This window comes from Myotis myotis, unplaced genomic scaffold (assembly GCF_014108235.1).
Source record: "Myotis myotis isolate mMyoMyo1 unplaced genomic scaffold, mMyoMyo1.p scaffold_m19_p_18, whole genome shotgun sequence".
Taxonomy (NCBI): domain Eukaryota; kingdom Metazoa; phylum Chordata; class Mammalia; order Chiroptera; family Vespertilionidae; genus Myotis; species Myotis myotis.
In genome coordinates, this window is record NW_023416322.1 from 8,878,040 (window position 1) to 9,017,395 (window position 139,356).

Below are 139,356 nucleotides of genomic sequence, written 5' to 3' on the forward strand. Positions count from 1 at the left end.
ATACTTAGCTTATAGGCATCCATCAGCGAGGCTTACTGGCTGCTGACATGTCCAAGCTCACACATAAGTTGGTAAAGAGCTGCTGGCCCGAGGGCCATCGGGTTCTGGTGCCCTCCCTGCCACTCAGCCTTCCTTCCAGAACTCTCAGATCTCCAGCAGCTAAAGGGTTACCTCCCGGCCCTGGGGGGGCCTCCAGGACCCTCTTGGCATGCCATGCTGCTATTATGAGCAATGCCGTATGGTTCTGGTTCATCCTTATTGTGAGCATTTCCCAGGAGCAGGGAATCCTGGTGGATTCACAGGTGGGGAGAGGGTTGGGAGCTGGAACCTGTGAAGACTCAACCCTGGCTCCCAGGGCAGGACCACAGAGCTTGATGGAAAGACCAAGACCCGCCATTCCCTGTTGCCTTGTTCTCATGGCTGGCTCTCCTCACTTCCGCCTCAGGACCTGCTGCCTGGTCCGGCCGATCATGAATAAGATGAAGAACTTTAAGCGTCGCTTCTCCCTGTCCGTGCCCCGCACTGAGACCATCGAGGAGTCCCTGACGGAGTTCGCAGAGCAGTTCAACCAGCTCCACAACCGGGACAATGAGGGTGAGGGCACTCCCCCCAAAGCCCCTCCTTGCCCTCGACCATGCTGACCACACCCCACACCTCCACACCGTCACTGCTGGCCTTGGGGGAGGACAGAGGGAGGATGGGGACTTCCCTCCGAGGCAGAGGGGCAGGGAGGGGAGCTGATGCCTCTCCCTCTCAGATCTGCAGCTTGGTCCTCTTGGCAGAGACGCCCAGCCAGAGTCCAGCACCTTCTCCCCCACCGACGGTGGGGAGGAGCTCAGGCCCCCGTCCCCGGGCATGCGGTTCCGGCGGCAGAGCCAGCGCCGCTTCTCCATGGAGGTAAGGGCTCTGGGCCGTCCCGTGGGCCTGGCAGGACGCATCCACTCACATGTGCCCGGGAGGGAGGTGGCCTTGGGGCCAGACTTCATGGGTTCAGGTTCCAGCTCTGCCATTGATTAGCTCGGTGACCTTGAGCACCTTTCCCAGCCTCTGCCTACTGCAGTCACCTTGTGTTAAAATGGTCACCGTGAAGATTAGATGAGCTGCCTTGTGCCACGTGCCTGGAACATTCCTGGTACATAGCAAGGGCCAGACAACTGGACTATTGTTCTTATGACCCAGGTACCCAAGTGCATGAAAAATATGCGTCCAGAATCATAGTGTCCGCAGGAGCCTCAGTGCACAGGTGGGGACATTGGCCAGAGAGGGGAAGGGGCCTCCAGAGCTCACGTAGCAACAGGCCGGGTGTTCACGGAGGTCTCTGAGCACATGGTTGAGGCAGCTGGGAGCCTGGGTCGCAGCCTGTGGCTTGGCCCCGCGGAGTTGCTCTACAGGGAACGCCGGGCCCAGGGTGAGAGGCAGGGGTCTCACGGCACTAGCTGCCCACGTGTCATCCTGGCCACTGCAGGACATCAGTAAGAGGCTCTCTCTGCCCGCGGACATCCGCCTGCCCCAGGAATTCCTGCAGAAGCTGCAGCTGGAGAGCCCGGAGCTGCCCAAACCGCTCAGCCGCATGTCCCGTCGAGCATCCCTGGTGAGTCCCCAGAGCGGCCGAGATAACCAGGGTGGGACACCCTCCCCCAAACATGGACACACACATGGTTTGGCCTCTTTGGGCCGAGGCCACAGCAGTTTCTAGGAACGGTCCCGAGCCTCTGGCGCCACCTGCTGGTCAGAGCAGATATAGTCCTACATCCTTGGTCAACATTCACTCTATGGCTGGGTCCCACCAGGGCTGGGGCTGGGCCTCCTCTGGGCCCCAGGGTCTCCACTAGAGTGGAATCAATAGACCAGCTGGCACGTGCTCTCCAGTCCTGGCTGCCATCCTATTTCCTTGGGAGCATCTTCCTAAACACACAGACTCTGGTTCCCACGCTAGATACCCACAGAATCAGACTCTGGGCGGTAGGGCCCAGGAATCTGTATTGTTAAGGGTTGGGCATCACTGAGCTAGAGGAAAGGTGCTGATGAGAGAGGCTACTGGGGTGGTGGGTTCTGAACTGGGCATTCGAGGTGCAGGGGAGGAAAAGACAGAGTTCCTGGAGCGAGTAGTCCGAACAAGACAGAGATAGACAGGTGACGTGTGCTGAGGCAGAACCCGGTCTGCAGCCCAGGGCTCCACACCCCCCACCGCTGGGAGGAAGGAACCCGCACTTCCAAGGCCTTCCTCCTTTAGCACAGGGATGGAGGGGAGAGGAGGAGAGGGAGGATTTGTGGCCTCAGTCGTTCTCTCTTCCCCATGGGGGTCTACCTACCTTTCCTCCTGGGGAGGTGGAGCCAGGGAGGTATGGTCTCCGGGCTGCTGGGGCCTTCAAGCTCACAGGACCCTACGCCTCTTCTCTCAGTCAGATATCGGCTTTGGGAAACTGGAAACATATGTGAAACTGGACAAACTGGGGGAGGTAAGAGACTGGGTTTGGTCTTCTCAGGGCAGCCAGCAGGATGGTTAGGAGTGACAGGGCCTTCCCCGGCCCTCCCTGACCTGCCCCCTCGCCGCACCTGCCCACAGGGGCACGCGATCTTGGCTGGGCAGCTGGGCTCAGCCTTTGGGAGGTGCTGGGGGGCCGGGTCCAGGTGCTGGAGGAGGGTGTGAGGATGGAGCGGCTCATGGGCCCTGGGCAGGATCCAGTGTATTTTTTCATGCCACTATTTCTTGTCTGAGTTCGAATCCGAACTTGACCACGTACTAGCTCTGGGGCCTTGGGCACATTCTGCGACCCCTCCGTGCCTCCGGTTCTTCCTCGTCAAATGGGGATCCTAACTGGTCCCCCTTACAGGGCTGTTGAGGGTCAAAGCGGTCACTGTGATAAGCTTGTGGACAGCACTCAGGTGCCTGGCATGTAGCTAAGTACTGTCAGCTGTTTCTGTGATCATTGCACCAGGCTTTATGTTCGAGGCTGCCCGGGGGGGCAAAGGGCTACAGAGAGAAAGAAGGTGGCCCTTCCCCTGCAGAAACCCAGACAGACCTACGCAAACACCAGCAGCAAGAAGAACAAACTGGCGTTACAATAGAGGGGCCCTGGCCTGCTGGGGGCTGGGGGAGGACAGTTCGCTTCGAGCGGGAGGAGTTAGGGATGCTTCGCAGAGAGATGAAGGGAGAAGGGGGAGTCACAGCCCCAGCAGGGGCACAAGAGGGGGGCCCTGGGCAGAGGAGAGCAGCAGCCGAGTGTTGCTGGGGCCCCGGGGTTCTTCTTCCCAGGGCACCTACGCCACGGTCTTCAAAGGGCGCAGCAAGCTGACGGAGAACCTGGTGGCCTTGAAGGAGATCCGGCTGGAGCACGAGGAGGGGGCGCCCTGCACTGCCATCCGAGAGGGTACAGCACCCCCGGGGCCTGAACTCCTGAGGGCTCCTGCGAGGAGTCTGGGGGTGCGGGTCATTGCAGGAAGAGGGGGTGTGAGGGGCGCGTGGGGTGCTGGGACCCAGGTGGCCTGTCTCCCCAGTGTCTCTGCTGAAGAACCTGAAGCACGCCAATATTGTCACCCTGCACGACCTCATTCATACGGAGCGGTCCCTCACCCTGGTGTTTGAGTACCTGGTGAGTTGTGGCAGGGGGTGGCGTGAGGGTGAGAAGAGGGGAGATTGGGGATGTCCCAGGTCTTGTTCTAGAATCAGGTTCTCAGATGTTCCAGGCCTAGGGGCAGCTTGGAGCAGGGACCTGTCCCACTCCTGGGCTTTGGCCTACGCCGGGGGGCGGGGTTCCAGCCCGGCATCAGGACAGGCCGGGGCTGAGCGGCTCTGTGTTCCAGGACAGTGACCTGAAGCAGTATCTGGACCACTGTGGGAACCTCATGAGCATGCACAATGTCAAGGTGAGCACCTCTGGCAGGGACCCCGCACTCAGGCCCCGCCCATCTCGCACCCACCTGTCCTCAAGCCCAGCGTGGGAACCCACTCACCTCCAAGGGCCCTGGCTGCTGAGGCTGCTCAGAGCTTCAAGTGAGGATGGAGGGAAAGGGCAGTGCCATTCGGAGAGGACCAGGAGCTGTGCTGGGCGCCTCAGCCCGCCATACAGACACATACCCTCTGCCGCCGTCTACCCCCTTCCCCACCCCAGCATGAGTTTCCCCACCTGGCAGATGGGAGCATGAGTTACCTGGCGGGGTGAAGGGAGGCTTCTGGGATGCATGACCTCTTCTGGTGTTTGTCAGAGCGTCAAGCGCATACATCCCCACATGCTGGGCTTCCTGGCCTGGAACTGTCTGCCCTCCCCCATCCTCCCGCCTCCTCCGTGTACCTGTTGCTCTTCCCTCTGGATGGGGTTCCCGGGGGTGGGGGGGGAGCCCAGGAGTGGCCGCCGTGTGGGCAGGAGAACCAGTTGGCTCTCCGGGTCCCTCACCCTGCCCAGTCCCTGTCCCCATCCGAGGCCCAGCCATGGGACACGTTCCCCCCTTTCACTGCCCCCCTTCTCTTCCCTCCCGCCCCAGATCTTCATGTTCCAGCTGCTGCGGGGCCTCGCCTACTGCCACCGCCGCAAGATCCTGCACCGGGACCTGAAACCCCAGAACCTGCTCATCAATGAGCGGGGGGAGCTGAAGCTGGCGGACTTCGGTGAGGACACAGCCCCAGGGCCGCTGGGAGTCTGCCAGTCTCCTTAGGATGCGGGCGCCCTGGGGGAGGGCAGGCTGCGGCTCAGTGACATGTCTGTCCCTAGGACTGGCCCGGGCTAAGTCAGTGCCCACGAAGACCTACTCCAACGAGGTGGTGACCCTGTGGTACAGGCCCCCCGACGTGCTGCTGGGGTCCACCGAGTACTCCACCCCCATTGACATGTGGTGAGTGAGCGTCCTGGGACCTGGGGGGGAGGACCTTCCACACCTCCAGACTCCCTTTGGCTGCCCCACGTGGCATCCTGGTGAACTGGATGCTAACGGGTGAAGTCTGAACCACACTGGGGTTCCCTGTCTCTAAGTAGACCCCTCTGAGCCGTGCTTCTGAAGTATTTCCCTGGGGTCTCCAGGCTCACCGGAGGCCCCACTGTGAAGACGATGATCTGCCCAAGCAGATCGACTGGACGTTTTGGAAAGAATATATCATTTTAAAAATTTGCATGGATATTATTTGTTATCGTATGAACCCCAAAACCAAAACTAAAACCCAGGTTTCCGATGAGTGCCCTGGGGGTCTGCAGGAGAGCGGATGTATGACTTGTCTCCTCCGGCGGGGAACACAGAGTGGACAGGGTTTGAGACAACACAGCTTAAGGAACTGCCACGGGGGTGCTGGCCGTGCAGACACAAACCCCACAGAGTGAAAGGGGAGCGGGCAGCGCGCCCTAGAGCCCGCAGACGCCCCCATAGAGGCTGTCGTGGGGGCTGGGCCACCCACCCCAGTGCCAGGAGGTCTCCTAGCCCCCCGGGGCAGGGCATCGTGGGGGAGCAGCCGTCCCTGACGCGCGCTGCCCGTTGCTCCCCACAGGGGCGTGGGCTGCATTCACTACGAGATGGCCACGGGCAGGCCCCTCTTCCCCGGCTCCACGGTGAAGGAGGAGCTGCACCTCATCTTTCGACTCCTCGGTCAGTCTCCTGCGCTCCCCCAATGTGACCACCAGGGGGCGACAGAACTCTGTCCCGCCCAAGCGCATAAAGGGACTGGGACGAGCCGCTGCACCTGCTCACAGCAGGGCGAGGACCCAGGGGCCTTGGCCATTTTCTGTCTCCTCCCTGACATTGCACCCCTCCAGGTCGCCCTTGTCCCTGGCCCCTCACCAGGCCCCCCACCCCTTTATTTTGTCTCCCTAGGGACCCCTACAGAAGAGACGTGGCCTGGAGTGACGGGCCAGTCTGAGTTCCGTGCCTACAACTTCCCCCGGTACCTCCCCCAACCGCTCATCAGCCACGTTCCCAGGTAGCCTGCCTCCCCAGCCTCCTCTCCTGCTTGTGGTCCTGGCTGCCCCTCCCGGAGGTGCACACACCCTCCCTCCCACCCCGCCCAGGCCAGGCCTGTGCCAGCTCCTTCCTCCTGCAGGTTGGACTCCGAAGGCATCAACCTCCTGACCAGCCTTCTCCTGGTGAGTGTGCCCGCCGCCGGGCCAGGAACGGGCAGCCAAAGACAGCTGAAGCCCACGACCCTACCCTGGCCCGGCACCCACCTCTGTGCTCACCCGCTCACACGTCAGGACTGTCCCTTCCCGGCCACTGTCCACCCCCATCCCCCCACCCAGGCCCAAGAGAAGCACGATTTCCCCGCTGACTTGGAGTGGGGCGCACTCAGAACCAAAACCCAATTCAAACTCACTGAGTGGCTGTATGGCTTGGGCAAGCTGCGGACCTTCTCTGTGCTTCAGTCTCCTCCACGCAAAGTGCAATCGATCATCCATGTTTTATAAGATGGCCCTGAGGCCAAATCGAGTTTATGGAACACACTTACTCTGGGGCATGTCTTTAATCGTTAAAGCACACAGAAGAGGGTACTTGTTGGTGTGACATGTTGCTATTACTATTAATGTTGTGATCGCGGTTGCTTTAGCGGCTGCATTTCCATCCCCAGAGGAGGTCACGCTCCCGAGGTCCCATGTCTTGTTTTCCTGCTGGTGGGACCTGGGCTGAGGCTGCCTGGGACTGGGCTGGAGCTGGGAGCTGGCAGTGGACCCCAGGGCTTCTCAGTTTGGGCGCGGGCCCCTCCCACATGGGCATCTAGCTTAGCTTAGGGGAACCGCTTCCCAAAGGGGTCCCTGCAGCCCGCCAGCCGGGACCCAGCCAGCCCACCCCTGTGCTTTCAGTATGAATCGAAGAGCCGCATATCAGCAGAGGCAGCCCTGAACCACCCCTACTTCCGGTCCCTGGGGGAGCGTGTGCACCAGCTCCAAGACAGTGAGTGGCGGGGTGGGTGGTGGGGGGGAGGGGAGGAGGGGAACCCCAGAGCCCGGAAAGGGGGCAGCAGGTGTGGGCAGAAGAGCTGTAACAAAAAGGCCAGAGGCCCTCGGTCCAGTTGCACAGCCTTGGGCCAGGGCTTCCCCTCTTTTGGTTCTCATTTGTGAGCAAACGGCCAAACTGTGGGTCTGAGACTCTGCCTGAAAAGCACAGTCCTAACTGAAGGGGTTCCCCAGCCAGGGGGCGCTCCCAGCTCCATGTTCTCTGGGTGTGGGGCGCCCGCTCTCAGTGCAGGGCCGGCTCCGCCCAGCTCTCTCCCTGTCCTCCCCTCCAGCTGCCTCCATCTTCTCCCTGAAGGAGATCCAGCTCCAGAAGGACCCAGGCGGCCGGGGCCTGGCCTTCCAGCAGCCAGGTAGGGCCTGTGCGCCATCCCCTGCCCCTCCTCCCCCACCCCGCTCAGTAGAGGAGACAGGACAGGCTGCTCCCCCTCCTCGGGGAACAGAGATGGGGCCCAGCAGCCCCTCTTGTGATGGGAAATCAGTATGGCCTCCTGGACGTTGGCTTCTCTTCCGGGGGCCTGTGGGGAGCAGGGAAGGGCTGGTTTCCCTATCTCCAGCCCAGGCTTCCTCCTCTAGTGTCTCCCTCCTCCTCCCCCACCAACCCCACCCCCACCACCCCCACCCCCACCCCGACAGAACTGGCTGCCTCTCACAGCCCTGAAGGCATGCGCTCTCTGAGTACTCTCTGCACCCTGGAGAGCTGTACTCGGCCTCGGAAACAGCTGATGGCCTTGGAAGTGATAGGCACTTTCCATGCATTAACTCATTTAATCCTTAAAACACCTGAAGTTGGTACTATTCCTGCTCCCCAGTCAATGCAACGGAGGCTGTGAAGAGGTTAAGTCTCAATTGCATGCAGCTCCTAAGTAGCAGAGACAGGATTTGAACCCAGGACTGACCGGCCACCAAGTGCGTGCCCTTGCTCTCCCTGCCCCTAGTTCTGGAGCACGCCCTTCCCTCCGGCCCCGGCTGCCTCACTGCAGTCCCCTCTGTTCTCCAGGACGAGGGAAGAGCCGGCGACAGAGCATCTTCTGAGCTGCGCCCAGCCCACTGCGGCCGGAGGGAGAGAAGGCACACTGAGCAGCTGCAGGCAGGGTGGCTTATGCGGCCCTCGGAGGATGGAGGACGGAGGACGAGGCCAGCCCGGAAGACCTCTGGCAGCCCTGCTGGCCACAGCTGGGTCCTGACCTGCTCCCCGTGTCTCCCCGGTGGCCTCAGCCTGGACACCAACCCCTCCATCACCTGCCCTGGGAGGGGGTGAGGGGCAAGGAAGGACCTCAGACGCTTTTCCATCCCAAAGCCCTCGGGCACCAGCGTGGGGCCCATGGGGCCAGGAGGACCCAGCTGCCGGGCTGAGCACGGTGCCCTGGACATGCCCCCCCCAGGGCCTGCCTGTCTCACCAGTTTGGTAGATCCCCTTATGGGCCTCTCCTTCTCTTCTCCCCTCTGAGAGCAGGAAGCGACATGGCACCTTTCCCAGGACCCTGGAATCCTGGGTGCCAGTTTGTGTGCCAAAGCACCTGAGGGGCAGGGGCCCCCAGGGCCACAGGGGAAATAGTAGGCCTATCCCCACTCCGTCACCCCACCTGTTCCCATTCCCCCTCCTGGCCAGAGGCCCTGGATGCTGCTGGATGCCCGCCGAGCCCGGCGGCCTGGCACCGCCAGGGGCACTCCTGCGCCTCCGCCGCCCGCCGTCTCCCTGGTCTGAAGGGGTCAGACTGCCTTAAGTTGGAAGGTGGGAGCACGCACTGCCCTTGGAGCTCTGACCCGAGCTCCTACCTGCCCAGCCTTCCCCCAGAGCAGTTCCTGCTTGTCGCACCCGCGTGCTGATAAGCCAGCCCGGGGCCAGGGTCCTGAGGACAGCACCCAGATAAGCAGGGTCACCCCGGCATTGGTGCCAGGCTGGCCTTGGCTCCTTGGGCATGGCACAGCCTCCCTGCCCTCCTTCCCAGCCCCTGTGGCCCTGTCCTTGCTCCGCCCGATTATGGCACCAGCCGCCCCAAAGGGTGGCTGTGAGAAGGCGAGTGTAAATGCCAGTCCAAGGTAGAGGAAGGTGGGGTGGGCCAGCACAGGGGCTGCAAGTCTGCGGGGCCTGGGCCCCTGGAGAAGGGCCTCCCAGCACCCCTTCCTGGCCTGCCTGCTGTGTCCCCAAGGGCACCTCCACAGGTGGCTGAACCTCGAATACCGAGGCCAAGGGGAGGCCAGGCCTGACCTTCCCATACCAGCCCCTGCCCTGCCCCGCCCTCCGCCTGAGGGGCAGCCCTGGAGGGTCTTTGCCTCCTGCAGGGCCCCCCCATCCCCCACGGTACTGGTACTGTGAACGTCCTGGGACTCAGCACGGAGACCGACGCCATATTTAATTCATGTACAGAGAGGAGCCGCAGTCTCGCGCTGAAAAGCTGAGTCCGACAGATTGATGCCAAAGATGGAGGCCTTCTGGGCCTCAGGGATGCGGGTGTGGGTGTGGATGTGTGTGTGTGTGTGTGTATATATATAAAGTGGAGAGAGCGTTTGGCTTGTGTGTCTCTCTGCACCCCCGTGGGCTGTAGGAGGACGCCCTGCACCCTCCCGGCCGTATTCCCAACGCTGCTGTGTTGAGGGCCAGGTTGATGCCTGTGGGTGCGGAGGAGGCCTGCGTCCAGCCTTGGCCCAGGCCGGTGCCTGAGAGTGTGACCAGCCAGGGAGCCAAGAGGAGGGCTCTGCAGTTCTGGGTGCCGTAGCCAAGCCTGTGCTCCCCCAACCAGATGGCTCCCTGACTTCTTGGGAGGGAGGAAGGTTCCAGAGGGTTGACGTGGGGAATGGCCAAGGCGAGGGAAGCAAAAACTAGGGTACACACCTCACGGTGGTTCTGGCCCAGCAGTGCTCACCACCACCGTGGCTCCTCCTGCTGCCCAGTTGCCTCTGACCTTGGGTCTGTGTACAGCCTTTCACACACACCTTCCACAGCTCTCGGCATCCTGTTCTCTAGGTTTGTTCTCTCCAAGGCCACTGGGAGAATGTGAGGCCCCTGAGCCACCCCCCCGACCTCCCCTGTCCAGTGGGCTCAGCTCTGGCAGGAACCTTCCAGTGTGCTGGCCTGCTTTCCAGAGGAGGAAGCTGATGTGGGAGGTGGTGAAACAGAATTTTTGGACTGGAACCCTGATTCTTTGTCCACCGGAGTCGAAGAATGAATCCACGGACAGAGGGTTGTATAGTAAAGGTGGAGATTTAGTGAAGAACAAGTACAGACTCCCACGTGGGGAGAGGGAAAGAGTCCCACAGAATGGACTCCCGTGTGGGGAGGGGTAAAGGGTCCCACTGAGTTCCTTTTCCCTCTGGCTTATCAAGGCTGCAGATCCTGGTGCCTTGATATCCCTGATTGGTCACTATTCCCTTAGATTGGTTACTATAGTAACTCCTGAACTCAAAGGTCAAACACCACATGGGACATGGGATGCCCGCCTCCCTCATTGTTCTTTTCTTGCTGGCTTGCTTTCTTTATTATGTAAATTAAATATTTTTGGCTACTTCCAGCTCCCTTATCTTAGGGAGGTATACCTGTGGCTGCTTCCTGTCTTATGGAAATGTAACTGCACCAGGCTTCCTTGTGTGATGGAGATATACCTTCTCCCAGTCTGTAGCCCTGTGTTTTTCCATGGACCCCAATTCTAAAAATTCCCTAAGCCTGCCTATAATTCCCCTAAAATCCCGTTGGGGACAGGGGACGCCGCATCTTTCTGGCTGCTTCCTGCTGGCCAAGGGGTCGTAGTTTGGGGCAGCAGTCGGGGTCCCATCAGAAGGGGGTGGTCTAAGGGTCCACAGAAGATGGATGTAACGGTCTCCATGTGCTGTTCCATGCGGAGGATCGGCTGTAGCTTTAGGGCTTCTAAATGGGAGGATATGAGACATACCAAAGGTTAAACAGGCAATAGTTAAAGATGAGTGATAGAAAAACAGCATAGACCAAGGTCTGGGAGAGGGAGTTAACTAATGGGGATGGCATTATATCTTTAATTGGGGTCCAGACTTCTGGGGCAAGAGGCTATGAGGCCTTCCTTTTAGCTAAGCTGCTTGCAGCCAAGAGTGTTATTCATGGCACAGACTTTGCCCTGCTCAGTCGAGGGCTTCTCTGTGAATAAAAATCTGTAGAGGATTGAGAAGTGGTTCTGGTCTGGTTGGTGGTAGGGGTAGCATAAGTTGGCCTATAGACTAAGATTTAACACATTTTACTCTGAAAGAGATGTGGGAGATAAACATCTCTGAGATTATTTGACCCTGAATTGGGCTGCTTTTAACATACTTAGTAGTTAGGGACTTGGGGGGCCAGTATGGCTTGAGAAATTTACGATACTGGGGTTCCAGAGAGGGGCTATGAGTAGGAATATCTTATGGTGTTTCTGGGTCCCAGTAAGGACAGAGAAGGTCTCCTCCAGGTACCAGCCTAGGATTCAGGTGACACTTATGAAAAGACAGAATAAGAATTGTTAAAAAGATGAAAATACTGATTATTTAGAAATACCAGAGAATGTTCCTTATCTGGCACTCATTGACTTCCCAGGATCCCTTCGAAAGAGACGTTTCAGGTCCTTTAGAGGCTCACGGGAGTAGAAATCTTGGTGATCTAGTTGAGGGCAATGCAGCTGTGTCCTCCTCCTGTGCTGGCTGGCATTCAAGGCTCACTGGTGACGGACGGATCGAGGAGTCAATGCTGCCGACCCGTTGGGAGACTTAAAACCGGTGCCTGTAAAGGGGCCTTTTTGGGCTGTTTAAAGGCCTGCCCAGATGAATAAGGGCCATTCCTGAAAATCCTGGGCCGCAATGGACCATATTAGCTGACTGCTTTAATTATTGGGATCTTTTTTTAAAAATATATTTTATTGATTTTTTTACAGAGAGGAAGGGAGAGGGGATAGAGAATTAGAAACATCCATGAGAGGGAAACATCGATCAGCTGCCTCTTACACACCCACTACTGGGGATGTGCCCGCAACCAAGATACATGCCCTTGACCGGAATCAAACCTGGGACCTTTCAGTCTGCAGGCCGACACTCTATCCACTGAGCCAAACAGGCCAGGGCCATTGGGATCTTTTAAAGGTGAATAGGAACTGTGAGTTAGGAGGCAGGAGTATACAGAAAAAGGCATCCTTGAGATCTAGTACTGTAAACCACTCTGTGTCCTCTGGAATTTGGGCAAGTAATGCCTAAGGGTTAGGGACTCTTGGCTGGATAGGAGTCAGTGTCTTATTTACTAGTTATAAGAACTAGTCTTCCCCCTTTTTTAGGCTCTTGTAGCCCTAGATGGGGTATTGTAAGGACTATGACAAGGTTTCAATAAACCTTGGGCTTCTCAAATAAATGGCCGATTAGAATATTGAGTCCTTCTAGAACAGTGGTTCTCAACCTTCCTAATGCCGCGACCCTTTAATACAGTTCCTTATGTTATGGTGATCCCCAACCATAAAGTTATTTTTGTTGCTACTTCATAACTGTAATTTTGCTACTGTTATGAATCATCATATAAATATCTGACATGCAGGATGTATTTTCATTGTTACAAATTGAACATAATTAAAGCATAGTGATTAATCACAAAAACAATATGTAATTGTAGATGTGTTTTCCGATGGTCTTAGGCGACCCCTGTGAAAGGGTCGTTCGACCCCCAAAGGGGTCGTGACCCACAGGTTGAAAACCACTGTTCTAGAGCCTCAGGGTTGAGAGGACAGTGTTTCTGATGTGAATGTGAGGCTTTTTTGCAGGATCAGGAAGGCATGGGAAAGGAACCACTTATCCCAGCTGCGCCCTAAAGGCTGAGAAAAAGATCTCTCTCTTGGCTTCCGGACATGCCTGTAAGGGCTACAGCCTCTGAGGATTTACCAGGGTTTGGGAGGAGCACAGAGGAGGTGGCTCCAGCATCGGGGAGGAAATTAATTTCCTTGCCCCCCCACTGTCGGGCTTACCCGGGGCTCCTGGGTGGAGGTGGCGGTCCTCTGAGGAGCCGGATTGAGAGACCCTGAGCCCATCAGTCCTGTTGGGCCAGCTGGTCGCCAGCCCTGCCCCAAGGGACCTCAGTCTCCAGGGTCAGTCTGACTTCCAGTGGTTTCCTTGGCAGGTAGAACAGGGCTTCAGGAGTCCAACATGCCCCTTGGGGCAATTCCGGCACCTAAGTCCAACCTGTTGCAGTTGTAGCAGGTGATCGAGACTGTTTGCCTCCGGGCTGTAACTGGGGGCCCTTGCCTGCCAAAGCCTGGCACAAAGAACCTGGGTTCTGGCCCGGCTTCCCCTGTTCTTCTGCCTCATTCTGGTCTTTATTCTAGAACACAGAGGTGGCGATCTTCAGGAGATTCTCTATTCTCGGGACTAATAGCCCATTTCTGCAATTTTCTCCTGACGTCTGGGACAGCCTGAGTGATACATTTGTTCTTTAAAGTTAGTTGTCCCAATCTGACCCTGGGGTAATGTTCGTTTGCTTGGCCAATGCCTCCCTGAGCCTTTCTAGAAAAGCCGAGGGATTTCGTCAGCCCCTTGATTAATGGTGGTTAATTGAGCAGTTGACAGGCTCTGATTTACTACGTCTGAGGCCTTCTATAACACAAAACTGGCAGTGCTTTATTTTCCATCTCAGTGTCAGGGTTCCATTGAGAGTCCACAGGGGGAACGGCCTCTTGTCCTGTTAAGAAATCCCTGTTTCTTCCCTCAGAGCCCTCCCTTCCCCCAGCACACGTAAGAAAATGGTCATTCCCAAACTCTCTTGCGTTTTCTAGTATATTTTGCTTTTCAGTGGCTGAGAGGGTCGGGTTTAATATGAGCATGATGTCTCAATATGAGAGAGCAAATACTTGAATGAGGTTTTGGAAGACCTCAATATGTCTGTCAGGGTCTTCTGAGAACTTTCCTAGGTCACTTGTAATTTGTCTCATGTCCCGGGGCGAGAAAGGGATCTGGGCTACAGGATGGCCAGATCCTTCATCTGTCTCGGGGCAAGCTGAGGTTGGCTCAGCCCTGGGCGGGGCACGGCCGCCGCCTCCTCCCTCGGTGGCCTTTGGGCAGTTATTGCCAGGAGCGAGGGATTTACTTTACATTTTTTATATAAATCTGGCCTGTCCCAGATTTATAAAAAAAGTTTGGACCTATGGGACTTCTGACCATTTCCTATCTTTCCTATAAAAAAGATCTAATTGTAGGATGGCGTTATACTTGAGTCTTCCCTCTGAGGGCCAACTCTCCCCATTTGCCAGTTGGTATTGAGGCCACACCTGAGCGCAGAAAAAAAAATCAGAAGCTTTCTTTTTAAGGTCTGTGGGTCAACCTTAATCCCCCAATTCTTGAGGATACATCCTAATGGGCTGTCTTTTTGTGGTGTAGAGAACACGCTTCCCATCTGAAAGAAAGAAGAAGAAAAAGTGCACACGGATGTTTCCTGTATCCACTGTGCTTACAAAGACGTCCTTGCCCATGAGGCGTCCCCCACCTGGCCAGGGCTGAAGGGGTCCCCACTCCCAGACTAGGAGTGAGGGGCTCCTTGCCCACGTACGGCTGCTGGGCCGGGTGGACTGGCCGCACTGACCACCGCGGTGGGGACCCGAGCTCACGCAGAGGCCATCGCGTGCCTCCCGTGGAAGCGTGCACACCCCGTGTCCTGCTCGCAGGTCCCTCACCTGTGATTTAAAAGGGCCTGAGTGACTGTAATGTTTTGAATTACCCGCCGAACTGGCTGGGCTGGAGTGCCTGCTGAGCTGAATTCCCAAGGGGTCTACTCGAGGACGAGGACTTAGGAGAGTTTACAAAGTACCCTGAGCCCTGGTGTGGCCAATATCCGGGGATTCAAGGAAAAGTATAAACAGCTCCGGTCCCCACCCCTTGTATGCCCTCGTCATTAAAGGGTTCATCCTCTGCCTGATTTTATATTTTAAACTCCCCGCTCACGGGCTTAACTTTCAGTTTTTACTGACCCTTAATTTCTGCTGTTTTATTTTCAAACCTTAAACATGTCGCCTTCTTTTAAACTGGGCAACCAACTTGGTTGCTTCCCCGCTGGGAGAGGGAGATGCTAGTTGACTTTGCAGGGGACAGTTTAGGTAAAGGTTTTTATTAGTGGTGAATATTGGTGGAAGAGATTTTTATTTCCCCCTTTTTAAGCTTCAATGTACCCCTGAATATCTAGTGCTCGTCTGTGTATTTTACCTAGGTATGCTGGGGTCCGGGCTAAAGCACCTTTAGGCGGCTACTTGCCCCTCCGGCCTCCTGCCATCTGCTCCTGGGATGGGTCAGGAATGCCCAGGGCTCCTTTCCTGATGGGTGTTCCTTTCCTGTGCCTGCAGGTGGGAGCCCTGCAGGGCCTGGAGGAAGGTCCTATTTGCAAGGGTGGTGGTGACACCAGGTCACAGGCCAGACCCTGCCCCACATCAGCTCCCTCGAAGATGGGACCTGGGGTGGCTCCCCTGCCCACCCCTCCCTTCCTGTGGGCTCCCAGTCACCCTGTTCCTCCGGTCTGTTCTGGGCCCTACAATCAGGGCCGATGCCCAACAGGCCACCATTTCCTTTGTCCTGCTAAGCGACCTCGGCCAGCCGAGTGTCGGGCACTTGTCAGACCTCCTTCCTTCCTTCTTGAAGCAGCTCAGCCCCTTGGGTCCATCTTTGCCCAGAGCCCTGCTGCCAGTCTTGGCACCCACAGCACCCCATGAGCCCCTCTGTCTCCAGAGCAAATGATCAGCACCAGGAATTGGAAACAGCTGGGGCCTGTGCTGGGTGTCAGGACACGGAGAGGCATGAGTCTACCCTCGCCTTCCAGAAGCACAGCCCTGCTGCGGAAATGGCCTTCTCAGAGCAGGTTCTCATCGAGCACCCACTGCGTGCCGGGCGCTGTGCTGGGCACCGAGGACGGGGCAGGAATAAGACCACTATGTCGCTCTCACAGAGCTTAGAAAGGCACCACCCACATGCAGGCATGGCCCTTCGAGGGGTCAAATGTCACAAAGCAAATGGAGCAGGGCCAGGGGAGATGTGCTGGCGCCAGGTAAGATGGGGAGCCATGTGATCCAGAGGACAGCGAATCCCAGCGAAGGCCCTTGTGTGAGGACAAGCAAGGAGGCAGTGTTATGGGACACATGCCTCAGCTTCCCCTGCTGTAAGTTGAAGTGATCATAGAGTTAGCGTGGATAGAGCCTCACCCTGGGGATAGAGCCAGAAACCCGGCATGTGCCCTAACCAGGAATCGAACCATGACCTCCTGGTTCATAGGTTGTTGCTCAGCCACTGAGCCACGCCGGCCAGGCACACTCAGGCCTCTTTAGATGTGAGTGCCCATTTGCAGTCACATGGCCTTATTTCTAGGCGTTTCCAAGCTACACCTCCCTGGCCCATATCTCCCCCAAGAATACTCAAAAGAATGTGGCCCCCAAGCTGCAAAGGATTTCAAGGCCCCTCATTGACTGTCCCACTGTCACCTCTAAGGGGCGATCCCCACTAGCAAGGTGCCCATGGCCTTGTGCCCAGCCCTGACCGCCTCTCTCTCCAGCTCAGTGTCTGACCACCCGCTGCACACTCTGCACTCTTCCACTAGACCCAGGACCCCCCTTGCCCTGAAGGCGCCTCCTCCCTCAAACCGTGGCCCTTCCACCTGTCTGTTCCCTCGGCCTGGACTTCCCGCTGCAGCTCCGGTCTGTCAGGCTCACTGGCCTTGGGCAGGTGCTTTGCCCCTGCTGGGACTCAGTGCTGCTGTCCCTGTGATGAAGGGGGCAGCAGATGACCTTTGAGTGTCCTCCCTGCTCCCAGTTTGACGCCACCCTATCTCTTTCCACTTCAGTGTTTTGTAGGAACCATTTCTTTCTCTTCTTTTAAGCATGCCTCAAATTCTCCTCCTCCAAGAAGCCTTCCTTGGTCAACTACGTGCACTCTTTATGGGCTGGTTCTGTTGGCACCAAGTGGGTCTATACACCAATGCTGATGCAAGGGGTTCATGGAGGTCTTAGACCCTCATATACATGCCCTAAGTGAAAACAGGGTTTAGTAAGGAAATCTGAGTTCTAGGTAAGTCCTCTACACACACTGCCCCCCCCCCCCCCCGCCGCCACCCCCTTCCCCGCCCCCACAGCCCTACACTCAAGCCCGACAATCTAGAAATTCTAACCGTTTGTAGTCTACACTCGAGCTTTGCAATATCTACCAGGTCTCTTTCTTGGGTTTGGGCTGTACACTGCCTGGGGTGAAGAGTGCCTCTTGAATGTGATATCCCCCAGGTGGGCCACCCCAGCCCCCCCCCCCCCATTGCTTTGTTAGTAGCAACACCAGTTGGTGACCAAGTAATTCCTTTGTCATTATTAAGACACTTTCGAGCCCAGTAGCCTCTGTTGCTCTGTAGACAACCTGTGAGAGGGAGCGGGCCGGTGCAATCGCCCTATCCATGGACATGGGAGCGGAGGCCCCAGGAGAATGAACACCTTGCCCTGGTCGGTTAAGTGGCAAAGCCAGGCGTCCCACCACACCGCCTGCCTGCCACGCTGCCCTCTGCACTGCCCTCTGCCAGCTCAGGTTTTACTTCGCTCCAGTGACAGGCTGTGGAGCAGAGGCCGGGGCTGGCAGGGGAGCCAGAATAAGCAGATCTGACTTCTAATCTGACTCGCCCAGCTGGTTCAGAGCGCAGCCAAGCCGGGGAAGTTGGTCGCGCTCCCACTCCTCCCCTTCCCCTGGTCCACAGCTGCTTCCCCCACCCCCGCCCCCTCCCCAGCTCTGGGAGCCTCGGGTGGGGTCCCAGGAGGATGTGAGCCTGCGGACCGGTGGGATGTTTTTTCTGCTTAGCATTGTTCTGCTCTGCCCGCGGTGTGGGCTGAGAGCTGGGCGTCACCGGGCGCCTGGCAGGCTCTCACGGGGCTGGGGAACATTTCCGGAGGGAACTGACCCGTTGTGAATGGCTGATGCTTTTCACAGCTCTGCATTCCCGGATCAGCCCGACTGGGGGAGCCCAGGACAGGCGGCGCTTGGAGCTCCCCACGGCTGCAGCAGCTACCAGGCGAAGGGTCCCAGGGACCTTGGCAGACCTGCGCTTGCCAAGGGGGCCTGGCCCTTCGGCATGAGGGTTTGGGAATGTAAAGTGGAGGGGAAGTGGGGGCGGGAGTGGGAAAGGGCTGGTGGATGTAGGGCTTGGGTTGGGGGCATTGAGCTCAAATTGAACGGTGTTTTGTTTGCAACATCTAACCCCAACTTGAGATGGCTCCCCCTGAGGATGGGAAGGGACCTAGTCTTGAAAAGCTTCCTTGTACTTTCCCCAGAGGAATGCAAGGTCAGAATTATTTTAAAGCGGCTGGTGTGGCTGAGTAATGCTCCATGTCCCAACGCCCTCCCCACGAAGGTATGTACTGTGCCTCCCTCCCGGTACCAGGCGCCGGGCGTGCCCCCAGAGGGCTTCCTAGGTGCCATGTGCATCAGTTTTCTCCCGATTTAACTTAATCCTCACAGCAAGACCAGCAGGTACGGGGCCTCATTTCTTACAGATGAAGAAACTGAGCCTCCAGACCACACAGCCCATTTCGTGGCAGATCTGGGATCGGAACCCAGGCCCGTGACACTCCAAATCAGAATTGCCTGGGGTGCTGGCTCAGAATGCGGACTTCCGGCCCTGCTGCCCTCCCCCATCCTAATTCAGTAAGTCAGGTTTGGAGCAAATAACACAGGTCGAGCGAGGAACACAGCCTGGGGGCCAAGCTCCGGTCTCTGACTGAAGCCAACAGAGCAGTATCCTGGTTTGAAAACATGAGGAGCCCCGGCCCTACCGCGAGCCCCAGAGGTGGCCCTGTCCCCAATGCTCCCCAGGAACACTCGCACTCCACAAGAACGTGCCAGAGAGGCTGTGGGGCTGGGAGAGGGCCTCTCCCCTGCAGGACAGCCTCACGGGGGAGGGCACAGGCTCAGGCCAGAAAGAAGGACCAGATCTCGGCGAGGCCAGTCACTAGGTGAGCGATGCCGGGCCACCTGTCGCCTCTCTGTGCCGCCATTTCCTTCTGTGTAAAACAAAGGTGTAATAACCGTGTCCACGTCCTCAGCGCGGGGAAAGCACTCAGGACTGTCTGGCACATAGCAGATGCTCAGGAAACAGCCCTGCTGCTTGCTGGTGGGAGGACTCTGAACGTGGGGAGATGTTTTATAGTCTGGACTGCACAGGTCGGCCGGGGTCCGTCCAGGGCCGGGCGCCCACCACATCCGAGGTGAGCTCTGGCTGCCCTCACCGCCAGGTGCTGTCAGTGGAGCTCAGAGGGCAAGTTCCAGCCGGGGTTTATCCTCGGGGTAAATCTCCTTGAGAATAAGGATAAGGATGAGTGCCTCAGCGGCCGGATTAGGAGGTGGGGGTGGGGCGGGGGGACTGTGAGTCCCTCCTAAGCCAGGGCCCAGATGGACAGGAAAGGAGTGTGACATCTGCTCCTCTCTGCCTTTGCCTGTATGGCTTCCACGGGAGCTGGGGGTAGGGCTTGGTGAGATGAGGGTGGGCATCTGGGAGCCCCTGGGAAGGAGTGGGGTTCTGGGGGAGCTCTGCCTTCTGCAGGAATCTGCCAGAAGGCACAGACTCAGTCCCCCAGGGGAGGGAGGTGGGTGGTGGGGTCTGCTTTAGCCACTCCTCCTGCCCCATCTCCTCCCCTTCCAGCTACTTTCCCTGGGGGTATTAGCAGGCTATCCCTCTCCTCTGGAAGGGGAGTTGGGGGGCAGGGGGTTGTGAAAGTCTCTGGGGCAAATGTCACCTCATCTCCCAGCCCCACTTGTTCCAACAGACACGAGGGAAGGACCCCTTCTCCCCCTCCTCTCCCTCCGGCAGACCAGCCATCCTGGGAGAGCCCTTTCCTTCCAAGCGGGACCCCTGGGGCTGGTCCCGGCAGGTACTGGTTTGGAAGATGCAGTTGCCTGAAGATGCCGCCAGGCAGAGGGCCTGGCAGGGGGGAAGCAGGCCTGCAGCCAGGGCAGGCAGAACACCCAGATCACACCCCAGGAGCTCGAACAAACAGAAAGGGGACACCGGTGAAGTGAGGCCTGCTGCCAGCAACAGCTGGGTTAGCACCTCCAACAAGCGGTCGGTCGGGAGGAGGCCGCTGGGCCACACATCCCCAGCCTTCATCCCTGAGTCAGGGCCTGGGCCACCCCTGGGAACTCAGTGATTCCTAAGACAAGGGCCACACACAGGAGGCATCCAGTCCAGAGGAGCCCGTCGTCACCTGGGCGAAAGGAGGGAGCCACCGATTCTATCTGGGAGGGGACATTTGAGCTGGGCCGTGAAGGCCGGTCACATTTCTGCAGGTCAGGGGAGAGCAGCCAGCAGGAGGCCTGCTCAGGGGTCACAGGCCCTCCCGTGGGGGGCAGCGGGGGATGATGGAAGAGGATGGACATGCAGACAGGGGCCCTGACAGGCACACTGACGGGACTGAGCTTTCCCCTGGGGACGGCGAGAGGAGGTAGCATATATGCTTTTTTCCTGATTATCAGAAGCAGCACGTCCTTATCCTAACCGCTCGGGGGAGAAACAGAGAAAGGATAAAAAAGAATCGTAAAACCACTCATATGCCAACCACCCAGAAATAACCACCGCTAACATTTTGCTTTTTCCCTTTCAGATCCTTTTTTATAAGGAGACCTTTAAAAAGAGTATATATGTAGGATAAATGCAATATGTAATATATAGGCTTATTAGCACAGCAAAATGCATCTCCAATATTAAAAGGTTATATTAGAGCATATGAATTCAGAGAATCTACAGAGTAACATACAAGTTATTTCACAGGGCTGGACAAAAGTAGCTTTGCAGTTGTGAATACAGGAAACACTTTGTTCTTGTATCATTATTTATTAATTATTGTATTGTTTATTTGTATTACAACTGCGATCCTACTTTTGCCCACTCCTGAATAATAACGTAGCACAATATGTGTGCTTTCTTAAAAAACAACACTGAGATGCTACAAAGGGAGAGTTTGAAATTTTATTTACTTATTTTTAATAGACAACACATTCGTGTGCTCCATAATTCAAAAGGCTCAGGAATGTGAATTCAGGGAGAAGAAGCTGGTATCTGTGTCTGGCACCTTGATCTGTGAGAAATTCCAGGGGAAGTCCATTATCTTGTCATGTCTGCATGTATCCGATCCTGGGCTCTCTCCGACCTAACAGCTCAGGAGTGCATAGAGCGAAAATATCTCCCACCACCTAGTTTGCCTCCTTGATATTGCTGTAACATTCTGGGAATTCAATGAATAGCCAAGAAGATAAACACATTATTTTCTCCCCTTTCACACAGATGCTACGCAGGTGTTAGCCACTTGTTCTGCATCCTTTAGTTTTTACTGAATGGCTCTTAGGAGCTATTTCCTATCAATATATGAAGAGTTTTCTCCCTTTTATGGCTGCATGATACTTTATTATATGGATGTATTGTCAATTACTTAGCAAGTCTCTGCTAATAGTTGCGTTGTCTACACTCTTTTGCTTTCACAAAAGTGCTGTAGTAAGTAAGTTCGGGCACGTGTCATTGTGCACAAGTACAACCCTATGAGCAGGGTAACCTCCTGGACGCACAAAGGGCAGATGCAGTTATGATTTTGGTGGATATTGCCAGTGGCTGGTGGGATGAGAAACAAAGATACACATACGTTACTTAAAGCAACAGAGTAGTCATCAGATTTATTTTATTTAGAGGAAACTAAATGAAAACAGCTATTTAGCCATGTTGGGAGGAGGGCGGGGGAGGGTTGTTTGGGTGATATGTGTGAATTCAATCCTCATCTGTCATCGTTACAGATCAATAAAGGATGTTTAAAATGGAGAAATCCAGAAACAGCAGCATAGGCATGTTGTTTAGAGAGATGGAAGTCCCTCCCAGAATGAGATGCTAAAGGCGTTCGAGGGCTCTGCCTCCTGGGAGCAGGACTGGAGGAGGGAGCGGGGAGGCAGGACAATTCACTGTAGGAGCTTCTGTTCTATTTTATTTTTAACCACGTGCATGAGTTACTTGGATATAACATTTTTTTTAAAATATATTTTATTGATTTTTTACAGAGAGGAAGGGAGAGAGACAGAGAGTTAGAAACATCGATGAGAGAGAAACATCCATCAGCTGCCTCCTGCACATCTCCCACTGGGGATGTGCCCGCAACCCAGGTACATGCCCTTGACCGGAATCGAACCTGGGACCTTTCAGTCCGCAGGCCGACGCTCTATCCACTGAGCCAAACCGGTTTCGGCTTGGATATAACATTTTAAGCACATCACCCCATAGAGAGGAAGGTAGATGGTGAGAGCTTATGTGACTGCCCATGAGTCCCGGGGGTCGGATTCAGATGACTTAGACACTGGAGTTATGAACTACCTAGCAGGTAGGACTGAAAAATAACCCGGATAAACGAGGAGGACATGGGAGACGAGATAATGTCCTGATTTTCACAAAGAGACAGAAGGTATTTCTGGAAACTATAGACCAAGCAGCTCAATATAGAATCCTGGCAGAATTCTAGTGCAGATTATTAAACAGATGGCTTGGGAGTGCTTTGTGACTTATTCATTTGTTTATTTATACTTCGCCTTGTTCCAAAAAGGGGGATTTTCAGTGGCTCACAGAGATACATGCGATACAGAAAAATTAAATTTTAATAAGAAAGGACTATCAAAAAAGTAAATGACCCAAGAAATCCACCCATTTAGGTACAATACCCAAGAGAATGGAAACATGTTCACATAAAACCTTGTGCATGAGTGTTCATAGCAGCATTACTCATGAGGGCCCAAAAGGGGAAACCCCAAAGCCCGCCAACTGATGAAGGGATAAACGAAATGTGGTTCATCGATACAGTGGAATATCATTCAGCCATGGAAGGGAAGGAAGTGCTGATACCTGCTACAACATGTACGACCACTTACTACATGCTCCAATGTATATGAAATGTCCACGGATACAGGAAGTAGACCATTGATTACCAAAGGCCGAGGGGAGGGGGCAATGGGGAGTGACTGCCAATGGGTAGAGAGCAGTGGTTCTCAACCTTGGCTGCACATTAGAATCACCTGGGAATCTTTTTAAAAACCCTGATTTCTGGGCCTCATCCTCTGGAAATTCTGTTTCTTCGTTATGGGGTGGGGGCCACAACATCAGTAACAAAGAAACAGAATTTCCGGAGGATGAGGCCCAGAAATCAGGATTTTAAAAAGATTCCCAGGTGATTCTCATGTGCAGCCAAGGTTGAGAACTACTGGTAGAGAGTTTCCTCCTGGGGGGAAGAAAATGTTCTGGAATCAGGTAGTGTGATGGCCACAAAACCCAGTAACTCTACTAAAACCACTGGACCATCGTGTAAGGGTGAATTGGATGGTGCATGAATTATATCTCAGTTAAGTAGCATGACTGTAGGGCAGTGGTTCTCAATGTTGGCTGCACAGAAATCAGGATTTTAAAAAGATTCCCAGGTGATTCTAGGACAGAAAAGGACAGAAAATAAAGACCAAGTCTGTACACCACACACAGGCCATACCATTCCACCCAGGCGATAAAGGTGGACCCTGACTTTGGCCACGAGCTCTCCAGCAGCCACTATGAGCTTCGAAAATAGTGTTGGTGCGGGCTTCCCAGCCTCCTTACGGTAAACATGAACCGGCTGCTCAGGGGAATCACAGCTTTTCCTGATGCCGATGCCCAATCGAAAGCTGTCCTGTGTGTCTTCATGAAGCGGGCCCCGTGGCCACAGCATCGGCACCGTAACTCCAGTAGCACATCCTGGGACCACGCAAGCGAGGCAGGAAGCCCGCGCGCAAGTCAATAAAGGCACGTTAATGAGGGGCCTACACCGTGCAGGATAGATAAGTCAGTCTCCGGTGGTAAAATGTCGGTTCTCGGCAGCAGTGGTTCCCAACCTTAGCTGCACATTAGCGAGCCCTTGGGGAGCTTTTGCAAAATATCCGGGCAGGATTCCATCAGCCAGAGAGTCTTTTCTGAACCCCGAGATGATGTGAATATATAGCCAAGTCCGAGAACCACGGGAGAAATGGGTAAATTGTACCTTCCTCATAAAATCCTCTAAGAATATTATTTCTTTTTTTTTTTTTTAAATATATTTTATTGATTTTTTACAGAGAGGAAGGGAGAGAGATAGAGAGTTAGAAACATCGATCAGCCGCCTCCTGCACATCTCCTACTGGGGGTGTGCCCGCAACCCAGGTACATGCCCTTGACCGGAATCGAACCTGGGACCTTTCAGTCCGCAGGCCGACGCTCTATCCACTGAGCCAAACCGGTTTTGGCATTATTTCTTTTTTTTAAATATATTTTTATTGATTTCAGAGAGGAAGGGAGGATAGAGAGATAGGAGCATCCATGATGAGAGAGAATCACCGATCGGCTGCCTCCTGCATGCCCCCCACTGGGGATCAAGCCCGCAACCCAGGCATGTGCCCTTGGCCGGAATCCAACCTGGGACCCTTCAGTCCGCAGGTCGATGCTCTACCACTGCGCCAAACCAGCCAGGGCAAGAATATTATTTCTTGCTTCAGGGGTTTTCATAAGTTCACGGTTAGAGTAATTAAACACACGTTAGGGTAGGTAATATTTTCAGATGCCTGCTGCGTGCCAGGCAGGTGCTGCGCTGTGCCCCTGAGATAAAAGGGTTCCTGTGTGGCCCAACCTCCATCCTCAGGGAGCTGACAGTTGATCTGTGTCACCGACACCCCAGCTGGTGACCACAGGCAGGGTAGTACGTGAGGAGGTAGACGGCACACAAGGCGGGCTCCTGGGCAGCCCGGGGTGGGTGGGGTGCTCCCAGCAGAATGGATAGCTCACGGAGCCCCGAAAGGAAAGGCTGACTAGGAAACAGAAGGTAGAGAACGGTGCCCTGCGCTCCATACTCGCCTCAGCGGCTTGGAGGACTGTCGGTCACATTATAACATGAGGGGCCCTCCTTACTTACAGCTGGAGGAACGGCCCTTCCGCCCTGTGGCTGGACGGGGACCCCCAAGAGGCCTGGCAGGGAAGAGGAGGACAAACCAAAGTGAATGATACTTGGGAGCAGGGAAAGGTGACTAAGAGGATTCCCTCTTGATCCCCGAGGGAAGGGTCTGGACTTTGGAGTCAGGAATTTTGGCTCACAATTCAGCTTCAATACTCCCTAGCAATGTGACCGTGTGCCTTCCTGAGCCTCAGTGTCCTTATCCATAAAATGGAGCCAAAGGATGCTTATCTCACAGGATCATGGTGAAGATTAAAGGTCATGTAGGTGCAGACAATGAGAAGGTATGTACAATAAATGAACTGAAAAAGGACTCAGCCGGAATATATCAAGAAGTCCTAAACAAAAGTTTAAAAGAGAGACGACCCAATTTAAAATTTTTTATGTTTTTATTTTTTAAAGGCGAGAGAGAAACACCAGTTGGCTGCCTCCCGCACGCGCCCCTACTGGGGATCGAACCCACACCCTTCAGTGCACAGGATGACACTCCAACCAACTGAACTACACTGGCCAGGGCCAGACAACACAATTTTAAAAGTAGATAGAAGCCCCACCAGCGTGGCTCCGTGGTTGAGCTTTGACCTATGAACCAGGAGGTCATGGTTCGATTCCCAGTCAGGGCACATGCCCAGGTTGTGGCTTGACCCCCAGTGTGGGGTGTGCAGAAGGCAGCCGATCAACGATTCTCTCTCATCATTGATGTGTCTTTTCACTGAGGCTAACCTTACATATATTAAAGAGCCACGTGCACTGTGGGCTGCTTAGACTGCTGGGAATCCTGCTATAGTTCTAGGAGCCACACTGTATTTTTGTTAATCCTCCCCTGAGGATATTTTCCCATTGATCCTTAGAGTGGAAGGGAGGGGGAGAGTCAGAGAGAGACATGGATGTGAGACAGACACGTGGATTGGTTGCCTCCTGCATGCGCTCCGACTGGGGCCAGGGATCGAGCCTGAGGCTGAGGTATGTGCCCTTGACGGGAAGTGAACCTGAGACCCTTCAGTCCACGGGCCAACACCTGAGCCAAACCGGTCACTGCCGATGAAAGCTTGACATGATGGTGAGAAAAAGACGGCGAAGGGTCTGGAACACACGGCGAATGAGGAGTGGCTGAGAGCGGTGGAGAGCGTGTCGGTGGGAGTCAAACAGGAGGAGCACGAGGAATGTTTTCAGATAGCGAGTGGCTGGCTCTCGAGAATGGGAACTAGACGTTCCCCTTTGTGGCTCTAGAGCGGGGACTCTCAAACCCCAGCTGCACCGAGGCCCCTGGAGGGTTTATTAGCGCAGAACCCGAGCCGCACCCGCAGAGTGTCTGACCCAGCCGGTCCGGGGCAGACCGGGGACCTGCATTTCTCACAAGTTCCCAGGACACACTGATGCCGCCGCCGGTCCAGCACCACACTCCGCTTGCCACTGTCCCACGGTCCACACCAGCCCAGCGAGGCAGTTTGTTTTGCTGTGAAGGAGGGGGGAGGAGCAAGAGGGGGGGCAAGAGGAAAAGGGGGAGAAGAAGGAGGAAGGGGAGGGAGAGGAGGAGGAGGAGGAGGAGGAGGAGGAGGAGGAGGAGGAGGGGAAAGAGAAGAATTCTTTCTGGAGAACCTGGTGTGTCAGCCCCTGTGTTACACACTGTGTCTACATTTTCTCAATTATTCTCCCCATTTTAGTGGGGGAGGGAGCTGAGCCTGTTTTTCACGGGCCTCACGGGTCTGTCTGACTCCATCCAGTGCTGAAGGTGAGGCTGGGTGGCTCCCTGCCGGGATGCTGTAAATGGAATTCTGTTTCTTGGTGGGAGATGGCACTAGATCATCTCAGAGAGCTCTTCCGACTCTCGATGTCAGACTGGCTTCAGCCGGCACTTTTAAGCATGCACACATATTCAGCACCAACTAAATGCCAGGTATTCTGCAACATTCCCTCCGGAGATGTGTGGCCACCAAGCTGATTCTCAAGATGCCTTGGTGCGTCTCACCTGCCTGTCTCTCCTCTCTTCCTTGCCATCCCCTCTCTCTCCAGGCGGGCTGAAAGCTTGGTTCATCCGGATATTGAAAAAGGAGGCCCTTTGTGCACACACCCAGCTCTCCTGTTTGCATTCGCATGGGGTAGGGCGGCTGCTTCATCCGGTGCAGTCCTCGGCACCAAGCTGTCTGCCACCTGCCCCGTGCCAATCCACTCTCCACACCCTGGGCAGCGAGGCAGTGACGTGGGGGCTGAGAAGACAAAAATCTGGAGTTGGAGGAGGGGCGGCCTTGTGCCCCCGAATGGCCAGGGGGACAGCAGAATGTGCTTGGTGACCTTGAACTAGAGACCTCACTCTACTGTGCCTGCCTGGCCTCCTGAGGGTCTGGCAAGCAGCGCCTCGAGGGTCCTGGGGACGGAGGGCGGGCCCCTGATCACTTAGAGGAGCTCACGAGGCTGCGATAACCAGACCTTTTCTCTTTGTACTTTCTTTTTTATATTGAAGGTGCTCAATTCTAACAGCAACAGTGAGAGGATAAAATGTACATGAGGGGTTTGCCCACGAAGGAATTTGGGCAGCTGTGTTGCACGTAAAAGGATCGTGGTGAGGGTATCCGGCTCTTAATTCGCTCTGCCTTATATTATCTTGTTTGCTTTCTCCTTGAGAATTTCCAGGATGTGGATCACCTGTCAGTGGCCCAAGAAGTGCCGCTGCTTTATTGCTAAGCAACTTCCAGGTGTAAGTGAAAGCACCTCTCTATAAGTGTGAACACCTCTCCCCCAGGAGTCACCCCCCCCACCCCCCCACCCCCCGCACCCAGCGAAGAGCAAACCCCTGGCCCTGGAGGGGCAGCAGGACGCATCACTAGCAATGGCTCAGGCTGGCAGCCCTGAGGAGGGGCCTGGGAAGGTGGGAGAAAGCTTTCCAGAGGAGGTGACCTTTGCGGCAAAGGAACCGATTTCAGCTGGCAAGAGTTGAGCACCTGTCACTCCTACAGCTCCTTTCCTCCAACCCATTCAGTCTTTCCATGTCTGCTCCCAGAGCTTGAGGGGCAGGATCATTCCCTTCCAATTTACAAGGAGGGAAATCAGAGTATGACAAAAGGACCAGGCAAGGTTGTGACCTTTAAAAATTTTTTTATCCTCACTTGAGGATATATTTTCCAATGATTTTTTAAAATATATTTTATTGATTTTTTACAGAGAGGAAGGGAGAGGGACAGAGAGTGTTAGAAACATCGATGAGAGAGAAATATCGATCAGCTGCCTCCTGCACACTCCCTACTGGGTATGTGCCTGCAACCAAGGTACATGCCCCTGACCAGAATCGAACCTGGGACCCTTGAGTCCGCAGGCCGACACTTTATCCACTGAGCCAAAACGGTTAGGGCTCCATTGATTTTTTAGGGAGAGTAGAAGGGAGCAAACACTTCTAGTGTGTGGTGGGAGGGGGAGAGAAACATCCATCTGAGAGGGACACATCGATTGGTCGCCTCCTGTACGCACCCCAACCGAGACCGGGGATCAACCCTGCAACCAAGGTACGTATGCCCTAGACCAGGAATGGAACCTGCATCCCTTTGGTGTGCAGGCTGATGTTCTAACCACTGAGCACTGCAGGCCAGGGCCAAGGTTATGTCTTCCTAATTGAATGGTAACCACAGGGTGCCCAGCTAGGGCTAGAGATTTGAATACAAGGCACAAAGGAAATATAGGGCAGCCTCTGCCCTTGGAAACTTGCTTTCATTGGCAAATAAGATATGTCAATAAAGCACTAAGAACAATTGTAAAGATGTTGTGCAAATGGTTCACTTCCCCAGCTGTTTATCCAGCACTCTATGTGCAGGTATTTTGTGAGACACCTGGGCAGGGGCGGGGAAGTGTTGGAAATACAGGTAAATACAGTCCCAGCTCTTCAGGACTCACTGGCCTCAGGGGAGGCAGGGTAGTGGGAAGAGGCAGCTAACAGTTGGTGGAATACTGGGTGAGGCAAAGTATGTTTACACTTGTGAGCACACAAAACACAGTTTATTCTTGTATTATTATTTATTAATCACTGGAGGCCCGGTGTGTGGATTCTCACACATTGAAAGCAAATTAATTAGAAGGAAGCCAGTGGGGTGGGACTGGGCAAGATGGGCCAGACACTCCCTGGAGCCAACTCCCGAGGTCCCTCCCTGGCCGGCCACACCTGGGGCGACGCCAGGGCTCAAAGGGCGTCTGCGTCGTGAGCGGGGTCCCTCGGCCTGGCCTGCGGGCATCGGGCTGAAACCCGCAGCCTGACATCCCCTGAGGGATCGCGGAGTGTGAGAGGGCATTCTGCAAAGTTGCTGTTGCTCAGCAGCTCCTGTGTTGAGCATCTGCCCCCTGGTGATCAGTGTGCGTCATAGCTACCGGCCGGTCGGCTATTGGCCGGTTGCTTAGCCTTTTATATATAGAGATTGTATTATTTTCCATATGAACCACTGTAAGCCTGCTTCTGCCCACCCTGTATGATAGCTGACACTGTGAAGACAGTAGGGGGGCAAGAGGTAAGTCTGGAGCTCCTTGGAATTTGGGGTTTGGGAAGAATTTTTCTGGGAAAAGTTCCTGGAGGAGGTGGACAATGGGATTGTGCTGGAAAATAGTGACAGGGAAGGAGAAGGAAAGAGAAGAAGCAAGACTTTTTACGTACTTATCCTTCAGATCCAGTCCAGCAATCCCCTCCTCCATGAAGCCTTCCCAGGCAAAATGGGACCCTTCTCCAGGAACTCAGAGCACCCCTAGTATAGAATGTATCTCATTGCTGTCCTTGCTTCCTTATGGCTTGTCTTAACTCAAAGGCCCCCCACAAAAAAAAAAAAAAAAGAAGAAGAAAGGAAAGAAAAAAGGAAGGCCTTTGATTGCAGTGGGGCTGGGTATTGCACCCACCATAGTCTGTTTACAATTTTATTGAAATATAATTCACCTACAGGAAAGGGCACCAATCATAAGCTTACAGCCCAGCGAGCAATGCAATATGCTTACCTGTGTGAAACCACCACCCAGATCAAGTCACAGGATGTTTTCAGTGGCCCAGACCCCGCAGGCTGCTCCTCCGTTCACAGATCGCCGCCGCTGTGGCCCGAGGAGCTGAGCCAGTAGACAGCCGTAGGAAATTAGGAAAGGATTTCAGGAGTTTGGGCTGCAGGAGCCAAGAGCTGGGGCGAGGTCATTACTCCTGAGAAAGACTAACAGGGCAAGAGCCACTAGACGTCCTATAGGTGGCAGTGGGGAGCCACAGGGAGGCGCATTTCAGTTAAGCATGAAACCTTTCCTTCCTACCACAGTGCCGACCCCCAGGAAATGATAAGGTTCCCATTAATAAAAGGTACCCGTCTGGAATAGGGCTGACAAACCTTTATCAGTGATGATGGGGAGGGGCGGGGGGAGAGGGGGGTGGGTGGGAGACTTCACTGGAGATGGCTCCCTCCAACTCTGAGCTGCTGACTCCGGAATTCTGCGACAGTAGCTCAGAAGACTCAATCAAACGCTGTGGTTATGAATTGTTCGTTGTTTTTTCCAGAGGAGACGTTTTTAAGCACAAGTACTTCGAGGCCCTCCATTATCAGGGCTGAATAAGTAACTATCATCACCTACAAGCCAGCTGAGCCAGAGACCTCAGGGCTCCCCTCCCTGGTGCTCACAGTCTGGGGGTGGGGGGTGGGGGGGGGGGGGGGCAGATGCTGGGGGCGGGGGGCACACTGGGACATGGGGGCAGCACCTGCAAGAGAAGCAGGTTGTCCCTATTTCATTCCAAGTTGTCACGGGGGCACCACAACCTCCTCAGTCCTTTTAGCCCTGGTCCCCCCGGGGCGGGGGGGGGGGGGGCGAGTGGGCATGAATAATGGCTCCCACAACCACCAGAATTCCAGGGCAGGGGTGGCCGTGCAGGGCCTCACTGCTCTGCCTCCTGGGAACAATGCAGGGCCAGTGTCCGGGCTCAGGGGCAGGACCACACCAGCACCACCAGCCCTGGGACCACCTGGGCTGAGGGACCGCCTGTGTCCCAGGACTCCCACCTGGAGGCTAACATTCCTTCCGGCTTTTCCCAGCAAAACAGGAATTTCCCCCAGAACCCTCTTCTCCCCTAGAGGGTTGTTTCCAGATTTCTCCTGGGATTCCCCAGGTCCCCACCCTCCCCTTTCTGACCCCCTGCTCCCCCAGATAGGAAGGAGACAGTCCGGACCAGCATCCACCTCTTCCCCTCCCGCACCTGCCCAAGGGCGCCGGCAGGTGAGGGTGGCTACAGGCCCTTCCTCTGAGCTCGGGGCGAGGATGGATACTTCTAGGGCTTTCTGTCTGAAGGGTTCTATTGACAACCGTGAATACCCTCCCAAGAAAAAAACATAGGTAGGAGCTTGTGCCTCCTGTTCAGAAGATGGGGGGCGCTGGCAGACTCTGAATTCCGTCGGTGAGGCCTCTAGTTTAGGAGGGAGGCTGGGGGCTGGTGAATGCGGGAGGCGCTCTCCCAGCCGCTCGGCACGCACAGGACCCCTCGGGCCTCGGTGTGCCCGGCTCTCAAATGGGCGCTCGGGCCCCTCCAGCCCTGGGGGCTGCGCAGGGAGGCTGGCAGGACCCGGAGCGGGTGGGAGGAGGGCGGGGTGGAGAGCGGCTCCTGGTTGGTCCCCGACGCGGGGGAGGGAGGCTGTGGGTGCGGGAAGGACCGGGAGGCTGCACCGGACACGGAGCCCGCGGCCGCAGACCCGCCCCCGCCCCCCCTACCCCGGCCCAGGGGCGGGGCCCTCCCGGCCGGCCCTCCCGGCCCCTCCCCGGCGCTAGCCTCCCGGCCGGCCGGCCCTCCGCGGGCGGCACTCGGCACCGCGCTCCGCGCCGCAGCCGCCAGCCGGGGCCATGGGCTGCGACGGCCGCTTGTCGGGGCTGCTGCGCCGCCACCTGCTGCCCACGCTCACCTACTGGAGCGTCTTCTTCAGCTTCGGCCTGTGCATCGCCTTCCTGGGGCCCACGCTGCTGGACCTGCGCTGCCAGACGCACAGCTCGCTCGCCCAGATCTCCTGGGTCTTCTTCTCGCAGCAGCTCTGCCTCCTGCTGGGCAGCATCCTCGGGGGCGTCTTCAAGCGGACGTGAGTGCGACCCTGCCCGGCCCGGCCCTGCCCACCGCCTGGCGCTGCGACCACCCCTCCCACTCTGCCCGCTGCGTGTCCCCCGCGCCTCCCACCCCCCGCCAGCTCTCCCGGAAAACTCTCCCCCGAGACTGGGTTGTTTATCGGCCTCCACTCACCCCCGGAGGGGTGCACCCAGCTCTCCCCGCTGCCCCCACCCACACCCCGGGGCAGAGGGGTGATGGAGTTTGCAGGGAGGGCCCTCCTGCGCGGGCCCGAGGTTTGTCAGGGGGTTGGAAGTGAGGTGGAAGGAGAATGGGAGTGTCCCCTCCGGCCGGCGAGGGGCCAGAGCAGGGCTGAGGCTCACCAAGCCCCTGGGGCGCGCTCCCGCCCACCATCAGTTCAGTTCGGCTGCCACAGGCTGTCGCGGGTCCCAGGTGGCACAGGCTCCAGGGTCCCGTGTGTTCCTGCTCCTGTGGGGCCGGGAGCCTGCATGGAGGAGGAGGGCACCTGGAGGCAGAGCCCTGTCACCTGCAGGACCTCTCTCCAGGGCCTGTAGGGCAGGCGCAGGTGTCTTACCTAGAGCCAGGTAAGGTGACCCTGTCCCTGTGCCAGGTCCCTTCCACTCCCTCGCCTTCCTGGCCTCTGCCCAGGGCTGGCCCTGGAGTGCCTGGCATGGCCCCAGAGACTTCTTTTTGGATTTCATAGCAGAGCGTCCATCTCCTGCTGGAATTGGACGGGGCGCCTCCAGGGCGCCCTGTGGTGAGGTAGCAGGATCACTCTCCCAGTGCACCTGGGAGAGCAGAGCCAAAACTGGGGGTGGATGACTTGCAAGCCAGAAGCTGCTGGGAGATTTTTCTAGTCTCCGCGAGGGGCCGGCCGTTTCCTGGGTTGCATGGGCTGCATGGGCTGGAGCAGGCCCACAGCCTGGGAGCAAAACCACAGGAGGGGTCTCCCAGAGAAAGCTCTGGGGGGGCTGCTCTGGGCCAAGGGCTACCCCTTTGGGCTCATTCCCAGAGGTATCCATGAGGGTAGGTTTTCCTGTCCACCTCACTTCCAGAGCTGATGGAAAGGGGCACAGGTGTCGTACTTTAAGCCACTCAAGTGACAAAACAGGATCAGTTAGGGAGCAATTATCCCCACTACGAAATTCTCTTGTAAACGGAAGAATTCTCCTCTTAATAAGCACCTCGCCTTGTGTATACTAATGTTTCTGTGGGTTTTGGACAGGATTGGGTGTATATGAGATTCAGAAAATCTTTAAAAGCATAAGATCCACTCCGATTCTGCCTAGGGGTGTTTTTTAATTTATTTTTAAAATTACATTGGACATCCAGTATTATATTAGTGTGAGGTGTACAACATAGTGGTTAGGCATTTATATACCTTGTCAGCTGATCACCCTGGTAAGTCTCGTACCCATCTGGCACCATACACAGACGTTAAAATATTCTTGACTATATTCCCTATGCTGTATTTTACAGCCTGGGCCTATTTTTATAACTGGAAATTCGGACTTCTTAGTCCTTTCACCCTTTTCACCCATCCTCCTCAGCCTCCTTCCCATGTGGCAACCATCAGTTTGTTCTCTGTCAGTTTATTTCTGTTTCGTTTGCTTGTGGGGGTTTTTTTAGATTTCACATATAAGTGAAATCACCTGGTATTTGTCTTTTTCTGTCTGACTTATTTTACCTAGCAACATACCCTCTCGGTCCGTCCATGTTGTCACAAAAGGCAAGATTTCATTCATTGTTTGTGCCGAGTAATATTCCATTGTATATATGTACCACCGCGTTTTCACCCACTTGTCTATTGGTGGGCACTTGGCTGGTTTCCATTTCTCGGCTGTCGTAAATACTGCTGCGGTCCATGTAGAGGTGCATCTATCTTTTCAAATTAGCGCTTTAGATTTCTAGGATGGCATTGCTGGTCATAGGGAAGTTCTATTTTTCATTTTTTTTGGAGGAACCTCCATGCTGTTTTTCATCCTGGCGGCACCAATTTTGCAATCCCACCAGTTGTGCACGAGGGTTCCCTTTTCTCCACGTCCTTGGCAACATTTGTTTGTTGGTTTATTGATGATCGCTCTTCTGACAGGTGGGAGGCGATCTGCCTAAGTGGTCGGCAAACTGCGGCTCGCAAGCCACATGCGGCTCTTTGGCCCCTTGAGTGTGGCTCTTCCTAAGCCTTAGGAGTACCCTAATTAAGTTAATAACAATGTACCTACCTATATAGTTTAAGTTTAAAAAATTTGGCTCTCAAAAGAAATTTCAATTGTTGTACTGTTGATATTTGGCTCTGTTGACTAATGAGTTTGCTGACCACTGGCCGCCCTAGAGTTTAATTAGAGACCTAGCAAGGTGTTTTTCTGGCTTTGTTCTCCTTTGCTAAGTATTTTGATTTGCAAACACTCCCTTACTTGCAACCTTTCCGTGCACTGAACCAAAAGGGGAATGAGTATCATTCTAAATGGCAGGTTGTTTGCCGGTCTTTGTGAGAGGGGCAGATACACGCCCGGGTGAGCCATCTCTTCCTTGCTGGCTCTGCACCTCCCTCAGGTTCCTTACTCAACAGGGGGCTCTGAACAGGCAGTGGAAAGGGTCTTGCAGCAGGAAACCTACTCGCAGAAAAGAAAAGTGATCATGGCAACAATAATCCCTAACTTTACTGAGCACTTACCCAACGCCAGGCACTGCCCTTAGTACCTCGCTTGTATCAGCTCATGTAATCTTCACAACAACCCCGAAGAGAAGTACTATTATTTCCATGTTTTGCAGAAGGAAGCTGAGGCTCAAGAGGTTAAGAGGCTTGCCCCGGGCCCCACAGCTGTAAGAGGCCTCGTCTGGGTGTGGACCCAGGCGTTTGTCTCTAGAACCAGAGACCTTAGAATGCCTCTTGCTCTATGAGTGGGTCATTTTCAACTCTGTGGGGTACAAGGTATACTCTGTACTCCTGGGCACAGGCATGGCTGACTCCCTGGGAAGGAAACTGTGGGCCTCTGGGGCTTCCTGCTATAATCAGAGGAGTGGGGGCAGGGCTGGGCGGGTGGGATGGGAGGGCGGGGGTAGGGGGAGCAGGTCCTGGCAGTGTTTCGGGTTTAAATTCTGAACCTTAGTCCTTCCATCCCCAGGACAAAATGTTGCAAAGAACCCTCTCCTTTGGCTCAGAGCAAACAGTGGAAATGGAGGGATATCACAGTTGGCCTGTATGTAAATGGCAGTCACCACCTCGCCAGGGCTGGGTAGCTCATCATGACTCCCCATCCTCCCCAGCCCCCCTCAGCAAACACAACCTCCACCAGCCCTGAAACCAGCCTCTAAAGCTTGATTCCTCGGGGCCTCCCCACCTCTCAGTTAAAGTGCTAACACCCTGCAAGTGCTTTTCAGCTTAAGTGATTACTGGCTTCTGCACAGGCTCCTGCTTGTCAGTGGGGGATTGGCTGAACCTTGCCGAGGGCCAGCTGTAGCAGAGGAGTGGGGCGAGCGCAGAGCCTTGGAGAGGAGAGTCCTGGCAGCTTCTTTCTCTAGGATTCCTGCTCAGTTCTGCCTGCTGCTTGCCACAGACCCAGGGCCAGGGCTGAATAGTTTCCGGATGCCTCCATACGGACATGCATGGGAGGGACTGGGGTGTGGAAAGCCTTGGGTGTTAGAATGGGTGCAGGGGAGGAACCAGTGTGCACGCTGTTTGTTATCTATCTGTCTGTCTATCTATCTATCTATCTATCTATCTATCTATCTCTATTTCTCTTCTAGCAGAGAGAGATGTTGAAGGAGGCCACCACATGCAGGCCGAGAGGGAGAAGGGTGCACATTAGGGCCAGAAGAGCAGGAAATAGTTCATATAAAACGCACAGCCACCTGGTGGACAGGGTGTGCAGGTATGTGCTTTGTCAGACAGGAAAGAGGAGGGGTATTTAGACAACAGTTGAGAGTTCCTTTCCTGGTTTTCTGGGGACCTGTCTAACTACCCTGGGCAGTTTAGGGGACCCCTTTACTGAAAGGCATCAGGGTAGGTGAGTGGCTTTCTGAGCTTCCCCGTCTCCTCCCAACCTCACCTTGGCCTCTCCCCTGGATACACCCTGCTAACTGAAGCCTCACTGAGTCCTTCCCCCCTTTGCCCTATTCACTATCTCCTTCTCTACCTTTCTTTTTCTCTCAAATTCCTGCAAGTCCTGCCCTGCCCATGACCCAGCTCCAACTCCCTCCTGCCCCTTGCACAAGACCCAGTCTTCTGTGCAAGATTCCCCAGGCTACTCTCAGACCTGCTTCCCCATGACGCTGGCCCCTGCGGGGACACAGTACAAAAGCCGGTTCCTTCCTCTAGTCTGGGCCCTCGGTTGGTCTCCCATGGAGAGAGCCTGCGCCTCTCTCACCAGCAGCTTGTTCGCCTGGCAGCATGCCGCAACCCTACCAGCGTCAGCCAGGTGTGCTTCTCGCTTTAAAAGTCCATCTCACCACGGAGTTGCCGTGTCCCAGCAGGTCCACTCCTAGGTGTGCGCCTCAAAGAAAAGAACTGGAAACATACGCGCCCCCCCCCCCCAAAACCTGTCTACTCAGAGCATGTGCGTATTCAGAGCAGCGTTAGTCAGCATCACCAAAAAGTGGAAACAAACCAAATGTCCATCCACAAAAGAGGCCAGCTAGATGGGGGCCTCTTCTCCCCCGGCCCCTTCCTAGCCCTAGCTCCCAGGGGGGGCCCTGTCTCCTGGTTTCTTTTTTATTTATTTATTTATTTATTTATTTATTTAATTATTATTAGTTAAGGTATTATAAATGTGTCCTCATCCCCCCCATTAACCCCCAACCTCCCCCCCCCCCACACACACGCTCATGCTCCCATCCCCCTGTTGTCCATGTCCATTGGTTTGGCTTATATACATGTATACAAGTCCTTCGGTTGATCTCTTCCCCTTACCCCCGCCCTCCCCTACTTTCCTTCTGGGGATTGACAGCCTGATCGCTGTTTCTGTCTCCTGGTTTCTTGTTGGGTCCATCTACACAGCCTCCTACTCAGCCATAACAAGAATGAAGTGCTGGCATGCGCTTCAGCATGGAGGAGCCTTGAAGCACTGTGCTGAGTGCACGAAGCCAGGCACAGGACATGTTGTATGATTTCATTTCCACGAAAACGCAGAGCAGGACAATCTATCGCTCCAAAAAGTAGATTCCTCACCCAGGGCGGGGCCGGGCTGTGGAGAGGGAGGGGAGTGGCTGCACATGGGCACGGCTTTCCTTTGGGGCCGATGGAAGCCCTCGAAACTTAGATTGTGGTCGTGGGCTTACAGCTCTGAACATATTCACAGCCAGTGAACTGTACATGTTGAATAGCTGAATGGGATGGTATGTAAAGTATAGATCAGTTTTTAAATGTAAAAACAATCTTCAGACTCATCCCTCATTCAACAAATACCTCTTGAGCCAGACCCCGTTTTGTGGGGTGAGCACCACAGACAAGGTCCCTGCTCTCCTGAGCCTGCGTTCTGGAGGGTCATTCCAGTGAAACGAAGGAAATAAACAGAGTAAGGATGGAGATGAGCAGAAGTGGGGGAGAGTAACAGGGGTGGTCAGGGAAGGCCTCTCTGAGGAGGTGACGTTGGCGCTGACACCTGAATGAGATAGTCACGTGCAAAGAACTGGGGGAGAGGCGTTCTAGGCCAATAGAACTTCAGGTCCAGCCAGTGTGTAAGAACACCCGTGGGAGCCCAGCGCCCAGTGGGCCAGGGCACATCATCGGGCACAGAGTGTAGCCCGGCCTCAGGTTGGGGTTTCCCCCAGGTACCCTCAGCCATCACACAGAGCCCTGAACAAGCTGGGGTGTCTGTGCTGGGCTGACCCAGCTAGAGGGGGGGCCTCTTCTCCCCTGGCCCCTTCCTCAGCCATCGCCCTGGCTGGAGCTGCAGTCTCCAGCCTGCCCTAGGTCCCAGGGGGAGCCCTTGTCCCAGGCCCCCACTCTTGTCGTGGGGGCTGCCCGTCTTTTCGGGGTGAATGGGTGCTGAGGATGCCTCTGACCCTCCTCGGTTCTGCGTCCCGCCCCTCTGCCCTGGTCTTCAAGGCCGGAGATCATCCAGGGTGGGGGATCCCCGAGGCAAAATGTGAAGAGATGTCAGTGCCCCTCCTGGGGTCACTCATTGGAACCGGGGTCGCTCAGTCCGTGGTGACAAGGGGCAGTCATTCCCCCAACACTGGGGAGTGGAAGGCAGGACAGGCTGCGGACACCTCGCTGCTTCAGTCCTCCTTGTTTTGAAGCCAAGCAGCCCCTTGACCACACAAAGCCACGTCAAGGTGATGGGTCACGTGTGCCCTCTGGGTAAGGCAGAGCACCTGGCCGACAGGGTCAGCAATATGCTCAAGGTCACCCAGCAAACTGGAAGGGTTGGCACCCCCAGGCAGGGCGGGGGGGGGGGGGGAGGAGGACCTGGCTCCTTGCCCTCCCTCCCGTTCTCTTTAACCTTCCATGGGGAGCTGGTAATGAGTAACTTGGGCATTTCCCTGGCTCCCTAAGGACCGGCTCCCTGGACTGTCCACGCTGTTCCTGGGCCTGGGGCTCTTCCCATAACCGGCCTGACTTACCCTCTGAACCCAGGACGGGGGAGGGCAGACCGACGACACTGCGCTGGCCTCTGCCAGGATTAGGAGTCAAGAAACTGGATCCTGGCTCGGCGTTACTCTGCCCTCCTACCGTGTCCGGGCCCGGTTCCTGATCTGTAATATGAGGGGAGGCCTCCGAGGCCCTTGTCACTCTAGCTGTCCCTGGACCAGCCTCCGAGTCACCCAGAGGGTGCTGCAGCGGGCACAGCACCAGCCGGTGCCCCTCCTGTGGGGCATGCCTCTCTGGGCCTGGCAGTGCTCTCTGGGGGAGTCCGCAGGGAGGGGGCAGCAGGGCGGGGGGCGGGGGGCGGCAGGGGAAGATCCCGGTGAGTGAGCCAAGGGGGACGGGCCGGAACAGCGCTGACTGCCAGCAGCTTCGTGAGGCAGCGCCTACCATCCCCATGTGATACAGAGGAGACTGAGGCCCCGGGGCTGCGTGTACGTGGCCCGCCCCAGGCCACCCCCTGGGACTGGCAAAGGTGGGCCGGACCAGCCTTCCAATTGCTAGTCTAAATCCCGCCGCATCCGCACTGCCAGAGCTGTTTTGACATTTTTATTTTATAATTTTCCGTTTATCCTTAGTCCTGGGAGGGGCCGTTGACCAAACCATTAGGTGGCCAAGCCGGTTCGTATATTTCCTTCTGGCTCTGAGAGCCCTTTTTCGTGGCTGGAGGGGGTGGCCAGCAGGGAGCACGAGGGAGATTGTGCAGAGCCTGGTCTCAGGAAGCAGCGGCGCACAGCTCTGGCCCAGAACATGAGCCCCAGGGGTCCCGCTCTGTTCTGAAGGAATTGGTTCAGGCTGGTCTGGGAATGCCCAGGAATGGCTCTGCCGACCAGCGGGGAGGACGGCAGCCTGGGATCCGCACGCAGTGCCCCCATTTGCTGGGAGCAGTCTCCATCCCCTCACGCCCAGGAACCCAGGCCCATAGGGGCTCAGCCCGCCTCAGCCTCAGCCGGTGGGTGGCAGCTCCCACCACTGCCCAGAAGGGGCAGGAGAGGCAGGGAGGGCACTTCCCGGGCAGGCTCCCCCCCCTCCGTTCTGCGGGCCTCTCTGCCTCCCTCCTACCTGTGGGCATCAAGTGTCCTTCTCAAGAATGACAGGGTGAGAGGGTCCAGATGGGAGAGAGGAGAGGCCTGGACAGGGCAGCCCGCTGGCCACCAGCCCTTCCCCAGCCCCTTTCCTGAGCCCCTGCTGTCCTACTCAGCACCTTCCTGGCATCTCTCTGCCACCCCCCTACAGGCCCACATCAGCCTCCTAGTCTCCCGTGCTTTCTCCGCGCCATCCTGTGCGCTGGGATGAGACAGGCCTTTCCCCCGCCTCCCATTTCACCAGCCGCATCCAGCACCTTCTCAGGGCTGAGCACAGTGCCGGGCACGGGGTCCCACAATGAACAGGCGGCAGCAGATGCCTGGGCGGTGGGAGGAGGCGGGCGATGAGGCCAGCAGTGCCTCTGGAGCTCCCATCACACCAGCAGAGGGACCCTGGGGCTCATGTTCCAGCAACTGTAGCTGCAGGCTCCCTCGTGCTCCCTGCTGGCCACCCCCTCCACCTGGCTGGGACTGTGGCCCAACACCAGCCTTCCAGCCTTACACACACACACACACATGCACACACACACATATGCACATACACACATGCACACACACACATGCACGTGTGCCCTCCTCCAAGGGCGTGGAGCATGACATGGAAGACCTGGGGTTAAGTCCAGGCTCTGTCAGCTACTTTCTCGGCCTTTCTCAGCCTCAGTTTACTTTGGGTCAACAATTGCAAAGTCTACCTCCCAGCATGGTCATGTGCAGGTGCCTTGGACCCTGAAGTGTTGGTCGTTGTCGTGTAAACTTTCTCCCGCGCCCCAGCTCCTTCCCGGCCTGCCCCTCGACCTGCCCCAGGACTGAGTACTGAGCGCTCACTCAGGGATCCGGGGCAGGTGCCACGTGCCAGCTCTTCCGGAGCGCTCCTGTGCCCGGGCACCTGTGCTTTCCCCGAGTGGTGAGTGAGTGGTGGGGCTGTCGCTGCTGTGTCCTGGGTCAGCGCAGGGGACATTTGAAGGAGAGGGACCCTCTTGGGGTCCCTGAAGTCGGGCCAGCCAGGAGGGTGCAACATCTGGGCTCCTTAAACATCTGTGTAGGGGAGAGAGGGGGAGGGAGAGCTGGTACGAAAGTCCTGCGTTTTTAGTGCCCCGAGGAGGCGTGGGCATCATCTGTGTTGGCATCAGAGGTGGGGAGCCGCAGCCACCGGGGAGCTGGAAACAGAAGCTCCGTGAGCGCCCAGGCTGCCAGTGCTGGGGGCCCACAGAGCAGGGCTGGCAGGGCAGGGACGGGGGGGGGGGGGTCCCTGTTTTCCTCACAGTGGCCAGGGTGAGCGAGCTTTCCCATGCCCCTCACACAGCTCGGAGTGGGAACAGGCAGGGGTCATGGTCAGTAATCTGTCGGGCAGATCAGCCTGGAAACAAGAAAGAAAATAACGGACTATTGCAGTCAGTCGAGCCCTCTGATAACATTAATCAAAGATGAGAGCTGAGCGCCAGGGCGCAGAGGCCAGACCCTCCGGGGAAGGCAGGGTCGGGGTGAGGAGGGGCGCGTTTCGCTTTTCTTCACGGTGCCGCCGATTCAGACACATCTCGCCACGTGCGCTGTCCCTGCCCACGCTCAGCCGCCACAGAGGCTGGCTGGGGCTCCCCAACTCTTCCTAAGTCAGAAGTTTCGGCACAATTTCTTCCTTCCAGAACCTCTTGCTGCCCAGTCTCCTTCCTCCCACATAGGCCTGGCAGGCTGGTCCCAGGAAATACCAGGCTTCCTTCCTTCCTCTGAGAGTGCTATCAGGCAGGGTGTACGGAAAAGACCTGGACAGAGCCTTAGGCGCCCTATTCATTCCCTCACTCACCCATTCATTCCCTCGCTCACCCATTCATTCCCTCTCTCACCCATTCATTCCCTTGTGGGGGACAGGCCCTCCGCCCGCCTGCGGTGGGCTCCTCTGGGGGATGCCTCTCAATGGGGGTGCCCACAGAGCCCCCCATCCAGATACTGGCCAGATACAGGGCCCAACAGCTCTGCCGATCGAGGGGGTTACCAAGTCGCCCCAACACCTCGCTATGGGCCTTGGGCTCAGGGAACTGTGCTTCATGCATGTGGCCCAGATCCCTTGAAATCCTCAAACCAGACTCCCCTCTAGTCACTTACAGGTAAACAATACAAACTTGTTGTAAGCAAAATAATAGCAGCTACACTCTGTTAAGGCCCATCGTGTCCCCGCACATACTCTCCGGAGTCCTCACAACACGGCCCCTGAGTGGGCTGTTCTCTGAGACTTGCCCACAACCCAGAGCCAGTAAGTGACAGAGCCTCTTCCCAGCGTCCTTCCCCTTCCGCCAGCGCATGGGGGGCCGGCCCCGCGGGCTCCGGGCCCCCCCACTGACCGCGCCCCTCCCTGACCACAGCCTGGCCCAGTCGCTGTGGGCCCTCTTCACCTCCTCTCTGACCATCTCCCTGGTGTTCGCCGTCATCCCCTTCTGCCGCAACGTGAAGGTGCTGGCCTCCGTCATGGCGCTGGCGGGCCTGGCCATGGGCTGCATTGACACCGTGGCCAACATGCAGCTGGTGAGGATCTACCAGAAGGACTCGGCCATCTTCCTCCAGGTGAGCCCACACGGGCACGAGCTGGGGGCGGGGAGGGGCCTGTCCCTCTGTCCGTCTCTCCCAGCCCCTCTGCCCGGGCTCAGGGTGCTGATGCAGGAACAGCTCCAGGGGCACAGTTCGGTGTGACCGGCGGGGCCATGTCTCTGGGCGTAGCACTGGCCCTGCCTGCAGGGCGCTCACAGGAGTCTGGGCACTAAGCAGAGAGTTTGTTGTCACTGGGAAGTGGCGTGACAGGGGGGCTGTTTTCCTCCTCTCTCCTTCCCCCTCTCTGCATTTCTGTTTCCTCGTCCTCCAGTTACCGGGACTCCAGCCCAGCCCTTCCCTTCGCTAGCCCTCCTCCCTTTGGTGGGTGCTAACATGGGAACAGTCTGCCCTGGGGGTTAAGATTTGGGGAAGGAGGGAGAGCAGCCACTGTCATCATCATCCCAGGACACGCGGGTGGCTGGGGAGCTCGCCCCCTCTCCTACCTCCCACTCCCTCGTTCCCACCTGGGCCAGGCAGGGGCTCCCAGATGGGACACAGACGCGGGTGGGGTATGAAGCCTGAGCCATCACCCCCCACGCTCCCTCTCCTCCTTCCCCAGGTTCTCCATTTCTTTGTGGGCTTTGGGGCTCTGTTGAGCCCCCTGATCGCTGACCCATTCCTGTCGGAGAACAGCTGCTTGCCGGCCAATAGCACGGTCAATGTCACCTCTGGCAGTCGCCTCTTCCACGCCTCCAGGGTCCTGGGCCAGCACCACGCGGGGGCCTGGCCTTGGGCCAACCAGACGCTCCCCGGGCTGTCCCCGCCGGACGGAGCAGGAACCCGCGTGTCCTATGCCTTCTGGATCATGGCCCTGATCAACGTGAGTGCCACTGGGATGGACGGGGGGGGGGGGGGGGGGGGGGTCAGTCACAGCCGCGAGTACCATCCATCCCGGCTCCTGCTGAAGATGTTTCTGATTCTGAGAAACGGGTTGAGGCTGAGTGTGCTCTCGGGAAAGCAAGCGGGTGGGAGAGCTGACCCCCAGGATTTATCTGAGCACAAGGAGGGCTGCAGAAGCTCACCTCCAGGTCCTTCAGGGTGGCACCCTGTGACTGCAGTTCTCCGGGGAGATAGAGCAGGGCACAGGGTTGGCCCAGTGAAATCGGGGCCCGCCTTCAAGTCGTCAGGTAAAGGTGACCCTGGGCCCGAGGCTGCGGGCCAGGCCGGCCCTTCTCCGGGCTCCTGAACGGAGACTGACTACCTCACTGTGACTGGGTCAGGCACTGAGGCCCCCTGAGCCCCCAGCTCACACCCTCCCCATCAGCACAGACTCTGGTCTCTGGCTAGACACCTCCTTGGCTGCTCTGTGACCCACGCCGGGTTCCCCCATGGTACCCTGGGCTGGGGCAGAAGGAGAGGTGGGGGGACTCCCCCAACCCAACCTCTGGCCCTGCTTGGGAGGGACTGTCAGGAGCGGCCCTGGCCCCCTGGCTTGGGCCCAGCAGGGGCTGGGAGTGCAGAGTGTTCCGGTGGCCCCTGGCCTGCTGACTGTGGGGTGGAGTCACCGTGCGGCTTGTCACTCTGACTTAGAGCTTCTCCTGCACTGAGCAGACTTGTCACCCCCAGAGGCGGGCCGGCTGGGCTCAGGCAAGACCGGCAGCTGCCCGGCTGCTGCGGGGACTGAGAGCTGCTGTGCAGGTAGCACTGAAAGGGGCTCTTGAGACCGCCTGGTCAGTCCCTCTGAGCCTCGGTGTCACACCATCACAGCTCAATGCCCTGATGGGGGCCAGCAAGAGGCCAGGCGGGGCTGGAAGCCCGACTCCTAGCACAAACCTCCTGCCTGCAGCCACTGCTCATTGTCCTTCCTTCTCCTTCGTAACTTTCTGTCCCCAGAACAGAATCTCCCCCTCTTCCCCTCTCACTCCGCTCCCTGCCTTTCCTGCCGGCCCATCATTGCTTGGGAACAGGCCGTGTTGGGCCGCGATGTCCAAGGAGACCCTGCACAGGGAGGAGCAGTGTCAGCGCCATGTCAGCTGGGACTCTGGGGCCAGGAGGCTAGAGGGTCCACAAAAGCCCCAGGCTTCCTCCTGCCCCACAAGGTGCAGGCTGGGGGCGCTTTGTTGGCTGCAGGGTTTCCGTATTTTTCCATCGCTTTGTGTCTGAAGGTAAACAGCCCACACAGAAGAGAATGAGCCATGCAAGCGAGCATGTGGGTGACGGTGGGTGGGTGTGCACACATACACACACTTATACACATGCGCACACACACACACAGCCCACCTGGCACTCTCTGACTTTCAAGGCGGCTTTGGAGATGGAGTGTGTTCCTGTGGCAATGCCAGGTGTGCCGTCTCCCCACCCCCTGCCTCCCTGGAAGCCCCGCCTGAGTGGCCCCTTCGCAGCCGTGTGCCTTGGCCCTCACTCGGCATTGGCCTTCTGCACCAGCGGCCTTGCGTGGGTTTCCAGTTCCCCCATCGGACCAGAGGGAGAGCTTCGTCACCGAGACCCGGCCTCCTGAGGGCGGGAACTGTCTCCCTCCATTCGGGCCCAATCGGTGGCTCTCATTCTCCAGGCAGAGCCTGACCTTGGACTTATTTTTGAGGGTGGAGGGAGGCTCCCAAGGTGCCCACAGGGCGTGCCAGCACAGGCTGGCGTGCAGGTGGCTTGGGAAATGCTGGAGCGAGCCAGCCTGGCTGCAGGCTGGGGAGGCTCCCTCACAGCTGCCCAGGCGCACTTCCCCTCTACCCTCCGTCAGGCAGGGGAGCCCGTGGCCTCGGGGAAACTTCCAGAGCTGCTGAGCCTCCTCTTTCCTAAGAGGAGGAACTGGGTGGGAGGCGGCAGCAAGGGCAGAGGCCGGACTGGATGAGGCCCTCCTGGCAGCAGGTGGTCGGACTCGTGCAGGGCACCCGAGGGTGGCAGAGGCTTCTCCGGGCTCCTCAGACAGGAGACCCTCCTCCCTGCTCTGGGAGTTCGTGACGCCTAAGCGGCTCCCGTAACACTGGGCTTGGCTGTGCTGCTCGGAGCAGGCATTTTTAAATCAAAAGGAGTCCGAGTCTCTTTCCCATTTAGACACCAAGCCCCCGAGGACAGCCTCTGCCTCCTGGGGTTTAACATCACCCAGCTCCCGAGGTGGCGAGGGCACTGGGCAGAGGCAGGGTGCCCGGGTGCCAGCCTGCTCTGCCTGAAGTCAGCTGTGTGACCGCGCTAATGCTCGCTGGGCCTCTAGCTCACCTCTCCGGTCTCTTCCAGTTCTCACGGGTTCTGACTAAGTGATAACTCTGAGCCTCACTGGCCCCATCTGGAAAATGGGGATGACAATCCCCCAGCAGGGTTCATAGAGCCGAGATGAGCCAAAGCAGAACTTCTTTGGAAACGCGTTTCGCTCTGGCACCTCTCCTGGCCAGCAGAGGCCCGGTGCGAGTCTACGCTTTACGGGTGGCACGTACCTGTCTCTTCAGGGAAACACAGGCAGTCCAGGTTGGGCAGCAGTTCCACCAAGCCTGTGCAGGGGCGAGGCTGCGTTCGCTGGGGGCGCCTCTTAGGTGGGCACCCTTGGAAAGGAGCTGTCTTCTCCCAGGACCGCGCAGACCTGCGCCCCACGACCGTGCGGGCGAACGCAGTGGGCCCGGCGTGGGAAGGGGGGAGCCTGGCGGGAACGGGGCTCTCCTGACCCTCTGCCCACCCCCAGCTCCCGGTGCCCATGGCTGTGCTGTATCTGCTGTCCAAAGAGCGGCTGCTGACCTGCTGCCCGCAGAGGAGGCCGCTGCTCCTGTCTGCAGATGAGCTCGCCCTGGAGACACAGCCTCCCGAGAAGGAAGCCGCTTCCTCGCTGCCCCCAAAGGTTCAGTCACACCCAGGTGGGGGCCCTCATGGACCTTCATGTCACTGCCCCACACTAAGGCTTCTCCGGTAACCCCTCCCCCAGAGGGTGACCGTAGGTCACAGGTGATAGAAGTTGGAAAAGAACCTTGGCGCCAGTGGTCTCATGAGGCAGGAGATGGAGCAGCCTGGCCAAGGGAACCAGGAAGGCAGGCTTCCGGCTCCAACCTTGCTGTGTGACCTTGGGCAAGTTACTTGACCTCTCTGAGCCTTGCTTCCACCAGGCCTGTGAGGTGGCCAGGGGCTGATTCTAACAGATGGTTGGTTGAAGCTAGAGAAGGTAGGAGGCCGTAGGTGGTCCTCCATGCTGCCAGCCGCTTCCCCTGGGCACACAGAGGCACGGGCGGGAGCGAGGCTCAGCCCTGCTCTTCTCGTCTCATCCAGCGCACGAGGACCTGTTCAGCTGCTGCCGGAGGAGGAACTTCAGAGGAGCCCCTTACTCCTTCTTCGCCATCCACGTCACAGCTGCCCTGGTCCTGTTCATGACCGACGGGATGACGGTGAGCCTGCCCCCGGGGCGCCCCTTCCTGGGGACCCTCCGCCCGAGACTCCAATCTGGGGGTGGCAAGAGAAGGAGAGAGGCATCAAGGTTTCCTAGAGCCCTCACCTGTGGTTCAGTCAATCCCAAACTTCAAACTAAAAGTCCAGGGGTGACTGTTTCCAGAATCACTCACAGGCCCTTGGTACTGCGGTCTTCTGTCCCAGCCAGTGGTTTACAAGTTCGTTAACTCTGGAGAGAGGGGCCTATGGGTTTGTCACTAAGTGCAGGCCACCCCGAGTTTTTTGTGTTTTTTTAAAAATATATATTTTATTGATTTTTTACAGAGAGGAAGGGAGAGGGATAGAGAGTTAGAAACATCAATGAGAGAGAAACATCGATCAGCTGCCTCCTGCACACCCCCTACTGGGGATGTGCCTGCAACCAAGGTACATGCCCTTGACCGGCATCGCACCTGGGACCCTTGAGTCCGCAGGCCGACGCTCTAGCCCAGGGGTGGGCAAACTTTTTGACTCGAGGGCCACAATGGGTTCTTAAACTGGACCGGAGGCCGGAACAAAAGCATGGATGGAGTGTTTGTGTGAACTAATATAAATTCAAAGTAAACAAACATCATTACATAAAAGGGTACGGTCTTTTTTTTTTTTTTTTAGTTTTATTCATTTCAAATGGGCCGGATCCGGCCCGCGGGTTGTAGTTTGCCCACGGCTGCTCTAGCCACTGAGCCAAACCGGCCAGGGCCCACCCCGAGTTTTTTAAAGGGGCAGAGCCCTGTTCCGCCAAGCGGAGGTCATGCAGGTGAACTCAGGGGCACTCTGCTCCCTGGAACACATCCCGCACCTGGGTTCCTTTGCCAGGTCGCACAAACCAGCCACAGATATCGGGGCCCAGCGGTTCAGCCTGCTGGTGACCTCTGTCACACTGCGTAATGCCTTCTTCTAGAACTCTCTAAGGGTTAGATTAGGACGGTGTGAATGGCCGACTCACTGATGGCCACGCGAGGGGCTCTCCGGAGAGAAAGCCCGCACCCTCGGCGACCTGGCGGGAGGTGCTCCTGTCGGCCGGCGCTGGTTGACTTCCAACTCCCAGGGTGACCTCGGGCAAGTCGCTCCTCCACCCTCTCATCTGTAAAATGAGATGCTGGTACACACCCTCTTCAGCAAACGCCCTTCAACAGAAAGCTTTCTGTGGAATCAGGACAAATAAGACACGTAGTGGGACCCGGATCTGGTGAGGGGCCACGGAGCTCCCGCACCTCCCGGGACCCAGAGGCCAGCGCAGGTGCAGTCGGGAGCCGTGGCGCCCGGGGTCTGTCCTCGGCCCCGGCCTGTGTGCCCTGTGTGATCTTGGCCCCACGCCCACCCTTCGTGGAGCAGGAGGGTCCTCCCACACCTGCCGGCCCGGGCTTCCTCTCCCAGGGGTCTGGTCCGGCCGCGCCGCGGGTGTGCTCAGCGGGCCCGTCTCCACAGGGCGCGTATTCCACCTTCGTGTACAGCTATGCCGTGGAGAAGCCCATGTCGATGGGACACAGGACGGCTGGCTACCTCCCCAGCCTCTTCTGGGGCTCCATCACCCTGGGTCAGCTCGTCTCCATCCCCGTCTCCTCCCGCGTGAGGCCGGCCACCATGGTTTTCATCAATGTGGTGAGTGGCCTCCTCTCACTTCCTGGAGCCTCAGGAGAAGCATTCGCTCCTGGCCCTACCACCGCCCCAGGCCTTTGCTCAGGACTGACCTCTGCCAAGGGGGTGCGATGTCGGGTAGAGGGAGGGGGAGATGCTGGTGAAGAAGGCTGGAGATCCAGGAGGTGGAGCCTACCCTTCCTCCCTCTGCCCTCCCCCATCTGTACTCCGACAGGGAAGGAGGCGATTCCTGTTGTGTGGGTAGGTCCCAGCTGACAACCTGCCTGCAAGGGAAGCAGGTTCTGGTGTTGGTCCTCCGGGTCCACCTTGGTGCCCGGCTGGCAGAGCCTTGTGACCAGTGGAAGCCAGGGGACCCCGGGCCTTCAGAATCACCCTCTCTGGGCTGGAACCTGGCATTTGCATTTTAAAACTCTCCCAGGTGGTTCTCAAGTAGCCAGGCTGGCATGTGGGCTGCCTTCCAGGAACTGGTCTGCCCAGGAGGCGGGAGGTCGGGGCTTGAGTGATGGGTCTTAGCTTTCACCCTGAAATGTATCTCTGGTACCACCTATGACCAAGGGTCCAGATTCCAGATTCCAGAAAGGTCTCCACCCAACCTCCTGGAAGGGCTGGACTTACCTCCATAACACCCCTGTGCAGAGGAGGGGCACATGGTCTCTTTAAACCCCCAGGGACTGGGAACTCACTCCCTGCCCACGTAGCCCCATCTGCTGTCAGAAAGTCCTTCCCTGGGTTGAGTTTCTAGCAGAGAGAGGGTTGGGAAACACTTTTGGGGCTACACAGACCAAACACGATGAGTCCCAAGAAAGGTTTTGGATTTGCCTTGTCCTGGTTTATGACCTTCCAGAAAGAAATTTCCCATCATCCAGCTCCACAAATACCTCTGTGCCTGGACTCACACCCGTCCCTCCAGCCCGACCCAGAACCCAGCCGGTGACTCCTGGTGCCTGGGCTGATGCTCAACCACTGAGCCACACCAGCTGGGCCCAGATGCACTTTGTATAGAAATTAGTCGATACTGACAAACACATTTTTTTATTTTTTTAAATATATTTTTATTGATTTCAGAGAGGAAGGGGGGAGGGGAGAGAGAGAGAAACATCAATGAAGAGAGAATCATTGATCAGCTGCCTCCTGCATGACCCACACTGGGGATCGAGCCTGCAACCCAGGCATGTGCCCTTGACCGGAATGGAACCTGGGACCCTTCAGTCCACAGGCCAGTGCTCTATCCACTGAGCCAAAGGGCGACAAACACATTTTTAAAAGAAAATTTAAAGGGTTGTTTTACCAAAAACATTCCCATGGGGCAGTCCCCTGACTGAACTAGGAAGATTGCTGGTCCCCTGGCGCATCACAGGGGCCGGTGGAGTCCGAGCCGAATCTGGGGAGAGCCACGCTGGCCTGCCACAGCCGCTGGCCCTCTCTGGGAGTCCTGTCGGGAGTCCTGGATGCTGGGGGACCCTGCTGCCACCACCACTCTCCTGCGACCGGGCCTTCCTCCGTGAGGTCCGGGCCTTTAAGGAAGAAGCAGTTCCTCTAGCAGCCGGCAGAGCTAATGGCTTGGATGGAGTTCCCTGTGCTTACAGACAGGGCCTTGGGGGCAGCCAGGACCCCTCACCAAGCACTTGTTGAGCGTGTGTGGTGGGCCAGTTGTTGGCGATGGCTGGGGGGGCGGGGAAGGGGGGGCGCACCTTCCCGGGCCTGACATTCCCTGGGCTGGGTTGGCAGCCAGGACTGCGGAAGGTGCAGTCCCCACCTCTTCCACAGGGTGGCACCCTGGTCACAGCGCTGCTCCTCACGCCTGAGTGTCCAGGGCAGGAGACCGGCTCCTGCGGGTTTCTCTCTGACGGACACCCAGCGTTTCCCAGTTTCTAACCACCTCCGTCACCGCCGTGACAGGTCGGCGCGGTGGTGACACACCTGGTGCTTCTCGCTTTCTCCTACAACGTCCTCTTCCTGTTCGCGGGCACCGCCTGCCTGGGCCTGTTCCTCAGCAGCACCTTCCCCAGCATGCTGGCCCACACCGAGGACATCCTGCAGTACAGGGGTGAGTGTGCGCCGCGGGCGCAGGGCGCCGCTCCCCGCCCTCCCCGTCTCCTGCGAGGCTCCCGGCCGGAGGGAACAGGTTCTGATCCAGGTGGCTCCCACTTCAACAGGATGCCTCCGTGTGTGATTTCAGGCCTCAGGGCAGCAGGACGTTCCTCCCGCCCACTTCCTTTTCCCGGAGTGATCTCCGCTGACCCACAGCTGGCGTGCTGTGTGACATGCGTGGACATTCCAAGTAGCACCGAAGTCACAGCCTCGGAGGGGTTTTACACCCCAGCGGTCAGAGGGGCCCCTTGCTGGTTCCCGTGGATGCTGCTCCACGCACAGAGGCTTGGAGCCAGCACCCACAGCTGCTGTGGGTTGTGACGCTGCTTCTTTGAGGTCAGAAACCTCAAATTCTCTTCACGAGTTTCCTTCTCTCTCTGCAGCCTCTCCAATGCAGGTGGCAAAAATCTTTTGTAAAACGAGTTCATTGAAACTAGTTGTGTTTCAAACAGTTAACGTTACCTTTAGAACAGTGGCTGCCAACTGGTGGTCTGCAAGGTCCAAAAGGTTGGCGACCGCTGCTTTAGAAGTAACTGGAGATGCCTTAGACCAGTGGTTCTCAACCTTGGCTGCACATTAGAATCACCTGGGAATCTTTTTAAAATCCTGATTTCTGGGCCTCATCCTCCGGAAATTCTGTTTCTTTGTGATGGGGTGGGGCCACAACATTAGTAACAAAGAAACAGAATTTCCGGAGGATGAGGCCCAGAAATCAGGATTTTCAAATGATTCCCAGGTGATTCTAATGTGCAGCCAAGGTTGAGAACCACTGCTCTAGGCCTAGAGTGTCGGAAAAGCAGCATTAAAGATGGGTGGTGTCTTTAGAGGAGAAAGGGGGCAAATTGGTTATTGGGGAGGTGTGTGTGTTGGGGGGGAGGGGTCAGAACAATTAGAGCTGCACCCAGCTCCGTCCCATAGCAATGAGACAGGAGACCTGCGTCCTTGAAATCTAAGGATAATCCCCAAACCTCAGGTGAGTAAATGAAGTCGGGAGATAGCGTTTAAAAGGAGTAACCGCGAGTGACAGTGGGGGGTTCTGCCTGCAAATGCTCACTCAGACCCATCTTCTCGTCGTTTCTCCCACCCTGCCTTCGCTCGGGCTCCATCACTTACCTGCTAGGACTCTAACAGCACCCAGCTTTCCCCGGTGTCTGATCACCTCCTTCGCTGCCTTGGCAGGTCTTGGCTTGTCTCCTTGCCTTCACCGTTGCCCCATCAGAGGTTCAGTGCTGGTTCCCCATGAGAATCACCTGGAGCGCTCGTTACAAGACCCAGCGTCCGGGCTTGTGCTCCACCACCAAGTCTGGTGTCACGGGTCGGGAGCTGCCGGGTGATTCTAACGGGGAGCCAGGGCGGGGAGCCACTCACTCACGCAGCCGTCCCGGCACTGCCACAGGGGCTGCCTCCACAGCTGGCCTGGCCTTCCTGTCTTCCCATGGGGCGGGGGGCTCTCTTCCTTTCCCCGGCCTCCTCCCACCCTGCCCCCCCTCAGCGCTGGCGTTCTGGCTGGCTCCTTGACGGCACATGAATCCTCAGCATGGAAAGCCTTCGACGCCGTCCCTCCCGGAAGCTTCCCTGATCCCCACTGAAAAGGTACCCCCTCCTCTGTCCCTGCTTTTCATGTTTGATCCCCTCAAGGCTTTTGTACCTAGTTATCTCCATCTTCTCCTTGACAACACCCCCCCCCCCCACGCCCCCATGGGCACCAGCAAGGGACAAGGGCCGGGGTGAGGGCTGTGAGGTCATCAGCAGACCCGAGTATCCGTCCGGCCTGCCTCTCTCTGGCTTTGTGGCCTGGTGTGATTCCATTTCTTTCCCCTTTCCGAGCCTCAGTTTTCTCATCTGAAAAGTGGGGATACCAATACTTCCCTGTGAGGATTGTTTTGCGCATTAGAGGAAATGTAAAGCTCTTTACTCAGCCGCTTAACTGGCTCCCAGGTACTATATATATATGTATATATATGTATATATATTAACGCTAATTATTCATCAGTGTTTATCACAGTACTTGATGCTCAGAAGGTACTGGAAGGTTTTTGAATGAGTGGAACAGACAGTGGGTGCCACTGGGATTCAGAGAAGCGAGTGACCAGTGTTAAATCTCGAGGTAGCTTCATGGAAGAGATGGGACGTGAGCTGGCCTGGAATTCGGAAAGGCGGAAGGAAAAAGGAAAGTCATCCGGGGAAGGGTGGGGCGGGGCAGTGGCCAGTGTGAGAGCAAAGGCACAGAGACAGGGAGGAAATGATCTGCTTGATTCAAAAAAACACTGTGTCTACCGTCCGTCCGTCCGTGGGCCACTGTGCGATGATAAGCAGTGATGTATCCACTGCACTAACAGCCAAGGCCTGTCCTCTCTCAGGGGCTTAACCCCGGTGGGCAGCCCAGTAGCTAGACGGGGGGTGGGGGCGGGGGCTGAGACGGATGAGGGGGCCGAGGGCGCACAGAGGAGCAGCAAACCCAGGTTGAGGGATGGGATGAGAGAACAGAAGGAAATCCAAGCAGGACTGGAAGCTGCTGAGGAGGAGGAGGAGGAGGAGGGAATGCACGTGTGGGACCAGGGGGTGAGTGTGGGTGCGCAGGTGCGAAGCTGCCAGTTCTCCTGGCTGCAGGGCAGCCTGCCAGCAGGGAGTGTGAGCTGAGTCTGCGCTCTCAACAGGCACAGGCTAGAAAGGGCCCTGGCAACCCGGCCGGGCGTTCGGACTTGATCCTGAGGCAGTGCGGGAGGGTTTCAGCAGGGAGCTGGCCTGGCTTCGGGGGTTTGCGTGTCCAGGGCTGTGCTAAGCACTCCATGCCTCGCACCGGCATGGCCCACACACCAGCCCTGTGACCCTATTTCACAGAAGGAAACCGAGGCCCAGAAAAGGGAGAGAACTTGCCTCAGGTCACAGAGCTGCAGGGGACAGGGCGGGGCGTGGGGCCAGGCTGACTCTGAAGTGTGGGCTCTCAAAGTCGGTGCCAGGCTGGTGAGCGGCGCTGGTTGGGGCAGTGCCAGGGCGTCAGGACACCCTTCTGCCCAGAGTGGAGGCGGTCTGGGGTCAGGTCTGTCGGAAAGGGGGGGGGGGGGGGCGGGCACGTTGGGAAGGGCCCTGAATGTCAGGCTAAGCACCTTGGAATTCACCAAGGAGACAAGGGTGAACCTTTGAAGGTCTCAGAACAGGAAGGGTCGTAATGACGGCAGGACCTGAGCATCCCCAAAGCCCGGTGAAGAGCTCAAGTCTGACCCTAGCTGGTTTGGCTCAGTGGATAGAGCATCAGCCTGTGGACTGAAGGGTTCCAGGTTCGATTCTGGTCAAGGGCACATGCCTGGGTTGCGGGCTTGATCCCCAGTCGGGGACGTGCAGGAGGCAACCAATCAATGATTCTCATCATTGATGTTTCTCTCTCTCTCCCTCTCCCTTCCTCTCCGAGATCAATAAAAACATATTAAAAAAAAAAAAGAGCTAAAGTCTGAGAAGCCTTAAGAATGGCAAGGAATCCTCCTAGGCAGCCATGCTGCTTCCCAGACACCTCCCAGAATAACCCGGAACACGCCGGCTGCCTCTGTCTCCTAACTTGTTCTCACTAAACCAAACCCTTCTCTTTTGGGTAGGCTGTGCGACCACGGTGCTGGTGACAGGTGCAGGACTTGGCGAGATGTCCCTCCAGATGCTGGTTGGCTGGGTAAGTGGAAAACTCTGGGGGTCGGGGGGAGAAGCACTTGGGGTGGGCTCCTTCAAGCAGGTGGGAAGGCAAGCGGGCCCACTCGGTATTACCTGCCTCCATTGCTGAGCCAGCCCTGGAAGCTGAACCTCCCAATGGGGAACCTGGAGCTGGGAAGGGATGCGAGAGGCCAAGGCAAACACAAGTCATGTCTGGGAGCAGGGCCAGGGGGCCCCGTGGGAATGTTTAGCTCTGGGCCTGGGATGGATTGCGCTGCAGAGTTCTTTGTCCATCGCTTCTCAACCGGCCACTCCCTCAGCCTGCCTCTCGGAGCCTCTGGCCACCTACAAAGGGCCCAGCTTTCCTGCCCGGACCCTGCCCTGGCCCTGGCCCGGCTCTCAGTTCTTGTCCCACACCCACCGGGCATGTGTTCACCAGGGGAAGTAAGTCTGCTTTTTACCAAAGACTGGAGTGTAGACAGTCACCCCCTTTCTGCAGCGGAGGATACTGTAGCCCAGATCAACTAAGCAGCTCGCCTCAGTCACCACACTTCTAGTGTCTGTCGGGATGACTTCCAACCCAGGTCTTTCCGTCTCCAAAGTCCCTCCTCACTGCTCCCCTGCCGGGCGGGGCAGAGCCACATCGTACAGGGCCCTCTGCATGCAGACGAGGGGGCTTGGATGGGCTTCAGTGTGGTCTCGGGGAGGCTACGGAGGAAACTGGTGCTAATTGCTGAAGTTGGTGGTGGGTCCATGGGCGTTCCAGATGCAGCTTTGACGTGTGTGTGTCTGCGTATCTGCAAAGCTCTGGCCAGGCCTCGTGGGGAGGGAACACCTAGTGTGACTGGAGCTTTAAGGAAGACGGGGACGTTTTTCGGAAGGTTCCAGGCACAGAGTTGAAAGGGACTGCCGGGGTCCCCGGGCTCAGCCCCTGCCGTGGACCAGGATTTCTGTCGCCTCCAGAAACACGACCTTGAAACGAGGCCAACACGTTCCTGCTGCCCACGTTCCTGTCTGTCGGTGTGACCGTCCTCGGCTTGGCTAGAAAACCCGCCGGGGGCCCGAGCAGGCCGCTTCCGCCCATACAGCTTCGTGTGAGGTTTTCATGGCCCCCGTCTCTGTGTTTCCCCTCTGGCAGGTATTCCAGGCTCGGGGCAGCTACAGCTTCCTGGTCTGCGGCGTGATCTTTGCCTGCTTGGCTTTCACCTTCTACATCTTGCTCCTGTTTTTCCACAGGATGCACCCTGGACTCTCATCAGGTAGGGAAAGGAGCCGTTTCTGCACCAGGGGAGGAAAGCAGAGCGGGGGAGGACGTGGGAGATGCTCTGGACCTCAGCACGCCACCAGGGCTGTTCTGGTCCAAGAAAAATGCAAGGAAATGTTTACTTTTCCACAGCTTCCTCTCCCCTCTTCCTGCTTTGCCAGGCGATTGTCTGCGCTGCGAGCAATGAGGGGCTGGCTCATGGTTTCTCTACTAGGAGAGGGGCACGGATGTGAACTTGGCTTCCTGCATCGCGCGGGGCCCTGAGCGGCAGAGCCTGCCTCCTTGGCTGGAACTCAGCCCAGCAGCCCAATTGGCCCTCTCTCTGCAGTTTAGGATTTTGACTCGAGTCCAGATCTTTTTGTCAAAAAGAAGTCCTCGGGCCAAGTAGCAAAGAAAAGCTCCTTCAGGACAGAGGCACACCTCACAGTCTCACTGCTGCAGAGCCCAGGCTGGGGGAGTCCCACAGCTATTTTCATTGCCTGCGCCCTCCCCCGGCCTTTCCGCCCAGAGCTCTCATCGGCCCCACAACTGCTTCAGCCGTGCATGTGGCCAGGCCCTAAGGCAGCGGTTCTCAACCTGTGGGTCGCGACCCCTTTGGCGGTCGAACGGCCCTTTCACGGGGGTTGCCTAAGACCATCCTGCGTATCAGATATTTACATGACGATTCATAACAGTAGCAACATTACAGTTATGAAGTAGCCACGAAAATAATTTTATGGTTGGGTCACAACATGAGGAACTGTAAAGGGCCAGAAGGTTGAGAACCACTGCCCTAAGGGCAGGTGCCCAGGCAGAGCCCTCGTCCTCCCCATGAAAAGCAGTCTGGAGGGACAGGCAGCCACAGCCCTCTCTCGGCAGTGGACACATGCCCGCTTTGAGCAATCAGTGCAGAAGCCCAGAAGAGCAATGGGGGGGGGGCGGTCCCCCAATCAGCTCTAACCACAGTCGTGCCGTGAGGTGGCCGGTACCAACAGCCATCTAGTCCAGCACTCAGCACAGAGCCTCCCTTTAGGCCACACGTTCAAGAAGTGTTTGCTGAATGTCAAATGAGTGACACTGAACAAATTCCCCCTAATCAAGGGAGACAAAAAGAAATACACATTCCCTAAGCCCCAGACACTAGTCTCAACAAACTGCCTCCACCAACAGTTGCCAGAACCAGTAGGTCTAACCTGTCACCTGGCTCTCTAAGGAGCCACGGGCGGCAGAGAAGCAAGGCGGGGAAGCTCTCAGAACCAGCGCGGGCTGCAGCTGAGACGTGCTGCCTGGCTTTTATTGTTGTTGTTGCAGCTCCTCCCCAGGACAGACCATGCGGGACGGAAGGCTCCGAATGCTACCAGAGGTAGAAGCGGGGGAAGGAGGCAGGCGAATACATCGGCCTCTCGAGCACCAGTGGAGATGAAAGCGTGGAAGAAACCTGGCCGAAAGCGGAGGCCATCGGTCCCCCGGCGCCTCGGGTCAGGCCTTCGCCACTAAATACTGGCATAGAAGGAATGAAATCGCATTCCGGTACCTGGGTCCTCCCTGGGCAAATCATTAGGATTTCACTCGGCTAGTCAGCGACTTCCCTCCTCCCTGGGGGGACTTGGTCAGAGCTGCCCAGGATGCCGCTGGGGGGGAGGAGGAGACTCACACTTCACTCTACTGGCCGCCTCCTGCATGGACCACACCCCAGGTTTGAAGATCACTCTTAGATGATTTTGAAAATACAGGTTGAAATCGTAAAGCCTGATGACCATTGTTCTATGTAGATCTACTTTAAGTTAATCAGAACCAACCCTGTAACTCCACGGCATGCTCTCACGATTTATGTGCTTTTTCCTTATTCATAGTCCAGAGTCCCTCAAATTCCTGCTGCTGGTATCAGGAGCTCATCCATGATCTAAAACAGCAAAAGGAAATGTTGAATCTTGCTTTCTTCGGGACACTAATTCAGCGGTATGCTGGGCTAGCTCCTACCCAGTTTATAAGAAGAAAAAAAAAGGCTGATCGTTAAAATTTCATTTTGAGAGCCGTTTGTTAAATGCGGCCGTTATTAAAATTTAGATGATAGAAACTTACAATTAAATTACATTAAAGACAAAGGTAATGCCTACTCAAAACTCATCACTTCCTGATTTTGCTATGTCTGTGCTCTTGGAGGAATTGATGACTGTCGTGTCTGTATTGTAGAAATACTACCACTTTCAGTGATAAGGTGTTGCTGACTCGAGGTCAGCCAGAGTGGGAGTATTTACACCACAGAAATCGGCAAAAGCTACCAAGCCTGGCTTTTCTCCCCTGGAGGTGCAGGTGTTAAACATCTGCCAGCGCACCAGGGCTAGTAATCAGTGCGAACTGGTCCAGAAGTTGCCCGAGAGAATGAGATGGATGTTCTGTTTTTCTTTACTGACACTGACTAGCTTATAAAAGGTGTAGAAATGGCTCTAAGAATTTCTCAAAAACATCTAATTTAAACTTTACTTCTATAGAGAAAACAACTCCTTACAGGCATACCTCAGGGATATGGCGGGTTCAGTTCCAGACCTTCGTAATAAAGCGAGTGTCACAGTAAAGTGAGTTGCAATCTTTTTGCTGGTGGATGCTCTCGCCTTCAATTTGTTAAAAAAAAAAAAAGGGGCAACACAAAAAAGCAAATCACAATGACATGAGGTATGCCTGTGTACCAATGTCAAGTTCTTGGACAAAAATGGGACTTCTGAGCCATTCAAGCTGCGCAGTATCCTGAAAGCTATGCCTGCCCGTCCAGAGCAAGTCCCATAGCTCTACACAGTTGGCGACCTGGAAAGGGGTGAGCCCTGAGGCTGTAAGTCGTGAGGTGGCTGTCACAGTGACTGTGTTTAGTTCACCTGCTCTGTCTGTATACATGTGTACACGTATAAAAAGTAAGTGGATCCTGGTTCTCAGTAACCTGTCCAGGAACGCGGTTCGCATGCCCGACATGAAAAGGTTCGTCTGGGCCTGTAGGCTGGCTGTGCGCAGCCAGCAGCACGGAGTGGCGCTCACATCCGCCTGCGGAGACCCCCACGGCGCTGGCCTCCGCTCCTCGCTGGGGCCCTGGGCAGGGACGCCACGGAGGCTCTTCTGGCTTCGCCGTTTTCATCTGTCAAGTGACGTTTCTAGAAGGAATTACCCTACCTCAAAGGAATTCTGAAAAAATTTGGTGAATGTGTGTAATTATTCATATGCCTGACAGAAACTGCTTGTAAAACCTCCTCATAAGCAGCTTAGAAATTGTTCATATGAACATACCATGTATGTTCATGGTAAGTCAAACAGATCCAAATTCTTTTGGAAGCTGGTGGGCTAGGGGTATAGTTTTAACTATGTCTGTAAACACTTAAAAGTATTCCATGCCAGCCAAACTTAAATGTGTAACCTCACGGTAGGGAATGACTAACCGGGGCAAAAAGAAAACAGCTGTATTTTTCTTGTGGCTTTTTTCAAGAAAACATCCTTTTTATACAGAGTTAGAAAGAAGAATCCGTGGCTGTATCTACGATGACCAAGATTAATTTGTGACTATAGAAAACAAGATTGAAACAAATTTAAGACTGCCTTTTCTAAAATAAAACATTTTAAATGGAATAAGTGTGTTATCTATTATCAAGGGCAATTGATCCTTTTCTATAACCCCAGAGTCAGGTCTTTATCGTAGTGTGAGTTCGCATGGCTAATGTTTTAGAAGAAACAAGATCTTACCACACAGGCCAGAGAACCACGACTCCCTCTTACACACAATCCGGATAAGGAGAGGCGGGTGGGTGCTGATACGAGGCTGCACACTCAGTTTTCTGATCTTCTTTTTAAGAGTTCGGAGGTTCCAGGCTGCTTTGGACTTGCCATTTCCGGATTCCCCTCTGCTACGGGACGCGGGGACGGGACCCAGCATCAGTGCGCCAGGTTCACTAACGGGAGGTATGGTGACAGGTGCTGGAGAGAGTTCACTTATTCCTTCAGAAGGATTTGTTGAGCCCCTACTATGCGCAAGGCACTGATCTATGTGCAAAGATAGAGCAGAAAATGAGATGCCAGTCCCTGCCTCCCAGAGATTACGCTGCAGCTAGAGACATACAGACGGTGAACAGAGATAAGGTGCCACAGGATGCGTGATAACAGAGGGCCACAGAGAAGAGCAAAGTAGGGAAAGGGGCGGGAGAGGGAATGTCACGCGATGGTCTGGAAGGCCTTTCTAAGGAGGTGCCGTTTGTGCAGAAACCTGAGTGGTGGACAGGAGCAAGCCATCCAAGTAGCCGGAAGAGACTGCACCAGGCAGGGGACACACAAGTGCCAGGGCCTGAGGCTGCAAGTGCTTGTACGGTGAGGGCTGGCGAGAGGCCGTGTGCTCCATGCACGAGGGAGAAGAGGGGCAGGAAGTGAGACTGGAAGCAAGGGCCGGATCATAGAAGCCGTGTTAGGAGTATAGATTTTTTTTTTATGTGAGTTATTAGGAGAGTTGTGAGCAGGTGAGGGGCAAGGATAAACTTGTGGACACAGGCAAGGTTACAATTGCAGTAAACGGCATAGGAGATGGTGTCTAGGACATAGATGTGAGAGGAGGGAAATGAATAATCAATTCAGAAAGCCATTTTGTTAAAAATATTTACTTAAAAAAATACAGTTGTCCATATCTAGTTGCACATGTATCTATTAACATATCTATATAATTTTGGACTTTAGTAAATTTGATACAGTGCTTAAAGCCAGTTAGCCATTTCATTATACAAAGCAAATGCCTGCCCTTATATAAAAGTTTTTTAATGTCATCTTTCTAATAAAATGCTTATCATCATTACAGAATTTAACAACATTTTTGCATAGAACTTGAAGTGATAGAAAAAAAATAATCTGACTAGTTATTCGGAGCAATGTCTGAAGACCCACTGGGTATAACCACACCTTTTTTCTTTGAAAAGCAGTGGATTCAAAGTGCTGGCGCATCCTCCCCCTCACCCACCTAAACTTGGGGTCCTGTTTCGCCGTCGTAAACAAATACAACTCAAGACTTAAAACAACATCCTCTGTTTCCCACAGGTTGGCTGGGGAGAGGGCAGTTTCTCTCACTCACATCAAAACTAATGATTTTAGTAAATGTTAGCAGTTGCCATCATTTTAATTGCCCTTTTTTTTTTTTTAAGGAAAAAGATTTAATACTTTGAAAGTCTCCCTAATATAAATTACACTGAAATTAAAACAAGGTCCTAATGACACTTGCACTTTATAGATAAGTATTCTATTTATACAAGAGTGGTGGATGCTGGGTATTATGAGGGACAGATTTCAAGAAAATAAACGAGGGGTAAGTAACGAATGAAGTAACGGTTGTTCAGTTGAGTTGATCCAGGTTTAAGGAAAGCACCCTGACAGGATATTACCACACGTCCTAAAACTAAGACACTGACATAGAAAAACACACCTCTTCTGTGTTAATGCCATAACGGGTTTTTCTTCTGAATTATAGATTGGGTGAATGGAAGTTAAAAGTTTATTATTTAACACCATTTAATTCTCAAGTGATGGCAACACTGAAGATCCAGTAGAGCTCATTTAAAAATTGTACTTCAAAATACAAAGTTAAACACTTTATTTTTAGCCAACTTGATTACTGGGTGACTAAAGGGCATAATTTTAAAAAACTAATTTTAGTAACATTTTATTGCCTCAAACCAAAGCTAACCGGTAGCAAAATGACTGGATTGAGTTTCATATATAACCTTCCCTACCCACAAAGATAAACGAAACTGCCAGAAGACAAAAGTGAAGAAACAGATATGACTATAATTAGAGACAACTGAATGGCCAAACGGAATAAACAGGCCTTAAGCGATAAAACATTAATTGTATTGATTTCTATCTGCATCTTAGTTTCACTGATACGGAGCAGGGACATTCATCAAATATGCTACTTCACCACATAAGCAATGAATATAATATACATACAAAGGCCACTGGGACTGCAGCCCTCAAAAACAAAAAAATATGAAATGTCTTAAACAGAACTGCATCCCCTACATAACAGACAGTAAACAACCATGATTAAACAGAAAAGAAACTTAAAACCGAATAGTTTACAAAGTTGAGTATAATCTACCAATTGCAAATCATCAAAAGCCATACATTTCTCCCAAGCAGAATATTAAAAGCTTGTAAGTTATTTAAAACGTCCTAGGCCAAAGAACACACCTATAGAGCCTAGAAGAATGGTAATCCATTCACCCCCTTTCCAAACAGTCTTAAGTTCCAGAAAACATAAATGAGAAATAAACTTTAATTCCCTGACTCTTAACATCCATAACTTGGAATTAGACTAACAAAATAATCATTAAGTGCTTCCAGTTATTAAAAACAAAACAGTGCTAATAATGGTGCCCCAAAAAAGTGCCACATGAACTGATACCAGTATTTGGCATTCCCACCCCTGAACTCCAGCACACTGTAATGATGGCATTGGCTACGGGACAGCCACAGGACACCCCCACCCCGTCCAGAAGACCCCAGGCCTGTCCTAGCCCAGCTCATAATCCTCAGAGGGGACAAGAACCAGCATGGGCCCATATGAGATGGAAAACAAGGCACAGCTGAGAACATTTAGCCCAAGATACTCTGAGGTTTCTAATACTTATGACGGACAGTTTAAGAGGTTAAATGAAGCTAAATACAATGTCAGAATTCCTCCACTATTATATCAATCCATGGGCAAATCGGTACTTCAGAAATATTATAGCATAATCCTCTCCTCTGAGAAACTTAGAACCCAATGTAATAAGGGTTTTACACAAAAGCAAAAGTAAATGTAGAAATTTTAAGAAAGGACATCCTTATTTGCTCAATAATACATGAAATTAAGAGAACAGATTAAGATGACTTTAACATATGTCACATACGGCGCTGTAGCTCTAAAATATTGGCAAGCAATTAGTCTTTAAGGCCTATGAGCCTACGCATTTTAAAAAACTGAAATGTGCAAAGCATTGATTTTTAAAAAGTGGCAACTGCAAAGTGCACCAATTTTTAGTATAAAATAGCCCAGGGGCCATCCTAGAGGATGAATAATAAATGGTTCCTCTGAAAAACAGATTCTCACACACAGAGTCAATACATCTCACACTCACTCACACACACACACATACACACACACACTCAGCCAATAAATCAGAATGCTTGGGAAGAAATGCTCTAGTTATCTTAATATTTAAAAATAAAATTTTAAACCTCATAAAACTTCCTGATGTATATTATACTCAAAAGACTAACGTTCAAGCGATTTACTATGTTTGATTGTGTCCCTCATGAATTTTCTTGTTAAAGGTTTCATTTTAAATGATGTTAACGACAACTTGAGTTTTCTGGTTTCTAAAGAAAGCTTAAAGCCAACATTTCCCTGTCCACAGACCACTCTGGATTCCAGCTTTCATAATGGCGAAGCATGAACGGCTGCACCGAGAAACTGCTATATTCTGACAGGCTGTCAATCTATGGCGATCGATTTCCGCCCCCCCCCCCCCCCCCCCCGAAAAATAGCTTGAAGAACCTGGCAGCTTCAAGTGGAATATTTATACTACATAAACAACTCACCTTTCAGATCTGCTCTGCTGACAGGTCAAAACTTGATTTTTATATATAACAGGTTCCGCCAAGTATGAGAAATGAAATCAAACCGCCTTCTTTTCTTGCTTAATACACTACCACCCACAAGATTTCCAGATCCTAAGATTAAAACATTGGCTTCGGAAAGCAGAATTCTGACCTAAGAGGAATGACAGAGCACCTTGTTGCAGGCTATGCCTGCAGCATTAAAAACAGTAACAAAACATTTATTTGCTCCAAATCGAGAAGGTAACTAACAAAATACTTTCCATAGAACCCATTTCTGGTCAGAGTACCTGCTAAAGAAACACAACTATGGTTTACCTCCACTTCACTACTATGGACTAATTAGCTTCTTGATTCCTTTTTAGAAACGATATATTCTCACACCCTCAGATAAAAGACTGCATATATCATGCGTCTTTTAACTTTTAATTCTTCGGAGCTCCAGGTTTCTGCTCAGAGACCTGCTTTGTCTCCACACCTGTTTACACACCTAAGAATGGTGCCTCAGCACAGGCCTAGCTTTCTGGCATGGATAAGTAAAATAAATGAAGTGACACACAGAACAGACCCATCAAGAAAAGTATTTCTTCAGATGCTGAAATGTTACAAAGAAAAAGAAAAGAAAAACTCACTAATGCAGCAGTAAAATGGAGGTTACTATGTATTTTAACATAAAGCAACTTAATTCTGAATTTATTGGTAAGATATAATACTAATAAGGCCAGAGAAGTTTGTGAGCAGAATAGTAAAATAAAAGCACATTACAGAGTTACACCTACTATGAAGGAAAAAGAGGCAACAGCCTGCCCAAAACATTTCTCATGAAGCTCTGGGAACCATTTGGTAATGGGTTACTTGGTGACTTACGAAAAAGGATGAATATGAAATTTCAGAAAGTTGATGACAAGCTCTCCTGAAAAATTCCAAATCTCCACGCGAGATTTTACATGAAAATCAGATCAGACATGTAAAGGATTTCTCTATACATCCAACAAAAGCATCCATGGTTGGTTGGTTTTTTCAAGATTAAACTGAGAAGCAATATCCTGAGTCAGTGGTCCTTAGGGTGCGTGTGGCCAGACAAGCCACCGGTGCAGCAAGAAACAGAACTTCTACTCAAGACTTACTTTTTTTTCCTTTAGAGAGAGGAAGGGGGAGAGAAAGAGAAACATCGATGTGAGAGAAACATCAATTGGTTGCCTCTGTACTCGGCCCAACCAGAGATCGAACCCACAACCTAAGTATGGGCCCTGACAGGGAATCGAACCTGCCATCTTTTGGTGTGCGGGACCAAGTTCCAACCAACTGAGCCACCCAGCCAGGGCCTCAAGACTTTCTTTTTATGCCATCCTATTTCTATTTTTGTGTATGTCTTATGTACATATTACTTCAGTATAGCGGTACATAACTTAACAGGTAGGACTCTGCAAGAGGGAATTTGTGTTCAAAACCTTTTCCTGATCAAGGTGTCTGGTCAAAAAAGTTGGAGACGGCTTTGCTGAAATGCCAATGAGTGTCTCTAAGGTGCTTAAAATTCACTAGAAACACAGAGAACTGCCTTTTAGAACTTTAGAAACATAACACCAATTCTGAGGTCAGGATGGGACAACGTCACTAGATGACATGACACACTGACAGATGTGAAGGGAGCTGAAGTAATACTAGCAACAGACAGCTTAAGTGGAGAAGCTAGAAACTGTATCAGATAAATAGTTCTGCCTTTTTTTAAATCTCTAACATAGTACATAAATCTTTAAGAAATTCTTCCAGTTAAAAAAAAAATCCAGCCCTAGCTGGTTTGGCTCGGTGGATAGAGTTTCGGCCTGCAGAGTGAAGGGTCCGGGGTTCAGTTCCAGTCAAGGGCACATGCCTGGGTTGTAGGCTCGATCCCCAGTGGGAGGCGTGCAGGAGGCAGCCGATCAATCATTCTCTCTCATCACTGATGTTTCTATCTCTCTCTCCCTCTCCCTCCCTCTCAGAAATCAATTAAAGTGTGTGTGTGTGTGTGTGTGTGTGTGTGTATTCAGACCCTTTTACTATGTAGTATAGGCTCATGAGCTTACTTTTCCCATCAAAATTTAAAGAAAAAGAATTAAACTTATTTTTTAACCATAAAAATAATAAGAAAAATTCAACCTATATTTTAACTCTAAGAAGCAGAAGGTTGACCTTTAGAGGGTTTCTAGATTCTCATTATGTATAAATTTTTTAAAAAATCAATGGCAGTTTCCACCTTTGTTTGAACACACAAAATATTCCATGAGGAATCTAACATCACAAAAGCAGTGACAAACCATAAAAAAAAAAAAGATTACTGAAGTCAGACATGTGGTTTTAATTTTGTATTTTTAAAAATCGGCATATGAAAAAAAGAATGTTTTAGAAACTATGTGAAAATCCACCACCCCAGGGCGGAATGAAGGCAGCGGGCTGCAGGCTGAGGGTGCGGCTGTGCGCGTCCCCTCTCGGCTCCAAGCTGGTAGCTAAAATCAGCCTATGGGGAGGAAGTCTCACATGGCAATCAGCAAATGCTACATGTCAGGGCTTCTCTTCCCCTCCAGAGAGCCTGGCAGTTAAACAGTTTCCAGCAAACAACTGAGTAGATATGGACCAGAGCAGACGGAGAGCTAAGATAATCGCAGCAGATGTCTCAAAGACTCCTGCAACCTGCTCCCCGGTCCCAACTTAGGCTGCCTTCGCCCACCAACATTCACCCTGGCTGGGTGGCTGGCGATGGATACCAGCGACGGCTTCCAAACGGAAGTCTCTCCAGCGTACTGGTCCGAAGTGGTATGTCACCCGTGGATGCTAAGAACTCCGTGGATGTCCAAACAAATATGGATCTGAGACTTCTCCAGGGAGGAGGTAGTTTACAAACAGAAGGTCTGTCTCAGACACTTGAGCTGAGGTTGTAAACTTTCATTTAAAAAAGGACACACACACACACACACAAAAGCTTCCCCAGATTAAATGTCTCAGAGAGGAAGCGGGTCACCATCAGCCTCCTAGAGGCACAGAGGCCTCCGGGGCAGGTGTACGGACCGAGGCTCCACCAACACTCGTTCCTAGGAAGTTGCTGACTCAGTTCCAATCCTCGCTTCCCAGGCACCCCTGCGCTGAAACAGTTAATTATGAAAGAGAGCGTCTGGGAAAACAAACCAATGGCTTTTCTCCTTTAATTCCAAAAGGTATTTTTTGTGCTTTCACAATTTTAAATATCTAATTCAGTCAACCCATCAACGTTTACTTATTTAATGTACAAAATCTTAAGCAACCTAATGAAACTATTCCAAAGTGCTGCTGAGAGGGCCACTTTCAACCAGGCATGCGGACTAAACCATTCAACATGGGGGGGAGTCCGGGAAGTCTGTCTGCATCGCTACTGAACAGCACGACCTCTCCACACTGCTATTGCACGTCTCGGGAACAGGCCTTTCGGCTGAGACCACCGAGGAAGCCTGCATGGGTCTCCAACGCTCCGAATGCAAAGGCAGCTCCCTGAACACTCCCTCCGCTACCACTGCACTAGCACAGCCGTCTTACACGAGCGCTGCTCCTCCCTGGGTGGGAACACACTTACAGATTGCACACCTGGAAGGTGCTGGTTTGGATCAGGGTCCCTTTGAGCCCTCAATTCCTTATTCCCTCATTCCATTTAGTTCCTGCGATTGAACTATAGGAACTGTTTCTAGGGTTAAAAGAATAGTTTAATGGACAGAGTGGGTGGGGTGGGGGGGACGGAGGGGGTGGCCGCCTATACTATCTAATCCTGGACTTTAAAGCCAAGATTTTCAAAAGATTCCACTGAGACGTTGGTATGGATTCAGTTTGGGGGATCAACAAAGCTGGTATTGATTACCATAAAGTAGTATTTTATAAATTTGGTACTGTAGAGACTGGTGGGTACTGTAGGGCCCACATTTTTCACTACTAATAGGAACCATCTAATTCCTATGCATGAGAATTCCCAAAGGAATTCTGCTCCTCCCTAATTTAAAAAGAAACATTCAAAGACATCAGCACACCTTTACCTCCCTACAGATCTGGAGGCTTTTCATCTTCCTAATTGCATCCTCAAAACTATCACGGCCTCTCCCAACCTTACCTTTGAAAGAAGAGCAACATACAGTGGAAAATGAGGTACAATGAACAGGAAAGAGAAAGGGTCCTTCATGCCGGGATGCATCCTCTAACTGGGAAAAGCCACTCGTTGTTTCAAGTTCTTCAACTGGATCTTTTACTCAGGGATGCCTCTCAATTTCAAAGCCCGGGCTTATTCTCCTAGAAGCGGTCATTCACCACGCTGTCACCCGCGGATGTGGAACTGTAACCACCCAGCGAGCAGCCCGCTTTTCTGTGCGAGAGATGGGGTCCCCTATTCTCACCCCAGGTTTAAAAATCTCCCTCCGTTAAAACGGACTGGCTCCATGCTCTGTAACAGGACAAGATCACACATATGTGTGGCTGAGAGACCCTCCTAAACAAACGTACGTAGGATGCGTCTTTGCAGAGTTGCTTTTCATAGGTTAGATGCACAGCAACGTAGATAGAACCACCCCAGAGCACTGCTCCAGTCTTCCTCCGAGAGAACAGAAATCACTCTTATTCCTCTCCTGCTTGTGCACAGCTCACTTCTCGTTATCCAACAAAGCACACTTAGTCTTAGAGATATGGCCAATTTCACTTAACTCGTATTTCTTTAAATAATATGCTCAAAGCGTAGTTTTTTCTTTCTGACCAAAGGGTCCCAATAAGGCAGAAGGAATAACTTTGTTCTTAGCTGCTCTTGCAAAACATAGCTAGCTGCTAAACCCCACCAAAAATGTCCTTAACACAAAGCTCAAGTATTTGTTAGAAAAATAAGAGAAAGAAAAAGAGGGAGGTGGAGTTCAGACTCCAATTAAGGCATTTTCAAGCACAGTCCAACGTGAGTCTTCCTGGAAGGGAACCCTAACAAGGCACTTCGATGGGAACAGCAACAGTCACGACAGTCTGTTACCAGCACGTGGAACCATCCCTCACTCACTTCAGAGGCGGTCATGCGGAGTGTCCCTCTGTCCCTCTGTTCCTTGGTTCTCTTTCTGCAAGTGCATCGGTTATGTCTTCTGCAGATCTGGGGAAAAGGGGCCGGGGGTGGAAGGTCCATCCAGGCCAGACAGAGTGAACGGCCCATGACTGTTCAGAACAGAAGGAAACTGAGAAAGAAAAGAAAACACATCATCATCCTTGGACTCAACCGAACGTTCACTTTCTGTCCCTTCTATGTTTCCTGAGCCAGAACACGACAGCCACCAGCGGTGGCTCACAGGACAAAGGCCGTAACTGTTTATCATGAGAGAATATGATGCCGTGACAAAACTCTGAAGAAAAGAATGTTGCCCAGCTGGCATGGCTCAGTGGTTGAGCATCGACCTATGAACCAGGAGGTGGCGGTTCGGTTCCGGTCAGGGCACAGGCCCGGGTTGTGGCGCATGCAGAGGCAGCCGATCAATGATTCTCTCTCATCACTGATGTTTCTCTCCTCTCTCCCTCTCCCTTCCTCTCTGAAATAAAAATTAAAAATAAATAAAAAGAATGTTCAATATTGATACTCTCCACCTTGCCCTGATGGAATGCAAAGCACAAACCTACACCTTTCCTACTATCCTAAGGTGCACAGGATTGCATTTAGCTACAGATGAAGGTTTTAGAAAGGTCGGTAAGTAACAGTGTGCCCTCAGAGTGTATTCAAGTGCAAAGCAAATCACAGACTGTCAAAAAGAAGTCCAGAAAGAGACATCCACCGGTTAACTCTATTTATAACTGGTGCAAGTAGCTATAGGGTGCTCATCGCAGAAAAGGGTTCCCCATCCTTCGTTCTGAGGCCAATTCTAGAGGGAGATTCTAGGCCGAAGCTACCTGAGCATGACTCTGCTTAAGGTCTCAGATCCCTCTATGACGCAATCACCGGTTTGCGAGAGGCAAAGAAAAATGAAACAAGGAAGATTCTCAACATTTTCTACTCGATAACTTAGAACTTTTTGTCAAAAAATCCAGAAGTAGGAGTGTTTTTAACTTATTTTCTTCTTTAACATTTCATTTGCAAAAGAACTAGTGAAGAGTTGGATCACAGAAACATAAGACAATCCTCCAGGGAGTGCCCCCTACTAGTAAATGAATCAGCCGTAAGAAAGCCTACCAGTTGTAAGGTCTAGATGTTCTGGGCAAAATAACAATTAAAAGCTGTGAGACGTTTCCTAAGATCCTGCTTAAGAAATAATACAATAGTCATTTGAAAACATGTATTTAAAATGTTGATGAATATATATTCTGAGGGGGAAATGGAGTATTTAATATACTATTCTCAAGAATTTCCTCGATTTCTTTCATCCTCAGTTAAAAGGGGAAACATATGTCCAGAAACCCCCTCCACATATGTATGTGTGTGTTTGTATGAATATATATGTGCATACATATCTTTCCTAATAAAAGAGGATTTCTACAGTTTAAAAATGACAAAAAAAACTGGGTGGTCTCAAAATCTACTCCAGCGTTGAACAGTTGTTGGTCTAACTCCAGTGCATGTAAATGGTCAACGACAAAAAGGAGACTTTCCTGTGAATATTTATCTGAAGTGTTTGCTGGCTAGGAAATTGACACTTAGAAATTCAAAACCAAAACTAAAAAGGACTTCTTAAGTAGAAGTTTTATAACGCTTCACCCGGAGAGGGGGGTCCTGCGTGTCCGCCTCTCTCTTCATTTCCCACGGTCCCTGACGAGAGACAGGCTTCCCGCCATTTACCTGGAAAAGCGTGTTAGCACCTTGCAGTCTGGCCGGGCTGAGGGGAGCGACGGGGCTCAGGGTGCTCCAGAAGTGGATGCTGGAGAGCAGGGGGCTGGGGGTCAGTAGGATGGGCGTCTGCAACACACAAAGCACAGCGTTCGCTGAGGGGCACGTCGGGGTTCCGCTCCATCCTGGTACTAATACCACAATAGCCCTGGACCCAAATACTGTCTTATTCGCCATAAATCTCTCCGAGTCTGAAATTCCATCACGAGGAAACACTCAGAAATTACTTTTTACAACTTAAGAAAGATAAAGGTCAAAATATTTTCTAACCTATCTTCTGTAGGGTCTTTCTCAAACAGGAAAACCGATCTGAATTCAGGGATGGAAAAAGAACGGGTCACTGAGTCACACACGGAGTTTCTCCTCAATAACGAGAAGGTCTGTGAGTGAGCCATCCATTTAAATGTTACACTTAAACAAGTTGAGATTATCCCTGTTTGTTTGTTTTTAATAAGATTTATATGAGAGAGAGAGAGAGAGAGAGAGAGAGAGAGAGAGAATGAGAATGCTTATTTTCTATAGAAGGAAGTGGAAAACCAAAATATTTATTTACTTGTAGAACAATGAATTATTTAACACAGTGCTCCAAACCTTCTGTGTTGGCGATCCTAACTGAGATAAGGGACTGGGGGTTACTTTCATGGGGTCATTTAAAAACCTAAGCAGCAGAATGAACACTCAAGGTTATAAATCTGGATTTGTTCGGGAAGGGGAGTACATGCAAACAACGGTGAGAGAAAGAAAGCGCTAGCTACCTGTGAGAACAGTGCTGGCGTGAGGGACGCTGTGGGGAGCGAGGGGCTCAGGATCCCCAGGGGGCTGGGGTCGCTGCCCGTGATCAGGAGGATGGGGGCCAGCTCCAACCCCTTGGGCTTCTTGGATCTGGACGAGCCGCTGGCTTTGTCCTTTCCCGGCAAGGCCGAGTCCTGGTCCTTGGGCTCCAGTGCCAAGCTCTCTGGCAGCCCCACAGAGTCGATGTCCGTGTCGATGTCCGGGTTGGGGCTGAGCGGCGGGGAGGGTGTCCTGGGAGGCTCCTGGAAGGAAGGGGACGGGACAGGGGTGCTGGGAAACGCGGCGGCGACACTGCAGGCCGAGGCCGGGGCTTCCAGGGAAGGCAGCTTGGGGGAAGCCAGCGTCTCCAGCGCTTGGAGAGTGTCTTCCGAAGACGGGGAAATACTGGTGCCGGTTGAAACGGTGGCAGCCACGGGTTCCACCGGTGGCTTTTTGGAAGGCGTGGTTACAAACTTAATGACGGATGGTGCCGGCTCCTGAGGTTTCTTCTCTGCCAGTTTCTCAGCCGGATTCTCAATCTTTATGGACTTGAGGAGCTTCCTCTTGGAGGAGTTCAAGGAGTTGAGGGTGAACGAAGAGTACAAGCCGGAGTGTATGTAGTCGTTGCGGCTCGAGGCCTTGGCACCGGGCTGCGGGGGCCGCTCCTTCCCTCCGCTCTCCGTGTCCCGGGAGCCGCCGCCGCCCTCACCGCCGCTCAGGGCCTCACAGTCTCCCTCAACCCTGCCCACCTTCATCGGATCCATGCTCAGAATCTCCGGGTAAGAGACGAACTTGTACACAAACTTCTGACCGTTCACTTTTTTTATGATATTCTGTAGGTAAATAAAACAAGCGTTCTTATACTTTCTTATAGCCTCATCTCGCGGAGCTCCTGAAAAAACTGGCCTCACGGTGTCCTGTGTGACAGCAGCTTACTTCAAGCTCCCAACTCATCTAACACCGTGGTCGGCAAACTGTGGCTCGAGAGCCACATGCGGCTCTTTGGCCCCTTGAGTGTGGCTCTTCCTAAGCCTTAGGAGTACCCTAATTAAGTTAGTAACAATGTACCTACCTATATAGTTTAAGTTTAAAAAATCTGGCTCTCAAAAGAAATTTCAGTCGTTGTACTGTTGATACTTGGCTCTGTGGACTAATGAGTTTGCCGACCACTGACCTAACATCACCTTAAGTCATCCAGTCATACTCAGCACAGTGCCTGCTGTTGTGGGGCATAAGTTAAGAACATTTACATGTCGTATTAACAACTGAACTGATACATTACGTAAAAGCTGCAAGATTCTGATTGCTTAACACTCTCAACCAATTATCTGTATCGTCAAAAATCGCTGACCTACACACAATCTACAATAAGTCCAAAGGTACAAGCCATCCACATGCTGAGTAAGCAAAAAGGAATTGAAAACATCACTTCTACTAAGGTTCCCACTTCCTTCAAAAATCCCAGTTGTTGCTTTTACACGTGTCTCAGACAGCAACGCTGATTAAGACCAACCACTTGAAGGTGAAAGAAATTAAGATCTCAGCTTCTCATTCCAGTTCTATCCATTTGAGCCATTTATGTTACTGCAGGGCCCAAAGTGTATTCAAAATGAGAAATCTAAAAATTTTAACTAAGAAATCAATTCTGTGGGTAAACAGGCATGCATTAATTGTGTTCTCTGGATTAAATTGAAAAGTAAAAACTAAGCAGAGCTAAGAAACAAGTATCTATGGCAATTTTAAAAGTAAATCATGATATACACAATAATATTTGTCCTCAAGAATCTGAGACTTCCTTTTCCTTATTTCAACCCTATCCTTACTCTTCCTTTAAAGACAACTGTTTGGAAGAAGATAGGTGTGTGGAGGTGGGGCACTGAATAACAGTTTGCAGAAAGCAACTGGAACATTTCCAGCCTCTGTCCTAATTCCAAACTGCTCAAGCTATAAAATAAATGGGATTAAAATAAACCAGGACAGTGATCATTTCGCAATGGAAACAAGTATCAAACCATTATGTTGTAAATCTGAAACTAACATATTTCAATGATATCTCAGCTAGAGGCCTGGTGCACGAAATTCATGCACAGGTGGGGTCCCTAGGCCTGGCCGGCCATCAGGGCCCATCAGGTTCCCCACCTCCCCGCCTCCTCCTTCCCTCGCCACCCACACACCGCCACTGCATGGTTCCCCCTCCCCCCCACCCCATCCTTCCCTTGCCACCCACATCTGCCGCCACCCACCCCCGGTTCCCTGTCCCAGCCCGACGGCCCGGCCTCGATCAGGCAATCGGGGCCTGCCAACCGGGGGCAGGGACCAGGAGGTTGGCCAGTAGGCCCCATCAGCAATCGGGGCCTGTGGGCTGGGGGGCAGCTCCTGCATTAAGCATCTGCCCCCTGGTGGTCAATGTGCGTCATAGCGACCGGTCACCCCGTCGTAACAGTCACTTAGGCTTTTATATAGAGAGATTTTTAAAATTAAATAAATAAGTCAGCATCTTAGTGCCTATAACCTGGACAGAGGAGAAGGAACGCTTCTTGTTCTCGGGCAGACGGGTATTACCTTTACATAATAGTATCTGAGGGCTCGGCTGAGCTTGTCGTAGTTCATGTTAGGCTTGTTCTTGCGAATCCCCCAGAGCCGGGCCACCTCTTCCGCCTGCAGAAGCTTGAACTCCCCGCTGTCCGAGGTCCAGCAGATCATGTGCTTGTTCTGCGGCTCCTGCAGGAGCTGAAGGAGGAACTGCCACAGGGTGATAGCACTGTCCATAGCCATGAGCTGGAGGAGGCACAAGGGAGAGACACAGGCACATTAACGGCCGACGCTCCCACAGCGCCGTGTGCCAGGCCCTGCTTCACGTGCTCCAGATATATTACTTCTTCTCGTCCCCACAACAGCCTTATTTTATTTATGAGAGACATGATTCATAAGTAGCTGCAGCGATCCTGAGAAAGAAGAACAAAGTACGAGGGATCTCAATACCAGGTCTCAAGCTGTCTTCCAAAGCCACCGTTCTCAAAACTGTCTGGTACTGGCACAAGAACAGACATCTAGGCCAATGGAATAGAACAGAGAGCCCAGAAATCGACCCGAACCACTATGCTCAATTAATATTTGACAAAGGAGGCAAGAGCTTACAGTGGAGTCAACAGTCTCTTCAATAAATGGTTCTGGGAAAACTGGACAGACACAAGCAAGAAAATGAAACAAGACCACCAACTTACACCATACACAAAAATAAACTAAAAATGGATAAAGGACTTAAATGTAAGATGGGAAACCATAAAAATCTTAAAGGAATCCACAGGCAGCAAAATCTCAGACATATGCCAAAGCAGTATCTTCACCGATACAGCGCCTAGGGCAATGGAAACTAAAGAGAAAATAAACAGCCGAAACCGGTTTGGCTTAGTGGATAGAGCGTCGGCCTGCGGACTGAAAGGTCCCGGTTCGATTCCGGTCAAGGGCATGTACCTGGGTTGCGGGCACATCCCCAGTGGGGGGTGTGCAGGAGGCAGCTGATCGATGTTTCTCTCTCATCGATGTTTCTAACTCTCTATCTCTCTCCCTTCCTCTCTGTAAGAAAATCAATAAAATATATTTTAAAAAAAAAAAAAGAGAGAAAATAAACAAATGAGGCTACATCAAAATAAAAAGCTTCTTCACAGCAAAAGAAACCATCAACAAAACAACAAGAAAGCCCACTACATGGGAGGATATATTTGCCAATGTTATTACCAATAAGGGTTTAATCTCCAACATTTACAAGGAACTCATACAACTTAACAAAAGGAAGATAAACAACCCAAATCAAAAAATGGGCAACAGACCTAAATAGATAGTTTTTGAAAGAGGACATAAGGAAGGCCAAGAGATATATGAAAACATGCTCAAAGTCACTAATTATCTGAGAGATGCAAATCAAAACAGCAATGAGGTACAATCTCACGCCTGTCAGAATGGCTATCATCAACAAATCAACAAATGACAAGTGCTGGCAAGGATGGGGAGAAAAAGGAGAAAAAGGAGCCCTCATGCACTGCTGGTGGGAATGCAGACTGGTGCAGCCACTGTGGAGAACAGTATGGAGTTTCCTCAAAAAACTAAAAATGGAACTCCCGTTTGACCCAGTGATCCCACTTCTAGGAATATATCCCAAGAAACTAGAAACACCAATCAGAAGGGATATATGCACCCCTATGTTCATAGCAGCACAATTTACCATAGCTAAGATTTGGAAATAGCCAAGTGCTCATCAGCAAATGAGTGGATTAGAAAACTGTGGTACATCTACACCAGTGGTTCCCAAACTTATTTGGCCTACCGCCCCCTTTCCAGAAAAAATATTACTCAGCGCCCCCTGGAAATTAATTTTTTTTAAATTTTAATAGCAATTAAACAGAAAGATGTATGTATTAATGTTTCTACCTTTTTCGTAAAATATAGTAAAGAAAGGTGTAAATTAGAAACATTGAAGTTTGAAATTATGAAACTATTTATTGAACTCAGAATAGAAAGGTAATACAAAAAAAAGTTAAAACAAATGCACCTGTGACCATCACCGCCCCCCTGGATCGCTGCAGCGCCCACCAGGGGGCGGTAGCGCCCACTTTGGGAATCACTGATCTACACAATGGAATACTATGCTGTGGTAAAAATGAAGGAGTTCTTACCATTTGCAACACCATGGATGGAACTGGAGAGCATTATGCTAAGTGAAATGAGTCAGTCAAAGAAAGATTATCACATGATCTCATCTGTGGAATATACGGAACAACATAAACTGATGAACAAAAACAGATCCAGAGAAGCATCGATCAGACCATCAAACCTCAGAGGGAAGGTAGGGGAGGGTGGGGGTGAGGGGGAGAGATCAACCAAAGGACTTGTATGCATGCATATAGGCCTAACCAATGAACACAGACACCAGGGGGGTGAGGGCATGAGTGGGGGGGGGGTGTAATGGGGGGATAAGGACACATATATAATACCTTAATCAATAAAGAAAGAAAAAAACTGATTCATAAAAGAGCTAAATAATTTGTCTAAGGTCACAAAAGTGAATGATGGGAGCGGAGACTTAAACCTCGGCAGTCGCATCCAGTCTAAACGCTGTCATGCCACGCTGCTGAAGGGAAGTCTTGCTTGGGAGACAAAGGCAGTTCCATGAATTATAGGAGCAGCCTGATGCCTGCCAATCACTAGAGAATCACTGTTATTAAATTTATCTTACAAGCGCATGGTTGCATTCTCTGAGGAGACCACCATTTCGGCATCTATCTTAATCAGCCCAGTTGATTTATTTGCCAGGATGTGTATGTGTGTGTCTCAGTGTGGCCTGGGGGTATAGAATAATCTACTTCTGTTCCACTGGTATTTCTCCTTCAAATCGTTTCCATTATCGTAACTATAATGTACATATAAATTGGCAGCGCTGAAAACTGGGCAAAATGTTCCCAGATTTAACCTGCAAATTCTGTCACCATCTATCTGCCCACAGGGATTTCCTCCGCACAGATCTGCCATTCATTTATTTATTTAAGAATCGCTTGTTGATTTCTAGAGAGAGAGAAGGGAGAGGGAGAGACAAAAACATCCACATGAGAGAGAAACATCAATTGGCTGCCTCTGTACGCCCCCTACTGGAGATCGAACCCACAACCCCCAGGCACGTGCCCTGATCGGGAATCCAACAGCAACCTTTCCTTGCATGGTACCACGCCCAACCAACCCAGCCACACTGGCCGGGGCAATCCACCTTTAATTGGATTAGCAACCTTTATCTGATTATCAAGACATGAGCTGAAAAATCCTTCAAAATCCCAAATTTGGGGACCTCCCTCATTAGGCCAGAGTTTCCCAACTACTGACATTTTGGGCCAGATTAATTCTTTGTTCCTGGAAGCTGTTCTGTGCATTGTTTAACAGCATCCCTGTCCTCTGCCCACCAGGTGCCTTGCAGCACCTCCCGCCCAACTGGGACAATCAAAGATGCCCGCAAACACTGCCAAATGTTCTCCTGGAGTACAGAGTCATCAAGGCGAGAACCACTGGTTTAGGCAATGGAGCAGCAAGGAAACGCTTGCACCAAGTTATTTTTCTCATAAAACTTCAAAAACACCTTGTTGAACAGGAAGAATTCTTTAGGGCGAAAACTCTGGCCAAATACATATAAGCACATCTAAGAAGCCTATGACTGAACTATACCAAGACAAAAACAAAAACTTCCTTTTCTTAAATCTAGAAATGAGATCTCAATAAATCAGAATAAGACTTGAAAACAATTCAATCAAGCCATTAAAATACTACAGAAAACTCAAAACTTAAAACTTCTGTGCTGCCCTAACTGGTTTGGCTCAGTGGATAGAGCATCAGCCTGCGGACTCAAGGGTCCCAGGTTCGATTCCAGACAAGGGCATGTACCTTGGTTGCGGGCACATCCCCAGTGGGGAGTGTGCAGGAGGCAGCTGATCGATGTTTCTTTCTCATCAATGTTTCTAACTCTCTATCCCTCTCCCTTCCTCTCTGTAAAAAATCAATAAAATATATTTTAAAAAAAAAACAAAACAAAAAAATACCTTCTGTGCTGCACAGTAAAGAGAAGACTCTTGCCCTAGCCGTTTGGCTCACTGGATAGAGCGTTGGCCTGGGGACTGAAGAGTCCCGGGTTCGATTCCGGTCAAGGGCATGTACCTTAGTTGCAGGCACATCCCCAGTAGGGAGTGTGCAGGAGGCAGCTGATCGATGCTTCTCTCTCATCGATGTTTCTGACTCTCTATCCCTCTCCCTTCCTCTCTGTAAAAAATCAATAAAATATATTAAAAAAAAAAAGAGAGAGAGAGAAGACTCTCTTACCCTTGGAGACAGCATGGAGGAACCTGGAGAGTATCATGCTAAGTGAACTAAGTCAGTGACAGAAAGACAAGTATCACATGATCGCACTCATATGTGGAATCTAAGTAACAAAATTGATGAACGGAGTGGATGCAGAGACAAGGAAGCATGGAACAGAATGCGGAATCTCAGAGGGAAGGCAGGGGAGGACCTTGTATGCATAATGCATGGCCCATGGACACAGATGAGGCCATGCATGTATGGGGCGGTGAGGGCCTGGGGTGGGCTGGAGGGGGGTCAATGGGAGAAAAAAGGAGACATATGTAATACTTTCAATAATAAAGAATTATTTAAAGTAATAATAATAAAAATGAAACTTCTGTGCTACAAACAATATCATCAAGAAGACAATCTGTAGAATGGGGAAAATACTTTCAAATCATAGGGACCTATATAAAAAAATTATAAAGAACTCTTACAATTAAAGAAAAAAAACAGAAAACTAGGCAAAGGATTTGAAAAGACATTTCCCCAAAGATATACAAATGACCAACATGCACATGAAAAGATGCTCAACATCATTAGTTATTAGGAGAATGAAAATGAAAACCATCTTAGATACCACTTCACACTTAGTAGGATAGCTATAATTAAACAGACAGTAACACGTGTTAGCGAGGATGTGGAGAAAGCGAAACCCTCATACATTACAGGTGGGAATGTAAAATGGTATAGTCACAGGGAAGACAGTTCTGATGGTTTCTTAAAATGCTAGATACAGAGTTACCTCAGGACCCAGCAAATCCACCCTTACCTCCAGACCCAAGAAAAGCGAAAATTTATGTCTACACAGACACTTGCACAGGAATGTTCACAACAGCATTAATCATAATATCCAAAAAGCAGAAACAGCTCAGATGTCCATCAACTGATAATTGTATAAACAAAATGTAATACAATCATAAAGTAGGATATTATCCAGCCAGAACACAGAATGAAGTACTGGTACATGCTACAACATGGATGAACCTTGAAAACATTATGCTAAATGAAAGAAGCCAGACACAAAGGACAGGTACTGTGTAATTCCATTTATATAAAATGTCCAAAATAGGCAAATCTATTCGACATAGAAAGTAGATCAATTGCTGACGGATGGAGGATGGTTGGGAAGAAGAGTGGAGAGTGACTACTAACAGAGTGATTTAAATTTCCTAACTTAGATTGTAGTGGTGGTCACACAACTCTGTGAATAAACTAAAAGCATTTCATTTTACATTTTAAGTAGGTGAACTTTATGGTATGTGAACTATATCTCAACAAAGATGTTAAAAACAAACTAATACTATAAACATTACAAAAGATAGGCCTGAGAAGCTCAATCCAATCCTATATAATAAAAGCCTAATATGCTAAGTGTCTGGTCGTCTGTTCAACCAATCAAAGCATAATATGCTAATGATATGCTAAGGCCGCTCAACCGCTCGCTATGACGTGCACTGACCACCAGGGGGCAGATAGTCGACCGGTTGAACAGTCCCTATGATATGCACTAACCACCAGGAGGCAGTCGACCAGTTGCTATGATGTGCACTGACCACCAGGGGGCAGACGCTTCGACTAGTAGGTTAGCTTGCTGCTGAGGTCCGGCTGAGTGGGACTGAGGGAGACGGGCCAGACAGACCCTGGAGCCCTCCCACAGTCCCTCCCTGGCTGGCCAACCTCCTGTGTCCCTCCCCAGCCCCGAATGTGCAACAGTGGGGCCCCTTGGCCTGGCCTGCACCCTCTCGCAATCTGGGCTTAGGGGACACCGCGCCCCCGCCCCCCCCCCACAGTGCATGAATTTGGTGCACCTGGCCTCTAGTAAGGTATAACTCACCAAGGCCGGGATCCTTAGGAGTCACCCATGCATGCTTCCAAAAAGGGCAGAGATAAGGACCTTAAGTGGAAAATATTTGGGTTTCTATAACTTTTCTGAGACACTCAAAATGTCCTCCAACTACGCTCAGAGTTACCACATTGAAAGCCAGTTATACAGAGGTACTGTCATCCAAAAGCAGAGGTGGGCAAACAGCAAAGAACAGAAAGGGGGAGATGCCTCCCCCAGTTCCAGAGTTCATGGAGAAGCTCAGGCCACGAATCCAACTCGCTTTCACCACAGGTCACCTGCTGTTCATCAGGGAAACCACTTCCCTTCGTGGACAGAAGCATTCACACCTGGCCAGTCAGTTGTAAAGAAATACTGCATATGAGATACTAAATAACCCACAACTGCGAAGTGCTACTTTAATGCTAAGTAACCAAGCCCACTGGAAACCAGTTTCCCAAAGCCTCGCTTAAGCTGGGTTCAAAGAGTGGCTTGTATTATACCCATCAAGCACTGGGTGGCAGGGGAGGGGTCCCTGTGATTTCTCCAAGTTTACCAGAGAGGCCTTCTTCTGATGCCTGTTCATGGCAAGTTACTTTTTAACTTACATGTGTTTCCCATTTAAACAACTGCTTGTTACTCTAAACCTGTTAAAACTACCCCCTGGTAAATTTTAGACAAACCGAAGAACTCAAGTCTCTCCAATTCCAGATTATCATCTTCATTATCCAGAATAACAGGGGTGTGAATGTGCGAATTCGAAGATCATGGTGATGGAAGGGTGGGGGGCGGGGAGGGAGAAGGGAAGAGGGGAGGGGAAGAAGAAAGTAAAGACTACTACACATTCGGTGCCTAGAATTCCATGTTTTTGGAAAAAGTCCCAAAACCCAATCCTGGAGTCCTGCTACCTCTCATGTAGATGATGTCTGAGCCCACAGATTTATGGCGGCCAAGCTATCCATGCAGAGACAGAATCGCATCCGCAGCGCCCCCGTGAGCACGCAGGTGCCCTCCGAGCGAAGGGGAGCTTCCCACAGGTACAGGTGTGTCCACGGTGCCTGCGCTTCCACGGGGCTGGTTACCAGGGGAGCGAGTGTATTGAGCTATTGGATGTTTTAAGCAGAACCTAACTGCTGTGGAAAACGCTGGTGCTACCCCCTCACCGGCCTCCGGGACGGAGGGCTGTTGAGAATAACAGAAACGGCATTGCGACTTTGCACTGAAGTGCTGGAAGAGAATTTTCTTTTGGGAAAAAAAAAGACATACAGTGGACGGCTGCAGAGGGCACTTTAAAGCGACATTTTATTCATTCAATTTTGATACCGCGTCCTTTCTTGTCTGAAAACTTATACTCTGGGTATAAGGTTAAGTTGAATCTCTTCATTTTCGTTCCTAAAGGTGTGCTATTCGTATGAAATTCAATGATTCCCTCAGCCATAAAAGAGAACTAGAGGAAAAAGGTTTCAGAAGACAGTTTTTAAATGACAAAGATGAAATGAAGAGGCAAAAAATACACTTTTACTCTTGCCACCTATCAGTCAAAAAATAAATAAAAACCCTTTATTTTCCTTTTCACGAAAATCTCAAGTTTCTTACAATTACAGTTTTAAAAGGGTTTGTTTTTTTTTTAGAAGTATAATGAGGGAGGGAAACACCTGATCCAAATGAAGGCATCTGATTTTTGAGGGGCCGAATGGTGAAAACTCAATTGATTCCACCTTAACCCTTCCAAGATAGCAGACAAATCCCTGTGCTAAAATGAAAGAGGGAGCATGCTGAAATAACCCATTAGGGAAAGGAAGTCTCTATTAAATGAAAACTTTTCCACCCTAAATATGTTTATAACACACAGTCCAGTTGCTGTGGTGACCCGCAGCCCAACTTTTTTTTTTCTTTTCTTTCTTTTTTTTTTTTTTTCAGAAACAGTAGCTAAGACCCAGAAAAAGAAATGTCTCCAAATTCAGCGGGCCGCTCAAATGAAACACCGACTTACAAAATGCATCAAGACTAGTCTGGAATCAAAACATCGTCGTTGTCAAAAAGTAACCAGCTGTCTAACTGTACAGTAGCCTACACTAAGAGAATATCATTGAAAATATACGGCTGTTACAATACAACGGGAAGGCAATAGCTCCCTAGGAGTGTAATGAAGTCCACTTATGCGACTTTGATGCTTAAATAAAATCAAAGAGGGGAGAGTTGGAGGGAGGGGTTGAATCATAACTACGTTTTCACACCAACACCTCCGCCGGTCTTCCACGTTGAAGCACCAGGTTTTGCAAGCAGCGGGGAGGGAAGGGCTGACCCCACCACCCGAGAGATGGGCTGGACCGCTGTGATGAATCCAACTCCGAGCCTTTACTTCAATGCCCTAAAACTTCAAGCAGCAACGAGCTGGGGAAGCGCCAACGGTGCGCGCATCCTCCCTCCCCAACACCTCTCCCTTCCTAGCAAAGCCAGTTAACATCCCGCCCCTGCAAGACGACTCAGCGGATCCTCCTAGGAATTAAGAAGCTACCGGCCCAGCTCCACGTGAAGCGGACAGTGAAGGGGCCGGCGATTTGCAGGCGCGAGAGGTAGGAAAAAAGCAATGAAACTCGACACCGGATGAGCGCGAGCGCGCGGAGCGCAGGAAGCGGGTGGCTGTGCGCCGCGGAGAAGATCAAAGTGCGGAGGCAGCGCGCGCCGCCCGGCCCGGGGAGCGCCAAGCGAGTGTACTTTCATTTTCCGACTTCCTGTCCCCGCGGTCGGACGCCCCGCTCGGCGCCCCCTCCCCCAGCAACACACACAAACAAGCCGCCGCCGCCCGCGCCCGCCGGACCTGCGGCACCAAATCCGGGGCGACGGGAGCGGCGGGCGCTGCGGTCCACCTGTGCGCGCCGCGGGACAGGGCGGGACCCCGCGGGACGGCGCCGGGGAGGGTCCCGGGGGAGCCCGCCGCCCCGCCGCCGCCCCCCGACCCCACTCCGTGCGCCAAGGGCGGCGTCTGCGAGACCCCGACGGGGCGCGCCGCTCACCGAGGCCGCGCGCGGGGCTCCCTCTGGGTCTCCGTCTCCAACTGGACGCTGCTCTCCGCCCGCCTCCTCCTCACGCCGGGACCTCGGGGACGGCGCGGCAGCCACGGCGACCCCCGCGGCGGAGCCGGAGAAGGCGGCGGCGGCCGAGCCCAGCCCGCCGGGTGCCCGCCGCCGCCCGCATCTCCCGCCGCCCCCGCCCCGCCGCGGCCCTGCGCCCCGCCCTGCCGCCCCCGCACGCGGTCGTCGGGCCGCTAAACGCGGGCGCGCGCTCCGCGTTCCTGGCCGCCGCTCCGCCAATCGGCCCGGCCGCCGCCCGTCTTGAACCCCCCGGCGGCTCGGGGCCCCTCCCGGACGCCGTAGCCGCCGCGTCACTTCTGGGGGCGGGGCCGCGGGAGCCGCTCCCCGGGGTCCGAGCCGCGGCCGCCCCGCCGAGTGCGCGGGGCCGGGGTTGCGGGCTGGCGGTCGTGTGCTCCGGTAGGGCTCCCCTGGCCCCCTCGCCGCTCTCCGCTCTCCGCTCTCCGCCCGGCGGTGTGCGAGGCGCGGACCCGAACCCTCCGCCGCCGCCCGGACCCGGGGCCGCCTGCCCGCGCTCCTCCCGCCGGGGAGGGGGTGGCGCGCCCGGGCCGGGGACCGCGTCTCTCGCCGCCGAGCCGAGCGCTGCCCGCGCAGCCTTCTCCCCGCGGCGAGGACGGAGAAGCTGGGCCACCGCCGCTTTCTCGTCCACGTGCCCGATCCCGGGCACCGCAGACTTTTGATGAATCTTAAAGCCGCTCCGAGGCTCTCGAGGGGGGGGAACTGACAAGTGGGGCCCGGGCGTCGGGGGGCAGCTCGTTCTGGCCTTGGGGTCAGACCTGAGTCCAATCCTGGCTCTGCCCCCCACGAACTCGGTGATCTTAGCAACTTTCTTAACCTCCCCAGACAGCTCGTCATCCATAAGATGGAGAAAACGCCACCTCTTACACCTGCAATAATGAAAGGAGATGAGGTGCATACATCACCCCGCAGAGTCTCCAGCCCATACGGTTCTTTCTCATTAACCATCCTCCTTAAGGAGCCAGGTCACACGTGGTACAGGAGGCTCCTTAAATAATTTAGCCACAGAAGGGACGCACAGTCGATTAGCTGAGCTGCTGAACACAACCTCCACGAAAAAGATTGCGTGTTCTACTTAACAGGAAACCACAGACGGGCCGGTGTCAGCTACTTGTGCCTACCCACTTACGGCTGTGTGACCTGCAGTGAGTTGCCTAACCTCTCTGAACCTCAGCCCCTCAGGTGCAATGCAGGCGATGATGAGCATTGCTGAGAACACGAAGAGATAAAGGCTACATGAATGTGCTGAGGGTATTACCCGGCACATAGTAGGCACCGGGTAAATGGTGATGGCCCCTTATTCCTCCCCCACCCCACAGTTGGATTCAGGGTAAAATTAACTGAACTCATTGAGTGAAACACAACCCTAGCATTACTTTATAGGCTTTTGAACGAGAATCATCTCTCCCTTGGATTTCCAACCTTCTCCACTGTGATACAGAGTAATTCTAATACACGGAGGGATTCCTGTAAAAGCAACACGATCAAAGGATATCAGATGCTCTAATTTTACCAAAAGGATGTAAGAAATAGAGTGTTGCCCTAACAGGTTTGGCTCAGTGGATAGAGCGTCGGCCTACGGACTGAAGGGTCCCAAGTTCGATTCTGGTCAAGGGCATGTACCTCTGTTGCGGGCACATCCCCAGTGGGAGGATATGCAAGAGGCAGCTGATGGATGTTTCTCTCATCGATGTTTCTAACCCTCTATCCCTCTCCCTTCCTCTCTGTAAAAAAAATCAATAAAATATATTTTTTTAAAAAAGAAATAGAGTGTTTTTAAAGGAACATGGAATAAATGAAACAGCCTACCACTCTCGGCACCTAACATAAAAGTTTTCCTTGCAATAGCTTCCATTTTAAAAACCAAGAGGAAAAATAAGAATTTCTCAGGTCGGCTGATTAAGGTACATCCCCTGGAAACATTTGTTTATAGAAAGGTTACTTTGTAAAGGCCCATGCTTAGAGCAGTTGATGGCTGTGGAGTTCTTCTACCCTGCTCTGCCCTGGTGAGCAATGAACATCTGAGTCAGCCTCAGGGTCCACAGTTGTATGATAACCCCCTTAGACTGAGCTGACGGTATTGTCAATTGCAATGCATTTTAGGAAAATATCCTACTTTGGGAGTTCTTCATAGCCAGTCTGTCTGCTATTAAATTGACTTAAAACAACAACAACAACAGTATATGTTGACAGAAACTAGAAGAAAAATAGATTTCAGATGAGTGGACTCGGGAGGAAAAAGTTTATTTGTGTGCCTGGTTTTCCCACTCAGGATTCTATAAATACAGAATCTCTCTCCATGGCTCCTCACACAGCAGATGGTTACATTGGTCAACCAAAACGGTGGTGCTTTTTTGTTATCTTGTTGGGTCATTTTCCCTCCAGATAGATGGATTCCTAATCTTAGCCTTAGCTGTTGAGGACTATCTCAAATCAAATTTGCTTTGAGCTCTTGTTACATGACCCTGTAATTATTGTATATGTGGGAATTGAATCTTAGACAGAAGAAAATCTACCTTTAAAAATAAAATGCAGGCCCTAACCGGTTTGGCTTAGTGGATAGAGCGTCAGCCTGCGGACTCAAGGGTCCCAGGTTCGATTCCAGTCAAGGGCATGTACCTTGGTTGCGGGCACATCCCCAGGAGGGAGTGTGCAGGAGGCAGCTGATCAATGTCTCTCTCTCTCTCATCGATGTTTCTAACTCTCTATCCCTCTCCCTTCCTCTCTGTAAAAAATCAATAAAATATATTTAAAAAATAAATAAATAAATAAAAATAAAATGCAGGCCCTAGCTGGTTTGGCTCAGTGGATGAACTTCAGCCTGCGGACCGAAGGGTCCCGGGTTCGATTCTTGTCAAAGGCACGTACCTCGGTTGCAGGCTCCTGCCCGGCCCAGGCCCTGGTCAGGGCTCATGCAGGAGGCAAGCAATTGATGTGTTTCTTTCACATCAATATTTCTCTCTGTCTTTTCCTCTCTCTTCCACTCTTCCTAAAAACCAATGGAAAAATATCCTCCAGTGAGGATTTTAAAAATCTTACCTAATAATAGACAAACATGTAAATTGACCATCCCTCTGCTACACTCACCAGCCAATCAGGAGAGTATGCAAATTAACCCAACAAAGATGGTGGTTAATTTGCATACATAGGCTCGAAGCTCGAAGACTGAAGGCTCCAGCCGGAGCGAAGGCCTGGGTCCCGGGTGCTGGAGGAAAACCGGTGCCGGCAGCCAGGGGGAGGGAAGGCCTATTGCACGAATCTCTTCGTGCAACAGGCCTCTAGTATATAAATAAACCTTAAAAATTTAAAAAATAAAATAAAATGCAAGCTCGCTGTACATTGAATTTGGCAGCATTTGCTAACCCCACTCAAGCTACTACGGGTTGCAACCACACCCCCGATTGAGACCCTGAAATTCACCAAAGATGACCAAGGCTCTTATCTGGGCAAAGACATTTACTGCCCAAAATAAGACTTAAATCAGAAGGTATTCAAGGTCCAGAGAAAGATCCCTGAGCAGGTCGGTGAACAAGGTACTTACGGCCTCTAGATGATGAGGAGAGTTTGTGGCAGCACCCTCCAGCCCTGGCTGTAATTCCACAGCACATTGTTCCCTGGAGAGGACATGACAAGACAGGAGTTATTTATTGCCGTTACGTGCCCGGGCACAGCAACTAATACAGTTAATGACCTATCCCAAACATTCCTCAGGAATCACTTCATCTAATTTTAATCTTTGGAATCTATACCCAGTCTACTTCTTCCCTCCTCCGCTAATATTTTTATTGGTCTTTCACGAGTACACTTTTTCTGGGCTTGTGAAATCGATATGGAGTATGTACTAGAGAAAGGAGGGCGCTGGGCACTTGATTCCCAACGGCCCTTTGGAAAAGATGTACCTGGTAAAAGCGCATGAAGCCCACCTCCTGCATAAACTGTATGAGGCTCTGGGTAGTCTGACCAGCTCTTTGTAGGATACATACTGCTTGGCATGTTAAGCCAGAAGTTTCGTCCCCTCTCTTGTATATCTCATGATAACCAGCTGGAAAATGTTTCTTTTTCAATTGCAATTAATTCATGTTCTTTGCTGTGAACATGATGCTCCTCCCGACCCTTCTCCCAGCACCTAGTTTTCACCCTTATTCAACTGTACCCCTTCCTGCACCCTCGTGACCTTTTACCCCCTCACCTACTAGAAACGTCTAAAGCGAAGAGGCTGGTCTCAGTCATCCCTGCATCCCCTAAAGCAGCGGTAGCCAACCGGCAGTCCGTGGACCACTGGCGGTCCATGAGGTCCGAAGGTTGGTCACCGCGGCCCTAAGCATCTTGTGCAGCCCCCAGAACATGGTGATGTGTGAAATGAAGTCCTCTCGGGCCCACGGACCAGGATCACGGCTCATACATTTCCAAGGGGCCACTGGCAGGGTTAAGGCCTGGAGGTAAGGAGGGAAAGGAATGTGTAACACTGTTCTGTTTACTACATACTATGCTGTTACTATAGAGTACACTCCAGAAGGGTTTCTTCTTTTTTCTAGGAATTTTCCGTCTTGGACCAGTAAACCTCAGAGACCATCCTCACTACCATGACTTCCATCAGTGTTAGAGTTCTCTCACATCATCTCTTGATCCTGTTGACATAGACAAAGAATCCAGCTACAGATCCAGCGAGGACAGGGAGGGCAAAGGCGGGCTGACAAGTGCAGGGAGAAGCGCAGCTCTCACCGGGTTTTGGGGAGCGAGGAGGGAGGGGAGAGGGAGCGAGATTCCTCCTCCGTTGCAATGAGACATTTCCTGAGAGGGGTGGAGGCCGAGAGACGTGGTGCTAATTCCGACATGCAATGCCAGCTCCTCTCTTCCCTCCTGTATTTATCCAGCTGCAAAGCAGAATGAGGTTTGCTCGCTCAAGAACTTGGCTTGGGAGTTGTGCAGACAGTTCCTAAGTGTGACAGCCACCGGCTTCCCTCCCGCACACTCCGGGAGCAGGGGTGGGGTGGGGGGGGAAGGAAGGACACTGGCAGTCTGTAGGCTCATCCTGTAAAGGGGACAAAAGGGGGAACTGTTGGGTCTGTGGGGCTTTTTTTCTCCCTTCTTTCTCGCAGCTTCTCCCCGCTGCTCAGAAAATGCCGTCGAAATCAGATCCCGGCGAGAGGCCTGGGGTTCTCCCACGAGGGACAGGGAACCCCAGCCAAGGCTTCGTGGGCAGGGAGCCCTCTGGTGAGGTTCTGCTCGGCACTGTACGCTCGCCAGTGTGCGCACCTTTCACCGTCCTTTGCCTCCTCCTCGCCCCTCGCCCCAGCCCGCTCTCTCAGCCTTATTTCTCTTCGGTGTCCACCTTTCCTTTCCCCTTGTACCTCCAGGCCTTAACCCTGCCAGAGGCCCCTTGGAAATGTCTGAGCCGTGATACTGGTCCGTGGGCCCCAGAGGATCTCACATCACACAGTGTTTTCAGGCATCACCATGTTCTGGGGGCTGCACACGCTGCTGTAGGGGATGCAGAGATGACTGAGACCAGCCTCTTCGCTTCGGGCGTTTCTAGGAGGTGAGGGGTGACGACCACTCGGGTACAGGAAGGGGTGTCAGTTAAATAAGGGTGAAGACTAGGTGCGGGGAGCAGGCGGGGAGGAACATCATGTTCTCACCAGGACATCACCGCTCTCCAGGGCGTCTGGGATATAGAGACGGGGCGGGGGCGGGTTGTAGGGATGCAGTTTGCTTGAATGCCATCTCCCCTGCTCTGCCGCCCCCGGCCATCTCTCGTGTTAGGTCTCAGCTCAGATGGCCTTTGCCAGAGGGAGTCCCCCCCACCCCTACACTGGGAGTGTGACCTCCAGTGTCTTCCCTTGTGTACAGTACCAGCCCTGTTTGTGGCACCCCCACATTGTCCTGAAGTGTCTTATTCGTCTCCCCAACCCGTGGGCCTGGGTCCCCTAGAGACCAGTGCCCAGGACAGCCCCCGCCCCAGGAGCTGCTCTGTACATGCGAGTGGAACCGGTGCGGTCACATCCTGCTGAAAGGGTGCTTCCTGTGACACAGCTGAGCCTCTTTCTGGGGCCTCACAGGGTGTAGGGGTCTCTTCTAAGAGCACCGATCTCCTTCACCCTCACGGCCCAGGCACCTCCCATCGCCTAAGACCAGCATCTTGGAGCATTAGGATTTCAACATACGAATTTGGGGGAGACACCAACATTCGGTCCATAGCATGTGATAATGAGATGTACCGGCTACACAACAGGGCTACAGGCAAGAGAGAAGCCCCCCCCATTTACCTCCCCCCACTCCCCGCCACCTGCCCAACAACAACGTGGGGCCAATCACTCCGCACCTTCCTCACCGAGTCTCTTTCCGTTTCTCCTGCCCATCTCCCTTCTGCCGGCACGTCCTCCTTAGCTGCCTTAAAACAGACTCCTAGGTGCTAGCCAACTCTGCCACATTGTCCTAACCGAACCAGGCGTATCTAACAGAAGAAGAAAAGTGCTGAGCCTCTGTATAGCCTGTGTGACAGTCTCCTTTGTATTGTAGCCATTTGTGTCTTTGGGATGGGGACTGAGTATCTCTAGCCAAACAGAGAGCTTGTTCGCCACAGACCAACACCTCTGGTTGAGTGAGGGGTCGCACTCCAGCCTCTGCACACATCTGCGCTTGTGGCCACTGGCCACTGTCTACAGCAGTGGTTCTCAGCCTTCCTATTGCCGCGACCCTTTCATACAGTTCCTCATGTTGTGGTGACCCCCAATTTCATTGTTACAAATTGAACATAATGAAAGCATAGTGATTAATCACAAAAACAATATGTAATTATAGATGTGTTTTCCGATGGTCTTAGGCAACCCCTGTGAAAGGGTCGTCCGACCCCCAAAGGGGTCTCGACCCACAGGTTGAGAACCGCTGGTCTACAGCCTTCTCTCAGAGAACCTCGGGGTTGGAAGGTGCTTATGATACACCCGCCACCTCTTAACGCTTGAATCTCCTCCATGACCCTGCACCAATCACTGGTCCAGCCCACGTCCCAAGAGAACGGCCAACCTCGATTTACCCTTTGACTCCATCACTATCTGGATTCCCGTGCCTCTCTCCGGCCCCCTGCTCCCTGGAAAACACAGAACCACCCATTCCTTCCTCCACAAAACAGCCCTTTACATAGCTGGAGGCTGTCCTCCCGTCTCCTGAGGATGCCAAGCCAAACACATCTCCATTCCATCCCCCCTTCCCCAGGGGATGGGATTCCAAGTGTCTTCATTTTGCTCGTTGCCCTCGCTCTAAGTCGGATGGACAATCCTGTACCACATTGGGCAGAACATGGCTTGCTTTTTCAAGATACTGACCTAAGGAGAAAATTCAAGCATAAGCTTCATACAGGCAAAAAGCAAAAAAAAAAGTTACACATAAGGTTTGAAAATAGGCTACGGGTTGCCTCCCTGCTCCAAACACCCTGCCGCCCACGCAACCCACAACTCTTCCCAATGTAGCCAGGAAGGCAGGCGGCAGGCACTAAAAATGTCCTGTTTAAAAACATGCAAGCAGCAGCGAAAAGTCTGTATTTTCAGAAATGTTCTGGGAGCTCACTGAAGTGAGGGATTGGGCCAGCTCCAGCCATTTACCCCCTCTCCCCGGCCCAGATGTGTACAGTCTCAGCTTCCCAGTGTAACATAGACCACAGGGGCGAGGCCTGTGGGCCCGCCCTGCCCCTCCCGTGCCACCTCCCATTGTTCTGAATGCCGCCTTTCACCTTCAAGAACCAAACTATGGCCCGGCCAGTGTGGCTCAGTTGGTTGAGCGTTGTCCCATGCACAGAGGTCGCCGGTTTGATTCGGGATCTGGGCATGTATGTGCCTGGGTGGCAGGCTCGATCCCCAGGAGGGGGCGTGCAGGAGGCAGCCGATCGATGGCTCTCTCATCAGTGTTTCTCTGTCTCTCCATCTCCCTTCCTGTCCCTGAAATGGATAAAAACATTTTTAAAAAAGAACCAAACTGTGTGTCATTTCCTTCTGGACATCTCTGAAGTTCTCGGTGAGCAAGGATTCCGAGAGGGGAGGAACTGTGTCTCTCTTCACCCTGTCCCCCTGCCTTCCCCCACCAAAACCTGCTCTTTCAAAAGGCATTTTATCAAGTCATCTGCATGCTCTCATGAATCCGAATCCGTGTCAGGACATAATTTTCCCAGGCTGGTGGGATGTGCCGTGGAAAGCGCCTTCCTTTCTGGGCCGCGTTTCATCGCCTGTAAACGGAGGGGGATGTTTGCGCTCCAGCTCCGGTGTCTGCGTGTCTGCGAGCCGATGATTTATGTGGTGTTAATAAGACCTCATTGTATTAGTCATGACTAATTAGTCATCAGTCAATAGGTAGTTTCCTATTGGTTTCTCTAGATAGAACGGTTTATTATAAGGAACTGGCTCACGCAGTTATGGAGACAACAAGGCCTGGAAGCCGTGGACTGGCTCCTGGCCCGGCTGACGTTTCAGTTCGAGTCTGAAGGCAGGAAGATGGTGATGTCCTGATTCAAAGGCAGTCAGGAAGGAGGAGTTCTGTCTTATCAGAGGCAGGCCAGCTTTTTTTTTTTAATTTAATATGTTTTTATTGGTTTCAGAGAGGAAGGGAGCGGGAGAGGGAGCTAGAAACATCAATGGTGAGAGAGAATCATTGATTGGCTGCCTCCTGCATGCCCCCCACTGGGGATCGAGCCCACAACCCAGGCATGTGCCCTTGACTGGAATTGAACCCGGGACCTTTCAGTCCGCAGGCCGACGCTCTATCCAAGGAGCCAAACCAGCCAGGGCCCAGCTTTCTTGTTGTTGTTGTTCTATTCAGACCTTCAACTGATTGAACGAGGCCCATCTACCTTTGCTTTACTCAGTCTACGCATGTAAGTGTTCATCTCATCCAAAAACACCCTCGAAGGCACACCCAGAATAATGTTTGAGCAAGTATCTGTCCACCTGGGGCCCAGTGAGTTGGCATAAAATTAACCATCACCCCGTGAGAATAGAGACGGTCTCGCGAAAGGCCTGGCCCTGGTTGTGAACAAGACATTGTGACCAAAGCATCTCATCGATGTTTTCATCTCTCCCTCTCCCTTTCTCTGTCTCTAAAATCAATTTAAAACACACGCACATATATTTTAAAAAAGAAGGAGAGAGAGAGGTCAGATGGGAAAGTTCTTGGAACACCTGGACTTAAAGACTCTACCTCTTCTCCCTGTCTCTTACCCGTCAGCCTCACAATCTCCACTCCCACGTCACAACTTGAATTTTTTTTCTTTTTTTTTTACATTGAGAAAAATGTGAAGCACTCTAAGGAACATATTACCCAAAAAATCCACAGACATTAATAAATTAAATGAAATACTCCGTTCTGCAGCATACTGACACAAAACCACAAACTCATTAAAAAAAGCCACGTGAAACCACTCATCACTCACTCAGTATGACTACACTGAACCCAAAGGCCCAAAACAAGTCCTACGACGAACCATGTGACCGGCCAAGGCAAAACCCGCCTGCACGGCAGCAGCCACCGGTGCTGGAAGCAGGACTGCCAAGCGGAGGTCGTCCACCTGTTCAAAAGGAAGTGGGTTTCCTCTGCCCGTTCCTTTGGTTGGCTCACGAATTCATTTAGTCAAGCGAGCGGATGCATCGAGCACCCTAAACACTGCTCCCATTGATCGCTCCTTGCTAGCCCTCGCCGCCGTGGTCATGTCATCTCTGTCTGGGGCTAATACACTACCCTCATCGATCCGCAGCTCACCTCGGCGGCTGGCCAAGTCCCTGCCTACCCTGCAGCCTCATCTTCCCAAGGCAGCGAGCTGACTCACCTTGGGAGACTCACCTGCACGCGGCAACGGCACCCGGGCTCCGTCCAGCTCTGTATCCCCGTGGTCTGCCACTCTCCTGTTCCCTCAGCCCCCAAACCCTGCTTCAGCCACAATGAGCGTCTTCCCGCTGTTCAACCAAACTTGCCTCTGTTGAGCCTCAGTGCCTTTGCACGGGATGCGTTCTCATCATGGCAAGCTCTCTGCCTCTTCTCTGTCTACTGAAGTTGTATTTATTCTTCCACTCTCAACTTAAACATCTCCTTCCCTGGCTCCTCGATGTTAATCACGTCCCCCTCCGTAATAATAATGCATAGATACAGATCTAGATTTGGAACAGACTCAATACGACGCAGCTTTTGCTCCAGAACTTGGTGGGGGGACGGGCTGTGAATTCCTGTTGGTGTTTCAGGTCTCATTTTAGCTTCTAGGAAACCCTCTCTGGTTCCCCACTATCAGGCCTCACCCCGGGCTGGGCCGGGGCCCCTCTATGTACTTCCCTTGCCCCGTGGCCCTCGCCCCAGTACCGCCACGTGTTCTGTGATTGCTTCTGTGTGTCGCTGCACCCCTCAGCGGTCAGGGACTTGAAAGAGGGTGGAGACTGCTCCTATGTTTCCAGCCTGTCACAGACTTGGCACGTGGTGGTTGCTTAATAAATGTTTGTGGAGAGAATTAGATGAGTGAGTCAAATGAAGTTTTGCCCCGTGAGCATGGGTGCCATAGTGGCTGCATGTTACAGGAAGACGGAGGAGGACGCGATTAACATTGAGGAGCCCGAGAAGGAGATGTTTAAGCTGAGAGTGGAAAAATAAATACAACTTCAGTAGACAGAGAAGAGGCAGAGAGCTTGCCATGACGAGAACGCACCATGTGCAAAGGCACTGAGGCTCGACAGATTCAAGTTTGGTTAACAGCGGGAAGACGCTCATTGTGGCTGAAGCAGGGTTTGGGGGCTGAGGGAACCGGAGAGTGGCGGGCCACGGGGATACAGAGCTGGATGGAGCCCAGTTGCCGTTGCCGCGTGCAGGTGAGTCTCCCAAGGTGAGTCAGCTCGCTGCCTTGGGAAGATGAGGCTGCAGGGTAGGCAGGGACTTGATGGCCAGCCGCCGAGGTGAGCTGGGGATCGATGAGGGTAATGTATTAGCCCCAGACAGAGATGACATGACCGCGGCGGCGAGGGCTAGCAAGGAGCGATCGATGGGAGGGGTGTTTAGGATGCACAATCAATATGCCTGGGTGGGTTTCTTTATGACTAATGCACGAAGACTGGGAAAAGGTCCGTCCGATCGATGGAAGTGCTCATGGATTCGGAGAGTGCGCATGGAGTCATAAACGCCGCCAGCTTGTTCTGTAGGAGATGGTCTTTGCCCTATTTTAAAAACACGCTCCCAGTAGTGGTTTCTCCCGCCAGCGCCCCTGCAGTCCTGTGTTGCTGGTGCTTGTCACACCGCCTTTTCACTGGACACAGCTTCTTTCCCCAGGGAAATCTGAGAGCTCAGAGCAGGGACTGCCCACACCTCCACACCCGCTGGTGCCCTTCCCTCTCAGGTATCCAGTCATTGGTAATGGTTGACAATGGATCGGTTGGTGCTTATCAGAAGGGCACGGCACAGATCAAAAGTCCTCCACATTAAGAAGTCACCCTTTTGTGTTGGAACTAGAGGCCCAGTGCACAAAATTTGTACACTGGCAGGGTCCCTAGCGGCTGCCAGCTGCCGGCCAGGGCCTCCCTCGCTTCCCCAGGGCAGCCCCGCCCCCTGGTCGAACTCCCAGACAACTCCTGGATGAGGGGACAATTTGCATACTACACTTGTATTATATAGGATATTAGATTCACAGAAACGCTGTGGAGACAATGCAGGGGCCTCCCACATCCCCCTCACCTCCTCCACCTGTTAAACTTGTGATGGTAGAACAAGAGCCGGAGGCAGTGCCCCTGGACCAGTGGCGGCATCTTCACAGGCCTGTTTGTCACTGATGGAAGAGGAAGTGCCTCCTGCTACACGCTATTCCCATGTCACTGTAATAAAGTCACTGAGAAAGGCCAGCCAGTGGGGTACCCTCTGTGTCAGGGCACCCCCCCCCCCCAGCCTGCTTCTTGCTGGCTCACCACACCTGGCTCTCCCTGGAGCTGCTTCCCCCCAGAACCTGGATCCCTAAGCTGGCCCAGGGCTGCTCCCAGGGGCCTCCTCACAGCCCATCTGAGCTGCAGTGAGGGAGGGTGTCTGTCGTTGCCACAGCCCCAGGGCTAACATAGGGCCAGCATACAGGAAGGTAGACAGATACTATATGATGAAAAGGAAGGAGCATTAATGGGGGCTGTAAATTGCTAGCTTATTGGGCAGGGGAGCAGCTCAGAACCATGAAGTCACGGCATTCGAGAGCTGTGTCTACTATGTCTATTAACCCCTCACTGTACCCACAGTAGAATGACATGTCAAAGGTCAAATGCTAGCAAGAGGCAGCTGGGTCAAGTGACAAGCTGCCTCCTAGTGCGCATGGGGATCTGGTGACAGTGTTGGGTGTCAGGAAGCCCCAGCTCTGAGCAGCCCTCCGGCCAACAGTGGCAGAACTGCCAGGCTGCTGTAACCAAACCTGACCCTGGAAACCAAGGTCTTTTTCCCCAACAGCACAAGAAGTAACCCGAGATCCAAGCTGCCCAGGCGACATTCCCCACCCCTCCTCTTTCTGCTCCCCATCCCACTGTAACTGGCTCTGCAGGGAGGGCACCCGAGGCCAGAAAGGGAGATCCATGAATGCACAGGGATGGGGCACCGCTCACTGACTCCAGCCCAGCCCCCCTTTCTCCAGCCCAGGACCCTGGGCTCCACCCTACCCAACCCTCCCCCTGGGAGCTGGGCAGGAGTTGGGTGGAGAGGGCTGTGGGATAGCCTGACCCTTTCTTTCTCCCTCACAAAAAATTCGTATTTTTTCCTGCCCCCTAAACTCTATTTGTATCTTTGGTTCATGTTCTGCATTCCCCATGTACATCCTGCCCGAAACATGTACATACATTTGATTCAGACACGCTTGTTCCTTACGGGCGTGAGCCAGATTGCACTTGTCTGGGACCCTACGTGGAGAGGACTCAGCGGACTCAGTGGTGATGTCCTTGAGCTGGCTACTCACCGTGTCCTGGCCAGAGTCCTCTTTCTTCCTGCTTTGCTCCTCCTTGCTGTACTTGTAAGCAAGTTGATGTTTCTGTGAGAAACATATTTCCAAACTGGAGGACTACCTACAGAAGGCTCCGATTGCCTGTGAGCTGGTTTATCTGGTCCCAAATATTGAAAACCTGCTAGCAAAGCCCTCTGAGCCCAAGCCTCTTGTTCCCTCAGGGTTTGCAATCTGCTTTTGCGTACTCTGAAGCAGTTGGCACCGTGGGGATGAGGACCCGTCCAAGGGAGAAAGAATAAACATTCGCCCAGCCGTGCGTGGCTCAGTGGTCGACCTATGAACCAGGAGGTCATGGTTGACTCCCAGTCAGGGCACATGCCTGGGTTGCAGGCTCGAGCCCCAGTGTGGGGCGTGCAGGAGGCAGCCGATCCATGATTCTCATCATTGATGTTTCTATCTCTCTCCCTCTCCCTTCCTCTCTGAAATCAATAAAACTATATTTAAAGTAAATAAATAAATGAAAATTGAGGAGATGCCTATGGATTATACGAATTTAAAAGACATACCCATCAGTTGCAATGTGTGGAACTTATTTGGTTCTAATTTGAACAAAATCTTTACAAAATAATTTGAGATGAAAATGTGAACATTGACTGGATATTTGATTACAATAATGAATTATTATTTTTTTATACTAATAATGTGGCTCTCTGTTCCTCTCTCCAATAAGAAAAAAGTAAAAATAGTACTACCCAGTTTGGCTCAGTGTATAGAGGGTCAGCCTGTGGACTGAAGAGTCACAGGTTTGATTCTGGTCAAGGGCACATGCCCAGGTTGCAGGCTTGATCCCCAGTACGGGGCATGCAGGAGGCAGCCAATCATTGATTCCTTCTCATTGTTGATGTTTTTATCTCTCTCTCCCTCTCCCTTCCTCTCTAAAATCAATTTTAAAAATATATATATATATTAAAATAAATAAAAGTCATTGCCAACTTGATAGGCAAAATATTTTAAAAAATAAAAATAAAATTTAAAAAAGCTCTTTGTTAATATATATATCTCACACACACACCAAAAAAAGGCCTGAGGTAGGTTGCAGGATATGGAACAAAAATGTCAGAACATTAATAACTGTTGAACTTGGACTCATTATACCAGGTTCATTTCTCATGTATGCTTGAAATTTCCATAATAAAAAGTTAAATAAAATATAGAACATTTTAAAAATGAATAAAACTGGTTTTTGCTAGTAACTACTTAAAGGACAGGAAGACCCGTCAAGTTGAGGGAGGCGACAAGGAAGAGAAGTCTCTGAACTTGACCTGAGCCTGGCAGGAGGGATGAAGGAGATGAGGAAGGGCAGGACCGAGGCACAGAGGGGTCAACATTCTCACCTGCACATCAGGGGAGTTTGTATTGCTGTAGTTGATAATGGGTGCTTGCTCCATCTCCTTGGACACACTATGAGCCCTTTGAGAAGGAAAATGCCCCCACTCCCCTTCACTCCCAACCCCTTCATCTCCCTCACATTCCCAAAGGAACCCCTTAATCCAGGGGGTAGCACAGCCACACCCAATCACCAAAGGACCAGAGTATTGGTCTATGGCTCCACCTGCTGGTGATGCTGGGAACTGAAGTTGACCCCCCCCCCCCCCCCCCCCCCCCCCCGCCTACCCGACACACAAAAACCCAGCTCCAATGAGAAGGGGTCAGAGGATAATTTTTGAGAAATCTGGTCCTTCCCAGCGGCGAAGATAAATACAGGCCAATTAAACATATACGAAACCTTTAATTTCATCACCATAAACATTATATTCTGATTGCTCACATACAGTATAAAATATTTACTCCGCTAAATAAATAAGACATGACGTTATTGCAAACGGCACTTAAAACCCCCCAGAGATATGCCCTCCTTAACCTAGGCAGGGGGTGCTCCTGAGATTCTGTGCGAGTGTCCCCAAGCACAGATATGCCCTGGGGGCCGAGACGGATAAAGGTTCGAGGAGCCACACTGAGTGCTTCTGGTCCCGAAACAGCCCCCAAGAGAGGCTGTGAAGCCAGTGGAGAAAGGTAGGGCGTGGGCAGTGCCTTCATCAGCCCAGTCCTAGAGGAAGCAGAGGGGAGTCGGGCGGGGCAGGCTGGGCCGAGAGAGGAGGGCAGTCCAGGGAGGCTGCTGAGACCTGCAGCCCAACCCTCCGCCTTTACCAGCCTTGGGTGAGAGGAGTTGGGATCAGCTGGGGCGAGCAGAGCTTCCGAGCTCCTGGGTTAGAAAGTTTTGGGGCCAGACCAATCACTCCAGGAAAAGGAGATGCTGGCAATGCTTGGCCCAGTCACCAGCCATCTCCGGGGGCCCTGTCGTTGAGGATGTCACCGCCCAGACACAGAGCTGGGAATTGATTCCCCTCTATTTAAATAAATAAGTTAAATATTTAAAGGTCTGTGTCCCTATGATGGAGACACAGAGGCCAACGAGCCATGTCCTGATGACACAGGGCTGGGGGCATCCATGGAAAGGCAGTGCTGGGAGGACAGGCAGTGTCCCCTCTCCCCTCAGAAATCTGCCCCCCAAGTAACTTCCATACTTTCAAATCCTGTGGGGGAGAGTTTCACACTAGAGCAACATTAGGGGAACCTATAGGATATGGGGGCTTGGAGAGAGGAGACCTGGTGGCTGAGTTTACTCAGCTCCCCATGTACCTTCTCTTGGTATGTCTTGATCAGGGCGCTAGCTGTTACCCCTGAGCCTGGGTAATCCCGCGAGAGTCCTGACTTCCAGTGCACGGTGCTAGTCAAATGCCCCGACTTTATCTCCCTCTAAGTCCAGACTTAGGCCCATGTGGAGTCAGCCACAGCCCTAAGGATGGGAGAGGTGGCAGAGAAGCCCAGTGCCCTATCTGTGCAGCTACGCACCTTACCGCCATGGGGTGGCAGCAGAGAGCCACACCACTTGGGCAGCAATAGAAACTGGGAAGCCAGCCCCACAGCCCTATGGAGCCTGGAAGAGGGGGAGCTGGGACCCAGGGAGGCAGGCCCTCGCTCAGTGGGTGGGAAGTGCTCTACACTGAGTATTTGGCCAGGTCACTCTTGTCAAATACTACCCGCGTAGCAAAGTAAATGGCAACCAGACCCAGGCCTGCGGCTGACACCATATAGGCAGTGACAGACTGGCTGAGCTGGACGATGGAGCCCATGAACAGGGACGGGGCCACCTGGGACAACAGGAAGGCACTGTCCAGGATGGCGAGGTCCAGGCAGATGCCCCTGCCTGGAACGACCCTGGCCTCAGGCGGCTCCCCCACCACCACACGCATGGAGACATCGCAGGTGGAGGCCCCGCAGAGCGCAGGCGCAGAGGGGAGCAGGCTGCTGCCTCCAGCACCCACGTGTCCATTGGGGAAGGGGGACGTGGCCTTGGGGCCGGGCAGGAAGCTGGTCATCAGGCTGTCTTCAGTGGTACCCCCTCCGGCATCTCCTCGGTACTTGGGAAGAAATACCTGGGGGAACAGAGGAAGGAAAAAGGGACGAGGATGGTGTGTACCCAGGCCTGGGAGTCCCCCGGCGATGAGAACACCAGTCCACAGGCCTTAGTGAAAACCAGGCAGCGGGTCAGAAACCTGAGCTTGGTCTGGGTCGAGTCAGAACCCTCTTCAGGACTGGGAGGCGGGCAGGGGGCAGGGATAGGACAAATCTGAAGCTAGAAGTCTAGTTGGCTGCATTAGGTCTGAGATCGGTGGCAGAGCTCACCCCTGACCCCCGGGGAGCCCATGACTCACGGAAGTGGGCAAAGACAGGTGCAGGCAATGCACAGGGCCAGGTGTGCCATCAGCGACTGCTGGAAGGGGCCTCCCAAGCCCTCCCCTCCCTGCCTGCTACCCCAGGAAAGACCAGTGAGGCTGGAGCCTGGAGGGGCCCCTGGAGTTAGAAGTGCTCCTCGGTCCAAGGGGAGGACCGGCCCCTGTATGTTCCCTGGCACCAGTGCACGTGCCCAAGCCTGGCCTCGGGACATCAGCCCCAAGCCCGCAGCCCGGGCAGCGGAAGAGTGGAGGCTGATGAAGGTTATCCGTGTGCTGACAGGTTCCCCCAACCAGAACCCTGGCCCCTCCCGCCATTCCTTCCCCCCTGCAGCTACCGATTCGGTTACCCAGCCTTCAGTTTGCTGCTTCCCTGCTACCCACTCATGTTCTACAAGGGCAGAGATACGTCTCCCCAAGTCTGGAAGCTCCAAGGACACACCTGCATCTCCTCCCTGGGGACACCCCAGCTTCTTGCCCGTCTGGGCAGAGCTCTGCGCCCAGGACTGTAGCTCAGTGAGTGAGGCCAGTGGAGGAGACAAAGTTGACATATAGCCTGGTCAGGAGGCTGCCCACAAAAGGGGGCCCCTGGAAAGGCTAGTGTGAAACCCCCACTTCAAAGTGTCCAGGCAAGTGGTGTCAGGCCGAGGGGGTGGGGGAAGGGAACAAAGGAAGAGGGAAAGACAGGAAAAGAAAAGAGAGAATTCGATAGGAAGAGGCAGATAAAGCATGAGAGGGGACAGTGAGGAGCCTTCCCGTCTGGGAGACCAAAGCAGGCCCAGGTCAGTCCGCCCCTCCCAGCCTCTGCCCAACACCAGGCCACCCCCGCTCCCATCTGCAGAAGCTGGGCCCCAAGGTCACCTGGCCCAGCCCCCTGCCCCCACAGCACAGCCCAGCCATCAGAGGGCTTCTTGGCACGACTCTTCAGGACTCCCCCAGGGAAGGATTTTGCACTTCCTGCAATCATCCACTCAAGTGCTTTATAATCCTGACACCAGGAAGTCGTTCCCAGAAGCTAATCTATACCCTCCTTCCGCAGCCCACGTCTCTGGCCCTGGGGCTGCCTGGCCTTCCTCTCTGATCAAAGGCTGCTTTCTCAAACTTCTCTTGCCTGAGCCCAGTTCTGGGCCAGCCAGCCCCACTCCACCCCACAACCCCCCACAACCCCCCCCCCACCCCCTGCCCAAGGCCCAAGGTAGCATCCGGTGTGAGTACCTGCCTCTCCCGGTGGTAGAGGGAGGCCAGCGTGTAGGGCAGGATCTGCAGGGTGGAGAAGGTGAACCCGGTGAGCGCGGCTGAGGCGGTCACAACAGCCACACTGCGCGACAGGCACGTGGCGCCCGCAGCCACGGGGAAAGCCACCACACTGGCCAGGTAGACTGCCCGCGTGCCGAATCGCTGCACCAGCCGGTCCATGACCAGGGAGAAGAGCAGGGAGGTGGCACACTGCAGGAACAGCCCCAGGCTGCCCATCCGGACTCCTAGACAGAGAGGCGGGAGAGAGGCAGTCAGGCAGGGAGGGGGAGGGGCCCAATGCAATCTGGGGGTGCTCAGAGTTAGGGGCCATGGACACCTGCTGCCCAAGACCTGCTAGGTCAGCCCTGCTCCCCAGCACCCTCCTCCCCTACCTGTAACCCCAGGAGTCTAGGGAATGTGGCCAGAGCTACTGGCTAAGGGCAGCGGAAGCCGCTTGGAGGGTCGATAGGCAGCCCCGGCTAGTGCTCAGCTAGCTAGGAGGAGAGGGACACAAAGACAGTTCCGCCAGAGGCTCTGAGGTTCCAGGACACCTGGGCCGCAAGGTGTTGGCAAGGAGATTTGGAAAGTCAGGAGTGGGGGCAGGGGACACCACTGAACAGGCAGACCTGACACGCCAGCCTGGACTCCTCCATTCCCTTTGGACCTTAAATCAGCGCAGCCTTTTCTGTCCCTTTGGGACAAGGGCCCTGATCAAACCCCCAGAGCAGCCCCAGGCTCTACTGAGACTGCAGGCTCAGCTGCTCTGTAACCTTGAGGAGCTGCAGGCAGAGGCTGGGCCCGTTTTCCTGATGGGGAAGTCAGGGTGCAGAGGTGCACAGCTACCTGCCCAGGCACAGGTGGTGGGCATGCCCCTATGCCTGAGCCCCCCAACCCCCCTACTCCGCCCCCCCCCCCCGCCCCCGCCAAGGAGCCTTACCTTCATCGTAGTGTCTCCGGGCTTCAGTGCCTGGCTCAGCCCTGGGCACACCCTGGTACAGCCCCTCGCCCACGAAGTCCGTGTAAAACAGCGTGAAGGTCATGAATGCCATCCAGCTGCACAGCTCGGCCACAAAGAGTCGGCGCAGGGCATGCGGCACGCGGCAGCAGAGCTGGTGCAGCCGGGGAAACAGGGCGCCCAGGTTCCGGAAAGCCAGGCGGGCGCGACACGGGCAGCCGCGGACTGGCCTGGAGGGGACGGACAGCCCTTCTGCTGGCTCTGCTGGGTCCAGTGCTGCCTCCTCGACCACAAACAGTGTGGCCGCCATGCACGTGAGGAAGATGAGAGTGAGCAGGCCGAAGAGACACTCTTCCTGGGTGCCCAGGTAGGGGGCCAGGATGCTGGCGTCCCAGTCGATGGCAGGCAGGAGGTAGCCCAGGCAGCCCCCGAGGCTGATCATGAAAGCATAGACGGAGAAGGCCTGGCGACAGTGGTCGGGGTCCCGGAAGAGGTCAGAGAGCAGGGCCTCCAGCGGAGTGAAGCACACTTGGCCGCAGAAGTCCAGCAGCCCCACGCCCACGATCAGCAGTGCCAGCTCCAAGGGCCTGGTGTCCGGGCACAGCAGCCCCGCCAGCCAGCTGGCCCTCGGGATGAGGAAGAGGCTCAGCAGGACGCCCAGGGACAGGGCCCAGATGAAGGGCCTCCGGCGACCATAGCGCCCACGCCAGTGGTCACTGGCTGAGCCTAGGAGTGGGACCGAGACCAGGCCCAACACTGGACCGATGCCTGCAAGAAAGGCAGGTAGTGTGAGCCAGAGGCTGGGGCAGGGGCAGGGGGACCAACCTCCTTGGGGAGGATGGAACGACCGTGATACTCTCACAGGGAGGACCGCTCCTGCCCTGGGCACTGTGCTGAGTGCTTAGGGACTCTAATGTACTCCTCACAGCTGGGATCACTAACGCCCCATTTTCAGATGGGAAAACTGAGGCGTGGAGCGACGGATGAGTGAGGCTCGTGTCCAGGGCTAGGGCGAGGAGGGCGGGAGGCAGGGCTTTGGCAGGGGGTCCGACTCCAGAGCCCATCATCCTGGCAGAGCCCCTGCCGCCTGGGAGTCGCACGGGGCTGCCCACTTGCCTTTAGTGGCTTTTGCAGAATTCACCCCACAGGTAAGCAGGAGCCCTGGCTGGGAGACCCTGACCCTACTACCCAGAAGCCAGCTGTACAGCTGGCTAGGTCACTAACTTCTGATAGACCTCCACTATCTTCTCTGAACTAGACACCCTCCACGGCTTGCAGCAAGCATTAAATGAGATAATAGACAGAAATGAGAAAGGGCCAGCCCAAGGGGAAGGGCCATTTCTACAGTGTCCCCATGAGCCGGGCATGATGCAGGGCCAGGGGCATAGTGACGAACAGGGCATGTTGCCTTTTCTTCTTCTTGGGACCCTCTCAGCCCAGACGGCCCCCTCTCCCGCCAGGTGGCTCTGTGGACAGGGGCACTGTTGCCCTATTCCCAGGTGACATGTATCTGGAACAGGAGGCAGGAGGAGGTGGTGACTTACCCAGCACCATGGTCATGAACTTCTCTTCGACCCCCACTTCCAGCAGCAGGGGTGGCACGTAGGTGATTCCCGCGGCCAGACACACCTCCAGGCCGAAGGTCAGCAGGTTCACCAGCAGGAGCTGGGCTTTGCGATGCCGCAGCAGGCGGCTCACCCACAGCCTCTGGACCATGGCGGGCCAGGTGGGTAGGGCTCTGACCCCGTCACTCGTTCCAGAACCGCCCGGTCCCAGTCCCGCTCCAGGCGCCCAGGCCTCTCCTCCTCACGGCCACAGACTGCCGAGGACGCAGCCAGGAGCCCATTTCCGCCAGCCCTCCGTGCAGGTCCGGCTTCTCAGCCCATGCTCAGTGCCTGCTGCCGCCGGTGCCTCGGTGGGGACATGTCACTCAGATCCTAAAAGGGCAGGAACACATCCCACACTGAGTGCGAGGTCCTGGGAACCGGGGCTCCAGGATTTGCTCCGATGGCCCTGAATCCTGGTCACTCCCAGGCTGGTGCTGGGCCAGGCTGTTCCCAGGTGCCAGCCTCACAGGGGTGTGAAACCACCAACTGTCAGGTGCCACCCCCTGGCTGCCCAATCAGGAAGTGCATGTTAATATTAGCCTAAGGCTGACATAATGAATAAGGTAAATATGATTTTTAAACCTCAGCACACTCCAGAGCCAAACAGATATTGGTTATTCTCTGTCTTGGATACCCTTGCAAGTGCCCTCGCCTGCTGGTATGGAAAAAAAAAAAAATCAAAGCAACTGAATTCCCGGATCCCCAGGCCCTGTTATCGAGGTGCCCCTGGAAACCCCCACCAGGCAGGGCTGATTTGCTTCTCTCTCATCTCCCAAAGCTGGGCTGTTCCAGTCCCCTTTGTTAAGAGCAGCGCCTCCTATTCTGCACTGCCTGGCCCCGAGCCATGTTGCACCAGAACTCCCACCCCCACGGACAGGACGAGGGGAGGGGAGGGAGGCTGTGGTTTGCTGGGTGGGTCTGAATCTGTCACGGAGCCGCTGAAAGAGCGCTCCTCTCCAAGAACCTGGGCCTGAACACCTCTCCCTTAGCTTCTTTCTGTGCTTGGCATTCACGCAGAGGAAACATTCCCACGTGTGCTGCCCGGCTGTCCCGGGACAGTGGGGACAGTGGGGCCACAGCTGGGCCAGGCTGTTCCCAGGTGCCAGCCTCACAGGGGTGTGAAACCACCAACTGTCAGCAACTGCCTTGCCCTGTGACCCCTGGGCTGGCAGGATGCCCCACCACTTCCCCGGCAGCCTTCCTCTGCTCCCCAAACAACTCCATTCTCAGCAGAGAAGTCCCTCAGCCCTTCCTTCCAGGCCTGACCGCTGTGCCCAGAGATCCCACCCTGATCCTGCTTCATAACCACAGCACCTACTAGTGCTGCAGTCTGCCCTGTTCAGAAGTGACCACAAAAGAGGGAAGATCAAGTCAGCCACGAAGAGGAGGCATAGAAGGGGCACCCGGGTGTGAAAAGGCAAGTCCTCTAACCTGTCCTCCGTGTCAAAGGAGGTGGGTGCACCGAGCCCAGGCCACAGGGGGCTGGAGTCGGGAGCCATCCCTTGCCTCGCCGGCTCAGTCCGACAGATGCTGTGGCAGCGGGCCAGGCTCTAGTCTCCTCCCCGCTGGGAGCACCCTCAGCCTCCACTCATCCCCTCTTCCAATCTCACTCAGCATCTCGTAACTTGGCACTTCAACCTCTTTTATCTTTTCAAATGACAGCTCCACAGGGCCTTGTGTGTTACAAAATGCGTCGTAGGTGCTCTCTGCACTGTGCCACAGAGAAATCAGATGGCTATCAATCCTGGGTAGAGGTCTCCATCCCATAACTGCCACGGGCTCTGCAGCTGGCAGATCAGATAAGGCTGAGCCACCTCCTCCCCAGAGTTCCGCCCAGACTCAGCCCATCAGCGCTGGGGCAGGGCACCGGCTCAGTGACATGGGAAGAGTGTAAAACAGGGGCCCACAAGGCCCCAAAAGCGGGGTGGGGGTACCGGATACCACTGTTAGCTGGGCAAGTGTGGGTTCAGCTTGAGCCAAGCCCCTCCCCAGAGGCTGCATGGCCGTAGCACCCCCAGAAGGAAAGCAGTCGATGGCACAGAGGCCAGGGGTGCCTTCCAGCGTGGAGGGAGGGGTTCTGGGTCAGAAGGCTTCCAGCCCAGTCCACTCCCTGCCCGCAGCCTGGGTGGACCCTGGACACTCACCTGTTCTGGATTTTAAGGGCCAGGCCCTCCCTGGGCAAACAGAAGTGGTCAGACCCAGCCTCACCCACAACCTTCCCCCATTTCCAAGACCTGGTTGCTCTCGTTTAAAATAAATTGCAGCTCTCCAGCAACTATTAATGACCCACCTGCCTCCCTGCCTCCCTGCCCCCCCAATCCAGCTCCTCAGCCCACAGGGGAGAAAAAGAAAAAGGGGTGCAGAGAGGACTCTCCCCTCATCCACCTACAACCCAGATAGCCCATTAGCCATCCCCCCTCCTCAGCACCTCTCCCCTCCCCCCAGAGGCGCTAACCTGGAAACCGGGGCTGGACCAGGTGAGGAATTCATTGAAAGGAGTAGGTTAGGAAGTCGGCTGGCTCCCAGCCCTGCTCTGCCCACTGTTCTTAGGTTACTGAGCCCGTCCGCCCCTTTTTGATGTCTATGGTGTGTGTGTGTGTGTGTGTGTGTGTGTGTGTGTGTGTGTGTGGGGGGGGCGGTGGCCAGGGCACTGTCACCACCCGAGGGCTTTGCTCCTGCCAGCCTGGAAGTGCCTGAGGAGTCCTAAGCCAAAAGAATGCTCTCCCCTCCAAAGCCCCCTTTCTTCTCCTGGCATTGACCCCAGTGCCCCAGACTGCCCCCTTCATCCCCACTCCGGGGCCCTCAGGGGGAGGAAGTGACCAAGGGCTCCCTCAGCACTAACTCCAGTCCCTCCAGGCCGCTTCCCTGGCTCAGTGGGGGCAGCGCAGCCCCTCTGGCTCCCAGGCCCAGAGAGGTGGGAGGAGAGGAAGGGGCTCAGTACCACTGCCCTGGCTACACTCCTACAAGCAGCCCCAGGGCACGGGCTAAAACTTGAAAGTGGTGGAGCACTGCCAGTCCCCGTTTGGGGAGCTCCTGTCCTCCCCAGGGGACGGGGGAAGGGAGACAGGACCCAATTCTCCCCTGTACCCTCCAGGCCCACTGCTCTGGGAGCATCTGCCTGTCAGGCAAACAGAAGATCAACCCAAAGAGGCAGACTCCACACACCTGGTGGGGAGGGGTGGGGAGGTACTGAAAGGGGGCGCCTAGCCAGACCTCCCAGAAAGGAACCATGGCCTTCAGCCTTCGAGGACAAGACCTTCTCGAGTTCCAAATGGCCTCCCTCTTCTCCTGGTCCCCAGGACAGGGCAGCAAGAAAGCTGGAGGGAGCCCAAGACTCTGCGAACCTTCCTGGGGCTCCGCCCAGGCCATCCTTCCTCACCCCGGGGAGCAGGACCCCAGCCCAGAGAGCCAAGGGCCCCGCAGGGTCAGTGAACTTGCCTTCTGTCTGTCCAGCTCCAGACACGAAGACCTAAACAGCGCCCCGTGCTCCTCCACGTGGCGCCCCGGGGCAGGCGGTGGGCTCGGCCACACCCACTTCAGGTCAGGCCCAGCGGGGAGTGTGGGGAAATGAAACAGCAACGCTAGGAGCGTGGCCTGAACTTTCTCCAGAATTCTGATCACAGGGGAGGAGGCGGGAGGAAAGGCAACCGAACCCACTCCCTCGGCTCCCCATGGCAGGGAGGGTCAGAGGGACGTATAAAGGGGCCTTTGAGGGCTTTCAAAGGGGCTCCTGCCACCCCGCACGCAAGGCTGAAGGGGAGCTGTGGGGAGCAGAGTCCCTGGGCTGACACTGACAGACAGAGGCCGAGGGAGCCGGGCGGAGGCAGCCCCGCGGTGGGCCAGTGTCAGGCAGCAATTCTATGGCCTCTTTATTCGGGCCAGCGTCCCCACACCCCGCCCGGGCACATCAAACGGCAGCAGCCCCCACCCTGACCCCGCCGGGCAGGCGACTGTGCCCTCCTCCCTCCACACTCACAAAGACAGCCGCCTTTCTCACAGCTCCGGGGGAGGCTCGCTCCTGTCCCCCTTCCCCAGCCCTCCCCCTCCCCAGAGGAGGAAACTGGGGACCGGGGAGGCTAGCCAGGGGGGTGATGACTCAGCGGCAGAGGGGTGGGGTTTCTCCAGGCCAATCTCCCCAATGAGAGGGGGCGGAGGTCCCACCCCAGGCCAGGACTGAGGGTGGGGAGCAACCTTCAGGTGGAAGCTGCAAGACCTCAAGGCTGGGAGGATCCCCCCTTCCTCCACATAGGACTGGACCCCAGAATCGGGTTCCAGGTTGAGCTCTCCCAGGCCCTCTAGGTTGGGGGCAGGGAAGAGATCTGGGGATTCACCAGCCCAGCCACCTGTCGGCCACCCCCTTGCTGCAGTCCCTGGGACCAACGTCCTTGGCCTTTCCCAGCAAAACCCAGCACACTGCACTCCAGAAATGCAGCTCCACAGGAAGCCTTAGGACACCCCAGAAAGAAGCCAAGCTGGCAGCCGGGGCACCTGAGGGTGAGCATCCTTGTGAGGCAATGAGCTGCCGCTGTCTCAGGGCCCGTGTCCCTCCCTGGGCAGCTGGTCGAAGGGGCACAGGATTAGACTGTGCATCATTGGTGCAGCACCCTCCAACCCATATTTCGTCTTTGATTCTCTGGGCTCAAGTACTTCCAAAGAAGCGAGGGTCTGCTTTTCCTGGCCCCACCCCATAAAAAGGCAGAGATTTGCACAAATAGCCAGGGCGCACGACTTAGAAGGACTCCCCCTGCCCACACCACTCAGAATGCAACCCCTGCACCTTACGAGACTTGTGAGAATAAGGGCCAGGCCGAAGGAGGAAGATCAGTCCCCTCCCAGGCTGGCTCCCTGGCTCCCGCCTCCCCCAGGGCCCAGAGGCCAGGGATTTAGCGTCCGCCTGCTGCGCTGCCTTTTCTTCACTCGGACTGGAAGCCTTCTGCTTAGCAGCTTGTCAGAGAGAGCGAGGGGGCTGCAGGCTGGGACACAAAGGGGGATTAGGGAGAAACCTCTAGGCCCACAGAGTAATCCATCAAACTCTCTCCCGGCTGCCAGCACCAGCCCCTTCCCACTCAATTCCCCTTCCAGCTGCTGGGGGCCCCCCACCCCCTCCAGCTCATGAGCCCTGTCATGTTAGGCAGCACAGAGAATCCCAGGCCCTGGGGGGCCCGCGGGGGCACACCACAGACACTGGGAAAAGGGCAGCGGCCCCCTCCCCGCACTCAGCCCCAATGTGTGAAAACCCAACAGGTGGCAGTGGCTTGGAGGAAAGTTGCTTTTGTTGCCCTGTCTGAGCCGCAGCCCAGCTTCTGAAAGGAGCAAATGCCGGAGGAGGCCGGGGGAAGGGAGGGGGGGACAGTCCCTGAGCTCACTCTGATCTCTCCTCCCCTCTCCAATCCAATGGCAGGCCTGACCCTCACCTTGGTCAGCCTAAGGCCAAGCACCTCCCAAGGGTCACCTGGCACCACGGTGACAGTCAACACAAATAGGCATCTAACTCCAGGCAATGGGTCTCCCAACCAGGCTTCCTTTCTGGGAACAGCTGTGACCCAAGGTCACACTGAGTCACCTTGACCAAGTACCTCCACACCAGTGATGGCGAACCTATGACACGCGGGTCAGAGGGGACACGCAAACTCATTTTTGTGGTTGATTTTTTCTTTGTTAAATGGCATTTAAATAGATAAAATAAATATCAAACATATAAGTCTTTGTTTTACTATGGTTGCAAATATCAAAAAATTTCTATACGTGACACGGCACCAGAGTTAAGTTAGGGTTTTTCAAAATGCTGACACGCCGAGCTCAAAAGGTTCGCCATCACTGCTCCACACCAAGACAACCTAGGTAGCTCTCTTTCACTCCCCCACCCCCCACCCCGGGGCCGCAGACCCCTGAACCTGGCAGGTTCTGAGGGTGACCTAGACTCTGCCATCAGTCTGACCTGGGTTTGCATGCCAACTCCACCACTTACTCTGACTGTGTGACCTTGCTCATTGGCCTCCCTGAGCCTCCGCTCTCCCATCTGCAGTTAATAACAGCAGCTACCATCGAGACACTATGTGCCAGGCACTCCTCTGAGCATTTCAATCTCCCACCTGCCCGATGAGGTGGGTACATGAGTAGACCCATTTGACAGGCAAGGAAACTTGGCTCAATACAACCAGCCTCATAGCCATTAGGTTTGACAGAAAGTACAGGGAGACCTGGTTTCTCGAAGATCTCCCATCTCGAACAATTCCCTTCTCAACCTGACAGCCCTTTCATGCTGATTCTTGTATGATCAGTCACGCATCTCTCAGGTGACAAAGGAAAGCATGTGCAAATATGAGTCAGTTACCACTCACTGTTAAAATCTCAGGATATTGTGCTGTGAATATTTTCCTGTTTTTGTTTTTGTTTTTTGCTGCTTGTAATTATTGTTAAACTAGAGGCCTGATGCATGAAATTCGTGCAAGAGTAGGCCTTCCTTCCCCCCGTCTGGCTGCCAACACCGGCTTCCCTCTGGCACCGGGACCCAGGATTCCCTTGAAGTCTAACTTTCATCCGGAAGGTCGTCCAGAAGGATGTTCAGTCTAATTAGCATATTACCCTTTTATTATTATAGAAGACTAGAGGCCCAGTGCACGAAATTTGTGCACAGGGAGGCGGGGAGTCCCTCAGCCCGGCCTGCACCCTCTTGCAATCCGGGATCCCTCAGGGGATGTGCGACTGCCAGTTTAGGCCCGATCCCGCAGCAGTCAGACATCCCTCTCGCAATCCAGGACCACTGGCTCCTAACTGCTTGCCTGCCTGCCTGCCTGATCACCCCTAACCACTCACCTGCCTGACTGATCTCTCCTAACCACTCTGCCTGCCTTCCTGGTCACCCCTAACCACTTTGCCTGCCTGCCTGATTGCCGCTAATAACTTGCCTGCCTGCCTGCCTAATCGCCCCTAACCACCTCTGCCTTGGCCCCTGCCACAGTGGCTTCATCTGGAAGGATGTCCGGAATGACATCTGGAATGCTGTTTGGCTGTCCGGTCTAATTAGCATATTATGCTTTTATTATTATAGATTTTCCTTTTTTACTGTACATTTCCTTTCCTTTTGGTTAAATTTTCATTTACATTTACTGTCCTTTTTGTTTTTAAAGTGTTAATTTATAGATTAAACAGTACAATAGATATGTACTATGTATAAGAAAGATTAAAACAGGGAATCATTTGGGGGGTCTGGGACGGATTAATTCAGTTTACATTATTTCTAATGGGAAAAAGTGACTCGGTTTTCGAACAGCCTTCCAGAACGAAGGTCCCACTGGCTATGGAAGTTCCTGGCAGCCTCTTCCTCAGCTGTCCAGGCCTCTTCGGCGGAGCAGTCTGGAGAGGTGGCTCTTTCCCCAACAGGAGCAGCAGAAGTCAGAGAGTGACCAGCTACCCCTTTATTCTCCCTTCCATTCTCCTCTCCTCCCCCCCCCCTCCATCCCCCCCTACACACACTAGCGCCTCTTCCAGCCCCAGAGGCAAGAGGAATGCCAAGAATGTAAATGCCTCCCCAGGTGTTGGCCCCACCAGGTGAGCAGAGGTCAGTGCAGCAGACCTGCCTGCTGTAGGAGGCTGGGGAGGCAGGTGGAGGGACAAGACGGATAAACATCCCAACGTTATAAGACAGGCAGGTTCCCGTCCACAGGGGAAACCATCACAGTGGCTGATACCTACTAACTGTCCAGGAGGTGTCCGGCATGTGCTGGTAACTGACATACCTCCTCTCTCTAATTCATACCATTTGTACAATCCTACAAAGTAGGTACTATTTAATATTCCTATTTCCCAAGAATGAAAACTGAGAGATCCATGAACATGCCCAAGGTTGCACAGATAAAAAGGGTTGAATGAAAAATTCAAACCATTTGAAAATTCTGGAAAGTGCTCTGAACTGGGAGCCAGGACAGTGTGGTCCAGTTGCAGAAACTCTTACAGCTGTGCTTCCTGGACAAACCATTTCACCTCTCTGGGACTTGGCTTCCACACCTGTAAAATGAGAACTGGCTGTCTCAGGTTCTTTCCTACTCTACAGCTCTGCGGTCTCACACCCACCACCACCACCACCGCCACCACAAAAAACCCTCCTTCACTTGCCTTCACACTGCTCGAGTACATCCGAGTGCCAAGGGTCAGCGGTCACCTGAAACTGAGCCAAGTCACCGAGACATCTGGGGGCAGAATTTGCCCTTTTCCCTATGCCCTCCCAGAGCTGGACTCTGTAACTGGCTGAAATTAGTGACCAAATTCTTCCTCTGCTCGGGCCACAATAAATGCTTCCCTACAATGCTGGGCAGTGGTCCCAAGAAATCCCTACGCCCAGGGTGGGGAAAGAGGACGGATGTGGGAGGATGGGGAGTTGTGCACATCCTCCAAGCCCTGGGAAGTTCCCTCTCTCTGTTCTCTTTTCCTTCTTTTTTTTTTTTTTTTTTAAATATTTTATTGATTTTTTACAGAGAGGAAGGGAGAGGGATAGAGAATTAGAAACATCGATGAGAGAGAGAGAGAAACATCAATCAGCTGGCTCCTGCACACCTCCTATTAGGGATGTACCCGCAACCAAGGTACTTGCCCTTGTCTGGAATCGAACCTGGGACCCTTCAGTCCGCAGGCTGATGACGCTCTATCCACTGAGCCAAACCGGTCAGGGCTCTGTTCTCTTTTCTTCTTACAGCCCCTGCGAAGTGAAACTCAAACTGGCCTCCCTCCTGGTGAACTTGAACTTTGCCAGGCAGCTCTCCCCATCTGCACAGATGACCCTTGTCCTCTACCTGCAGCCTGGCCTCCCTCGGAAGGAAAGTGTACGGGAATGAGGCCAGAGATGGAGGGTCCAGCAGACCCGCAGATGAGCAGAGCAGAGCAGAGCAGGGAGTCATACAAGGGTGCTGCTCCCAGCTCTGCCATGTCCCGCCTCTAGGATCTCAAATGTGATGGCATCAAAGAACCTTGCAGCCCTGATATTTTAGGGTCTGTGACCAGCCCCATTCCAGAGGCCAGACTCCGTCCTATGGAAATGTGTTCTCAAAAATAGTCACTGGTGAGCAAGGGGCAAGCAGGCTCCAAAAAAGACTCTGTTATGATTATGACTATGATTATGATTAAAGAGCTCTAGTTTGCCCACCTATGGAGGAAATATGCCTCAGTGAGAACAACCTAACCTCCCCCAAAGGAACACCAAAGAGCACTGAAACTCACCTACTACCCACCCAACCATCTCTGAGCCCCACTGTGTGCGAGCCCCCTGAGAAGGTGCTGGGCCAATGGACTGCAGCCCTGTTAGCAGAGGTGGGACAGGTGCAAAGACCCATGTCCCTCCAGTGGGGCGTGTTCAGTTCAAGGACCTCCTAGAGGAGGTGGCCGTGTTGCTGAGCCTTGAAGGATGAGCAGGTGGGAACAAAAAATGAAAGGAAGGAAGGAAGGAAGGAAGGAAGGTAGGTGAACAGGATGCAGAAAAGGGTAGATATCTGCAAAACACAGCCACTGAGGCCTGGGCCTTCCACACCCACCCCCTCTCCTTTGGCCCCTCCCCAGTGAGGTGTGGTGGAAAGAGTACCATGGCCCGCTCCAGCTGGTTTGGCTCAGTGGATAGAACGTCGGCCTGTAGACTGAAGGGTCCCGGGTTTGATTCCAGTCAAGGGCACATGCCCGGGTTGCAGGCTTGATCCCCAGTCGGGGGCTGTGCTGGAGGCAGCTGATCAAAGATTCTCTCTCAGCATTAATGTTTCTATCTCTCTCTTCCTCTCTGAAATCAATAAAAAATATTTTAAAATACAGAAAGAAAGAAAGAAAGAGAGAGAGAGAGAGAGAGAGAGAGAGAGAGAGAGAGAGGGAGGGAGGGAGGGAGGGAGGGAGGGAGGAAGGAAGGGAGGAAGGATGGATGGATACCAGACCCCAAATTAAGGGGCGAGTTTTGATCTCAGATCTGGTCTAAGAGGACATTCATCAGCACTGGGCCTGTTTTTGCTTCCAGTCACCTGCCCTCCAGGGCCTCTCTGAGTCCTGTCCAGCTCAAGTCCCACGCCTCCTGCAGGGCTGCCTGGAACCCACGCTGTCAAGGACCCCCCTTTTCTCCCAAACCTCCCGGGAGCCCTCAGGGCTGGATACTGATAGCTCAGGGTCATCCTGGAAGGCTCGCAGCACTTCCCTGCCCCCCACCCCACTAGCCCTTCAGCTCCTAGACAGCAGGGAGCACAGCCCCCACCCAGACCATGAGAAGAGCAGTGCTCAACAGAAGGCCTCACAGGGGAAGCTGAATCGGGGTTCCTGTTTGATGTGATTTAACCTGCGTCCCTGGGATTCATGGCAGGGCCACACGCAAGGTTTCCGGGCGCTCTGCTCTCTCATGGCTGGAGCCAGGAGTGGGAAGCTCTATCGTCACGCCCTAGGAATGGGCCGCATGCTGGCAGCTTGGACACTATCTGTCAGCTCAGAGGACACTTGAGATTAGAGAGGCAGGGGGCACGGCAGAGACCACTGGGAAAGAGGGGCTGCGGCCACAGGCTGGCTGCTCCCGAGGGCATCCTGCCTGGCTAGGCATTCGGTATGGCCGAACTTTGGTGCGTGAAGGACTGTGGGCTATGGGACCCTTTGCCTTGCCGTCTCATCCCAGCTCCCAGAGGGTCTGGTATCCAGGATTAACAAGGACGGGAAGGAAACAAACATGTACTGAGCTCCTGGTCTGTGCAGCACTTTGCTACACGTGCCTATCTCGTTTAATCCTCCCTGTATGTAACCTCGCAGGGTGAATAGTATCATCTCCATTTTACAGACACAGAAACGAGGCCAATAGGTGAGAGAGGCCCAGCTCCGACATCAGAAGCAAGAGGCGCCCTAGCTGGTTTGGCTCAGCGGATAGAGCGTCGGCCTGCAGACTCAAGGGTCCCGGGTTCGATTCCGGTCAAGGGCATGTACCTTGATTGCGGGCGCATCCCCAGTTGGGGGTGTGCAGGAGGCAGCTGATTGGTGTTTCTCTCTCATCGATGTTTCTGACTCTCTGTCCCTATCCCTTCCTCTCTGTAAAAAATCAATAAAATATATTTAAAAAAAAAAAAAAAAAGAAGCAAGAGGCCCCCGAAAGTCATTCAGGGCCCAGCGGCACCTCTTCCCATGGAGAGCAAACACCGTGCAGCAGAAAAGGGGACTGGACAGGAAGCTCTGGCAAGATGTCAGGACCATCCCGTGACGGCTCCGTCACCAGCCCCTGGCCCCGAACAGGGACACTTAACACACTGGACAAAGCTCCACACTCCAGCGCTACTGCTGGGAGTCAAGTGGCATCGGCGCTCAAGACACTGGGCCTGGCACCCGCTGGTCCAGCCTCGGCCCTGGCTGTCCAGCAAACAGGGCCACCGACTGTTCCAACGACAGCCAGGCTGGACACCAGGGAGCAGTGCGAAGGTCCCCGTGGGGAGGGGAGGAGCTGAACCCACATTCAGGGCACACCCTCTCCACCACAGCTTCCCTACAAATCGCAACGAATAACCTTTCTGCATGGGAGGCTCTTGACCTTTCAGAATATACACTGAGTGGCCAGATTATTATGACCGGCCAGATTATTATGACCACCCCATCAGTACAATGAAGTGAATGAGTTATGCGAAGAATAATAATAAAACCTTGAGAGTATTTGCTTAGGAAGTTTTCAATATTCAGTATTTTTGGAAGTGTCAATGAAGTACTGATGGGGTGGTCATAATAACCTGGCCACTCAGTGTATATTATCTATGACCTCGCGATTCACTTCCATCCCCACTTGAGGAGGGAAGGGGGACGGGGTGACTGGACAGATGAAGAAACAAGTCACACACGATACTGACAGGGGGAGCCCAGGACATCCAGTCCTGGTGTGTTCTTTGCACCAAACCACAAGTTCAACCGCATGATGTGTCATTCACAGCTTCCATATAGTTATAAATGGTGTGATTCCCTTGCTAAGAAACGCTGGTCTCGGACCGTAAACCACAATGCTTGTCTTCATTGCCACCACATAACAGCAGCTGGCACTGGTCCAGCTCTTTTGACCTACAGCGGCTGCGTTCGGAGCGTCACCTGCATGCGTTCATTTAATCCTCACAACACTGTGAGGTGGGTCCCCTTATCCGCATTCGGAGCGGGGGAAGAGGAAGCACAGAGGGGTGAAGTAACTTTCAAAAGGGGAAATAGGATCCAACCCCAGGCAACGGGGTGCTGCAGCTCAGCCTCTTCCCTCGTCACACTGACTCCCCAAAGTCCGGGAGACCTCGCTCCCAAAGAAACAAGGTCTACAGCAGAACCCGAGAAGGGAGTCCCAGCCTGGGGACCGCTGTGCAGTCAGGGACAGTGACAGATACACTGGATGTGGCTTATATTAGCTGACACTTACTGAGCACATCTTTCCTGTTGGGCACAGTCAGCCCAGTGCTCTCTCAGTGCGATTTAATAGAGCTATCACTGTTTACCTTTTATATATCATATAGAACTGTATTTATAAATATTTTCATTTGTTATATTTGTTGTCTAATAAATAATAAAGCTACAAGTAGGTATTATCATTAATATTATTATTATTATTATTATCCTCATCCTCACTTTGCAGCCACAGATAGTGAAGCTTAGAAGAGGTTAAGCAACTTGTCAACATTCCATAGCTAAGAGAGTAGCCAAGATGTAAACGCTGTCTTCCTGACAGTCTGGGTTTTTATCCATAATGTTGTGCTATTAGACGATAATGTTCCTGATATTAGTGCTTAATTTCACTTCTGGAGTCCTCAGCCATCCCCGCCTCTCTGCCTTTTCTCTCCAGGGGCCGGACAGGCTGGGAAAGGGGAATCCACACCATCCCTCCACCACCCACGGGCCCAGAAGGACCTGAGTGGACCACCAAGGATCACTGTCCAGCTCCTCCTCTTGGGGTCACTCGGAGAGCCAGGAGAGGCAGGGAGGTCCCCACGCACTCCGAGAGTCTGTACAAAACTCCCCGCCACCCACTAAATCGGGGCCTGTATGCCCACAGCTGCACATTCATCCACAGCTGTATTTTTATCTTGAGACTCATCCTGCTGACTCAAGCTTCAGTTTTCTGAGCCCTTTTGGAACAACAGAGTCCTGGCTCCATGACAGGCCTGGGGGGAGGAGATAAGGGAGGAATGAGGGAATGGGACCCATCCAACTAAAGGGCCCCTGACCTCACAAACAGTCCCACTCCCTCCCTCTGAGAAGCTGCTCTGTGGGTTTCCTCGGGCTTCCCATCCAGCCTGCACCTCCCAGCTCCTGCCTTCCCCACCCTCCTAAGCCAGCCTGTTGCCCCAGGCCTGGGCAGGTGAGTCCACCTCAATCCTGGCTCTGAGGGGAGACCGGCTAAGTGCCTCAGGAGAAGCAGCCAGAAGCCCCCAGAGCCTCGCTCCATCCCGGAGCAATGCCTCCAGGAGCCCTGGTCCACTGGCTATGCCCAGCCGCAGGCTCCAGGACAGCAAGGCAGCAGCGGGGCTGTTCTTAATCCCTGCTCCACGGAGGCCCGGTCTGTGCAACAGCAGAAGGGCAAGTCCTCGGCAGGTACCCGCCACCATGCCAAACCTCTTGCTCCCCCCAACTCCGGCCTCCCCAGAAAAGAGGAAGCACAGGGGAGAAGGAAAAGCTGAGGAGATCAAAAGTGTCCGTCAGGAGGAGAGAAGCTGATTCAGAGGTCAAGGGCAAGGGCACATCACAGGGCTCCAGGTCCCTGGAAGGGCTGCCCCTGGCTCTGGAGAAACCCTGCCGGTCCCTGCGGGCTTCTGCAGCAGGGGAGCCTGAGCCTGGAGCGCTGGGGAGCTGGAGCAGGGGCCCAGTACCACCTCCTCACACCGGCTGCTCATCTCAGGCCCTCTCTTCTCTCCCCGAGCCCGGGCAGGCAGGGCAGGAGGGCTGAGCACTGAGCTTCCCTCTTCCCTTCTTTCCCCCTCTCCCCCCCACTCCCCATGGGGGTAACCCAGGCTGAGAAGCAGAGGAGCCCGCACGCGCGCGCGCACACACGCTCCAGCCTCGACTCCCTGCCCCGAGCCCGGCGCCAAGATGAAGGTCCCAAAGGGCTCAGTCACCTTTCCCGCGGGCGTCCGGCCCCTTTCCCGGCTCCCGAGTCCGGGACGGTGCGCGCCGCGGTGACTCATCTGCCCCTTTCCGGTGGGGTGAGACAAGGGAAGAAAATACATGCAACTTTCCAAAGAAAACTCCGCCGCGGAGGTGCAACAGGAGCGAGCGCCGGCCGCCCGCCCGCCGCCAGCCGGGGACCGCGGGGCCCGGGCGTCCAGCCCAGCCCGCCTCCCGCCTCCCGCCCGGAACGCACGGACCCAGCGGGGACCGAGCGGGCGCCCCGCCCTCCGCCGCCCGGCCGCCTCCTCTGGGGCTCGAGGCGACGGCGGCGCCCGGACGGCCACCGCGCGGTCGGTCCCAGCCCGCGGGGCGCGAAGCACGCGACCTCGCGGGGCCGCGCCGCGCCCCTCCCCTCCCCTCCCCGCGCCGGGCCCCCGGCCCCCGGAGGAGACGGGGCGCGCTCCTACCTGGCCGAGGCGAGCGGCTGTCACCGGCCGGCGCGGCCGAGCTCGGCCTCCTGCTGCCCCACGCGCGCCAGCCGGCGGCTTTTAAATCTCCAGGTTGCTCCGCGGGGGGGAGAGAGCATGCGCGCTGGGGCGGCCCGGAGGGGGCGGGGCGAGCGGGCCGGAGGGGGTCCGGGGGGTGGGGGGGCCCCCCAGCCGCGGAAGCGCGAGGTCTCCGAGCCGTCTTTGTAGCCGCGACCGCGACGGGCAGCCCCCGCACGGCTCCGGCCGCCCTGTCATTACCTCGGGCAGCGCACCGCCCCCTCGCCGCTGCCACCCAGACATTTAGGTAACAGCGACCCGGCAGCGCGCGGCACCTCCCCTCCCGGCAGCCAGGCTGTGGCCGTGACCTGCTGGGGCTCCGCGGGCCATGCCCCGGTCCCCAGGCAGAGCGGCACCCCGCCCATCCAGGACCAGCCCTTGCAAGGAGATGTCACATTCTGTCCCGAGTTACTCGCTCTACTGTTTGCTGTTCTCTGGGGCAGAAAGAGCTTCCTGATACCTGACTCAGCCCCTCTTCCTGGAGTTGAAAGCCAAGTTCCTTTTCTTTCTCTCCTTGGGGTGTGTGTGGGGACGCGGGGTTGATACTTGTTAGTGAAATGCGCCCTTTGTCAGCGGCTGAACAAGGTCCCCACAGATACCTGTTCCCAGGTGCCTTTGACAAGCGTGGATCGAGGCAGGTGGGAGGCAGAGCGCCGGAGGCCCGGGCTGGCCAGTGTCTTTGTTTCCTCCCTGGAGTGTTATCAGGATGGGTACGTGCAATTGCTGTGGGAAAATCACAGGAAGATGCCTCTGAAGGGACGGCCTTGCCACGTGCCACGGGCTGGGCACGGGGGGGGGGGGGCACTGGAGTCCAGCGCTGGCTCTGCCGCCAACCAGGTGTGACGTGGAGCAAGTCCCTTCCTTATTCTGGGCTTCTGTACAGAGAAGGGTTGGCCAGGGCATCTCTGAGGGCCCCTCCAGCTGGGAGGCAAAGAAGAATGGGAAACAGAGAAGAGACAGAAGAACCGTGGAGCCCTGATGGCCTGGGAACAGAGTGGTGCAGGAGGGCGCAGAGAAGAATCAAGAATCTGCCTTTGGAGGCTGGCCAGTGTGGCACAGTGGGTTGGGCATCTCCCAGGATTTGAAAGGTTACACATTCAATTCTGGTCGGGGTTTCGGCTTCATCCCCCACAGAGGGCAGGCATGTGTCTCTCTCCCTCTCCCTTCCTCTCTAAAAATCAATTTTTTAAAAAAACACCTATCTTTGAGTCATTTAACAAGTTTAACATGAAAACTAGGAAGCACTTACCCCTCAGCAGGTGACCCTCCAGGTCCCCAGGGGCTTTCCAAAGCCTTTGGCATCCCCATTTGTGGCCAAGAGAGCGACTAGGAGCCCTGGGTCTCTGAGCGGGTGTCCCCACAGCCCCGCAAAGGAGGGCAGGAGTCAGGGGGAATTCCAGGTCAGTTGGAAAATTACAGAGCCAAGAGAGACTGCACGTGGTATTTTCCAGGCGTGGGGAAACAGCACTGGGAGCAAGAGGGAGGTTTTCTGTCTCAGAGCCATAGGGGTCCCCTTCTCCCCTCCCTCATTTTTTGCCAGGGGCCTACATGCCTTACACCTTGTGAGCAAACAGCATGGTGTGAGCTCCTGGACCCACCCAGGGCCTGTTCACCTGGACAGGTGCCAGGTCACGCCTCCCCAGTGCAGGTGACCCTTCCGGACCAAGCCAGGTGGCTGCACTCCTCAGGGCTTGCCCTGCACAGGGTGCTGTGAACATGCTCCCATCTCCTCGTGCCATCTCCACCATCCAAAGGCTGGGGTCCCCTTCGAGGTCTCTCTGCTTCTTCCCCTGCCTGCCTTAGGGTCAGGAGCGAGCAGTCTTTTAAGTATAAAGGCCACCCCCTTATTCTGCTGTCTCAGCCTCCTTGTGTAATAATAGTAGTAGCTAACTATTACTCATTGTGCCAAGCACCGTTCTAAATGCTTTTCATGTATTTACTCATTTAATTCTTATGACATTCAAGAGATGGGTACTATTTTCAGATAAACTGAGGCAATCCTTCAGTCCAATCACTAACCTCCCTCCCCCCAACCCCCACCCCCAACACACACACAGCACACACAGTCTCTGGGCTCCAGGAACCAAGCAGAGGCAGCAATCCCTCACTTAGCCTGGCCAGTGACTTCAGAGCCTTAGAGAAAGTCCCAACATCCACACTACTCCTCACAAGACTGGGGCATTCTGGGCAAGTAGATGCTTCTTTGGGTCTCAGTTCCCCACTAAGTCAGTGGTAGGAAAACCATTATGTCCCTTTCCCTTCCTCCCTCACCACACACACACACACACACACACACACACACCCTACTCCCCAGCCACTTCCCATTTATAGGAAATGGGGATGACGTGAGGAGCAAGGCCATCCTTGGGGACCTGCTAATTGTCTGGCTGAATATTGGAGAAACCAAAGATGCTGGCAAAAATGCATTAGCAGCTTCTCCCCCCCTCCCCCCACAGCCCCTTCCCATTATCCTTGGGCTCAGAGCAAGCATTATTCTCTTCCTACGGAACAAGCTACCTAGCTGGGGCTGCTTACCCTGGAAGAAGGCTGAGAAGCCAGGGGGCACCTGGACTTCTCGTGATGCTCCCATCTCCTCTTGCCGTCGCCACCATCCAAAGGCCGCGGTCCCCTCTGAGGTCTCTTTGCTTCTCCCCCCCCCCCCCCCCCCCCCCGCCTGCTTCAGGTTCAGGGGCGAGCAGTCTTTGGAATATAAAGGCCACCAGTAGGGCCACATCCTGGCTACGGACTTGGAAGCGGGGGTGGGGGGAGAGGTCCACACAATTCCATTTCTGGGATTTTGCTTGTGGCAAAATAATCAGATATGTATATCAAAAGTATGTGGCCAGGCCGGTGTGGCTCAGTGGGCGAGTGTCGACCCATGCACCAAGAGGTCACTAGTTCGATTCCCTGTCTAGGCACATGTCTGAGTTGCAGGCTCAATGCCCAGTTGGGGGCGTGCAGGAGGCAGCTGATCCATAGATGTTTCTCTCCCTCTCCCTCTACCTCTGGAATCAATAAAAACATTTTTTTTTAAAAAAAAAGTATGTGCATGATATTCATCTCATCATTCTTCATAATAGTGAAAAATTAGAAACAATATAAGTGTAGAATAATAAGCTATTGGCTAAGCGAAATTATGAAAAATCCATATAATGGAACATTATGCTGCCATTGAAAGTGGTGATGATGGAAGAATTTTAATTGACTGGGAAATGTTTATAATATACTAGAGGCCTGGTGCACGACATTCGTGCACTGGGGTCGGGGGGAATGGGGTCCCTCAGCCCCACCTGTGCCCTCTCTCAGTTCAGAACCCCTTGAGGGATGTCCAACTGCCAGCTTAGGAGTGGGCCTAAGCCGGCAGTCAGACATCCCCAGAGGGGTCCTTAGCACTGCCATGGAGGCAGAAGAGGCTCCCGCCACCACTGCTACACTGGCCAGCCGTGAGCCCAGCTTCTGACTGAGCGGCGCTCCCCCTGTGGGAGCGTACTGACCACCAGGGGGCAGCTCCTGCATTGAGCGTCTGCCCCCTGGTGGTCAGTGTGTGTCATAGCAACCGGTTGTTCCACCATTTGGTCGATTTGCATATTAGGGTTTTATTATATAGGATTACCAATGAAAACAGCCAGCTACAAAATAGTAATCACAATTACTGGGGCTCATTTGGTTGGAGTGTCATCCTGTGCACCAGAAGTTTATGGGTTCAATTCCCAGTCAGGGCACATACCTGGGGTTGCCTGTTCCATCCCTGGTCAGGGCATGTATGGGAGGCAAACAATCGATGTATCTCTCTCATTTTGATGTTTCTCTCTCTCTTCCTCCCTCTCTAAAAAATATCAATTAAAAATAGGTGTATACTAATGCAACGTACTCTCCTGAACTGGATCTTGGAACAGAAAAGGGACATTAGTGGAAAGCTGGTGGGAACTGGCAGTTCAGTAAGTGGGACTCCAGTGTTAATTTCTCAGTTTTGATAATTTTTCTATGGTTATGTTTATATCAGGGAAACTGGTTGAAGGTTGTGGGCTTGACCCCCAGTAGGGGACATATCATTGATGTTTCTATCTTTCTCTCCCTCTCCCTTTCTCTCTGAAATCAATAAAAAATATTTTTTAAAAAAGGGACTGGCTTCAGAGGGCCAACCTAGACCAGAGGAGAGAGTTATGAGGAGCCAGATCATAGGTGAGTTCACTCAGGGGCAGGTCCGAAGCAACTTTAAACAGATGAAGTGTGAGAAGTGAGGGGTTCTGCAGGGCTCTCAGGCACCAGGTAAGGGGTGAGCCTAGATGAGCACAATAGTCCTTTCCAGCTCTGAGAATCAATGAAATGCATCCACTCTCTTCTCAAAGGCAGGAACGCTGTCTGTCAGCCTCCCATAAGGGAGGGGGGGCAGCGGGGGCGCCACCAGCAGAATGCTCCGTCAAGGAAGCCTAGTTCAAAGCCTAGAACTGTACCTGCTCAGTGTTAGAAACTGAAGTAACAGGACAGATTGGGACTGGGGTTCGATGCTTGACGGGACTTGTTCAGGGCATTAAGCAGAGGCACAGATGGTAATGCTGTCCCTTCCCTTTAAGGTTTCAGTCGTGCACCAGACAGTCTCCCTGCCAGTCTCCAAATGGTACCTGGGCTGGGCTGTGAAATGCCTGAAGCAAGGAGGTGATTACTTCACTGTGAATACCCGGAATTCTGCTCTGGAGCTGGGTGCCTGAGGGGCTAACTGCGGGTGGGTTGGGAATGGGGAGGGACAGCCTGAGGCGACAGAGCTGCCAGCTCCACGTCCCCACCAGGTCCTTCGCCCCGTGAGTCAATGAGATGCTATGTGCTTTCCTAGAAAAACTGTGGGCTCCGGGAACAGATAGATCCAAGGCCACTTACGATGCATCTAGTCATTCTGTTCTCATTCAATAAACATTTATTAAGTAATAATTATGAATCAGGCTTGATGCTACAACATAGTAACCTTACGCCTGCAAGTAAGTCATTTAACTTCTGAGTCTCAATTTCTAATCAGAGCTCTGGCTGGCCCGATAGCTCACTTGGTTGGAGCCAAGGTTTTGGGCTCAATCCCTGATCAGGGCACATATAAGGAGCAACCAATGAATGAATCTATAAATAAATGGAACAAACAATTCAATCTCTTCTCTCTCTCTCTCTCTCATCAATAAATAAAATAGGCCTAACCGGTTTGGCTCGGTGGATAGAGCATCAGCCTTTGGACTGAAAGGTCCCAGGTTCGATTCCGGTCAAGGGCATGTACCTTGGTTGCGGGCACATCCCCAGTAGGAGGTGTGCAGGAGGCAGCTGATCGATGTTTCTCTCTCGTTGATGTTTCTTATTCTCTATCCCTTTCCCTTCCTCTCTGTAAAAAAACCAATAAAATATATTTTAAAAATAAATAAATAAATTTATGCAGAAAGCTTGTTGGGAATAATGAGGGCTATTGTGTAAGTCAGTGATGGCGAACTTATGACATGCGTGTCAGAGGCGACACGCGAACTCATTTTTTTGGTTGATTTTTCTTTGTTATATGGCATTTAAATATATAAAATAAATATCTTTGTTTTACTATGGTTGCAAATATCAGAAAATTTCTATATGTGACACGGCACCAGAGTTAAGTTAGGGTTTTTCAAAAGGTTCGCCATCACTGTGTCAGTCATGTCCTTGGAGGAGGATCTCGATGCATGTTTGTTCATTCTGTCTTGTGTACACAATCCTAAATGAGATGCAGAAGGACATACAAGGGACATCCTCTGGCCTCATGGAGGTTTCCGTCTTCTCTGGGAAATAGTGATGCAAAAATATTACTCGGCAGCCTGTCGGCAAAACCTCAAGGCTCTGCACCAGCTCCAGAGGCCTTAAGTGATCAGAGCTCAGCGGGATCAGCCCGGGAAGGGGGCAGCGCGGGGAGTTGTGAACTGAGTGTTTAAGTCAGCATACCCGGGACAGTGAGCGATAATTACTTGTTTCTGGTCTGTGCTTAACGGCTTACAAAGCACTCTCACCAACATCGTCAGGTTCAGTTCTCACAGTGCCTGTAAGATAGGCAGCTGCCACCTCGTTTTACAGTTGGGGAAACTGGGGTCAAGTCACGTGCCCAGGGTTGCAGAGCTAAAGTCCTCGCCCTCACCCTCGTATCTGGGTACGCTCAGAGCCCTGCTCCCTGCTCCCTGCATGGCAGCAGAAGCCAGGGCTCAGCTCTCTCTACATCAGTGCTGCACCTTGCTGGTGTTGCCACAGCAGCAGCAGGCCCAGACAGAGCCCAGATCAGCAGGCAGAGGAGCTCAGAGTGGGGGAATAGAGGGGTCAAGCGAGGGGCAGGAGAAGAGGCCCCAAGGTCTTGCTCCCATTTTCCTGTATGGCTGACTCTAGGCTGTGAGGCGGGAATACAAGGAGGATGAGTCTGCTATACCCACCATCAAATGCTCTCACACTATTTACTCGGAGGGCCAAACGAGAGGGAAAACACTACAACTGCAGCAAGAAGGAATGGGAGTCAGACTAGAGGAGGGACTTCCCTGGGCATCTGAGATCAGATATAAAATCTCTGAAGTGTCCAGTGCAATACATCCCAGGGAATAGGGATGGGTGAGATGACCGTGGCAGGCCCCATCTTGGGGATCTGATGTTGGGGATTCTGCAGGCTGGGCAGCTTTTCCCATTCTGGAAGGGATGGCCTGAGTGTGCCAGGCGTTGTGGGGGATAGGCTGGGGCTGGAGTGACTTTCAGCAGGATTTACTACTGAACCTGTGTGTGTGTCTGGGGTGAGGGGAGCTGATACTAATTTAAGTGGCTATAAAGCCATTCTCACGGTCCTGATGCAATGCTCAAGGTAATAAGCAAGTGAGTAATTAGTAATTAGGTTGTGAACTAAGCTCTTGACTCAGGGTACTTACGGTACCACTTTTGCACAATCCATCCCCAGGCCTGCAGGAAAGGGAGGACAGGTCTGAGTCCAGGTTCCTGGGCAGGGCCACCAGCCCCAGACTCTGGAGCTCCAGGGGAGCAGAAGGATTTGGTGGGGACCCCCATTCCACCTCCTGCTGGGCTCCAAGGCCAGGAAGGGGAGGCGGAACAAGCCACAAAATCTATAGCCTAGATTTTGTTTTGTTTTGTATTTTTCTTTTTTTAAATTTAACATATTTCTATTGATTTTAGAGAGGAAGGGAGGGAGAGAGAGAAATAGAAATATCAATGATAAGAAAGAATCATTGCCCTAGCTGGTTTGGCTCAGTGGATAGAGCATCGACCTGTAGACTGAAGGGTCCTGGGTTTGATTCCGGTCAAGGGCATATGCCAGGGTTGCTGGCTCGATCCCCAGTAGGGGGCGTGCAGGAGGCAGCCAATCAATGATTCTCTCTCATCACTGATGTTTGTATTCTCTTTTCCCTCTCCTTTCCTCTCTGAAATCAATAAAAACATATTTTTTTTAAAAAAGAAAGAATTATTGATCAGCTGCCTCCTGCACGCCCTACAACTGGGCATGTGCCCTGACCGGGAATTGAACTGTGACCTCCTGGTTCATAGGTTCACGGTCAACCACTGAGCACACTGGCCAGGCTTGTTTTTTCTTAATTAATTAATTTCAAAGTCCTCCTCAGGGCTGCTGTGTACAATTGCACGGTAGTGACTGAGCACCATCTAGCCATGTTGGCCAAAAGACGCCTCCTCGGTTCACTGAGAACTGAAGAGAAAAACGCTGCAACATCTCTCCCCCCGCCTGTCCAGAGCTGACCGTCCAGCAGGTGAAGCAGCAGGGAGCAAGGTGTGTTACTAGCAGCAGCTGTTTGGAGAGGCCACCCAATGCATGGGGTCTGCACTGGGAGCGGGCAGGCCAAGTCCCGCCTCCACCTCCTTCTCAGCAACCACAGCCCCCTTTGACACTCCTCCCCATTTGCGTATTTTTCCCACATTTTTCCTTCTTCCCCATCCCCAGTGACTCTTTATTGTTCAACTCCATTGTTTCCTAGACTTTATTTGTTTTTTTCTTTTCTTAATTAATTTCAGAGCCCCTCCCAGGGCTGCCATGTACTAATACAATTGTACATGTTATTCACTTTGCAAGCACCGCTAGGCAAGGCTCTTGGCTGCACCTCCCTTTTCTAATTTACATAAAAGTGCTCTATGGGCTGGTAGTAGCCCTGGACCTTCGGTGGACCAGGCACTGTGCCCAGCACGGAGACATCCTTCCTGTCCCTTCCTCCACCGGGTTCACTCTCCTCCTCCACCTGCCTCGACTTCAGTCCTGTGCCCTCACCAGGGCTTGGAGACTTGGTAGTGTGCCAAGATCATGGGCACCCAGGTTCCACAGACTCGGCTCGCTGCCTTGCGCTGCCCTCACCAGTGGTAAACTTGGGGCAAATGACCTAACGTTGCTGAGCCTAGACTGCCCTCTGTGAGGTGGGATTATAGTTCCCATCCCACAGGGCTGTGTGAGAATCGGAGAGGGCTTTGTTTAGTGCCCGACAGCAGTAGATGATTACTGTCCTCGTTCCTCCCCTCCCATCCCCTGCCTCCCACCGGCAGCTCAGGGCCATTTCCGGTTCTGTCCCATCACCCCAGTCTACGTCTGAGCACCCATTACATGAAAACACTAGTCCCTCACGGGTAAATAGCATCGTTTGCAAAGCACTTGCACAGACACCTCCCATTTGCCCTCTGCCACTCTGAGGGGCGGACAGGAAAGGTGTCAGACTGACCGAGGGTTTTGTGGCTCCCGAGTGGCAGGGCTGGATTAGAACCTAAGCCCATGCCCTTTGTGCTGAGCTCCCCCCTGCCCCCGGTGTCCTATGGGGGTTTCTAGAACTTCACTGACACCCTCCAAGAATAAAGAGGGGAGAGGCAGGTGACAGCTGAAACCCACACATTAAAAACCTGTGTCCCGCCCAGTCCAGCCCTGAGCAGATGAGAGCCAAGGACCGGGAGAGGCTGTGGCACTGGCCGTGGTGGGAGGCAGACCGCTGTCTCATCTAACTGTCGGCTGACACAGGAAGGTGGGCCCCACAGAGAGATGCTGAGGGCAGATCACAAGCGGGGCACCGTGGGAGCCTGTGATGAGAGCCTGCGATGGCATCTCCGGGGCCTTCCTCCCCTCGCTCACATCTCCTAGATTTTATATAACGTGCTAGCGATAGAGGCCTCTCGCTCTGCGTGGGCCACGCTATGCTTAGTTGATCTCAGACTCCCTCGCTTTGGGCCGGGCTCACTGCTAGTACAATGGGCAGGCTCAGTGCCCACAGGGACGGAGTGGACACAAAGATCGTAGCTCATTCCCGCGAACATCCCTTTCTGGACTTTGTGGTTTCAGGTACAGGGTGTCATTCCGACCTCCCAATGACCTGGGGAGACAGGCATCATTAAAGGAGGGAGATGTAAACTTAGAGAAGTAGGCGGTGACTGACTGGGGCCGCGCTGCCGGCCGGCCCTAAGTGTTGGAGCCTGGCCTTGACCGCTAGTCCTCTGACCACGTCTACTTCCAAGGGTGGCGGCCCCAGGGGATGAGGCTGCTGGTGCCCAGGCTGAGTCCGAGGCAGACAGGACGGTGTCTGCTCTCTGAGAAGTCTCTGGTGAAAAGGGCCTTTTCTTCCTTCGAGGGAGCGGGACAGTGGGGGGGCCTTGGCCCCAGCCCTGCGGACCTCCCCGAGGGGGTGGAGGAAGCCCTGCGGACCTCCCCAAGGGGGTGGAGGAAGGACAAGGGGAAGGAAGGTGGCATCGCAATGGCACATCTGTGCACTGTGCTCCCCGCCCCCGCCCCCCACCCCCTGAGCTGGGGATGGCAGCCGAGGCCCCTCTTGCTCCCGGCTTCCAGTTCATGCCCTGCACCTGGCCTTGTATTCGCATTTTGATTCTGGTTCCTCCCCTCCACACCCCAGGGACTGTTGCACACACATCCCCACCCCCAAGGCCACACAGCGCCTCCGGATCTCGGGCTCCATTGGCCGGCATCGCTGCCACAGGAAGCGGGAGCCTGACAAGGTGATTACAAGCTCCCCAGGGAGACAGGCCTGTCATTAGGAGCAGACATTCCACTTCCCGAAGCAGGAGCTCCCTGTCACTGTCTGTTTCTGACAACTCTCTGCCCAGGCCTCCCTCCTGTAGGGGCCTGCGGGGAGGATGTGGGGCCGCTGCTGGGAGGAGAGGGGGTCCTAGGGCTCCTCTGTTGGGTAGGTTGACTTTGTCTTTGAGAGCTGAGGTCCGGGGAGGTTAAACCAATTTAACGGCCCCACCTCCCACCTTCTAGAAAACACTAAAGGGAAAGGGAGGTTGGATGAGCTGCAACAGGTCATGGGACTCCTGTGGCACACCCCTTGGGGGGCCCCTTCCCCCAAAGGCTTCATGGAGGTGCAGCTCCCCTCAGTCTCTGTCTAGATTCCAGGAGGCTGGCACTGTGTCTGTGGTGAGGGGTGAGACAGGGCCTCCCACCGCAGGCAGCAGAAAGCCCAAGGCACGGCCCTCGAGGCCACGTGTCCCCCCAACACCCAGCCCCTTAGACGATCCCTTCCCCACTGTAGACCCAGCCAGGAATCTGCACGCTTCCTCTGCAAAGGACCAAGGAGTAAATACTTTAGAGGCCACGTCGTCTCTGTCACAACCACTCAACTCTGCCCTCGTAACACAAAAGCAGGCACGGACACAGTGCACACGGATGCAGATGGGCAAGGCTGTGTTCCAATAAAGCTTAATGGATGGACCCTGGAATTTGAATTTCATACAATTTTCACACGTCATGAAGCAGTCTTCTTTTGATTATTTTTTTCACCGCTTAAAAATGTGAGAACCCTTGCCCTAGATCAGCGGTTCTCAACCTGTGGGTCGCGACCCCTTTGGGGGTCGGACGACCCTTTCACAGGGGTCACCTAAGACCATCGGAAAACACATATATAATTACATATTGTTTTTGTGATTAATCACTATGCTTTAATTATGCTCAATTTGTAACAATGAAAATACATCCTGCATATCAGATATTTACATTATGATTCATAACAGTAGCAAAATTACAGTTATGAAGTAGCAACAAAAATAATTTTATGGTTGGGAATTACCACAACATGAGGAACTGTATTAAAGGGTCAAGACAATAGGAAGGTTGAGAACCACTGCCCTAGATGGTTTGGCTCAGTGGACAGAGCGTCGGCCTGCAGACGGAAGGGTCCCAGGTTTGATTCTAGTCAAGGACACATGCCTGTGTTGGGGGCTCGATCCCCAGTATGGAGTGTATAGGAGGCAGCCGATCAATGATTCTCTCTCATCATTGATGTTTCTATCTCTCTCTCCCTCTCCCTTCCTCTCTGGAATCAATAAAAATGTATTTTAAAAAAATATGAAAACCTTGCCTGGCCGGTGTGGCTCAGTGGTTGAGCATCGACCTACGAACCAGGAGGTCATGGTTCGATTCCCAGTCAGGCCATATGCCTGGGTTGCAGGTTCGATCCCCAGGAGGGGGTATGCAGGAGGCAGCCTATCAATGATTCGCTCTCATCATTGATGTTTCTATCTCTCTCTCCCTCTGCCTTCCTCTTTGAAATCAATAAAAATATATATATTTTTTTAAAATGTGAAAACCCTTATTACTCATGGGCCCTGTGAAAACCAGTGGTAGTCTGGATTTGGCCTGGGGGAGGCAGTTTTCTGTGTATCTCTCCATCAGAGCAGCCTTGGGTATCGGCCTCCTTAAATAAAAAGATTAAAGGAGTGTAACAGTATCCAGGCTCTATTTTGCTATCTTTGGATAACCCTGTGGATTTACTTTCTTTTAAATGTATTTTTATTGATTTCAGAGAGTAAGGGAGAGGGAGAGAGAAATAGAAACACCAACAATGAGAATCATTGATCAGCTGCCTCCTGCATGCCCCTACTGGGGATGGAACCTGCAACCCAGGCATATGGCGTAACCAGGAATTGAATCGTGACCTCCTGGTTCAGAGATCAATGCTCAACTACTGAGCCTCGCCAGCCAGGCTGGATTTACTCTTCAAACCAGCGCTTATTCCATCTCTATTTTGTGCTTTCGCATAATTCTCTCATTCTCCCCACAATCTCAGGAAGCCAACTGGAAGCACTTCTCCTTGTCATCTGAGGAAAATAAACGCAAAGAGGTAGAGCCATTTCTCTGGGGCTGCACAATTACCATCTGGCTAAGCTGAAGTCCAAACCTATGCTTCGTTTTCTAGTCTCTGGGGCCAGCATCCTGTCCTCATTGTGGCTCTTACCTGCCCCACTGCAACCTCAGGCGGGTTCACTAACATCCAACAAAATATTAGGTAAGCCCCTCCCAGATGCGGGGGATACACTGGTAAATGGGACAGACAAGGCCCTACATCTTGAAGTATACATTTTAGTAGGGAGACCGCACTCATAACTAAATAACTCCAGATAGCTATGAAGGAAGAAAGACAAGATGATGAGTTAGAGGGCCTGTGGGAGGGGCCAGGGAGGAAGTCAAGAAAAACAGGACCCTCTGAGGAGGTGACACTTGAGCTGGATTGTGAAAATTAAGAAGCCCACACCAGCAAGATCTGAGAGGAAGGCACAGGAAAATGGAACAGCAGATGCAAAGGTCCTGAGGCCAGACCAGCCAGTAAGAAAGATGAGCGCCAGGAATGGAAATAAAGCCAGAGCAGGAGGAGGAGGAGGAGACAGCAGAGATGGGGCTGGAAAAGTGAGCAGAAACCGGACTGTGAGAATTTTATTCTTGTGCAACAGGAAGACACTAGAAGGAGTCAAGCAGAGCAGTGACATGATCTAATTTATGTTTTTAAAGGCCATTTTGGGCCCTGGCCAGGTAGCTCCGTTGGTTGGAGCATCGTCCCAATATGCTAAGGTGTTGAGTTCGATCCTGGGCAGGCACATGCATGCATCAATCAAAGAATGCATCAATTTGTTATTTGGAACAACAAATGGATGTTTCTCTCTCTCTAAATCAATAAAAACAAATTTTAATAAAAGAAAATAAACATCACTTTGGGAGGTATAAGCTTGGCAGAGGGAAGTATGAATAAAATCAGTGAAAAAAGCGATGATGGACACAAAGACGTCCGGAACAGAATAGAACAGGACTTTTTCTGTGACCACGATGGTGGCATGCAGGGCCCTAAGCAGGGTGGGAGGCTCCTTCCGATTGGTTGCATGCAAGGGGAACTCTGTCTCCCTCTTCCTTCTCTTATCTCCCCTGCAGCCACCCCCACACTAGAGGAAACAAGCCCTCTGACACCCAAAGAGCCACGGGAGAGAGAACCGGCAGAGTGAGAAGCCAAGGCATTTGGGAGGTGGTGGCCTGCTGCCCTCTGGGCTCTTCCCAGCCCCAGCTCTGGCCCCAGCCTGGACCTGGGAGGCGCCAGAGGCGGGATGAGCAGATGAGAACAGGGAACAGGGTGTCAAGAGCCTGCATCCCCTTCTCTTCCAGAGGAGAGACCCAAAGGGAGGCCATTCTTGGGAACAAGGAGAGGGGGATTCTATTTCTCCTTTTCCAGCGGCTACAGCTGGAGAAAGTTCCGTGATAGGATCAGAAGGTTAAACATCTTTGTCAGACGAAAGGCAAGGCTGGGAGAGGGCAGAGCTGAGGCCAGGCTGTTTCTGGAAGGCGTTGGAGGCACCCAGGGCTTTGGCTCCTTGGGGTTTAGAATTTGAAGGGAGGGGTGGTTTGTGGACAGTTTGCATGTGTTTGGAGGGGAAGGCACCCAGCCCAGCACACCCCGATAACCATTCCAAAGAGGGATGCCCACTGTCCATCTCAGGCCTCTAAGAAAGCCAGGAGATGCTCCCCTTGAATGCAGAAGAGCCAAGTGGCCGCGGGACCGGGGTCTCCTAGGCCCCTTTGTCTGGTCCCGCTGTGCTTTGAGGCAACATGTACGCTGCAGAGGGGCAGCCTGCATCTCACCCCCCCACAGCTGAAGCCCACCTCCCTGCCTGCGCTCAATCCACCCTGTGACTCTAGGCTCCCTTAGACCAGACTCCCGGCCAGCCTCGCTCCCAGGGGGAGGGGAGGGAGGAAGGAAACGCGTTTATTCAGGAGCTCCTTTGAGGGAAGAACTTCATATATTCTGTTTTCTTGATTCCCTGGGACTCTTCTGAGAAAGAGATTTATCTTCATTGACAGATGAGGAAGTGGCGTCTCAGAGATCTGAGTGCCTTGCCCGGAACACACAGCTAAGAAGTGATGGAGGCGAGATACGGCTCAGGCGGGCTTCCCGCGAGGCCCTGGGAGTCACTTCACACTGCCATGCTGTGTCCCTTGCCCTCTTCCCTCTCACCTGAACCCTGACATGCCTTTTGTTTCCACTACAATCTGCTGCCCCGTCATCCTGACTGCTTAGGGCCAATGATGAACGTGCATCTGTTGATCAATCCTTTCTTCAGATGGCGCCTTGATGCTTGGCTGGTGGTTGGAGGTAACTACCGTCACCCACCATTCATTCTCTCCTCTTCCCTCACCCCGAGCTGGACAGCAGTGCCAGGGCGATGGTGCTCAGTCACTACCGAGGAACAGGGGCTGAGGGTCCACTGTGGGCCCGCACGATGCGGTCACTGGATAAACGGACCCCTTGATGATCACATAAAACCTAGACGTGAATGGCCATAGCGGCCGTATGTGTAATCGCCCCAAAGTGGAAACAACCTGAACGTCTTCGACAGGTGGACAGTTAACACGCTCAGGTCCTAGCACCGCAAGTGCCGACCCACCAACACAGAGGGAGGAGCTGCCGCGGCTCAGGGCACCTTGGCAGCATGATGCGGAGAGAACAGCCAGACCCAAAGAACCGTGTGCTATGGGGTTCCTTCCACATAACGTTTTTGAAATAAAGCTTCAGAAATGAAGCACAGAATAGTGGTTGCCAAGGACTAGGGATGAGTGAGGAGACTGTGGTTTTAAAGGGCAACCAGAGGGGTCCCCGTTCGCTGCCGTGTGGTCACTGTTCAGAATGGGAATGTGACCGTGCAGCACACGCAGGTGATAGCACCGCACAGACCTCACTGCACACATGCTCTGCGCGTGCGCACGGACGCAAAGCGAAGTGGGGATTCGGAATAAGGTCAGGGGATTGTACTGGAGTCGACACCCTGGCTGTGACGTTGTGCTATAGTTTTGCAAAACTTTATTACAGGGGAAAACTGGGCAACGCGCACAAGGGATCTCTCTGTGTTATTATTATTTTAACTGGGGGGGCATTGGCTTGTGGCATGGATGCTGTGAGAAAACCTGTGAATTTATGATGATCTCAATAAAAAATTCAATTATGAAGACAAAGACTTAAGAGATCCCCTGTGCTCAAGAGGCTTAGAGTCTCCACGTGCCCCATCTCTTTTCTCGGCCTCTTCATCTAACTCCAGGCTGGATGCAGCTGAAGCAGGGTAAGTGGTTCTCCTGGGAAGAAATTGCTGAGTGGGCAGCAAAGGACCATAGCTCTGCCTGCTTTTCCAATCCCAATCTCCTCAACTTGGCATTTTTAAAAAATGTATCTTTATTGATTTCAGAGAGGAAGGGAGAGGGAGAGATAGAAACATCAATGATGAGAGAAAATCATTGATTGGCTGCCTCCTGCACATCCCCCACTGGGGGGTCAAGCCTGCAACCCAGGCACGTGCCCTTGACCGGAATCGAACCTGGGACCCTTCAGTCCGCAGGCCAACACTCCATCCACTGAGCCAAACCGGCCAGGGCACCCGGGCAGTTTTTTAAAGGAGAAGTGGGCGGGGGAACTAAGAACCTTGGAGTAGCCGAGGTCAGGGGTCAGAGAAAGCAACAGGGCTGCCCGCTCCCCCCCCCCCCCCCCCCCCCCCCCGGCCGCCCAGCACCGAGCCCTGTAGGGACTGAAGAGACGGCTGAGCCACGGTGGGGTGTGTCCTCTCTCTTCCTCTCGCTCTGTCTCTCCCTCTCCTCCCCCCCCCCCCTTCCATCGTGGAAAGGGGAGAGGTGCCCATAGCCCGCACATCATCCTGAAATTGCTTCATGAGTAACTTTTCTGGGGAAGCGGCAGCCAGCTGTTTCCTGCCCCATGAACGCTCCCTCCTGCCCCCCTCACCTGTAGCCCCTCTTGGGACTGTTTTCTAAAGCCAAGTCCCAGGGACTCTGCTGACTGAGGGAGGCCCTGGGGGAGAGGAGGGCTTGGCAGCCCTGTCCCAGGACCTCAGCCAGTGCCCCCCCTTCGCTCCCCCCTGTGTCCCAGCCCCCCTCCAGCCAAGCTTGCAGCAGCCGGCTCTGTGGCTCGGTCCCCAGCAGCTGTACACAGCAGGGGTGGGGCGGCCACACTCCCTCTCACTCCCCGGCAGCAGCTGAGGGGCAGTGAATAAACAACTCAGCTTCCCCAGGGCCCTGGTGACACCGGCCTCTTTCCACCACCTAATCTCAGCCCGGCCTTGGTTTTCTCACAGCATCCGTGCCACCGCCGTGCCCGGGGCAGGCTGGCAGGCTCCTGCTGGGAGGAGGGCACGTTCCCTCCAGAGTGGGCCGGGCACTCCCGGGAAGGGCAGGGGAGGCCAGGAGCCCGAGCAGCTCCTTTCTTGTCCTTCCCATGATACCCACGACCCGGGGTGACACCAGGCACTGGGGCGTCCCAGCTCAGCTGAGAGACTATTTCCTTTCGTGAAGAGCATGTCGTCAGCTGGGGCAACGGGAGAGCCAGAGGGGAACACGGTCTTGGGCTGCGTTGATGAGCAGAGCTCCCGAGAGAAGCCCCGTCCTGCCCCCCAGCCTCCAAGGCACACAAACACTCGATGCTCTGCCCGGCTCTCTCTTACACACGAGCACAGAGCACAGCCGCATTCAGGAAACAAACACTTCTCTGGCCAGGCGGCTCCGTGGGTTGGAACACCAACAAGTGTCAGGTTCGATTCCCAGTCAGGACACACACCTAAGCTGTGGGGTTGATCCCTGGTTGGGGCGCGTATGGGAGGCAACCGACGTATGTTTCTCTCTGACATCGATATGTCTCTCTACCTTCTCTCTCTCTCTCAAAACCAATTTAAAAACATATCCTCAGCTGAGGATTAAAAAGACAATCCTGCTGCAAAAAAAAGAAAGAGAAACACTAGGAGTCTGAGTGTATATGGAAGAGCTTTGCAATCTTGTGGACTCAGGTGCAGGACCACCCCTAGCCAGGAGCCACTTCCTCGAGGAACTAGCTTGGCACCCTTTTTTCCCTACTGATGTTTCACATTCACTTTCCACTCACCATCAGCTGTCCGCCCTCCCCGAGGCTGTGCCGCCATAGGCCTGTCCTAGGCTGGCAGTTGGAGTCTATCCACCCAGGTGGGGTGTAAATTCCAGGCCTCTCCTAACCACCCCGGCCACCTCCTCTATAGGAATCCACTGCAGCCTTTAAGAGGGAGTCCACACCACTCTTGACCCCTCTCCTCCCCAGTCCACATTGTTATAGTTCTATTTCCTAGGCAACGCTCCCATATTAAATGCTTCCTGAGGGATGCTGGTTACCTATCGTTGCCACCAAGCGCTACCCCCACCACCTGCCCAGGGAGATGCGACCAGCAGGGAGCGTGTTGCTCTGAGGCAGGCGGGTCTGTGCCCTTCCTGTTGCCTGGCTGCATCCACAAGTACCCTAACGCGCATCCGGAACCTGTAGCAGCAGCTATTTCACAGGAAAGTATAAACGAGCAGATAGTGCCTGAAGCAGGCGCTTGGAGAGGCGCAGAGAGGGGGCAGCCAGGAGCATGGAGACCAGGTGGCGGGGCGGTTCCCAGCCCTTCTTCCCATCCCCTCATTTACCTACATTGCACCATCACCCCACCCTCAAGACAAAAGTCAGAAATGCAATTTCACCCTAGCTGGTTTGGCTCAGTGGATAGAGCATCATCCTGCGAACTGAAGGGTCCCGGGTTCGATTCCAGTCAAGGGCACATGCCAGGGTTGCAGGCTCGATCCCTAGGAGGGGGCATGCAGGAGGCAGCCGACCCATGATTCTCTCTCATCATTGGTGTTTTTTTCTCTTCCTCTCCCTTCCTCTCTGAAATCAATAAAAATATATTAAAAAAAAAAAAAGAAATGCAATTTCCCTCAGCAACGGGCATGACAGGCCCTGTGGTCCAGCAGCTGAGGCTGCTCCTCCTGAGGCTGTGGCGGCCTTATTCCTCCTCGTCCCCGCGGGGAGTGACTGCGGGAGGCCTCTCTGGGCAGTGTCACCTCGGCTCCTCACAGCTCTGAGCCGCGTGGGTTACGGACATCGTGAACAATCTGAGAAGCTGAGACCCAGGGAGGGACGCGTCTCGCCAAGGGCCTCGCTGGTTAGTGAGAACCAGAGCTCACCAGGTCCAGGACTTTCTGTCGGGAGGTTTGCATTTTTTGGTTTCATCATATCTCTCTTTTCATCTATTTTCCGTCAAGTCACTGCTCCCCAAGCTCCTGCTAGAGGCTGGATATTCTGGGAAGCAAGTGCAGGGAACCAAAAGGCAATTGGTCGGTGTCAATAAAAAGGTTGCCGGGGGGGGGGGGGGGGGGGATGGCTGTCAGGCTATGGGATCTGGAGCGCGCTGTTTCTTCTGTGACTGGGTATCGTGATATTGCCGGTCCCTCATGGAACTACTGGGAGGATTCGATGGTAGGAGACATGGGAAATGGCCAAGAGGATTCCTCCATCCCTCAAACAGAAGCACTCAAAAAGAGACGCTACTGTCATTAGCAAGACAACATTGGAAGAAGTACAAGTTAGCGAAATGAGTTATCCAGGGTGAAATGCAGGCCATTAAAGGAGCTATATGCATGTTCTCTTTGCTCCAGTCTTTTTAAAAAATAGATTTATTTTTATTGATATCCGAGAGAAAAGGGAAGGGAGAGAGAGATAGAAACATCAATGATTAGAGAGAATTATTGATCGACTGCCTCCTGCACATCCCACACTGTGGCTCGAACCCGAAACCTGGGCCTGGGCCCTGACCGGGAATCTAATCATGACCTCCTGGTTCATCGGTCGACGTCACCCTCTGAGCCACACCAGCTGGACCTCTTTGCTCCAGTCTTAACACGAACATCTGTGGTTTGTCAAAGACATTTGCAGGGTCCAGTTGTTTTTCCAGAAAGGGAATGAAAAGAAAAACAAAACAAAACTCAGAACCCAGACCTGAATCTGTGCGAGGTTCACTAGCAGGCAGGATGCTTATCCGAAGCCACAGGATGAAGGGCGGACGCGTCAGAGGAGGTAAGGGACCGTGGGGCTCATCGAGGAGGAAAGGGTCCGTGTTTTCGCCGGTGACTCCCGCACAGGGACGAGGCACCCAAGAGCGAAGGAAATGATTTCCGGGAAAGGCAAAGAAGGCTCCCACCCCAGGATCTCATCGGTGCTGTCGTGCCAGACAGACGGGTGCCATGACGGGTCGGTCTCAACATCACCGAGGCCAAGTTACCATCTCCAATAGGAAAAACAGGGTGTGGGTTGGGTCCAGTGCACCCTTTGGCCTGAGATAAACTAGCAGTGGTTCTCCAACTTCAGTGCCCATCGGAACCAAACAGGAGGCTTGTTATACCCAAGCTGCTGGGCCCCACCCCCAGAGTTTCTGATCCAATAGGACTGGGATGGGGCCGAAGAGAATGCATTCAATGGTGCATGTTTTGAACAAGTTCCCAGCTGTTGGACCAGGGATCACATTTTGAGAACCACTGGTTGAAACTCCTCTATGGCCAGCCCAGGTGTATCAAATACAAACCTTAATGCAGGTCCTTGCTTTCCAATACATAGAACAGTAGCATTGAATTATTAGCCTTTTCCTCTCTTTTATCACATTGATTGGAAATTGACGTGTATTCTCAATTAAGAATTTTATATTGAAAACAGAAAACGAACAAACAAAAACAAACACCCCAAGTCAATCTCTTTTGAAAGTGTGATGGACACACGGCAGAACTGACGGCCTGTCAAAGGAGCGGAGAAAGGGCCCCCCTTATCCTTATTCCTCCTGTTGGTCCTTCACCAGTGGATGCTTTTGCCTGTGTGCGAACCAGCTAGCATTCTGACTCCGCAAATGTGAAAGCCAAGCCCGGGAAGAAGGCTATCCTAGTCTTTAAGCGAAGTTTTCTTTTAATACTACACTCTTAAGAGGGAACAAAAACCCAGTTCTCACGACCTCACTTATCTGCAATGTTTAATGAAGGGGAAGCATGTGTCATGCACATTAACAGAACTGATAGTAATTGGGTTGAGAAAGTGAAAATTTTACTACAGACACATGACCAGTTTTATCTCCTCAAGGGAGATTACATGACAAGAGGGACTTTCGCCTCCTGGGAGTTATCTTATCTCACAAGAAGCACACAGGATGTTCCTAAGATCAGATGGAAGAGGAATTACAAGATAACAGGCTCCTGACCAGAATTTCGGTATTTATATAGCCTGGCCGTTACTCAACTTACATAAATCAAACTTTTTTTTAAAAGGCCTCCTCACTATCTGCTGAAATGGGGTCGTTCTTCCCTAAAGACTAAAGAGAATTTGTGGGGGAGGAGGCATCCATCTCGTAGCTTGTCCCTGGGGTGCAGTTGTCACGACGCTGTTTGTCTGTAACAGGGTCTCCTGACAGGGGCTCCAGTGCCCAGGGGCAGTGGCCTGGCACCAGCCAGACACTTCAGTTGAGCCCCTGGGTTCAGTCCCTGATGAGGGCTCCAATCGATAGTTTCGTGGCTTCCTTTCTGCTACTAAATTTAAAAGACCAAAGACACAAAAATATAATGATTTCATATACCAAGAATGTGCCCCCGGCAACTATTTCTAATCCGTTTTGTTGCCCCAGTGAGTGTTCCCTCATTTGAAATGTATGTCCCGTAACTAGGAATACTGTTTGTAACCACTGGATGAAAATACATTTTCCCATGAGAAGCTGAAGAGTCAAACCCCAACCAGTCCTGTGCAGTTACACTCTTCAAAGACCCCTTCCTTAGTGCAGGTGACCTGGGCGTTACTGCTACCCTCCCCTCCCCTCGAAAGCCACCCTAAACTGTGGCTGGTTAAAGTTTACCCTTTTGCAAGAGTGCTCTTACTAATAAATAACTCGTTTGTGCTTCAGAGACAAAGCGGAAGGGATTTCAGTCCGGCCGGAATGGTGCTTTCGCCGGCATGGACCCTGCCCAGGGAACACTGTGGCCCCTGGGCCGCCGTGCCAGCAGCACCGTGGCGCAGAGCTTCTCTCCTGGGCGTGAGGTGCACACAGCCTCGCTCACTCCGTCGCTTTGACTCGGGGAATCATCAGCTTATTATTCCCAGTATATAAAAAGGAGAACCGGGCAAGAGGAGGGGGGAGATGGCGAGGCGGGTGCCAGAGCCCAAGACCACCCTGTAAATGGATCTGCCTCACCCACCAGAGCTCGGCTAAAGCAGGTCACGCCATGAGGAGAGGCGAGCGGGGTTTCACTGAAATGACCGGCGGCGGCTGTAGTGAGCAACGCTGCCGCGGAACACCTGCTGAACTTCTCATTCTTGTCACATACATTTCCAGGGATAATCCAGTTTTAAGTATGTCATGCTGTAGTTCCTTCAGCCATAAAGGTATCCCAGAAATGGCAACATTCTCAGATCCAAACTCTATTTACACAGTTTTTCCTCTTGGGGAGCAGGACAAAACTCTTCATGCTACACAGGCCCCAGGATTTTCATTGTCAATAAATACAGCTGATGGTTCCGAGATGAACTCTAAAAGCAACACATGTGCTAGGCATTCCCCCTTCTGCCGTCTGGCATGAGTAGCGTGTCCCCACTTAGACTTAAATCTCCCCAAGCGGGCATCCGGTTCCCAGTGGCTGCTCACTGGCGTGGACTTCTAAAGAACAGTTAGTGACCCAGGAGACAAATACTAGGTCTTCGTGCTTCACTGGAGGGTGTGGGAAGAGAATGAGAAATGCAGGAGAAGGAAAGAAAGAACGCTTTGCTGATAGCCCAAGACTGGCCCATTGTGCAAGGCCCAGGACAACAACCACTCTCTTTCACTGCTGCTGTGTACATCCTGTCTACCTGAAGCCACACCAGCCCTTCCCTACAAGGGAGCATTGGAATAAGCCCTGCATTGTTCCCACTTTACCAAGAAATGCTGTTTACCTTGTACCTGGGCCAACGGTGTGGCTCTCTGTAGGACAGCTGGTTCCCTAAGCACTTCTAGGACTACCTGGTTCATGTATGAACAATGTAT

The 139,356-nt window shown here is 53.5% G+C and overlaps 4 protein-coding genes across 16 annotated transcripts in view; 2 read left to right on the forward strand and 2 right to left on the reverse strand.

The window, feature by feature from the left end:
- Positions 1-10,238, forward strand: part of CDK18 (cyclin dependent kinase 18) — a 24,504-nt gene extending 14,266 nt beyond the window's left edge. The window contains exons 2-16 of one of the 3 annotated variants that reach the window (XM_036344591.1): positions 446-594; positions 758-897; positions 1,466-1,591; positions 2,403-2,459; positions 3,257-3,371; positions 3,499-3,593; positions 3,805-3,867; positions 4,483-4,606; positions 4,710-4,830; positions 5,474-5,571; positions 5,797-5,902; positions 6,023-6,065; positions 6,777-6,867; positions 7,202-7,279; positions 7,865-10,238. In XM_036344591.1, the coding sequence (XP_036200484.1) occupies positions 471-594; positions 758-897; positions 1,466-1,591; positions 2,403-2,459; positions 3,257-3,371; positions 3,499-3,593; positions 3,805-3,867; positions 4,483-4,606; positions 4,710-4,830; positions 5,474-5,571; positions 5,797-5,902; positions 6,023-6,065; positions 6,777-6,867; positions 7,202-7,279; positions 7,865-8,187 (1,704 nt within the window). In that variant the 5' untranslated portion in view covers positions 446-470 and the 3' untranslated portion in view covers positions 8,188-10,238. Of the gene's footprint in view, positions 1-445; positions 595-757; positions 898-1,465; positions 1,592-2,402; positions 2,460-3,256; positions 3,372-3,498; positions 3,594-3,804; positions 3,868-4,482; positions 4,607-4,709; positions 4,831-5,473; positions 5,572-5,796; positions 5,903-6,022; positions 6,066-6,776; positions 6,868-7,201; positions 7,280-7,864 lie in introns of those variants that run through there. The other 2 variants (XM_036344593.1, XM_036344592.1) reach the window with 2 other exon arrangements.
- Positions 10,239-31,621: 21,383 nt separating this feature from the next.
- Positions 31,622-57,736, forward strand: MFSD4A (major facilitator superfamily domain containing 4A). Of its 3 annotated transcripts, XM_036342229.1 has the most exons (10): positions 31,624-31,929; positions 41,939-42,137; positions 42,721-42,981; positions 45,790-45,958; positions 46,365-46,480; positions 47,949-48,122; positions 50,019-50,166; positions 53,801-53,871; positions 54,988-55,108; positions 56,404-57,736. In XM_036342229.1, the coding sequence occupies exons 1-10, from the start codon at positions 31,700-31,702 to the stop codon at positions 56,457-56,459; spliced, it is 1,545 nt and encodes a 514-aa protein (XP_036198122.1). In that variant the 5' UTR covers positions 31,624-31,699; the 3' UTR covers positions 56,460-57,736. The 3 variants fall into 3 exon arrangements, with proteins under 3 accessions (XP_036198124.1, XP_036198123.1, XP_036198122.1); XM_036342231.1 differs by lacking the exons at positions 54,988-55,108; positions 56,404-57,736 and adding an exon at positions 50,299-50,546 and having other exon boundaries at positions 31,622-31,929; positions 53,801-53,847; XM_036342230.1 differs by lacking the exons at positions 53,801-53,871; positions 54,988-55,108; positions 56,404-57,736 and adding an exon at positions 50,299-50,787 and having other exon boundaries at positions 31,622-31,929.
- Positions 57,737-57,887: 151 nt separating this feature from the next.
- ELK4 (ETS transcription factor ELK4) lies at positions 57,888-82,162 on the reverse strand. 5 transcript variants are annotated; one of them, XR_004973168.1, is made up of 6 exons: positions 82,025-82,157; positions 72,869-73,084; positions 70,291-71,139; positions 69,488-69,604; positions 67,733-67,901; positions 57,888-59,112 (listed from the first exon to the last, which is right to left on the reverse strand). XR_004973168.1 is itself a non-coding variant. In XM_036342232.1 (5 exons), the coding sequence occupies exons 2-5, from the start codon at positions 73,079-73,081 to the stop codon at positions 67,803-67,805; spliced, it is 1,278 nt and encodes a 425-aa protein (XP_036198125.1). In that variant the 5' UTR covers positions 73,082-73,251; positions 82,025-82,162; the 3' UTR covers positions 65,112-67,802. The 5 variants fall into 5 exon arrangements, 3 of the variants coding, with proteins under 3 accessions (XP_036198125.1, XP_036198127.1, XP_036198126.1); XR_004973169.1 differs by lacking the exon at positions 57,888-59,112 and adding an exon at positions 59,535-59,650; XM_036342232.1 differs by lacking the exon at positions 57,888-59,112 and having other exon boundaries at positions 65,112-67,901; positions 72,869-73,251; positions 82,025-82,162.
- A 14,643-nt stretch (positions 82,163-96,805) lies between these two features.
- SLC45A3 (solute carrier family 45 member 3) lies at positions 96,806-117,310 on the reverse strand. 5 transcript variants are annotated; one of them, XM_036343132.1, is made up of 7 exons: positions 117,157-117,292; positions 116,698-116,772; positions 115,493-115,746; positions 102,566-102,958; positions 101,004-101,789; positions 100,046-100,311; positions 98,096-98,533 (listed from the first exon to the last, which is right to left on the reverse strand). In XM_036343132.1, the coding sequence occupies exons 4-7, from the start codon at positions 102,735-102,737 to the stop codon at positions 98,096-98,098; spliced, it is 1,662 nt and encodes a 553-aa protein (XP_036199025.1). In that variant the 5' UTR covers positions 102,738-102,958; positions 115,493-115,746; positions 116,698-116,772; positions 117,157-117,292. The 5 variants fall into 5 exon arrangements, with proteins under 5 accessions (XP_036199027.1, XP_036199025.1, XP_036199024.1 ...); XM_036343131.1 differs by lacking the exon at positions 115,493-115,746; XM_036343133.1 differs by lacking the exon at positions 116,698-116,772 and having other exon boundaries at positions 117,157-117,291.
- Between the last annotated feature and the right edge of the window lie 22,046 nt (positions 117,311-139,356).

What these genes read in the sequence shown, in the direction of transcription:
- MFSD4A (XM_036342229.1), top strand. Translation starts at nt 31,700, where the DNA reads ATGGGCTGCGACGGCCGCTTGTCGGGGCTGCTGCGCCGCCACCTGCTG. An exon ending in AAAGGTTCAGTCACACCCAG is followed by an intron (nt 45,959 to 46,364) that starts GTGGGGGCCCTC and finishes CGTCTCATCCAG; the next exon opens with CGCACGAGGACCTGTTCAGC. An exon ending in TCATGACCGACGGGATGACG is followed by an intron (nt 46,481 to 47,948) that starts GTGAGCCTGCCC and finishes CCGTCTCCACAG; the next exon opens with GGCGCGTATTCCACCTTCGT.
- ELK4 (XM_036342232.1), bottom strand. Translation starts at nt 73,081, where the DNA reads ATGGCTATGGACAGTGCTATCACCCTGTGGCAGTTCCTCCTTCAGCTC. An exon ending in TCAGATACTATTATGTAAAG is followed by an intron (nt 71,140 to 72,868) that starts GTAATACCCGTC and finishes ATTTACCTACAG; the next exon opens with AATATCATAAAAAAAGTGAA. An exon ending in CGCCAGCACTGTTCTCACAG is followed by an intron (nt 69,605 to 70,290) that starts GTAGCTAGCGCT and finishes TGTGTGTTGCAG; the next exon opens with ACGCCCATCCTACTGACCCC.
- SLC45A3 (XM_036343134.1), bottom strand. Translation starts at nt 102,737, where the DNA reads ATGGTCCAGAGGCTGTGGGTGAGCCGCCTGCTGCGGCATCGCAAAGCC. An exon ending in GTTCATGACCATGGTGCTGG is followed by an intron (nt 101,790 to 102,565) that starts GTAAGTCACCAC and finishes CCTTTCTTGCAG; the next exon opens with GCATCGGTCCAGTGTTGGGC. An exon ending in CCGGAGACACTACGATGAAG is followed by an intron (nt 100,312 to 101,003) that starts GTAAGGCTCCTT and finishes CTCTCTGTCTAG; the next exon opens with GAGTCCGGATGGGCAGCCTG.